Source organism: Mesocricetus auratus, unplaced genomic scaffold (genome assembly GCF_017639785.1).
Source record: "Mesocricetus auratus isolate SY011 unplaced genomic scaffold, BCM_Maur_2.0 Super-Scaffold_100010, whole genome shotgun sequence".
Lineage (NCBI taxonomy): Eukaryota > Metazoa > Chordata > Mammalia > Rodentia > Cricetidae > Mesocricetus > Mesocricetus auratus.
The window spans coordinates 14040003-14155241 of NW_024429194.1; the positions used below are offsets into that span (position 1 = coordinate 14040003).

At 37.4% G+C, this 115239-nt stretch overlaps 1 protein-coding gene and 1 long non-coding RNA gene across 7 annotated transcripts; both read left to right on the top strand.

Moving 5' to 3' along the window:
• The first annotated feature begins 2690 nt into the window (after window positions 1–2690).
• On the top strand, window positions 2691–79646 carry LOC101841903 (solute carrier organic anion transporter family member 6A1). Of its 4 annotated transcripts, XM_005077224.2 has the most exons (14): window positions 2691–3153; window positions 4639–4899; window positions 10417–10608; window positions 12281–12377; window positions 19289–19404; window positions 21366–21475; window positions 31573–31717; window positions 35988–36183; window positions 48090–48243; window positions 61308–61495; window positions 65923–65987; window positions 66950–67087; window positions 69803–69957; window positions 79498–79646. In XM_005077224.2, exons 1-13 carry the CDS (start codon window positions 2829–2831, stop codon window positions 69937–69939), a joined length of 2124 nt encoding a protein of 707 aa, XP_005077281.1. In that variant the 5' UTR covers window positions 2691–2828; the 3' UTR covers window positions 69940–69957; window positions 79498–79646. The 4 variants fall into 4 exon arrangements, with proteins under 4 accessions (XP_005077281.1, XP_040608703.1, XP_040608704.1 ...); XM_040752769.1 differs by lacking the exon at window positions 10417–10608; XM_040752770.1 differs by lacking the exons at window positions 10417–10608; window positions 12281–12377 and having other exon boundaries at window positions 19294–19404.
• A 12087-nt stretch (window positions 79647–91733) lies between these two features.
• LOC121142606 lies at window positions 91734–108965 on the top strand. 3 transcript variants are annotated; one of them, XR_005879624.1, is made up of 4 exons: window positions 91734–91884; window positions 91984–92201; window positions 103837–103953; window positions 108450–108965. It is a non-coding gene; the product is annotated as an uncharacterized LOC121142606 (long non-coding RNA). The 3 variants fall into 3 exon arrangements; XR_005879622.1 differs by lacking the exon at window positions 91984–92201 and having other exon boundaries at window positions 108450–108964; XR_005879623.1 differs by lacking the exon at window positions 91984–92201 and having other exon boundaries at window positions 91734–91858; window positions 108450–108964.
• The last annotated feature ends 6274 nt before the right edge of the window (window positions 108966–115239 follow it).

A 115239-nucleotide genomic window follows, 5' to 3' on the forward strand; every position in this document is an offset into this window, starting at 1 on the left:
AGATTAAAGACCAAGGAAGAGCTATAAGTTCCAGTAACACACCATTTGGGGCTTACTTTGAGCCGGACCCTGCCTATTACATACCCCACACCTTCTTCAATAGCTCCATCTTGGAACTAAGAATTTAGCACATGGGGCTTTGGTGAACATTTCATATTCAAAACATAACAATACTCATGTTGTTTGCTGCAGCTTTGGGTGATGAAACATGGATGACAAAACTCAACAAAACCAACGTGGAGTTTGTTGGGAAAGGGAGCAGTTTAGAACGAGGCTCAGCAGTTGGGGCCATTGAAACTGGAGCTGCTGCTGGCCCAGTTCCACATGGCCTCAGCTGCATACAGAGTCCTTACGGTAGCCACTTGATGCATGTTTTGCCATGCAACACAAGGCCCTTTGAGCTTTCTAAGTATCTGCTTGATGGCCAGTTGCATACCCTGCCAGTTGTCAGGGGGTGGGGTGGTAGGGTCAGCATAACGACAGGGTATCAACACCTCAAGCCTGCTTTTGAGAGCAATTCTTGAGCATCTAGAACTTCATCTTTTATAGAACAGCAATTAAAACAAAAAGATGAAGAAGAAACAGAACGATAGGAAAAGGCTAATTTTTATGTCAGGACAGTAGACGAGAGTACTGGCTGCATGTTACAAACAGGCAGAGCTTTATAAAGTCCTGAATCAAAGGTCATGATTGAGACTAATTAGATGGAAACCCTAGGGGTGGGCTCTGGCATCATTTTTCTTTTTAGCTTCCTCAAAGATGACGGTGTGTGAGCATTGATGGAGAACATGGTTTTAGGAGCAGCCTGAGTAAGCAGAGTAGAGCTAGACCATCTGTACTATCCCTACCATGTGTATTGGAGTTCCAGCCCTATGTTTTCCTAATTTTTTCCTGCCAAAATACTATTTGTGTCTTATAGTTTTACTTGTAACTTGTAAAACATCTATAAGGATCAAGGACACATAATTATTGTAAGAGTATTTCTGGCTATCTCATTTTAGTGCACATCAGTAAGATTGTCTGACTCATTCATTGTTCTCATGGATTAGTTAAGAACATTTAATAAGTTATTAGTTAGCTAACAGTTCAATTGTAGTTATAAATATCCACGAGTGTGACTGAGAGTTAGGCTACTGTGACACAGAGTTTGAATTTTGGATGGGTATAACCCTGGTAAGTTAGAAACCGGTGAGGCAACTTTCCCCCATTGTCTGCATGTAAACAATAGAAGACATGGTGTTCCACATGGAAAGCATTCTTCAGAGACAGTAGGAAGTCTCATGGATAAAGTCGATTTGCCTTACAAGACTGGTGACAAGAGCTTGATTATAGTCCAAGCTAGTTAAGGACAAGCTTAGTCCTTTATGGATGGGTAGGGGCCATTAGGATGAGAATATATATGGCGGAGAAAAGGGAGGGAAAGGAAGCAGAATGGTTCATGTGCTGTGGAAAGATGGAGAGCTGAAGAAGAGAAGATGGTAGGGAACAGGCTGGTTTGGATGGCCTGCTTACCACCCAAGACCATGGTGACATCTGGGCCCGAGCTGCTGCCAAGGGCCATGTCTGGGTCCGTGATCTTACTGCAATCAGGCCAGTTGGGACAGAAATCAATTGTAAATAGTATAATAACCTGAGTTCAAGTATCATAGAATACTAGCTGGAACTATTGAAAATAATGAAATTATTTTCCAAAGAGATGATGTAAATAATGAAAGTATCAACAGATGGTTTTTTTTGAAGACTCTAAATCCACTTTCTTTAGATATAGACAAAATATGAAACAGTATGTGCCATAGGTGTCAGTAAACCATCTTTTACAGCACTTTGAATGATAAAGTCGAGAGCCAATGAAATCCCTTCTGGCATCTAAATCACAGAAAGAGTGCTGTGAATTCTGACAGATCTTGCAACTCGCAGCATGTGTGCGTAAGTCAGATAAAAGTTTCCAAATCAGTTGTGAGCACAAGTCTATATTGATCTCTTGAAGTCTAGTCCTCAAACACCAAGATAATATCATAAGCAAAGTGACATATATATTTGTGTGGATGCTTGCACGCGCATGTGCGTGCTCACACACATATATAAAAAAACAAGGCTTAGGGAAAGGGGGTTATTAATCTTTTTTCTTTCTGTTTTTTTGCTTGCTTGTTTTTCGAGACAGGGTTTCTCTGTATCGTTTTAGAGGCTGTCCTGGAACTCACTCTGTAGACCAGGCTGGCCTTGAAATCACTGAGACCCACCTGCCCCTACTTCCCAAGTGCTAAGATTATAAAAGTGTGTGCCACCATGCCCAGTTGAGGCTATGAATCTTAAAGACTCTTCTGACACAGTGGATATATCTTCCCATGTTTCCTGATTTTACTTGTTTGTTTATTATTTTAGTACTTCAACAAATTTGTATCAAGTGAGATTATCCATTTGTAGAGACAGCACACTGAAGCAAGCCTGGAGATACTGCGGGTTGGTTCCCCAGTCCTATGCTCACACACTTCTTTTTTCCTTGTATTTCTTTTAAAAATAATTTTTATTAGTTATTTGAGCAATTCATTCAATATAGATTTATCGTGTTCACCTCCTTTCTCCATTCCCTCCTTTTCCTCCTTCCCCCCACTCCTCCTTTTTGCTTCTATGTGACACACAGAAGATGGAATAGAGTCTTGGAACGTCTGACACGTCAGCCAACGGATGTTGGCTTCCTGCATGGAAAGTAACGTTCCCCGGCAGAGGTTAGAGTGCCAGCTTCTTCAGCGTTAGTCACTCGAGCCCACAAACTACACAGGTGTCTCGAAACAAACCTGTCTTCTCCACAGAACTGTGTCGGATAAACCATGGACCAGGAACCAGAACAGACACAAAGCAGCAGCACGGAGGATGAAACGGAAGCCAGACCTGACAAGGTCCAACAGCCCTCCAAGGCTCCCAGGAAAATAGCCCCCTTGCTGGCATCATTTCCAACTGCCATGATGAAGTTCACAAGTTTCAAAAAACATAAAATGCCCGTTTCTTCAAATGCCACGAAGTTACCAGATGTGAAAAAAGACGCTTCCTTGGAAGGGCCATTCGGTTTGGGCCCTCTAGTGTTCCCTAATTTACAGCGTTTCAACAACATTAAGTTTTTCCTCACTTTGTACTGTATGGTGGTCCTAGCTCAAGGTGAGTTGGAGGAGCAGGGTTGCTCTGGGGTGTTGAGGAGTGAGGTAGACAAGGCTGATACACACGGCAGGAAGGAGAGGGTCCGTGACCAGGCATGAATGGAATCAAAATCACATAACTTGATGCCGTGTCGTTACCTCGGGCTTTGGCTACCTACCTGGCAGGGTGCACTCTATGCTGTGAGTATCAAGCAGGTCTTCAGATACAGAGGTGATGAGAAGATGGTGTTGAGTTAGTCCATGTTATTTGATGACCAACTTAAGTTCGGGGTTGAATCTTTGGGGGGCTAAAAGTTGAAAACAGCATTACGGTCATGAGGTGGTTTCAGTTGACAATGCTGAAACACTCTAGCAAAGCAGCTGTCTGCATTTTGTTTCCTTGTCTGTGAATTGAGGGATGGTAAGATTTGACAGAGTCCACACCGTAGGAAGAATCGCAAAGGTGTTTTTATTCACACTTTGTCTTCCTCCTCCTGCCTCCTCCCCCTCCTCCTATTATTTTAGTTATATATTGTCATTAGTAATTTTTGTTAATAAAAACTCCATCAGTCTACTTCTGAACTTACTTTTCTTTGTAAAGGGTCTGGTTAACTTAGAAACTATACTTATTCACTGACTTTGATTAGGCTCTCACACTTGTTGAGAGTGAAAGGCTTGGGTAGTACATATCAAAAGTCAAGCAAGAATTTCCTATGATTTTCTGGTTTGCTTGTGATTTACACAGAAGGATCAGTCACGGGTGACTGAAGTTCTTGGAGGTAAAGTAGGGAATTGATATCCTATCAGCAGCAATCACCAATGTTTCTGTAGCACTGTGCTCCTTGTGTCTTGCTGTGAGAACTGCTGGGACAGCAGACCAGCTGGTGAGTGGCTTCTCAGAGCCTTAGGAAGAGTCTCCGCTCCTGGATTGCTGCAAACCTAGGAGAGTTTGAGATAGTTGGACAACAGCAGCTGTGCTTAGTGCAGCAATGTCTTGTGTGTGATCAAGGACCTTTGTAGACTATCATGAATTTTAATTTGTAACTATTTTCTGTTTTCATTCCCATAAATGTAATACATTTTGTAACTATTCCCTGTATCAAGTTATTTTTGTTTCATTTAGTATGATTTATTTTTCTTTACTTGCTGGATGATGGTTGTATCCACATTGTGATCTCATTTATTTAATATTCAAGAACGTGAGGCAATTTACAAGTCTATATCCTTTCTTTTAAAATGACTGAAAATGCTCAAAATTTTAAACTCCAAGCACAGTATCCAAGCTATCGAACAACTCTAACTTTGGGCGATTGTATTCACATTATGTTATTCACATTATGTTATTATTTATTTATTTAATGTCCAAGAACATGAAATAATTGTTTTTTTCAAAAAGATCAAAAATTTTCAGAAAGGTATAAATTAAACTGTTTGAATGATTATAATGGTAACCTGTTTTGTCTGTTAAGATGTGTTATATTACCTTCTGTCTTTCTTTTTATTTTAGGTTTTATATTTGGTCTTGTTGGTCTGAGTATTGGACACTTTCAAAAGGAATTTTATCTGTCAATTCCAGAGAATATTATATTGTCCTTCAGCTATGATTTTATATCTTTGCTGGTGGCAATATTGGTAGCATACTATGGAAGTAGATGGCACAGGCCAAAGTGGGTGGCAGCTGCTGCTTTTTTAGTGGGACTTGGATCCATGTTTTGTGCTGTTACATACATGAAATATCAAGTTGTAATGCCAAAGGAAGAAAGCGAAGGTGAGATTTTTCAAATATACTCAATATTCTGAATCAATATTTAGTTAAATAATTGCTTCAAGCTTTTTAAAACAGGTCATGATGCATGTCTTTGTATTCTTCCTTGTTTATGTAACCATGCTTATTTACAAGTTACATTAGTCTAATTAATTAGCTCTTTGATTTACCACACAGAAGAGATGACCGTAGGAAAGAATACTGTGGGAAAATTTGTAATATTATTTCTTTTATACAGTTTTATGTGGGTTACAAATCTCTTGAGAAGTCCATTAGATACTTTAATTACTCCCTTCATTCTCTTTGTAGCACAGACCCACATAAATTCAAATACAGGAATAAGCCTACACACAAAGAAGGGGAAACTTCTAAGTTATTCTTAACATTGCAAAAGCTGGATGCTACTCCTTGACTGCATTTGAATCCGTAAAGATCGTGGCTTTCTCATGTTGTTTGATATTGTTTATTCTGCATTTTGCTATTCTACTAAGATCTAATTGAAATGTCATTGGAATATATTTCTAACACTATTGTCCCAGATCATTCCTCATTATATCTGTAGTTTCTTAAAGGTCAATTATGATTGTATCATCTCACCAAACTTTATAAATATACTATGTAGCAATTATGAAGAATTAATAAATATTGCAATTAATGTTTACCTGTTTTTTATTGAACCTGCAAAGACATTTGTAATACAGTTGGATTTCTAAATATAACCTTGTTTCATAACTAGGAACCTCCCATAACTACAGCTCTAGGGTATCTAGTACCCTATTCTGGCCTCTGCTGGCATTGGTTTACACACACACACACACACACACAATTTTAAAAAATAAAAAAACCCATCGAAGTTGTCAGTGCTGAGGAGCTATAGCAATAAAATTGCCTTTTATTCCTATTGAATGTTCATACTGTCTACATTTTGTTTTACTTGGATTAGGTGCATCATATCCATCTACTAAAATTCATTCAGAACATTCACTGGGTGACTGATAGCCAAGAAGCAGACAGAATCCATCCTCGCAGAAGTGCTCAAGTATTTCTTTTGTGCAGATATTTGACCTACTCTGATATCATACAGATACACACACACACACACACACACACACACACACACACAGGGTGGGGAGAGATTCTTCATTTATTTATCAACTCCTCTTATCAACTTGCTATATCACTTATTTTCTTTTTTGTTCTTTCCATTTTGGTGCTTCCATTGTGAGTTCTTTGAACCTTTTTGGTACTGTCCATAACTTTCCATTTCTATTCTGTTTTCTGCTCCATGATTCCATTGATATCTACAAAGATGACTGGCTCATTTTCAGACTTGTGCCTCAACACCCATGTAGACACACTTCACCACATTTGAAATATTCAACAAAAAATTATCCAGAAATTCATGAAAATGCTCATACTATATTGTCATCTTTGTTTTCTAATAAACTTCATACAAAGTGACCATCCATGCATCTATCTCTGAGGTTATATGAGATCAGCTTTATGGTGACAGACATGAGTGTTTTAAACTTACTCTGCTTTTTCCATGAGGACTAGGGGATGGATGCTTTTTCTGATTCTCATAGTTACTATTTCCCTTTGTTTGTAGCTTGTTTTTTTGTCTGCCAACATAACATAGCAACATCGTTCAAACCTCCTGTAGTGAGTGTCCTCAACTCTCCTCTCTCATGGTTCTTTATGCTTTGTAAACCTTGGGAGTTAATCACGCACCTGTCATTTCACTTTTCTCCCTGCTGATGACTCCTGTGATGAATTCTCTGCTGCCAAATGGAAGTATTAGCATCTTCAAAAATGGATCTATTCACTTAGAATTCTTGAGTCCACTCTGAAATGACTTTAGGTTTTCTTACAGATTTCCTAAGATGTCCTGTGTTGGATGAAAAATGATGTCATGGGGTGGCAATTATTGCCTTAATTTCTTCACATTGAAATTTTAATTGGACCTACACATCCATATTAGCATTCTTCACTTCCCTCCAATGAAAAATGAAGGTGGTGTCCTGTAGTGGTTATTCTGTGTGCTCCTGTCCCAAACTTTGTCCCAGTAGTGATCCTCTTTAAGGGTCTCTGTAGGTTAGTGCTCTTTCTCAGTTCTCACTATTGCTTCAGTGTAAGCAAATTCTTTTTATTCCACCTCTAAATTTTGAATGCTTTTTCATCTTTTAGTATTGCTTATTTAAAATAAAATTACATATTTCCTCCTTTCATTTTCCATCTTTTAACCCCTCCCACATTTTGTCCTTCCACACGCTCCAAGGCTGTTTGTCTCTAATCACTGATATTTCTGTTTCTTCACTCTCAAATTCACAGACTCTTTTTCTTTATTATTGTTATACTGTATTTGGGGATGGATGAGGGAGGTCTTTTAAATTTATTTAAAGCACTTAAACATTAATTTTGTTTTATTTTCTTGAGTGTTTTGCATGCATGGATGCATGCACACATGTGTGTGCTTGGTGTCTGTCAGAGTCTGAAATGGGAGGTGCAGATGTCTGTGAGCTGCCAGTCAGGTGATGGAAACAGAATCCAGGTTCTCTGCAAGAGCCCTGAACTGCAGATCCACCTCCCTAGCTCCATGTTCTTCTCACAATAATAATAGCAGACACAATTCTGGCCAGTCGTCTATTTATCATCTGTTGAAATCTTCTTGTTTTCATGCATGATTTTGTGGAACTTCCTTGATTTTCTATACTTCTTCCTGTCGTGAACTTCAACATGGATTTCCCTGAAAATGTTACAACAGAATTACTTCCATCCACCCATTAACATAACTTTTGCTAATTACTACAGTGAAAACTTGTTATGAATTTGGAGCTTTACCCAGTATTTGAAATACTGAACAATTCATATTTCTTGATAATTTCTCTTTTCAGGTTTGCTATGTGTGCAATTTGTATGTTATTTATAATCTTCAATTTCCTTAACAGAGACTAACTTTTTATTGTTGAGACTCAAAAAGATTAGATTGACTATAGATGTGGGAAACATTTGTTTTCAGATACTATTCAACAGAAAGCTCAGAAATACCTCCTTAGGATCATGTAACTACTAACTTCCACTTTCTAGAACAAGGAAAAGGTAAATGGGCTCCAAAGCTGCTCTACGATTGTAAAGAGTGTGAAGAATTTGCTTTCTATTCACAATGAAGTCAAAATGGATGTTGAATGCCACATGTTTTACTTCAGCTCTAAAACTATAACCCAGAATCATAGGAAAGGGATAGCTTGAGTAAGATTGTAATTTTATTGAGGGCTTGTATGTTGTTATAGAAATCAAAGTTATAAAGAAACTAGGGAAGAAACATAAGGGACAATTGAGATAGTTAACAGGGGCATTCTAATAGGGTTTGAACCTATTATTTGGCTCACACACTAAAAGTCATTAACTAGAATATTTAGGAGATTAAAATTAAGAATGAGTGACTGTTACATACTCAAATAAAAATGAACCTCCCAGGCCCACAGGACATTGTAGAAGAGAAAGAAGGAAAGGGCTTGATGAAGTGGAATACATGGGAAGTAGTGTGAAAAGGCCATTGTACTCTTGAACTCATGGAAGCTGTGAGTGTCTCCACACAAATTATCCAAGATAGCATCTGCAAGCATCCTATCATGGAGAGGAAAGGAGCTCACAAGTCCCCGTGCCTTGCTGGTGATTTATATGTAGCTAGATGTGGTTGAGAGAAGGAGAATTAGTTCAGCAGTGGAGTCCCTGGAAAGGTGCCCGTGTGTCCATAAACAACAATTTACCCACTCTACTCTAAGCATTTTTAATGCAACTCATTTTTTCATTAAGAAAAACAGAAATAGAAGAAGATGAAGGAGGAGGAGGAGGAGAAAGAAGCAAAGAAGAAAGAATAAAAAGAATGTAGATGAGGGCTCTAATTGGGAAGAGGAAGCCAACCAGTGGAAGTGTCAGACAAACAGAAAAAGAGATGAAATAGATACAAATATATTGCATACATGCACTTGAAAGTCATAAATAAACCCATTGCATACTTCATGCATTATTATATTACAAAAGACAGGATAGAACGACCATGTTGAGTTAAATCACAATTTAGAAAACATCTTCCCATTTGCCCTAGAGCTATGCATTATTCTACAGAAACTAAGCAAATAACTTTTCAGTAGTGCAATAGGCTACAATCTTTACTAGTTTTTTTATATTTCAAGCGCATGTTTTAAATTTCATCCAAGATGATCCAAATAAATATAGTTTATTATCACCTGCTTAGTTGACTTGTTTCTACAAACAAATGCTGACATAAACAACTTAAAAGTAGGAGAAATGTGTTTTTAATTTATGGTTCCAGAATGCACCATTCATTGTTGCTAGACTCCCTTGACTCTGAATCTATATGGTCAGGCAGAAAATGCCCCAGATTTCTGAGAAAAGAAAGTCAATTTACTTCATGGTAGGAGACAAACATAGTGAAGATAGGAAGGGGCTAGGACAAGACATTCCTGTCAGAGACCAGATGGTATCTCTCTTTTACAGTTTTAGGAACCTCCCCAAATAATATCCACAGATAATTAAGCATTTTGTATATGAGACATTGTGGAGGTATTTACTGAAACTCATGGATCTAAAAACAGGAAATTATTTAATCAAAGTAGTGCACATGTTTTAATTTAAAGATTTCTAGAGAAAGGACCACAGAACTAAACTCAGATGGTGGACTTTGGCAATTCAAATCTTCCAGGGCATTGCAAGTACTTTATTTTGGAGACAAAAGTCATTAGAACAGGCTGGAAAGTACAGAAAAATGAGTGCATATTGTGGAATGTTTAACCATGCAAAGATGTGTTGCATTTTTTAACTATGTAAAGATGTGCTGCTGTTTTACCATACCAGCCTAAGGTACATGATTCATCTAATAAAAATCTGAATGACCAATAGTGAAGGAGAAGGGACTTTTGAGTATGAAGATGAAGTAGGAGGAAGAATTCAGGCTCAGGGGAAGAAGGCAAAAGAAAAGCCAGGGAGACACAAGGGGCCAGTGGCCAGACATGGAGGAAGCAGGAAAGTAGGACACACAGAATGAAAGAAGAGTAAAAAGCCCTGAGGCAAAACATAAATGACTGGGAACATTAAATTAAGAGATCTAGCTAACAAGCCTACGGTAAGCTAACTGAAAATAAGTCTCCATGTCTTTATTTGGGAGCTGGTTGGTGGCCCAAAGAAAATTCCAGATCAAGTGACTATGTATGTGTAAATGTGTATGTATATAAGCATATCTGTGTACATGTTATCCTATTCTTTTAAACAATCATACTGTTTCCTTCATAAACATGTTTCTCTTCCAGTATTCCCACACATATTCTTTTATTGTGTTATTTCTACGTAAAATGTGGTCACTAATCTATTTCATGACTACACTCAATGTAAGGATATTAAATGAAATGGAAAAGGGATGGTGATGGTAGCAACTGCAAATTAATTGTACATTTAAATTTGAATTCAGCTCAGTAAATTGTAATTCTTATCTTTTGAAAGACTTGTGCATAGAAGAGGAAGACAGGTCAATGACAGAATGTGGGAAAAATGTAGCACCACACAGATCAGAAATTCTCTCTCTCTTCATCCTCGGGCAGTGTCTCCAGGGACTTGCAGGCATGCCTATCTATATTCTTGGTGTGACCTACATTTACGACCACACGACCACACACTCAGCTGGCACCTATCTAGGCAAGTTTGGAACTTTTTGAATATTTATTTGGTTTCTGTATGTTTTAACTGATGCCAAAATTCTGTTGTCCCTGTGGTGACACTGTAATATCTACTGATGGCTTGTTTGATTAACTTCAGAATCACGTTGATCTACTTAATTCTGAAGTTTGCAACACTGTAAAAATCATCTAAAGTCACTAAATATATTTAGAGGAATAGAAAGTATACATCTGTGCTTCTCTTCCCCCTGAGAGACAGAGAGACAGGGACAGAGAGAGGGAGGGAGGGAGGGAGGGAGGGAGAGGGAGAGAGAGAGAGAGAGAGAGAGAGAGAGAGAGAGAGAGAGAGAGAGAGAGAGAGAGATAAGAGAGAGAGAGGAGAGAAGAAGAAGAAGAAGAAAAGAGGGGAGAGTTAACTGAATGCAGTGTCATCTCTTCCACATAAAATGTTTTATATAAATGGTGTTCTACATTAAGTAAACTTGGATACATCCCAGATTAATCTATTCTTATGTAATGTAATAAAGTCTGGTCCTGGTACACATAATGAAGATATACTTTCACAGTGATATCTAAAAATCATTTTCAAAGTATTAAATTATTTTATATTTTGAAAAAATCTCAAGAGCAAATAGTATGGAATATTCCTGCCATCCCAGCCACAGGGACACCTGAGGCATGAGGATTATGAGTTCAAAGCCCATCTAGACTGCATAGAAAGTACCAGGTCAGTCAGAACTATTTGATAAGACTATATCTCAAAATAGCAACAACAACAACAACAAAGTAATAACTTGCACTGAAAACGAGCAATTTTCCACCAGGGCTAAGAAAATATTTCCAATAGACTATGTTAAAGAATATATCTATTTATATATCTCTACAAGAAATGCTTGTGTCTTATTAACATTGGCCAAGATTGGAAGAAAACACTCATTTTACTTCTGCTAACAGAAATCAAGGCACGTATCAGTGCAATATATAGAGAGGCTTATTATAGTACCATTTCCTGCTACTCTGGAAGCTTAGGGGGAATGATGCAAAGCTAACTATGCAAATGCATTATCTTATTCTAGTGACATATTAAAAATACATATTTAGTTCACACTGAATATAAATATAATTATATTACCTTAAATATGTAGATTGAATGAAATACAATTAATTTCCTAGTTAAAGTTTCTAAGTACCAGTACTTGATTAGAAAAGAACTGTACCACCCAGTCGTCATGTCAGACAATACTCTGTATGGCTCTCTGGCATTGTCCTAGGGATGATAAACATTCACAGTCAGTCACTGAGTAAAGCAGATGACCTTTTTTGATATAGAGCAGGCCTCTTTGAAGCAATGTAAATTCCTACAGTGCAGACTGACTGTTCCCAAAAAAGAAGTGATTGTGGCTTGGGACTAGCATCAACTATAAGACTAGTATCAACTTTTACATGAATTTTCCACCAGCCTCCTGCCCTACCAATTTGGGATTTGTTAGAATCAATTACAGAAATTATTTACAATCTTCTCTCTCCTGCTCTTTCATCCCCTCATCTGTTTCTTCCCCTCTTTTCCTCCCTGTCTTCCCTCTCTCAAGTAGTAGAGAATAGCATGGAAACCTTTCAGGCATCACACGAGTTGTTTCATATTATGAACAAGTTAGGCTGCGAAGCTGTTTGATGTTGTGTTCATTTTCAAGGTATTAGTGAAGCTTTACAAGTACTGGGATATGGTCTGGGTTACATCGTGGGATCACCAAATCTTAAGCCTCCAAATAATCAAGCTTTGAAGGATGGGTATGTCATTCTATTTACTTTTCTATTTGTCTCACATCATATAGAATACTTGAATAAATAGCATAGCTCAAAAATAATACATATTTAACTAGTAATAGTTTAGAAAAATGTATACAACTGATGTGTACATGTATTACCATAAATTCTAGTGAGCACTCGTATTTTATTGTTTGAAATATAGCTAAAACTATTCCTTAAAAGCTCAATAACTATTTATATTTTGTTGATAAAATTATAAAATGTTCATTCAATACCATACAGTAGTTATAATTATTTTCATGATATATAGAAGTTTTCATCTTACTTGGAATTTTTAACAAAATAATATGATCATATTCTTCCCCCATGCCATACTTCTCAGATTCTCTACACCTCTGTACCCACCTACTATTATAATTTTCTCTGTGCATTCAACAAAACAAAGACAAAAAGTGAAAAACAAACAACCTCCACGAAAATGAAAATCAAAACAAACAAGGAAAAGACCAGTATGACAAAAAATAAATGATAAAACAAAACAAAATGAAAATAAGTAGTTTGTAAAAAGCCCATTGAGTTCATTTTGTGTTGGGCAACTACTCCTGGTAATAAGACCAGTTCTGGAATGTTGCTTTTATATACAGTGACACTCTACTGTAGAAAAGTTGCTGTCCCTTCACAGATGGGCATCCATTGGAAATAGTTTAATGGTTAGAACTGGGACCCAATGTCTTCCCATCTCAGTGATGGGACCCCATCTTGGACCAGTGCAGATCTTCTGTGTGTTGCTACAGTCTCTGTGAGTTCATATATGCTTCAGTCCTATTGTGTCTGGAAGATGCTGTTTCCCTGGAGTCATTCATCACGCCTGGCTTTTACAATTTTTTTAACTCCTCTTTCATACAGAGCCTTGAGGGGAGGTGTTTGATGACGATATACCATTCATGACTGAGTGCTCCAAATTTTCTCAACTTTTCCACATTATCCAGTTGTGGGTCTCTGTGTTAATTATCCTCTGCTGCAAGAAAAAAAGCTTCTCTGATGTGTGTTGAACAAGACGTTGATCTATGGGTATAGTGAAAGCTATTAGGAGTCACTTGATTGCTGTAGTTCTTTAAAAGAATAATATTATTAGGCTTCCCCTAACCCCATGAATTATCTAGTTTTAGGTTCTTGACCACTTTAGCAGTGTCAGATATGGGTTACATCTAATGGAGTGGGACTTAAATCCAATATAAAAGCATTTGGCCACTCCTCAAACATTTGTAACACCATTGCACTAATACAACTTGTAAGCAGGGTACTTTTATAGGTCACAGGGATTGTAGGTTGGTGGTATTGATGATTACCTTTCCCTTCTGGTAGCATGTAGAGTGTCTTCCAGTACTATGAATGCTCCCTAGGCCATCCCCAAGAGTCCAGGCTGAGAGAGCATCTCTTGTTGTGTGATGGGCACCCTAAGTCCATCTGTATGCCAGGGATAAATATTGATCTACTACCCAAGGCCCCATAGATTGTCTAGGCCTGGGATGAAACCTACTTGATTGTGGTGAATGATTGCTTTGATGTGTTCTTGGATCCAATTTGCCAGTATTTTATTGGGTATTTTTGCATCAATGTTCATGAGGGATACTGGTCTGAAATTCTCTTTTTTAGTTGTGTCTTTGTGTGGTTTGGGTATCAATGTTATTGAAGCCTCATAAAAAGAGTTTGACAAAGACCCTTTTGCTTCTATTGCATGGAATACTTTGAGAAGACTTGGTATAAGCTGTTCTTTGAATTTCTGGTAGAATTCTGCACTGAGGCCATCTAGACATGGGCTTTTTTTTGGTTGGGAGACTTTTAATAACTACTTCTATTTCCATAGGGGTTATAGGTATATTCAAATTGCTTATCTGTTCTTGATTTAATTTTGGCAAGTGATAGCTATCCAGAAAATTGCCTGTTTCCTTTAAATTTTGTAATTTTGTGGAGTACAGGTTTTCAAAGTGTGACCTGATAATTCTCTGGATTTCCTCAGTGTCCTTTGTTATGTCTCCCTTTTCATTTCTGATTTTGTTAATTTGCATGATCATACTCTGCTGTTTCATAAGTTTGGGTAAAGGTTTGTCTATTTGTTGATTTTCTCAAAGAACCAACTCTTTGTTACATTGATTTTTTTGTATTGTGTGTACACATTTTAGGAGGCTTTCTACAGTGTCATGTTTCTATGTCGGCCTATAGTGCTAGCTGTTCCTTCCTATATCCCCTCCTTTATCCTTCTCCCTCATCTTCTTTCCTCAGTAACTAATAATAATCATCTTCCCTAATCCTGTTAATTTCTTCATTAATCTCCATAAAATTACATTGCATTTCCCTTTCCTTGGGATAGCTTTTCCTTATTTTTTATCCCTTAGCGGGTTCCTCTGTATTATTTGTATTATAGCACACATATCAATGGTTTGAGCACTAACATCCATGTATAAGAGGAAATACATAGTGCTTTTCTTTTTAGATCTGTGTTACTCAGGACATTTTGTTTTGTTTTGTTTTCTGGTTCCATCCACATATCTGCAGCTTTCATAATTTCATTCTTAACAGATGTATAATATTCCATTTCATAAATGTGCCACATTTTTAGTGTTCATTCATCAGTTGATGTATGCCTATGTTCTTTTCAATTTCTGGCTACTATGATTACAGCAGCAATGAACATGGATAAGCAAGTGTCACGGTATAGTCCTTTGGGTATGTGCCCAAGGGTGTTATAATTGGATTGAAGTAGACTGGCTCCCAGCTTCCTGAAAGAAACTCCACCTTTATTTCCATAATGATTGTTCTGGTGCACACTCTAATCAGCACATGCTGTCACCTGTTTTGTGATCTTGACCATTTGACAGGTGTCAACTTGCATTTCCATGATACATAAAGTTGTTGAGCATTTCTTTAAGTGTTTCCTCAACCATTTGTGTTCCACCTGTTGAGGCACTGCTTAGTTTTATACTCCACTTCTAAACTGGGTTATTTTCTTGAAGGTCAGTATTTTAGCCCTTAATATAATTGAAACATTCTATCAAACATGTAATTAGTAGAAATCTTTACACCTTCTTTTGGCTGTTGCTTTGCTTGAATGATTGTGTATCCTTTGCGTCATAGAAACTTTTCAGCTTCATGAGGTTCCAAGTATCAGTTGTTGGTCTAATTGCTACTAGAGGTCTGCTCAGAAAGTCCTTTACTGTGTAAATGAGTGAAAGCTTAGTCCCTATTCACTTTTCTGTCAGATTCAGTGTCTCTGGTTGTACTCTGCGGTCTTTGATCCACTTGAAATTGAGTTTCACGCATCGTGACAGATATAGATCTATTTGCATCTTCCTATGTGCAGCTCTCCAATTTACACTACCATTTTTGAAGATATTATCTTTTCCCCAATGTGTATTTTTGGTTTTGAAATAAAATATTCAATATCTGTACATATGCAGTTCTTCAGTTTGATTCCATGGACCAATGTGCTGTTTGTAAAGTCAATACCATACTATATTACAAGTCGAAATTAAAGATCCTGATACCTTCAGCAATACTTTCATTTTTCAGGATTGTTTTAGTGTGTGTGTGTGTATGTGTGTGTGTGTGTGTTTTCATAAGAAGTTGAAGGTGGCTGGGTATTGGTGGTACATGCCTTTAATCTCAGCACTCAGGAGGCAGAGGCAGGTGGATCTCTGTGAGTTCAAGGCCAGCCTGGTCTACAAAGCAAGTTCCAGGACAAACTCCAAAATAATACAGTGAAACACTGTCTCGAAAAACCAAGAAAAGAAAGAAAAGATGAAAGAAAGTATTTGAGGTTTTATTCCCTTATTGTGAAAAACTGTGTTAGAATTTTGATGGAGTTTTTGTTGATTCTATAGTTTGTTTTTCATAAGATGGCCAGATGGCCATTTCCTCTGTATTAACTCTTATGATCTATGAGCATGGAAGATCACATTTTTCTGGATTTCTCAGTGTCTTGAAATTTTTATTACCTAAGTTGTTCATTCACTTGGATAGAATGATCTCAAGATCTTTTAAAGACTATTGTAAAAAAGTCTTGTTTCCCTAATTCTTCTCAATTTGTCATTTGCGTATAGGAAGGATAGTAATTTTTGTGTGTCAAATTTTTTTATCTTGCTACTTTACTAAAAGTGTTTATTAGCTGTGGAAGCTTCCTGGAAGACTCTTTATGGTCTATTGTTCATAAAATATCATTTAATCTGTTAATAAAGATAATTTGACTTCTTCCTTTCCAATTTGTGTCACCTTGAACTTCTTTTGTGGACTTATTACTCTACCTAAGACTTAAAGTTCTATAACGAGTAGGTATGGAGAGAGTTCTTTGTTCATATACTTAATTTTAATGGAATGCTTTGAGTTTTTCCCAATTAAGGTTGATGCTGACTGTGAACTTGAAGAAAATAACCTTTGTTATGTTAGTGTGTGTCCCTCATATCCCTAATCTCTCCAGAAATTTTATCATAAGGTACTGTTGCAGTTTTTCAAAGGATGATGATGTATTTTTTGTCTTTCATTCTGTTTATGTTATAGTCCATGTTTACTGATTTATGTGCATTGAACCATACCTGCATCTCTAGGATGAAGCCTACTTGATTATGGTGAATAATCTTTTCACTGTGATCTTGTGTTTGGTTAACAAATATTTTATTAAAAAATTGCATCTATGTATCCTTTGTTGTGCTGAAAAACCTACGTTGTGTTGACAGTAGAATCTTGGCAAGCCTGAATCTAATTGCTGTCTAGCTTTTAAATAGTAAAATTGACTACAAACTCAGAGAAAACAAGTATCTTGGCCAGAATTTCTGAAAAGCTAATGACAAAGGCAGTGATATTACTGCATCAGAGCACCCATGGCAGTTTTCACTGTCCCCTTGCATCCGTCTGCTGGACATTCCACTGGTCTTCCCCTTTTTACCTCCCCCCATCCACACCTTGTTTTGTCCCAGGCCCAGTAGTCTTAAACACTCTCTGCTAACCTAGGGATCACTGCTCTCAGAAAAACAAGTAGGCTGAACATGAATCCACGTTTTGCCTGAGTTCCAATCACACCAATTTTATTGCCCACTCTGTGGTCTCCCTTTCAAACTCTTTGACCCCCTGGAGAGTGAGTCACAATGACCAACCTTCCTTTTCCCAATTCATCCCAGCATCTGAGCATCCAACAGGAACATTCATTCCTTAGGAACACACCAGACCAGTAAAACAAGTCAATACACAATCATCACCCTCTTCAGAAATCCAGAGAGGAAATAGAAACCAAGGAGTAAACACTACCCAACAAAGAGAAATTCAGAAATTGCCACCTAGACGGACAATTCTGCCAAACCCAGACACCTAGATGCCTGCATAGGATCACAATAAGAGCCAAGACACTAGGTCTCTGCTAGAGTTCAGCTCTTACACCACAGCAGGTCCTGAATGTTCCAACATTGTTGAAGCACAGGGACAAGAACTTGAAACCAACTATATAAATATAATAGAGACTATAAAAGAGGAAATTAATAAAACCTTAAAAAAATCCAGGAACACACACATCCCCCCCCCCAAATTGGAGGAAACGAAATTGGAGAAAAAGACCTTAAAATCAACTATCTGAATATGGTTGAAGTCCTTCAAGACAAAATGAATTAATACCTTAAAGAAATCCAAGAAAACACAGTCTAAAGAAATGAATAAAACTGTTCAAGTCCTGAAGCTGGAAAAAGAATCAATAAAGAAAGCCCAAACTGAGAGAGTTCTGGAAATAAAAATTTAGGAATTACAACCATAGCTAAAAGAGGCAAGAAGAGGCAAGATTCAAGACATGGAAGTTAAATCTCAGATATTGACAATCTGGTAGAAGAAAATTATACACCGGTAAAAGAAATGGTAGGACAAAAACAAAAACAAAACATCAAAACCCTCCTGACACAAAACATCCAGGAAATCTGGCACACTATGAAGACACAAAAATTAAGGCTAATAGGAATATAAGAAGAAGAATACTAGCTCAAAGGCCCATAAAATATTTTCAGTGAAATCATAGAAGAAATTTTTTTCTAACCTAAGGAAGATGAGGTGCCAACTAAGGCACAAGAAACATACAGAACACCAGTTACATTGAACCAGAAAAGAAAGTGTCCCACCACATAATAATCAAAACAGTAAACATTCAGTCCTCATCACAGAAATGTCTTCCCACTGTAGGTGGAAACACTGTAGAGACCACAGACAGACATTACAAAGAAAGCGAGAGACCTTGGAACACTCAGCCTTAAATGGGATATCTCCATCAGAACCCTCCCCTCAGAGCTCAGGCAACCCTGAAGAAGAGGAGGCAGAAAGAGTGTAAGAGCCAGAGGGTATGCAGAATACTAGAAGAATAAAGACCTCTGAGTCAACAAAGTAGGAAGCTGCTAAGCTTTATGAGAGGCAGAGGAAAGCTTAGGAAGAATGCACATGGTCCTGTACAGAAAACGGAAAGACCAAAGAAGTATCAAATACACTGACCACAAGAGACACCAATGAAAGGACTTGATATGTGACTGCAAGGGTCAGATACCATACACAGGAGAAGGTGTGCAGATTAAGTGCAAGGCTTCTTGCCCCAGATGTCCAGGTGCAAGATTTAAAGCAGCAGGATATAGAAGGAAGACTTGGTTTTCCAGGGGCACAACATTTAATGGAGATAATTTTGAATAGGAACAAATGGGAACTTGAGTAGTGTCACTAAAAAAGGAAATGGGAAAGTCAGGCTCTTATGGGAGGAAGAATGCACCACACAACCAACCCTTGTAAACAAAACCCACAAATTAGTAGTGACACATTAAAAATTAATGCAAATTAACAGAAAATTCTCTGTCCCCCACTAATTATGATTTGTTTTTTAAATACTCCTAATTTAAATTTCCCATTTTTCTTTATTCAAGGGTAGGTTACAACTTTCTATGGGAGCAAGTCAATTGTTGGGCTGGTTTCCTTGCTGCCACTCTACTTGCATGGTTCGCATTTTTACCATTGTTATGTTTTCCAACTAATTTACCTGGTGAGTATAAGAGCATAATTAATTAGTTAGAGTGAGTCAGGTCCCATTCATAAAGCACAGACAAACTATATTTCTTTATTAATACCATTTTCCTTCAGGTATTGCTCTGTGATAAATACTATATTTATAGTGTTGTTGTTGTTTTTCACCAAATCAAGGAACATCACACCCAACCATTATATTTATACACTACAAATTAACTAGTGTATATTTATGTCACTCATTATTCCCTTTTATTAATGTACTTTTTGTTTAAAGTGCATAATTGGTTTTTTTAAATGAACTATACCAAATCTATTTACCTAGTGTGCTAATCAGGATCTTAGACTTAGAGAATGAATCCTTCTCTACATATAGAAATGGAATTTATTAGAATGACTTACAGGCTATGGTCTACTTAATCCAACAATGGTTGCCTCTGAACAGAAGGTCCAAGAATTCTTTAGTTTTTCATTCCATTAGGCTAGATGTCTCAACTGGTTTTACCTATACAATGGAATCTTGAAGAATTAGTTTTGAATGCAGTGGAGGAATGGACTTCCTAATGAGGACAAGAGCAAGCAGGCAAAGAACAAGAGTAGCCTAGAAGTCTGGACACTCAGATATTAAAGAAATACAAATGGAAATTACAACATACCTCAACATTTGGGGTGCATCTGCAACAGTTCTGAAAAAGAAAGCTCATCTCTATCAGAACATATGCCCAAAACTCAAATAGTCACTTCTTAAAGAACCACAAATGGACAATGAACATTTGAAAAATGTTCAACAACTTTTCCCATTAGGGATACTCAAAATAAACCTGCATTGAAATTACATCTTGGCTTCTTTAGAATAGCTGTAATCAAGAGAATAAATGCTAATGAGGGTTTGAGGTAAGAAAAACCCTTACTCACTGCTGGTGGGATTATAAACTTGTACAGTTACTCTGGAGGTTCCACAAAAGAAAAAGAATAACCTGAAAATAAGGGCCTGGAGAGATGTCTTAGCAGTTAGGAATGCACACCACTAAGCAAAGGACCTGAGTTTGGTCACAACTGCCTGTATCTCTGGGCTTCATAAGCAACTGCTTACTTGTGCATACTCAAAAATGCACACACACACACACACAAATTTACACATAATTAAAAATATATTTTTAAAAATTTAAATAAATTTACCGTATGATCTAGTTATATCATTACTGTCACTGTATTACTAACAATATCTATAATATAAAACCAGCCTTGTCATCAACAATAAAAATGACTAGATAAGGACAATATGTTATCCAAGGCATTTCATTCACTCAAATATAAAGAAAAGTCATAACAGTTGTAGAAAAAGCTGACATGCCATATACATGTAGGACATGAAGGGGCTATGTAAGGAGAAAAGATAAAGGGGCAGGGAGAGTACAGTGAGTAAGAACGTGTCAAGTAAGAAAAAAGTGCAATGGTATGTGTATGAAAATGAAAAGATTAGTTACATTTATTACTACTGTTACTATTATTACATTATTAATATGTGTTGTTTCAAAAAGATCTCACTTGTTAGTGTTCTTTATTACCACAAAGTATGTTGTGATATATGAAGGTGGGTTTGTAGGGGGGATATTTTAGGGCTGTGCCATCAAATCTTAATAATTTATTAAATATGGTTATTTAATTCTATATTAAATTCAGAACTAATTAATTCAGCCACAGGAAACACTCTTTCTGCAGTTAAGATACATACACAGTGGCTGACTGCAAAATAGGGCAGTGCAGATGTGATGAATTTCATTTTCAAATAATTGTATTTCGAGAATTACTACTGTAGAAGAATTTGCATTCTAAAATATACATTGGTTTTAGTTTGTTTAAAAATAATTCGTTTGCCTTTCCATGACAAACTGGGCTTATTATGATGTGTAGAAGTATATGGTGTGTTTTCTTACTGACTTTGACATGACACAGGATTGCTTTACTTGTGACCTGTAGGTTCACACAAACTAAGACATCGGAAAAGAAAGGAACCTGTCATCTTTGACAAGAGACTTAAACATAAGAAATTTGGACCTCATTTGAAGGATTTACTTAGTGCTCTTCAGGTAAAGCAAAATAATTTTGTTACCAAGCCAGTTAAGTCAACCTGTTTAATTTTCATATAGTTAACAAAATGGCAAAGTGTTTACTAAATTTGGGTGAAATTTCTGTAGTCTCTTAATTAAATTGCTCATTTTCCTTGTAAAAGAAAGGTAGAGCTCTTTTATTATTTGGCATTGCAAGTCTCTAGTGCCAGGGACTGATGATGAAAAACTGCAATTTTATTTTTAATTGATTTTATATTACTTTGTGTTTATGTTCTCTGGAAAAGTAAATATGGCATGAAATGGAAGAACTTGTGTCTACACATACTCCTACAAACATACAAAAATCAAAATATTGAATATAAAATCCTTTCCTTCTGTAGATAAAAAACAGTCCTATCATAGTAGCAGATACCAGGATGCAGAGAAAGCCACTTCTAATACTCTCGTCCTAGTTAAAATGTTTTTTCTTCTATGCAAGGTTGTAATTTTCACAGTTTTGTTCATTTTTAGAGAATTTTTCACTCTGGATAGAACTTGTGAAAGTCTTCAAAATACCATCAACTGAATTTTCCTAACTCACATTACAGTTGATCTCTGTCTTCCCAATTTCCAGTATTTTTCTCTTTGCTGGAGATATTGTTTCATTACTCACTCATCTACCCAAAATATCCTATTCATTTAAAAATATTTTTATTTTGAAATTGAAATATAATATGACTTTCCTGCTTTTATATTTCCTCCCTTCTTCCCTTCACATGTAGTTCTACACTCCTGCTCTTTCTCAAGTAAAGAGAAAGAACTACAGGCAATTGAGAAACACTGAGAGCCAGAGAAAAAGCTTTCATTACTCCTTTTACATATTTGTTGGAGACTGTTATTCTTTTTAAAGTACTTATTAGCTATTTGTGTTTCTTCTTTATAGGACTCTCAGTACAATTCCCAAGATGGTTTGTTATTTGTGTTGTTCGTTTTTTGGGGAGAGGTTAATTTTGGTCCTTGCTTGTTTTAGTCTTCTGTCAAACATAGATCAGGGAAAGCCTTTCTTCCATTTAGTAGGCTGCTTATTCATTATCTTAATGGTATTCTTTGCAGAAAAGGACCATGAGATTCCACATGTCCATTGTTTACATTATTTCTTGAGTTACTGGAATCATATTTAGAAATTCCATTATTTACCTTTATATGTCCTTCCTACTTAATCCCCTAGTTGTTTTAGTTTCAGGTCTAATACTTGGTTTTTATCCACTTGGAACTAATTTTCTGGGTAGGGTGAAAGAAAAGGATCAAGTTGGGATCCTGATCCCAACAAATGTATATTTTTTTTGGTGTAGCATTTATTGAAAAGGCTATCTTCTATCTATATTATTGTTACAGCATCATTTGTTGGAGAGGTTATCTTTTCCAACATATATTATTGGGCTTCTTTGTCAAAACTCAGGTGGCTGTAGTTGCATGGAGTTATGTGGAGTTACGTCTGGATCTTCTATTCTATTGATTAACTAGTCCATTTTTGTGCCAGTATCATGCACTTTTATTATTATGGCTGTGTAATATAACTTGAAATCTTTTACTGCCGGTGTTCTTATGGTCCATGGTGGTTTTGACTATCCTTGGTCTTATGTACTTTTAAGTGAATTTATATATAATGAAGAACTGAGTAGCCCTTTTATGTTTGAACTAAATTGATTTTGTAGAGGTGGATGTGAATTAGTTGAATCCTTTCAAAGCTAAGCATACATGCTATGTAAGGTAAGGGTTAAATTATGTGCTCCTCTTCTCCAAGTTCTACTCTTTATTTAATCATGAATTCTTTGAAGTAATTAATTATATTTCAACAAGACTTTAATTTCATTTTAAAGTTGCATTGTACTGTCCAGTCCACTCTTAAACATTTATACCTTCTTAAACTAGTGAAGTTCTAGTTTCGGATTTGCAAAACCATAACTAACCTACTTAATTTTTGTTCTATGTAAATATTACATGCATTTATTTTTAACAATACAGGAGTTCAACTACAACACTTTACATTGTTAAATGTTAATCTGAAACAACTGTTAACTTAATGAATGTGAATTTTACAGTTATTTTGAATTTTTAAATAGAGTGAATTAACTCTCTGTCAGTGAGTTCATCCTGGTACCTCACAACCTGAAGTTAGCAGGCACTGACTGAATCATGTCTCTTCATCTTACCAGAATTTGCAGTTTTTAAGCACTTTTGTGATGGGGATGTCCTTCTGTATGCTGTGAACACATGTTTCTCTTATTGGTTGATGAATAAAGCTATTTTGGCTAATGAGCAGGCAGGATTTAGACAGGTGGGAAATCCAAATTTTAGGGATAGACAGAGGTAGTAGGCAGAGTCAAGCAGAAGCCATGTAGCTACTGGGAAGATAGAATGTCTGGGCATTCTCCGGTAAACGAAGACCACAATGAGATACATAGATTAATAGAAATGGGTTAATAATTAAGACAGAGCTAGTTAATAAGAAGCCTGAACCATTGGACAAACAGTTTACAATTAACATAAACCTCTGCGTGTTTATTTGGGACTAAATATCTGTGAGTCTGGGCAGGACAGAAACTGCAGTCTACATTTCTGAAGCTATAGGTTAATAGAGAACATGGTCATCCCACTGTTCAAAACAGGAAATCTTATTCATTCCTTTCATGGTATTGTGAAACCTTTTATCCTTCCCTGATCTTATTTCTACCACCTATTATAACTAGTGTTGTACATGCAGATAAACTGTTTCTTATCTTCTTTTATCTTATATCTTAATCCCTAGATACAAAAGAGAGAGTTTTGTATGTCTTTATGTATATCAAATTAATGCTTCCCTTGAAATCCATATCATTATAAATGATGAGGTTTTATTTTTATAGGTTTATAATATATATATGCTTTAACATATATGCTTTAGTATATATGTATTATACATACATAGTCACACTTATTTTTATGAATTTAATTATTAATAGGAACCTAGGTAAATTGCATGTCATAGCTTTTGTGAATATTATAGTAATTAATTTGTGGTATGGGTATTTCTTTGGTATGCTGATCATTTTTCTTTGAGATTGCTGTACTTTGAACAGTTCTTTAGTGTGCCCTAAAGTTCAGTATGGCAAGAAGGTCTTATTTCCATTAAGAATATTATGAATCTAAGAGGTGGAGCCTAAGCAAAAGTCTGTAGGTCATAAAACATGGATCCTAAGTGGGACTGTGGAAGTCCAATCCATCACTCTCTAATTCTGTCCTGGCCACACAGCTAAGAGTTAGTTGTATGAACATTGGCTACCTGAGCCAAAGTAACTATAAGGAATATGAATGCTTATATTTTTATGTATGAAGAACCCAACCACATATATGTTACATCTGCTCTTGGTTTTTGAATAACATCAATTACTTTTGTCTTCCACGTTAGCTGGACCAATCTACATCCACAACAACAATGTAAAACGGTTTCTTTTTCTTCATCCTTGTTTGTTTTGATAATAGCTATTTGATATCCCTGAGGCAGAATGCCTGCCTACCACAACTTGAGAAAGAAATAGTTTAATTTGGCTTATCATTTTGAAAAACACAATCATGACAGAGAAGGTGTGGCTGTAGGCGGGAAAATGGCAGGGGGAACAGGGGACTAGGTATACCTCGCCATCTTTTTCTTGTTGGAGTAAAAAGCAGAGAAGAAAGAAGCAGGGCTGGCTGCAAAATGAGCCTCAGGTCTTTCCCAGCTGAGGCACACTATTTTCAGGTACTCACTCCTACTTTCCAAAATTTCAAATCTCCACAAACAGTGCAACCAGCTAGTGAGTAAGTGAGTTTGTGGGGGAGAAATGTCTATCTAGACCATAACATCATCTTAACTGGGACAAGAGGTGTCTCAACGTAACTTCCACTTGAATTTCTACAATGGTTAATTACTTTTCACACTCTTTGTATTATTTCTCAGCTATCTATAATTCTTATTTTGATACATATTCAGATCATATGTCCATTTTTAAATTTGATTATCTTTGTGCTGTTAAGTTGCTTCAGAACCATATCTGCTTTGTGTATTAATCCTTGGACAGAAGAATGTGGGCCAAGCTTTTCTCCCATTCTACAGGTTGCTTCTTCTCTCCAGTAGTTGTTTTCTTTCCTGCACTGAAGTCTCTTTTTTTTTAAATGATCACATTTATCTACGATGCTTCTGTTTTCTGTACCTTTGCAGTCAGTGACAGAAAAAAAAAACATCATTATAACTCATACTGATAGACTGTAGCCTGTGTGTTCCATCTTCCTAGATTTATACTTTCTGGTCTTATGTTTTCATTTTAATCACCCTTGAGTTGGCTTTTTAAATCAGAAGTGGACACCTGTCTCCTCTTCAGTGTTACTTTTGACCCTTTTTGAAAAATCAGCTGGCTACAGATGACTGATTATTTCCTAGATAACCTGCATAGTTTTATCCTGGCCTCACTGGGCTCTGTGTCTCCATTTCTATCTATGTCATTCTTCTTTTTCTACTGTGGCTCGGGTTCGACAGTATGTCCTTATACCAGGTTTACTGACACTTCCAGCTTTGTTGTGTTACAGGTTGATTCAACTTACTGGGGTTTGTTTTTCTTTCCCTTACAAATTCCAATATTGTTTCCAATAGTTCTAAAATAACATCACTGGTGATTTGGATGAGATTACATTGAATATATAGACACATTTTCATTTCCCATTATTCTTTTTATCGTAACCATGTATGATCTTTTCATTTTTCTTATTTAATTTCTCTCAGTGTTTTACAAGTTTTATTATAGAGGTGTTTCATTTACAAGGTTCATTTCTGGACATTTTCTTGGCAGTCGTTTTTAATGTGATCACTTCTATTTCTCTTTCAGAAAGTTCATTTGAGTATTTAAATGCTAGTTGGCTTTGGTTTGCTTTTGGTTTGTTTTGATAAAAATTCCTGAAGCAAAGTATCAGGTGTAATATTGTTTTAGCATTGACTTTAGGGTTTTCTCTACATGAAAGCACATAATCTTGAAACAGGGAGAATTTGACCCTGTACCTTGCTACTTGCATAAATTTTAAAAATATATCTTAAATTTTATTTAACTTTGTACACATATTATTCCCAATTCCCTTTCCCTCTAATCCTCCCCCAGTCTCCCAATGCTCCCAACTCCCCATCCCACTCCATCTCCCCTCAGCTCCCCAGGGAGGGTAAGGCCTTCCATGAGGGATTTTCAGAGTCTGTCATTTCATCCCGGGCAGGGCCTAGGTCCTCCCCTATGTGTCCAGTCTGAGACAGCATCCCTCATTGTGGGATGGGCTCCCAAAGTCCATTTGTATGCCAAGAATAAATACTGATTTTACTCTTCAAGGTCCCATAAATTGCCAAGGCCTCTTTTCTGACACCCAGGTTCAGGGGGAAGGGGGGAGGTTGTGTCTGGATCACTCCCATGCTGGTCTCTCATTCATCAGTCTGGGGTTCATGTGTTCTCTCTTGTTTAGGTCAGATCAGCTGTCTCTCTGGTTTTCGCCAGCCTGGTCTTGATTCCTTTGCTCATCACTCCTCTTTGCAACCAGGTTTCAGGAGTTCAGTCTGGTTTTTAGCTGTGGGTATCTGCCTCTGTTTCCATCAGCCACTGGATGAGGGTTCCATGATGGCATGTAAGGTTGTCATCAATCTTATTGTCAGGGGAGGACATTTAAGGTAGATGTAATATCAGTTGGTGTCATTTTTGTAGATCTGTGAAGATCTCACTAGCGTCAGATCTCTCCTCCAGTTTATAATGGCTCCGTCTATTCGTTCACTGACTCAACCTTCCTGCTCTCCCGTGTTCTCCTCTCCTCTCGTCTTATCCCCCTCTCTTTCTCCAATCATCTTCTTCCTTCCCCTCGCCTCTGCTCCCAATCCAATTAGGAGATCTCCTCCCATAACTCTTCTCCAGGTTACCATGCATACCTCTCTTAGTGTCCTCCCTGATTCCCAGACTCTCTGGCGGTGGAATTGCAGGCTGGCAATCACCTGCTCCATGTCTAAAATCCATATACGAGTAAGTACATACCATGTTTGTCTTTTTGTGACTGGGTTACCTCATTCAGGATGGTTTCTTCTAATGCCATTCATTTGCCTGCAAATTTCAAGATTTCATTTTTTTCTGCTGAATAGTATTCTACTGTGTAAATATACCACATTTTCTCTATCCACTCTTCAGTTGAGGGGCATCTAGGTTGATTCCAGGTTCTGGCTATTTCAAATAATGTTGCCATGAACATAGTTGAGCAGATGTCCTTATTGTATAAAGGTACATCTCCTTGGAATATACATAAGAGTAGAATTGCTGGGTCTTGTGGTAGGCTGATTTCCACTTTCCTGAATCTCTGGGATGAAGCCTACTTGATCATGGTGGATGGTTTTTCTGATGTGTCCTTGGATTCAATTTGCTAGTGTTTTAGCATCAATGTTCATGAAGGAAATTAGTCTATAGTTCTCTTTTGTAGTTGTGTCTTTGTGTGGCTTGGGTACCAAGGTAATTGTAGCCTTGTAAAAAGTGTTTGGCAGTGAACCTCCAGCTTCTATAGTGTGGAACACTTTGAGGAGTATTGGAATTAACTATTCTTTGAATTTCTGCACTGAAGCCATCTGGGCCTAGGCTTTTTTTGGTTTGGAGACTTTTGATGACTGCTTCTATTTTATTAGGGGTTATAGATCTGTTAAAATTGCTTATTTGTTATTGATTTAATTTTGGCAAATTATATATATCCATAAAATTGTCTATTTCCTTTAAATTTTTGATTTTTTGTAGAGTACAGGTTTTCAAATTATGCCCTAATTATTCTCTGAATTTCCTCAGTGTCCTTTGTAATGTCCCCTTTTCATTTTTGATTTTGTTAATTAGCATGTTCTCTTTCTGCCTTTTAATTAGTTTGGATAAAAGTTTGTCTATCTTGTTGATTTTCTCAAAGAACCAACTCTTTGTTTCATTGACTCTTTGCAATATTTTCTTGGTTTCTACTTTATTGATTTCAGCTCTCAATTTGATTATTTCCTGGCATCTACTCCTCCTGGGTGAGTTTGCTTCTTTTGGCTCTAAAGCTTTCACTCGTGCTATTGATTCTCTAATACTATTCACCAGTTTCTTCGTGTGGGCACCTAGTGCTATGAACTTTCCTCTCAGCACTGCTTTCAAAGTGTTCCATAAGTTTGGGAAAGTTGTGCCTTCATCCTCACTGGGTTTCATGAAATCATTAATTTCTTTTTTTTATTTCTTCCTTGACCAAGGTATGGTACAATTGTGCATTGTTCACTTTCCATGAGTTTGTAGGGTTTCTTCAATTTGTGGTGTTGTTGAATTCTAATTTTGAAGCATGGTGGTCCGGTAAGATACAGTAGGTTATTCTGATTTTATTGCATCTGTTGAGGTTTGCTATGTTTCTGATTATGTGGTTGATTTTAGAAAAGGTTCCACCTGTGTTGCTGAGAAGAATGTATATCCCTTTGTGTTTGGGTGGACTGTTCTATAGAAGTCTGTTAATCCCAATTGGGTTATAACTTCTGCTAGTTCTTTTTCTCTTTGTTAAATTTCTGTCTGGAGGTCCTGTCTAGTGGTGAGAGCAGAGTGTTGAAGTCTCCTATTACTAGTGTGTGAGATTTTATATGCAATTTGAGGTTTAGTAATGTTTCTTTCAGTAATGTGTGTGCCTTTGTATTTGGGGAATAGATGTTCAGAATTGAGACTTCATTTTGATGTACTTTTCCTGTGATGAATATGAAATGTCCTTCTTCATCTCTTTGGATTTATTTTAATTTGAAATCTAATTTGTTAGATACTAGGATTGCTACACCAGCCTGTTTCTTGGGTCCATTTGATTGGAAAGTCTTTTCCCAACCCTTTACTCTGAGGTAACGTCTGTCTTTGACGTTGAGATGTGTTTCCTATATGCAGCAGAAGGATGGGTTCTGTCTCCATATCCATTCTTCTAGTCTGTGTCTATTTATAGGCAAGTTGAGACCATTGACATTGAGGGATATTAATGGCAATTGATTGTTGAGTCTTGTTTGTTTTTTATTTATTGGTGGTTGTGTTATTTTGTGTGAGTTTCCCTCCCTTTTTTGGTGTTTGCTAAAGTGGGATTATCTATTGTCCATGACTTTGTGAATGGAGTTATCTTTGTTGGGTTGAAGTTTTCCTTCCTGTACTTTCTGTAGGGCTGCATTCATGGATATGTATTGTTTGAATTTGGTTTTGTCGTGGAATATCTTGTTTTCTCCATCTATGGTAATTGAAGGCTTTGCTGGATATAGTAGTCTGGGCTGGAATACTTGTTCCCTTAGCGTTTGTTGGACATCTGAACAGGATCTTCTGGCTTTCATAGTTTCCATTGAGAAATCAGGTGTAACTCGGATAGGTCTGTCTTTACATTTTTCTTTTTCTTTAACTACTTGTAATATTTTCTCTTTATTCTGTAGGTTTGATGTTTTGATTATTATGTGGCAAAGGGACTTCTTTTTCTGGTCCAAACTATTTGGTGTTTTGTAACATTCTTGTATTTCCATAGGCATAACCTTCTTTAGGTTAGGGAAGTTTTCTTTATGATTTTGTTGAATATGTTTTCTGTACCTTTGAGCTGCATGCCTTAACCTTCTTCTATGCCTATTATTCTCAGGTTTGGCTTCTTCACAGTGTTCCATATTTCCTGGATATTTTGTGTTAGGTATTTGTTGGACTTGAGATTTTCTTTGGTTGATGACTGTATATCCTCTAATGAGTCTTCAACACCTGAGATTCTCTCTTCCATCTCTTGTATTCTATTGGTGATACTTGCATCTGTAGTTCCTGATCATTTACCCAGCTTTTCTATTTCTAGCATCCCCTCATTCTGCGTTTTCTTTATTGTTTCTATTTCAGCTTTCAATCCTTCAACTGTTTGAGCTGTTTCCTTCATTTGTTTGGTTGTTTTTCCTTGGTACTCTTTAGATTCTTTAAGATATTTGTCTCCATCTCTTAGCATTGATATAAGGCAACAGTGTCTGAAATTTTTATATAGGTTCTTGAGATTGAGTTTTGTTCCTTGAACAACCCAAGCACTTTGCCAAATGATGCATCTCTCCAGCCCATCAAATGCACATTCATATTTGAAAACATAGAAGCACAAAAAAGAATGCCTTTTGTATGACTGTATGACAAAATTTTGGAAGCCTACACATGTTAGCGAGGATTAACAACTGTTTCTAATTATATGGTCTATGCCAATTAGCTGTTGTTACATGACAAAACTTAGTGGCATGACAAAATACTACTTAACTTATCAGTGCAAAATTGTGTGAGGCTTATCCTGTTAGCTGTACATGGGGTGATGAAAGTACTCACAATATGAAGGATGTAATGATCTCAAGGCTTCTTTGCTGTAATATTAGATTAGTATTGGCTAGTAATAATGTTCTAAAGAACAGTCACACATGACCTTGCTGACAGTTATAAGGCCTTCCCATGCTCAGTGACTTTGTGATGCAATGGTACATGCCTGCAAGTGCCAAACTTGAGGTATTGTTCTGAGGAATCTTGAGTATAAGCTGGGCCACTAAGCAAACTGTACTCTGAGCTATTAAGATGTTGTCATGAAAAGATACAACCTGAAGAACATTTTGCAGCAAAAAGTGAAATAAATTACTCATAAGTCCCAATATCTATAAATGCCCTCTAAGAACACACAATCCTAAAGATATGCTTGTCAAAGGAGGTCAAGAGCGCATGCACAGGGATTTTATTGTAACCATGTTTGTGACACTGGGGAGTGGAAGGTGACACAGATATTTGGTCCTATAGTAATCAGCAGATACAGTGGAACCACATGAGCCAAAGTTAGAGAACTCGCACCGGATGGGTCACGTAAATGCAAAATATGAGTGTATCTAATATGGTACCAAGAGATACTCTCAACAAGCTGACAGATCCAGAGATAAAAGCTATGTGTGTAGTAGAAAGCATCCTAACTACAAATCTGTTATGTCATGTGTCACCTAGGGAATTACATACATTCCCTTTAGATTATGAGAAAAACGTTTCTGTGGATGGATAACTAGCATTGGATGAGATGAAATCATTGTGGTGTGACTTGTTCTGTTTCAGTGTCTGTCGAAGTGCCCGCTGCTGATATGCCATGCAATGTGCAAAGCCACAGAGTCACTGTCTAATATTGGAGCTACAGAATTTTTGCCCAAATATTTAGAAAATCAGTTTTTGCTAACGCCCTCACTTGCTACTCTGCTTACAGGTAGATTTTTCTTCTTACTGTGCAGAATTCAAAGTTTTCATGATGGATATATTCAAATGTGTTATGTATATTTAAGAAACATGTCATGGAAGCAAAAGACACAGGGTGCAGTGAACTTGGATGTCACTGGCTAAAATTGTCAAAAAAAAGAGCACTCCAACACTACCTCCATATTTTTCATACAATACTTCACTACTCTGTTTATATTGTTAACTGTCTTCCTGCCTCCCATCTACACAACTGGCAGTTTCCTTTTCCCTCCTCTCTGCATCCCATATAAGATATATATATGTATATATATATAATAAAATTATAAGTGGACATGACTCAATAACATTGCTTTAAATATATATATGTATATATATACAGAAATCACATAAAATAAAATAAATAAGCCTCTAAGAAGAACTCCTGTTTTTTCTCTACCTCACCCTGTCTTTCAGTTGCTAGTGCTCTTCACATCTGAGATTCTAAAGCAGAAACATTTTCTCATCAGGGTGCTTACTGTCCACTCTTCTGAAATCCCTCAAGTTGGTCCTAATCCCCAATATTTACTTGGATACTATTGCCCATTGTTTACTAACTTAAATTATTGATCTATTTTTCTATTAAATATATCTATCTACTTCTACACAAAACATCCAAATATTTACTTTTCCATAACATTTGCTTAACATAAAACATAAATTCATTTAAAGGTTCTTACAGGAGTATAGGGTGTCACTAATTTATATGATTAATTCAATAGCAACATAAAGTTTTAGAAATTCTTTCAATTGTTCTTTTACACTACTTACTAGTTATGTCTTGTGAATGTACATGTGTGGTATTTCAATAGCACACATGTGGACTTCAGGAGACATCTTAGGGGTTGTTCTTTCCTTCTACTATGTGTGTCTCAGGAATTGTGGCCTGCGTCTTTACTTGTGAAGCCACTTTTCCAGCCCTAAAATAACATTCTTCTCTTTAGCTTGATTTATCCTATTGGTTAAATCAAATTTTGTTTGTTTCAATGGGATGCAGCTCACTCTGATCTTGCACTTGAACTTGATCTACAGGGGAGGCTGTAAGTATTTCTCCTCCTACTTTTAGGTGTGTTCTCCCATACCCAGTTAGTTGGTTTTGGTTTGACTTATCACGCTTTTCATTTTCAAGCTTTGTGTTATTTTTCAGAATCTGTCTTTATTGAGTTGCTTTCTCTTGAATAATCTTTCTTAACTTACTTGTACTGTTCATTTATTATATATTGCTCTTGTTCATATCATTTTTTAATATGGAGTTTTCCACTGAGTTCACATTGACAGTTCTTTTATATGGTGGCCTTCATGATATGTTGCTTTCTTCTGCTAGTGTAACTTGCAATAATTGAATTCTCACGTAATGTTTAATTTGCTTGCCAAAGTACTCTATAATAAAATGTCTTAAAACTTTGTGAACGGAGTTTTGGGACAGAGATTACCATGTAAGATAGCATTTCTGTAAGTCTTGAAAGAGTGGACAAACTCTGGCACTTTAAGCAGATGTGTAGGCATTATAAATTGTGGTATGCACACTCAGTGGTGACTCCTCCTGGATTAATAGCACTGTTGGAAATTGTGGACTTCTAAATACACTGTTGATAGTAACTCTGATATTTGGAAGTGATTTGTGGGTTGGTTGCTGCATTCATGTTGCAGGGTCTATGGACTAAAGATGTATTATAGTAAAAGTAAACAATTAGAATTATAGCTTTTACTGTGTGACACTCCATCATCAGACTTAGATATCACATGCAGTCTGCTGTGCTGCAGCTTTGACTGTTGTAGAATGTAGATGTAGAAGAGGTCTCTCCTACTATATGTTTTTCTCTCTATTGCTACAGTGTGGATATTTGCTATGGGACGAACCTCAGCCTCCCCATCTGTATGGGTTAACAGATGGGGTTGTATGCTTCCCTTATTGTATTAAGCAGAAGTGACCATTATATCTCAAGAGAGACTGGGTTGTAACTGGAACTAAGTTAATTCTTCAGAAAATGTAGCTAAGAGGTATAGTACAAGTCCATTGTATACCAGGCCATTGGACTGGTCCTCAGTTCTTGTGGGACAGAAGAGAGAGAAAAGGAGAACTTTTTTAAAATAGTAAAAATATATTAATAAAAAATGTTAATTGAAGAGCTGGACTTGTCACTCAGTACTGGAACACTTACATAGGATACATGAAAATCCATGTCATTTAAAAAATAAAAGAGAAAAAAAGAAAAATTAAAAAGATAAAAATAGAAGTAAAAAGAAGACAAAGGGAAACATGAAAAGGAAAATGGAGAAAAGAGGAAAACTCGATAAAATTAACATAAAAGCAAGAACAATAACAAAAAATAAAATCCCACATTACAATGAAAATAAATGGAGCAAAAATGAAGTGAGATCATCGTCCTGGCTACAGTCTCCCTGGATCTTCTAGAATTGAAATTCTCAATGAATGGGAGTGAGAATTTAGGTTACATTTTCATATTATTCTAAATCCTCTCAGTTGTCCACAAATTAGTGGGAGCACAAGCAGCCTGTGCCCAGCATTTGATGAAGTCAGGACATGTTGACTATACTAGCGGTGCACACTCTCCAGGGACTTAAATGTGCAATGCTCTGCACATGGGTATTGATGGCAGATCAGGGAGTCTGTCCTAACATATGCATATAGAAGGAGTAGGCTGCTTTATCTTCACTTAGGAAGTTTTATTCTGTACAATGGCTATGTAGACTGTATTGGGGCAACAGCAAACTCTTATCACTGAACACTAAATTCAGATAGACTATGGACAACACATAAACATTTCCTCTGAAGTCTTTTACTTTTTGCAACTAGCATCGAGAAAGCATCCAAGATATGGGGCATGACTATAATGCCTCTTACAATATTTGTGAGCATAAATCATTCAGTATATTGTGTCAGAGAAACTCAGCCAGGTATAATTGTCTCACCTTGGCCTGTGGTTGCTGCATACCCAGCTATGCACTGAGGGGTTCAGGAGAAGTCTGAGATGTAACTATATCTTAAGAATGGCTGAGTCCCTGACAGCAGATGCTCTAGCACTAAGATGTCACTGATCTTGTTCATTTCTTTTGTAACGTTTGCTTGTTTTCAGACTCCAGGCTGGGTAGTATAGGCTGCTTGTCTGTAGGATGCAACTTTTCATGGCAAATGTAGGTTTCCACTGTAACTTACTGCCTAGGAACAGGGAGTCCACTTCCCTAATAAATTTTGAGTTTCAGGAGCCATGGTATTTGCTCACCTTGCTTTACCATTATCTCTGGTTTGTCAAAGGTACCAGATTTAATTTTCTGTGCAGACAATTTTCAGTGCTCTCCCACTATTCCTTCAATGACAAGTTCCAAATCAATTATTTTGTTTTCATCACATGGATGAGAAAAACTAGTGCCAAGTATCCCTATTCTACCACTTTGGACCTGAACTTGAATTTTACCAATTATGTGTTTTTATTGTTCACTTTTATCGTTCTTCTTTTTCATTGTCAGATTTATTTCTTTCCTCCTTGCTTTTATTTTTTCTATTTTTGTGAAAGTTTTACTGGTATTTATTTCTATACCCACGTCTATACACACAGTGATCTACATCTTGAGTTAATTTGATTTTGTTTGTGAGTTAACTACATTATACAGAGTATTTTCTATTTTTCTCTTTCTTCTCTTTTCTTTACTTTCCCAGCCTGCACTCTTATTGTTGTTTCCTCTTTCAAAATATTTATGCTTAAGTAGAAAAAACAACTTATACTGAGTATTCTGAAGTCTCACATTGTAAGTCTGTTCATGTTGATCTTCAATGAAATATCTCAGTGAGTTAGTTGCTCCAATTCTTGTTCATAGAATGGTTTGAGAAAGTCTGTTATTTCAACTAACTCTGTTTGTAACAAGCCATGCATTTAATCAGCTAATTAACAGTATCTCTCAATAAGATAGCTCATAAATTCTATGGGTATTAACTAAGTTCCTGGCTCAGATATTAGATACCTGGTATTACATATCTGTATTGGATACCCAGTGTATCTAATCTAAACATGACCCCCATTAGTGGAATCCAGGAGACCCGTAATCGTTCCATTCCCATGCACAGTATTGTATATATTATAAAGACCAGATTTATTAAAATAACACATCTTCTAGCTTTTAATACTTAAAAATTGTGTTTGAGTAGAGAGAATGGCATCTGTATGTTGTTTTTTAATACTCTCAATAGGATATGCTTTAATGGTATTTTCTCTTCCTTTTCTTAGGGATTATTTTAGTCCCAGGAGGTGCAATTGGCAATTTTCTAGGAGGTTTCATTGTTTCCAAGTTGAAAATGTCTTGCAAAAGCCAAATGAGATTTGTAATGGTGACATCTATTATATCACTTCTGCTTTTTATATTAATAGTTTTTGTAGAGTGTGAAGCAGTGCATTTTGCTGGAATCAGTGAAGATTATGATGGGTAAATATGCTTGTATACTCAATTTAAAAATCATAACTAAAATAATATTTACCAGACTAATAACCTAGTGATTTTATATATTCATATAATTCTTAGAATTACTAAGTATACAAATGACTTTCATATTAATAGTTCATATCTCAAGAGATGTGCTTATTTATTATGCATTTGATTTAGAATCAAAACTAGATTATGTCAAGCCATGCAGCAAGTACAGCATGGTGCTAAAATACGTATAAAGTGATTTGACCATGTGTTCTTGAACCTACCTGTCTGAACTTCTGTGGACATCAAAGAATAGATGTATATTTGAGCATACACATGGGCCTTTGGCATTCAATATGAAAAAATGCAATGGGCTTGGCATGGGTTAATAATAAATATTGTACAATGTAAATGCCATTGAAAACCAAAGGATGAATCAAGGAAAATGATAAAAGATAACAACAAGCACTTTCGATGACAATGGACTAACAGCAAACCAATTTTCAGTTCATGCTACTGGAGCTACCCACAAGCTTGTACAACATGACTTTAACTGCACTTCTCCTACAAATTTATCCAAAGGACTTAGAGGAAGGTCTTGAATTCATAGACCTAGCAACAAAAGATATAACTGTAACTTAAAAATAAATGATAATATATAAAAATTAAAAGCCTTTTCTGTGTAAAACCTTTTGTTAATCTTGTGAAATGATTATACTACAGAATGGAGAAATATTTGAATAATGAAAATTCAGACAGTCTGCAGCTGGAAAATTAATAATATGCCCATTGAAAAATCCCTGGACACATGAATACTAAGAATTAACTGCTCCCTTACTCTAGCAAGAAACAAATGGAAAAACATATCATTTCAATTAATTTCCTTGCAAATTAACAAATAAGAGGTCCAAGTAAATTGCTCAAATATTCAAGAAGGACAAAAACATTTATGAATAAAATAAAATGTTACTCATTTAAAATAATGCATAAGCAAAGAACTGTAGACAATAATATATTTAAATAATACACATTATAAACAGATCACTTCTCTACAAATTCATTTGAAAATTATTTATAATTCATAGGAAATCTTTTAAAAATACATTTTAGTTAAAACAGAATTGTGTCATTTTCACCCTAATAAACTATTACACATACTTCATAGAGTCCATATACATAAGCAGAGCAAGAAACAAAAGGTCATGAGTGGACAATACGCTCCCTTAAAAACCAAAACAATGAAACCAAGCTGTAGGACTCAGCTGTTAAAGATCAAAAGTTGTTGTGAAGCCAAAACAAGTATTGTGGTGTTGTCTTAACTACAAATCTTTATAATAATCAGAATAGATAGCTCACTGATACATTGTGAATATTAAGAAACTTAATATATGTAAAGAAGACATTCTCACCTAAGAAGAATGCAACATGTTTTAAATATATATATATATACACACACACACACACACACACACATATATATATATATATATGAAATTTATTATCCTAATGGGAATAGAATTTAAGGCATTACTTCCAATTTTATGTAATGCTCCAGTATGCAATAGATCTATATAGGTACAATGAATCTTGTAGTGCTAGGTAAAAATAGAAATTATATTTCTGCCTTACAGTAAGATAGAATTTACTCTAGAAGGTAAAATGCTTTAAATTTGTAAATAAATTTATGTTTATTTTTATGAATAAATGGCATGTTATATGTATGGAAAGCATAATAAATTTATATAATTTGCTGCAAAAATTAATAAAAATATTTTCTTGTAGCTTAACAAGCACAGGGAAAGTGAGGAGAGTTAAGAACTTTTGTTTACAATATAAGAAAGCTGGGCTCTGAGCATTAGGTATAGTCCCTTTAGTGAATATTTATATTTTTCTCAAAACACTGTTGTTTTTCCACTTTAATGTCAACTTCATAGAAGAGATGTCAAAACATAGATTGTTGCCTCCCTTCATTAAAATTTCTCATATGTCAATTCTGAAAATTTGCAAGCTCACAGACAATGTTATGGTACTAGGACAAGGGGAACATTGCATATATTTCCACTCACAATATACCTGCATGCTACACAGTTATATAACCCAAGTGCCATCATTCTTTCAAGGAAGATGGAATATAATGCTATAATTATGGAGTTTTAAATGCCCTATGTTTCTCAAGCACAAATAATCAAAGAAACATTAGATTTATACCATACTGTACAATTAGTGAATCTTTTAGACTTTATTGAACATTGCACCTAACACCTATTTTTCTTATCAGAAAGGGGAACATTCTTGAGGATAGATTATACCTTAGGTAACAAAACATATCTGGACATACCATAAACAAATAAAAATCAATTTAGTTTAATGTGCCCATTTGGAACACAAAATAATATAAAATTAGAAACTAACATGATAAACAGAGAACATTGTGTAGCTATATATCCAAAAGTCAATTAATGGATCAGCAAGTGAATTAATACAGGGAAAAACTGAGACAAATATGATATACTGAAACATATGACTTAAAAGCAATGCAGTACAAGCTGCTAGCAATGAATACTTCATAAATACAGAAAGAGTTCAAACAGGCTATCTAACCTTGAAAGCAAAGGACACAGAAATGGTACAAATCATTAAAATGAAGAAAAAAGATGTGCCAGATGTAAATTAAAATGGAGTTTAAAAAGAAAGCAGCATTTCTTTTTAAAAAGTTTGGTTTTGTGTGTGTGTGCTTACCTGTGTCTAGCACACCTGTGGAGGTGCCTGTGAGAGACACTGGAGAGGGTGTCAGAGGCTCCTGAGCCGGAATTGCGGGCATTTGTGAGCTGCTGGCATAGGTCCTAGGAACTGAACTTGGCATCACTAGAAGGAAGAGCAACAGGCTCCCTCAACTGCTAAGCCATTTCTCTACACCCCCAAAGCTTAGTTGAGCACAACATTACTTCTTTGAAAAAAATAAATAACTGCCCTTTTTAACTAAGCCAGGAAAACAGAGAAACTCAAGCTTATAATTTTAGGGATGAAAGAGAGCCAGTAGAGCAGACACTGAAAGGTCACAAAGGGCTGGGAGGAAAGAATTAAATTAAGTCGTGTTGCATCGATATGTAGAAACATCATGAATTAATTGCGAGAAATGCAACCTTATTAGCTGTAATTACAAAAGCAAGTAAACTAAAATTCTCAAGAGTAAATTTAATTAAGGAAGTGAATTGCTACAATGAAAATAAAAACTAATGGTAAGTTCCGGGCCACCCTAAATCAAATTTTTAAAAATTAAATACTGGTTCCAATGCCAGCAGAACCAAGCCCCCAACTGACACACATATTGAGGGGGCATGATTCAGACTTATGCAGGTTCCCCAGCTGATAGCCTGGAGTCCCAGAGGTTTTCCCAGCATGGTCTTGACCCCTTTGCTCATCACTCCTCCCTCTCTATAACTGGATTCCAGGAGTTCAGCTCAGTGCTTAGCTGTGAGTCTTTGCTTCTGCTTCTATCAGCTACTGGATGAAGGCTCTAGGATGGCATTTAGGGAAGTTATCAGACTCATTATAGTGGAAGGGCATTTAACCTTAGTGCATGAACAGGCTTTTGGAGCCCATTCCCTATGGAGAGATACTCTCACAGCTTAGATAAGGGGGTAGGTCCTTGGTCCTGCCCCAAATGATGACAGACTTTGATGATTTCTCACAGGAGGCCTCATCCTCCCTGAGGAGTGGATTGGGAGTTGGATGGGGAGGTGGTGGGGAGAATGGGAAGAACAGGAGGGAGAGGGAACTGGGATTGGTATGTAAAATAAAACTGTTTTTAATTTAAATTAAAAAAAATAAATCACAAAACAATGCTCAGCTAAGGACATTGTAAAACAGAGTCTCCCAGAGGCTGAAGCAGTTTTGGAAATAAAAAGTGAATGAACAAAGGAGGGTAAATATGTTCAAGGGGGCATTTGTATATGAGGAATAACTTCTAATGTATAGCACAAGAAGGTAATTGTGGTTAGTAATTTCTTACATGTTTTTATTTTTTTATTTATTTTTAAGTTTAAATTTAGATTAGAAACAAGGTTGCTTCACAAGTCAGTTCCAGGTCCCTCTTCCTTTCCCTCCCCTACTCCCATGCCCTACCCTCAACCCCCCCATTATCCCCTGATTTCCCCAGGGATGGTGAAGCCCTCCATGGGGGTGTCCATAGTCTGTCATTTCATCCAGGGCAGGGCCTAGACCTTGCCCCAAGAGTTCAGGGTGAGAGTTCATCTCACATTGTTGGATGGGAGTCCAAAGTCCATGTGTATACTCGAGATGAATGCTGACATACTGCCCAAGGCTCAATGGATTACCTAGGCCTCCTCACTGACACCCCCATTCAGCGGGTCTTGATCAGTCCCATGTTGGATTCCCAGGCCTCAGCCTGGGATTCAAGAGTTAACCCTTGTAAGGTCAACTGTTTCTAGGGTTAAACCAGCCCAGTCTTAATTCCTTTGGTCATCAGTCCTCCCTCTCTGTTACTGGCTTTCTTGAGTTCAGCTCAGTGCTTAGCTGTGGGAGTCTGCCTCTGCTTCCATCAGCCACTGAATGAAGGTTCTGTTTCCCAGACTCTCTGGCCATGGGATTGTAGGCTGGCACTCCCCAGATCTATGCATAAAATCCACATATGAGAAAGTACATACCACGTTTCTCTTTTTGTGACTGTGTTACCTTGCTCAGGATGGTTTCTTCTAGTGCCATCCATTTGCCAGCAAATCTCAGGATTCCATTGTTTTTTTCTGCTGAATAGTACTCCATTGTGTAAATGTACCACATTTTCTCTATCCACTCTTCAGTTGAGGGGCATCTAGGTTGCTTTCAAGTTCTGGCTATTACAAATAATGCTGCTATGAACATAGTGGAACAGACATCCTTGTTGTATGAATGGGCATCTTTTGAATATATGCCCAAGAGTGGAGTTGCTGGGTCTTGTGGTAGGTTTATTCCCATTTTTCTGAGGAATCTCCATACTGATATCCAAAGTGGCTGAACCAGTTGGCACTCCCACCAGCAATGGAGGAGTGTCCCCCTTTCACAACATCCTCTCCAGCATAAATTGTCCTTGCTGTTTTTGATTTTAGTCATTTTGACAGGAGTAAGATGGTATCTCAGAGTTGTTTTGATTTGCATTTCCCGGATGGCTTAGGATGTTGAGCACTTTCTCAAGTGCCTCTCAGCAATTTTAGACTCCTCTATTGAAAATTCTCTATTTAGTTCTACTGCCCACTTTTTAATTGGATTCTTTGGTGTTTTGGAGACTTGCGTCTTGAGTTCTTTGTAAATTTTGGATATCAACCCTCTGTCAGATGTGGGGTTAGTGAATATTTTTCCCATTCTTTGAGCTGCCTTTTTGTCTTGCTGACTGTGTCCTTTGCCTTAAAGAAGCTTCTCAGTTTTAGGAGGTCCCATTTATTAATTGTTGATCTCACTGTCTGTGCTACTGGTGTTATGTTCAGGAAGCTGTCTCCTGTACCAATTCGTTCAAGCTCTTCTAAGAGGTTCAGTGTGGCTGGATTTATGTTGAGGTCTTTGATCCATTTGGATTTAAGTTTTGTGCATGGCGATAAACATGGATCGATCTGCAGTCTTCTATATGCCAGCCTCCAGTTATGCCAGCACCATTTGCTGAAGATGTTTTCTTTATTCCATTGTATATTTTTAGCTTCTTTGTCAAAGATCAGATGTTCGTACATGTGTGGGTTAGTACCCGGATTTTCAATTCGATTCCATTGCTCTACCTGTCTATTTTTGTGCCAATACCAAGCTGTTTTCAGGACTATAGCTCTATAATAGAGCTTGAGGTCAGGGATGGTGATGCCTCCGGACATTGCCTTGTTGAACAGGGTTGTTTTGGCTATCCTGGGTCTTTTGTTTTTCCATACAAAATTGATTATTGTTCTTTCAAGGTTTGTGAAGAATTGTGCTGGGATTTTAATGGGGATTGCATTGAATCTGTAGGTTGCTTTTGGCAGGATTGCCATTTTTGCTACGTTGATCCTACCTATCCAAGAGCATGGGAGATCTTCCCATTTTCTGAGGGCTTCTTCAATTTCTTTCTTTAAAGATTCAAAGTTCTTGCGATACAGGTCTTTCACTTGTTTTGTTAGAGTTACCCCAAGGTATTTAATGTTGTTTGTGGGAATTGTAAAGGATGATGTTTCTCTGATTTCTTTCTCAGCCCTTTTATCATTTGTATATAGTAGGGGTACCGATTTTCTTGAGTTGATCTTGTAACCTGCCACTTTGCTGAAGGTGTTAATCAGCTGTAAGAGTTCCCTGGTAGAGTTCTTTGGGTCATTAATGTAAACTATCATATCATCTGCAGACAGTGAAAGTTTGACCTCTTCCTTCCCAATTTGTATCCCTTTTATCCCCTTTTGTTGTCATATGGCAATGGCTAGAACTTCAAGTACAATGTTGGAAAGGTATGGAGAGAGTGGGCAGCCTTGTTTTGTTCCTGAATTTAGAGGAATTGCATTGAGATTCTGTCCATTTAGTTTGATGTTAGCTGTTGGTTTACTGTATATAGCTTTTATTATGTTTAAGTATGTTCCTGTTATCCCAGATCTCTCCAAAACCTTTATCATGAAGGGGTGTTGGATTTTGTCAAAGGCTTTTTCAGCATCTAGTGAGATGATCATGTGATTTTTGTTTTTCAGCTTGTTTATATGGTGGATTACATTGATGGATTTTCGTATGTTGAACCAAACCTGCATCCCTGGGATGAAACCTACTTGATCGTGGTGGATGATTGTTTTGATGTGTTCTTGGATCTGATTTGCCATTATTTTATTGAGTATTTTTGTATCAATGTTCATGACGGATATTGGTTTGAAGTTCTCTTTCTTAGTTTTGTCTTTGTGTGGCTTGGGGATCAAGGTTATTGAAGCCTCATAGAACGAGTTTGGCAAAGACCCTTCTGCTTCTATTGCGTGGACTATTTTGACAAGAAATGGTATAAGCTGTTCTTTGAATTTCTGGTAGAATTCTGCACTGAGGCCATCTGGACCTGGGCTTTTTTTGGTTGGGAGACTTTTGATGACCACTTCTATTTAAATTGCTTATCTGTTTTTAATTTTGGCAAGTGATAGCTATCCAGGAAGTCGTCCATTTCCTTTAAATTTTTGAATTTTGTGGAGTACAGGTTTTCAAAGTATGACCTGATGATTCTCTGAATTTTCAGAGTCCGTTGTTATGTCCCCCTTTTCATTTCTGATTTTGTTAATTTGCATGTTCACTCTCTGCTGTTTGGTAAGTTTGGACAAAGGTTTGTCTATCTTGTTGATTTTCTCAAAGAACCAACTCTTCATTGCATTGATTCTTTGCATTGTTTTCCTAGTTCCTACTTCATTCATTTCAGCCCTCAATTTGAATATTTCCTGGCATCTACTCCTCCTGGGGGAATTTGCTTCTTTGTGTTCTAGAGCTTTCAGCTGTGCTGTTAATTCTCTAGTATAACTATTCATGTGGGCACTTAGTGCTATGAACTTCCCCCGTAGCACTGCTTTCAAAGTGTCCCATAGGTTTGGGTATGTTGTGTCTTCATTCTCATTGAATTCTAGGAAGTCTTTAATTACTTTTTTATCTCTTCTTTGACCCAGGAATTGTGCAGTTGTGCATTATTCAATTTCCATGAGTTTGTAGGTTTTCTGCAATTTGTGTTGTTGTTGAAGTCTAATTTGAAAGCATGGTGGTCTGATAAGATGCATGGAGTTATTCTAATTTTTTGAAGCTGCTGAGGTTGGATATATTGTCAAGTATGTGGTCGATTTTTGAGAAGGGTCCATGTGGTGGTGAGAAGAAGGTATATTCTTTTTTATGTGGATGAAATGTTCTATAGATGTCTGTTAATCCCAATTGGGTCATTACTTCTATTAGACCCTTTGCTTCTTTGTTGAGTTTCTGTCTGGTATTCCTGTCTAGTGTTGAGAGTGGTGTGTTGAAATCTCCCACTATAAGTGTGTGGGGCTTTATATGTGATTTAAGTTTTAGTAATGTTTCTTTTATGAATGTGGATGCCTTTGTATTCGCAGCATAGATATTCAGGATAGACACTTCATCTTGGTGGATTTTGCCTGTGATGAGTATGTAATGACCTCCTTCATCTCTTTTGATTGATTTCATTTTAAAATCTAATTTGGTAGATATTAGGATTGCTATGCCTGCCTGTTTCTTCGGTCCATTTGATTGGAAAATTTTTCCCAACCTTTAACTCTCAGGTAATGTCTGTCTTTGAGGGTGAGGTGTGTTTCTTGTATGCTGCAGAAGGATGGGTTCTGTTTTTGAATCTATTCTGCTAGCCTGTGTCTTTTTATGGGTGAGTTAAGGTCATTAATGTTGAGGGATATTAATGACCATTGATTGCTCATTCTTCTTCGATTTGCCGTGGTTGGTGGTGGTGGAATTATGTGTGGAATTTCACCCCTTTGTTCTTTTGGCTATTGATAGAGAGGAATTTTCTAATGCCTATGTTTTTCTGGTTGTAGTTAACTTCCTTGGGTTGGAGTTTTCCTTCCAAAACTTTCTGCAGTGCTGGGTTAGTGGATACGTATTGCTTGAATCTAGTTTTGTCATGGAATATCTTGTTTTCTCCGTCTATAGTGATTGAGAGCTTTGCCAGGTATAGTAGTCTGGGCTGACATCCATGGTCTCTTAGTGTTGGTAGAATATCTATCCAGGACCTTCTGGCTTTCAGAGTTTCCATGGAGAAGTCAGGTGTAATTCTGATAGGTCTGCCTTTATGTGTTACTTGGCCTTTTTCCTTAGCTGCTCCCAATATTTTTTCTTTATTCTGTATATTTGGGGTCTTGATTATTATGTGGTGAGGGGACATTTTTGTGGTCCACTCTATTTGGTGTTCTGTAGGCTTCTTGTACCTTCATTGGCATGTCTTTCTTAAGGTTGGGAAAGTTTTCTTCTATGATTTTGTTGAATATACTTTCTGCCCCTTTGTGGTGGTTTTCTTCTCCTTCTTCTATACCTATTATTCTTAGGTTTGGTCTTTCCATGGTGTCCCATATTTCCTGGATGTTTTGTGTGAAGGATTTGTTGGACTTAAGATATTCTTTGATTGATGAATCCATTTCTCCTAGTGCATCTTCAACACCTGAGATTCTCTCTTCCATCTCTTGTATTCTCTTGGTAATGCTTATATCGGTAGTACCTGGCCATTTGCCCAGCTTTTCTATTTCCAGCCTTTCTTCAGATTGTGTTTTTATATTGTCTCTATTTCAGTTTTCAACCCTTGCACTGTTTGCATTGTTTCTTGCAATTTTCGGTTTATCTTTTCGTCCATTTGTTGCATTTTATGAATTTTTTGGTTTGTTTTTTCTTCCATTTATTGCATTTTTTGCTTTGTTTCTTCTTCCATTTCCTGCCTTTTTTCGTTTGTTTCTTCTTCCATTTCTTGCATTTTTTTTGCTTTGTTTTTTCTTCCATTTCTTGCATTTTTTGCTTTGTTTCTTCTTCCATTTCTTGCATTTTTTGGTTTGTTTTTTTCATACATTTCTTTGAGGGACTTTCCTATATCCTCTTTTAGGGCCTCTATTATTTTCATGAAAGTGATTTTTAGGTCATTCTCTTCTGCTTCGTTTGCATTGGATTGTTGGAGTCTTGCTGGTGTGGAGTCTCTAGAATCTGGTGGTGTCATATTTGTTTTCCTGTTGCTGAGTGTGTTTTTGTATTGTCTCTTTCCCATCTCTTCTTCTAGTGGGTGCAGAAAGAGCCCCTTACTGGTCTGGTGGTTAGGGGACCAGAGTTCCCTTTTGGTGGGTGCTAGCAAGTCCAATAATCTGGTAGTTCTTCTATTACTTTTCCTCATTTTGGTCCCTTGGGTAGAGAAGAAGACCAGGAATCTGGGTGCTTAGCCTCCCACCTGGTCCCCTGGTCTCCCTGGGTCAGCTAGTTTCCTGGTCTTGTTGGTGGGAAAGAAGTCCTGGAGTCTGGGGTGTTTGGGTCCCACTGGGATTGGAAGCTCTGTGCAGTTCCCAGGCGATCCCCAGGCACTGGAACACAGGCCACAATGCAGGCCCTGTTGTACCTGGTCCCACTGGAACAGCTGCTCCCCTGGTCTCCCTGGCTCCTCTGGTTTCCTGGTCTCATTGTTGGGAGAGGAAACCTGGAATCTGGGGTGCTTGGCTCCCACAGGTATCGGAAGCTCTTTGCACTTCCCAGGCGATGCCCACACACTGGAACACAGGCCCAGATGCAGGGCCTGTTGTACCTGGTCCTCTCTTACATGTTTTTAAAACAGCTGGCATAATGAACTTTTAGTATTCTCAAACAGATAAAAATGGTAAATGCTTAAAGTGGTAAATATGACTATTACTTTAATCTCATTGTCAAATATTCATATTCATGAATTTATAAGAGTATGTAAATTATCATCAACCAAGAATCAACAAGAAAATAAGTTTGCAGAGAAAAAACAATTTATGTATCATGTTAAACAAGCTAAAAATGAAATGAAGAATTTTAAAGATAGTCAAAAAAGCTAAAAACCCAGAAATGTAGGGAGCTAGAGAGATGGTTCAGGAGCACTCTCCTTCCCATCAGAGGGCCTAGGTTTGGTCCCCATCTCCCACACAGAGGCTCATAACTGTCAGAAACACCTCTCCCAAGAGATTCAATGACTCATGCTTGCTCTCATGGATGGTAAACTTGGAAGGCCTTGCTGGCTGGTCAGGTTGCAGCCTATCACAGCCTGGCAGCATTTTCTAAAATGCATGGAGACTCACTATCTCCCCAGCGAAACTCCCTGCTCTCTTCCTGCCCTTATTGGAGAATATCCTTGGCTGGGAGGACTGACTTTATCTGAAAGTTCTCTAAACTTAGAGCTGATTTATCTTTAGCTTGACCCTTGGTACAGATGGATTCCTGTTAGAAGCCTTCTCTGCTGCACATATGATAATAACTAAGACTTGTGCTAGAAGCCTCATGATAACACTGTACCACTTAATGCAAATTGGGTTTGTCCCCAAGCTCCCTAATCCTATATTTTCCTTATTGTCTTGTATAAAGTGGAACTGATTCATCGAAGTCTGTCTCCTGCAGGGCTGTCTCTGTGGTACCCACATCTGTGTGAACCCTGTTCTCATGTCTATTCCCTCCACCCTTGCGGACCAAGAAGCAAAGCCACACTACACTCACATGGTGCACATAAATACATGCCAACAAAACACTCATAGACATAAAATAACTCTAAAATAGTTACTATAAAAACATATACACCATTTAAATATCCTTTTAATAACTTACGCAAGAATCATGAAAACATATGTCCATAGAAAATCAAATAAAGATTATTTGTACAGAAGTAGCAAGGAAAATAGAAATTTCCTGTGATTGCTTTTTTATAAAATCCTAACAAAGGGACAGGAAGATACTACTAGTAAGTAAAGGGATTACAAATGGGTAAACGAAATCTTTGAAGTATGTGTATGGGGAGTGGGCAGGGAGCAGTCCATTGTAGGTGATGATAGCTTTCTTAGTTTACAAATTGTGATAATTTTGCTATAGTATATAAAAATTCAAGGGGTACATTTTAAGACTTATTTATTTTACTTATGTGTATAACTATATACCTGCATATATGTATACATACCACTTGCATGCCTGATGACTGCAAAGATTCCCTGCAACTGGACAGGTCGCTGGGAGCTGCATTGTGGATGTTGGGAAGGGAATTTTGGTCCTCTGGGAGAGGAGGAATTGTTCCTAAGAGCTAAGCCAACTCTCCAGGACTTTAAGTCCACAGGTTCATAATTTTTTTATACGTTAGTAAATTTTTGAAAAAGAAATTATCCCAATAAGGATGTGTGTGGATCTTATTGACATGTTAGCGTCTGCATCAACAATTTCAATGACAGTTTAAATTGCATTTACTCTCACCTATGCAGGTCAGGTAACTTGGGAAACCTCACTGCTCCATGTAATAATCACTGTGGCTGTGAAAGCTCTGACTATGCTTCTGTATGTGGAAGAGATGATACTGAGTATTTCTCTCCCTGCTTTGCAGGCTGCACATCTAGGAAAATCTTTAATAATGAAAAGGTAATTTTAAGTATCATGCTTCTTCTTCTCCAGTAACATGCTAATTTTGTGGTGATTAGATTTTGATTCCAGCTCTCTATAGTTTTGCTTTAATATTTTTCTGTATTTTTAGTTTTAACAATATGGAAGGAAAACCTAGTTAACATTTCCCAACTCACTAGACTTTGACCACCATCTTTGACACACAGTCTTCACGCCAGGGTTGCCCAGTGCTGTCCTGTGAGTCATCTTTCCCTCAAAAGTGCCTTCTGCTGAGATTCAAGATGCCTACTCTCCAGTTTCCTGCTGTTTCACTATCAGCTCCACAGTATTTGGATCTAGACTTGGATTATATTAAGAGGGGTGTTGAATCAAGGGCTCTGCTGCTGAGCTTTTTCTCTAGCCCCCAGGTCTTTGTGCACCAGATCTTACCAAATACACAAGGCTTTCACAAAACATATGACTTTTTAGAAAGTTAAGTTATAAGTAATGCATATGAATGACAGATATGACTTAACTGAATTAAATCTGCTTTAAAAATTCTAGTTGCATGTGTTGTAGCACTAACATGAAATTTCCTATTTCCTGGACTGCTACGACAACCCAGAATGCATCTAATATTTTTCCTAGTCCCTGCTCTGTTGTAGAGAGCAATTGACTACCCTACCATTTGTCTATGTTTGAGGTTCTATTTTTTTCATTTTTTGTGTGTGTGTGCCATGTTTTGATGCATGTGTGTGTGTGTGTGCCCATGAAACCCATGTGCAGAAATATGACAGCATTTGATACTTAAAAATGGAAAATTATCCAGTCTCAAAATATGTGCATGAAGTAGTGATCAGAGGCCACTTTCTGATGCCATTCCTCAGGAGCAGTCCACCTTGACTTCTGAGTCAGTCTTTCAGTCTTGAAACTCCTGAAGTGGGTTAGAGCACCTGGCCCCATGAGCCACATGGATTCATACATTTCTGTTTTTTGCTGCAGTGGAGTGACAAGCATACCACCAATATGGGATTTTTATATGGGTTTTAGGGATTAAGCCCAGGCATCATTGTTGATACCTCACTAATATAATTATCTTTCCAGCTCCTGGATAAACATTTTTAGTTGCTACTTACATTGTTTTTAGTTTCTACCTTTTACCTGGCCAAAAAAATGTGGATCTAGGTTCTAAATACTGTGTATTGACTTACCTAAGTCTTCTGGTTTTGTGAAGGAAGAGAACAGAAATAGGCATACTGATTCATAGACATATCAGCATTTGTAGCTATATTTTAAGATTTAGTATCATAGCAATATTGTTAACAAACATTAGTATAAAAAGATTTGTGCCATTTACATTTATAAATATCAGTCTTCTTCAATGTTATATTTTTAAGGTAGTTTTTAAAATATGGGAGAAATTTAAATGTAATAAAAAAGTTAGAAACTCATATAGAGTTTTCCATCTTCAAAAGTTGACAAAGTTACTGTAAGTCGTTACTTTACACATGCACCCAATCCTTCTCCTTACTGTGTGAAAATATGTGAATATCTCTGCAAATGTTCACCATGCCACTATGCAGTAAATGAATATTCACTGTCAGGCTAAGCATAGCACCACTACTGAGATGCTTTTCTTTGTGGGAAATCCTGCTTAGGAATTCTACATAGTTTTATATTTCTGTAAGGCACAATTAATTCTTAATTATTACAAAATACAGAAAGATTCCACAAAATAGCCACACACAGTATATGATAGCATTTGATATATAAAAATGGGAAAATACAATACTTCCAGTGAAGAGTATTGCTGCAAGAAATTATTAGAAAGAGAATAATCTTTGATGGAGACAATAGCACTGAAGTAAAATTAGCAAAACCCAAGACTGTGGTTAGACAAGTTTGCTATGGATAAAACTGAGGAATGTACAAAATCAGCATTAACTTCAGATGGAAGGGACTGAGACAACAAAATAATTTTGTCAAAACAAAGGAGAATCACTGACTTTATTAAACAAAAAACATGCTTTTTCTCCATATTAATAATCTGGATAGGAGGACTCTTTGAAACCCACCTTATGCTTCTAAAAGCGCTCACTTTTTTAAAAATAGTATTTATTTATATAAAAAACATCCCTGGACTTTTTTCATGATTTTGTTCCTCTAGCTTGTTTTCTTGCTAGCTGATGCAGCTAGAGTATAAGAATTCTGTCAGCAGCTTCATGGTTCAAGAGAAGCCTCAGTCTCACTATCAGAGGAGGAGCTAGTTCATCTCATCCGAAGTATTAAGCAATCCCTTGGGTGCCTAACGATGATGATGCATTTCTGTCAGAGTTCACACCGTATTTCAAAACAGAAAATGTACATCAGATAGGGGAACATATGAGAGTTAGCAAACGGACTTTTCATTTCTTTTTTAATTATTATTTATTTTTAAGTTTAAATTTAGATTAGAAACAAGGTTGCTTCACAAGTCAATTCCAGGTCCCTCTCCCTTTCCCTCTCCTCCTCCCGTGCCCTCCCCCCAACCTCCCCTCATTTCCCCAGGGAGGGTGACGCCCTCCATGGGGGTGTCCTTAGTCTGTCATTTCATCCAGGGCAGGGCCTAGACCCTCCCCCAAGAGTTCAGGGTGAGAGTTCATCTCACATTGTTGGATGGGAATCCAAAGTCCATGTGTATACTCGGGATGAATACTGATCTACTGCACAAGACTCAATAGATTACCTAGGCCTCAAACTCACAGAGACAGGGTTTCTCTGTAGCTTTGGAGTCTGAGCTGGAACTCGCTTTGCAGACCAGGCTGGCCTCAAACTCACAGAGACTCGCCTGTCTTTGCCTCCCTCCCGAGTGCTGGGATTAAATTTGTTACAAGATCGTACAACAGAAATTGATATGGCTAATCATACAAACATAAGGCAACTTCTGAAGGATCCTAATGAGGGAGATGCCATGGGAGCAAGAAGTGATTGGTTTGGTTTTTCCATTAATTGGAGCATTTATTGATTTGTGAAATGTAATGTATAATTTTAAATAAATTGTGATTTTCTTTTGTGAGGCCCAAAAACAAATATTTTTTTATAAGCAGAAAGGAGTTGTTAGAGTCTCCTTCATCTTCTGATATTTCCTTAAACTATTGGTTCTGAGTTTTTGTATAGTTTTAACAAATGTTGTATTCACTTAGTTTAGTGTGTGGGCAATCTATAAGTTGGCAGTGAATGTCTTCCTTAGTTGCTCTCTGCGCTGACTTTTGAGACAAGGTCTCCATTGAGTCTTGAGTTCATCAGTTTGGTTAGGCGGGATGCCCAGTTATCCTCAGGATACACTCCTCTCACCTTCACAGCCCAGAACCAGGGTTAAAGATTCACTTTTCCCATGGGTATTGGGTATTCAAACTGGAAAGAACTCTACTGCAGGAGCCATCTCCCAATACTTGCTCAGACATTTTATTTCTTGTAGACATACCTACACTTTATTTTAAATGATTTTTAGTTAAAAATGTGTTTTCTTCATATAATACACTCTGGGTAATTTCCCTCTTCTGTTCCCTACTAGATCCTTCCCACCTCCATACCCAGTAAAATCCACAATCCTTCTTTCTCTCTATTATTAAAATACAAGCAGGCACATAGTGATAATAATAATAATAACAATAATAACAATAATGATAATGAGAAGATGAAATTAAAAAATAGGACAAAACAAACAAACAAAGAGAAGATGTCTAGACTTTGAGGTAATTTCTCATCTTCATCCTCATATGTGTCTGACTTTGTGTATCTCATCATTTGATTTCATTTCTGACCCAGCCTTCCGACAATGAACCTTTCTACACTACCCTCTAAAAACAAAGTATTTTTCATCCAGATACTAGTCCTTTAATCTTCTGACAATTGTCTACTTTGCTCTGGAAAGTGCTTTAGTTTTGTAGCTTCAGTCAGTAACTAGTTCCCTTCCCACAAGCCTCACTCTAATGGTTAAACATCCTTCTTGTTCCTCTGATGATTTAGGGCACATTCTGCCTTCCATCTCCCAAGTACCTCTCGTTGAGACTTTTCTCAACAGAATACACTTGTTACACCTTCTTATTTCATTCAAGTTCAGCCTTAAGAAGTTTCTTCTCATTCTTTGTTGAATACTTAGAGCTTGGGTCACTGATGGTCTGTCTAATATCCCTAATAGTTTTGAAATTAATCTTGAGGGCCTACGTTGTTACTTCTATAATTCCTTCACTACTTCATTCCCCCAAATTTTGTATGCATCATGCTCCATCTGTATACTTCTATGCTTCTATGGAACAAACCCTAGCTAGAGCTAATTTCTAGTCGGAATTTATAATACACAATTTGGTCAGTTCATGACTTCTATATCAATTATCTTGTCCAAAAGGAAGGGCATTACTTTCAGCTCATGATAATAGATGGACTTCTCAAATTCATCATTCCTCTTAGAACCTACTGTCCTGAAGTCTTACCAACTGACCACTAAACTTTGTTTTCAGGCTTGTACGTAGCTCCCCCTTTTTACCTGTCCTTTGTAGACATTTTCTGCACTACACTTTGATCATTCAGATCTGCTCAGCACATATATTCACATGCATTCTGTCCCAGGAATCAGTCATAGTATCAGGGATGTATCTCATCTGGCATTTGAGTAGATTAAAGTGCAAAAGAACTCTTGAAGCACATTAGAAATGTAGAAAAAGAAAAACAAAATCTATAAGCTATTTCTTTGTTTTCTTCTGCTACATCTCTGGGCTGAAGATCTTAATTTCTTTTAGTAAAACTGTACTCTGTGTGACTTTCATGTTACAATTTCAAGTAATTACACTGAGTTTCCAGAAAACTTTTTCCCATCCACTTTCTACATAATGGCATGGAGGATCATTTTCAGTATTTTCTCTTTTGCAACTCATTTTTTCAGCACTGAATATTGGTGTACTTTATTATCTTTTATGCTATATATCATCTTTTATCCTTGCCTTGGTAGTTCAACAATCTCATAAACCAGATTGCTTCTAAGTTTAAAGACCAAAAGTTCCTTAAACTATTTTTGCAATTACCAATGTGTGTACTACTTACACTTCTCATCCCATCCTGGTTTTTGTTGCTGTTTTTTGTTTTTTCAAGACAGGGTTTCTCTGTGTATCCCTGGCTGCCTGAAACTCACTCTGTAGACCAGGCTGGTCCCAAATCACAAAGAACCACCCACCTCTGCCTCCTGAGTACTGGGATCAAAAGTGTGCACTGCCATCACCTAACTACATCTTGGTCTTTTGTTTTCTAGTTCTTTCGCATCCTTTCTGTCCTAGTCCTTGCTGTTCTTGGTCAACTGAATTTGTTAATCATGTTCTGAATTACTGCTTTATGACTGGATGCCTTTCTTCTAATGTGTAACATATGTCTAGGTCACCATGCAACTTTCATGCATATGTTCTTAAATTTCTTCTCACACAGTTCTCCATCATTTCTGCATTCTCTGATACTGCTAAGGACAAAAGCATATTTCCTAATACCTCCTGCAATTTCCCTTGCCCTTTTTTCTAGATAATAGCCACATATGCAACATATAAAACTTCCTTTTGTGTTCTCTAGCTGCCATCCTAAGTAGAGAAGTCTCTGAGTGGCAAACAGATTTCTCTTGTATTGTTTACAATGTCTCCTAAAATTCAGCTGTTGTGTGATACACAGACATTTAGAAACTTGCCTGGAATGATAATTTTAGCTTCAGTATTTGTATATTTATGTTATTTTTATTACTTTAATTTTAAATAGCTTGCTTCACATGTCAATCCCAGTTCCCTCTTCCTCCCCTCCTCCTGCACACCCCCAGACTCACACTCTATCCCCACTTCCTTCCACGTGGGGGATATCTAGAGTCTGTCATTTCACTCAGGGCAGGGTCCAGGCCCTCTCCTAAGAGTCCAGGGTGAGAGAGCACCCCTCTGTGTGTTATGGACACACGAAGTCTGTTTGTATGCCAGGGGCAAACACTGATCTACTGCCCAGGGCCCCATAGGTTGCCCAGGCCTCCTCACTGACTCTCACACTGAGGGGGTCTGGATCAGTCTCATGCTGGCCTCCCAGCTGTCGATCTCGGGTCCAAGAGCCCCCGTTGTTCACATCAGCTTTCTCTGCTGGTTTTGCCAGCCCATTCTTTGCCAATTTGCTCATCATTCCTCTCTATGTGTCACTGGGTTCCATGAGTTCACTTCAGTGTTTAACTGTGGGTGTTTGCCTCTGCTTCCATTAGTCACTGGACAAAGGTTCTAGGATGGCTATAGACATCAAGTTCATTATCAGGAATGGGCATTTGAGGTGGTCTCTCCGCTATTGCTTAGCTTGCCAGTTGGTGTCATCCCTTTAGATCACTAAAGGTCTTACTGGTGCCAGACCTGTTTTCTAACCTATGACTCCCTCTTCCCCCTAATCTACCCCCCACTCAACCTTCCTGTTCCCCCATGACCTACTCTCTCTTCCTCTTCTCTTCTCCCCCTCTCTTCTTCCCAGCTCCCACTCCCCCCACCTCGCCGTGTTCCCAACCTGTTCAGAAGATCTTGCCTCATTCCTCTTCTCTGGGATACCATGCATATCTCTCTTATGTTCTTTCCTGTTTCCCAGACTCTCTATCAGTGGAAGTGCAGACTGGCACTATCCTGATCCATGTCTAAAATCCATATATGAGTGAGTACATACCATGTTTGTCTTTTTGTGACTCAGGATGGTTTCTTCTAGTGCCATCCATTTACCTGCGAATTTCAAGATTCCATTGTTTTTTTCTGCTGAATAGTATTGCATTGTGCAAATATACCACATTTTCTGTATCCACTCTTCAGTTGAGGGGCATCTAGGTTGCTATGAACAGAGTGGAACAGATGCCCTTGTTGGATAAATTTGCCTCTTTTGGATATATGCCTAAGAGAGGAATTGCTGGGTCTTATGGTAGGTTTATTCCCATTTTCCTGAGGAATTTCTATACTAATTTCCAAAGTGGGTGTACGAGTCAGCACTCCCACCAGCAGTGGAAGTGTGTTCCCCTCTCGTCACATCCTTTCCAGCGTAAATTGTTTTCGGTGTTTTTGATTTTAGCCATTCTGACAGGAGTAATATGGTATGTCAAAGTTGTTTTGATTTGCGTTTTCCCTGATGGCTAAGGATGTTGAACACTTTCTTAAGTGTCTCTTGACCATTTTAGCCTCCTCTATTGAGAATTCTCTATTTAGTTCTGTACCTCACATTTTAATTGGATCCTTTGATGTTTTGGAGACTTGCTTCTTGAGTTCTTTGTAAATTTTGATGATCATCCCTCTGTCAGATGTGGGGTTAGTAAATATCTTTTCCCATTCTGTGGAGTGCCTTTTTATCTTGTTGACTGTGTCCTTTGCCTTACAGAAGCTTCTTAGTTTCAGGAGGTCCCATTTGTTAATTGTCAATCTCAGTGTCTGTGCTACTGGTGTTACATTCAGGAAGCAGTCTCCTATACCAACTCGTTGAAGAGTATCTCCCACTTTTTCTTCTTAGAGTTTCAGAAGTTTAGTGTGGTTGGATTTATATTGAGGTCTTTGTTCCATTTGGACTTAAGTTTTGTGCAAGGCAACAGACATGGATCTATCTGCAGTCTTCTGCATGCCAGTACCCAGTTATGCCAGCACCAATTGTTGAAGATGCTTTCTTTTTTCCATTGTATAGTTTTAGCTTCTTTGTTCCTAGGTGTGTGGGTTAAATTCAGGGTTTTAAATTCAGTTCCTTTGGTCGACCTGTCTATTTTTGTGCCACTACCAAACTGTTTTCAGGACTATAACTCTATAATAGAGCTTGAAGTCAGATATGGTGATGCCTCCTGAAGTTCCTTTATTGTATTGGGTTGTTTTGGCTATTCTGCACCTTTTGTTTTTCCATATAAAGTTGATTATTGTTCTTTCAAGGTCTGTGAAGAATTGTGCCGGAATTTTGATAGGGATTGCATTGAATCTGTAGACTGATTTTAGCAAGATTGCCATTTTTATTATGTTGATCCTACCAATCCAAGAGCATGGGAGATATTTCCATTTTCTGTCATCCTCTTTGATTTCTTTCTTTAAAGACTCAAATTTCTTGATATACACGTCTTTTACTTCTTTGGTTAACATTATCCCCAAATATTTGATGCTGTTTATGGCTATTATATAGTGGGATATTTCTCTCATTTCTTTCTTAGCCACATCATCATCTGTATATAATAGGGCCACTGATTTTTTTAGTTAACCTTGTATCCTGCCACTTTGCTGAAGGTGTTTATCAGCTCTAGGAGTTCCGTTGCAGAGTTTTTCGGGTCACTTATGTAAACGATCATACCATCTGCAAATAGTGAAAACTTGACTTCTTCTTTTCCTATTTGTATCCCCTTCATCTCCTTTTGTTGTCTTATTGCTCTAGCTAGAACTTCAAGTACAATATTGAAGAAATATGGAGAGATGGATAGCCTTGTCTTGTTCCTGATTTTAGAGGACTTGCATTGAGTTTCTCTCCATTTAGTTTGATGTTAGCTGTTGGTTTACTTTATATTGCTTTTATTATATTCAGGTATGTTCCTGTTATCCCTGATCTCTCTATGACCTTTATCATGAAGGGGTTTTGGATTTTGTCAAAAGCTTTTTAAGCATCTAGTGAGATGATAATGTGGTTTTTCTTTCGCAGTTTGTTTATATAGTGTACTACGTTGATAGATTTTCTAATGTTGAACCATGCTTGCATTCCTGGGATGAAGCCTACTTGATCATGTTGGATGATTTTTCTGATGTGTTCATGAATCTGATTTGCTGGTATTTTATTGAGTATTTTTGCATCGATGTTCATGAGGGAAATTGCTCTATAGTTCTTTTTCTTAGTTGTGTCTTTGTGTGGCTTGGGTACCAAGGTAATTGTAGTCTCGTAAAAAGAGTTTGGCAGTCATCCTTCGCTTCTATTGTGTGGAATACTTTGAGGAGTATTGGAATTAGCACTTCTTTGAATTTCTGGTAGAATTCTGCACTGAAGCCATCTGGGCCTGGGCTTTTTTTGGTTGGGAGACTTTTGATGACTGCTTCTATTTCATTAAGGGTTATAGGTCATTTATCTGCTCTTGATTTAGTTTTGGCAAGTGATATCTATCCAGGAAATTGTCCATTTCCTTTAAATTTTCAAATTTTGTGGAGTACAGGTTTTCAAATTATTCCCTGATGATTCTCTGGATTTCCTCAGTGTCTGTCATTATGTCCCCCTTTTCATTTCTGATTTTGTTAATTAGCATGCTCCCTCTCTGTCTTTTGGTTAGTTTGGACAGAGGTTTGTCTATTTTGTTGATTTTCTCAAAGGACCAACTCTTTGTTTCATTGATTCTTTGCAATGTTTTCCTGGTTTCTACTTGATTGATTTCAGCCCTAAATTTGATTATTTCCTGGCATCTGCTCCTATTGGGTGAGTTTGCTTCTTTTTGTTCTAGAGCATTCAGCTGTGCTATTAATTCTCTAGTGTGACTGTTCTCAAGTTTCTTCATGTGGGCACTCAGTGCTATAAAATTTCCTCTCAGCACTGCTTTCAGAGTGTCCCATAAGTTTGTGTATGTTGTGTCTTCATTCTCATTGAATTCCAGGAAGTCTTTAATTTCTTTTTTTATTTCTTCCTTTACCCAGGGATTGTGCAATTGTGCATTGTTCAATTTCCATGAGTTTGTAGGGTTTCTGCAATTTGTGTTATTGTTGAATTCTAAATTTAATGTGTGATGGTCTGATAAGATACAGGGGACTATTCCAATTTTTTTTTGTATCTGTTGAGGTTTGCTATGGTTCCTATTATGTGGTCAATTTTAGAGACGGTTCCATGTGGAGCCGTGAAAAAAGGTATATCCCTTTGTGTTTTGGTGGAATGTTCTATAGATGTTTTGTAAGCCCAGTTGGGTCTTAACTTCTATTAGTTCTTTTGTTTCATTGTTAAGTTTCTGTCTGGAGGTCCTGTCTAGCGGTAAGAGCAGAGTGTTGAAGTCTCCTACTACAAGTGTGTGAGAGTTTATGTGCGATTTGAGTTTTAGTAATGTTTCTTTCAGTAATGTGAGTGCCTTTGTATTTGGGGCATAGATGTTCAAAATTGAGACTTCATCTTAATGGACTTTTCCTTTGATGAATATGAAATGTCCTTCTTCATCTCTTTTGATTGATTTTAATTTGAAGTCTAGTTTGTTAGATATTAGGATTGCTACACCTGCTTGTTTCTTGGGTCTGTTTGATTGGAAAATCAGAAGGATGCATTCTGTCTACATATCCATTCTGCTAGTCTTTGTCTGTTTATATGCATGTTGAGACCATTGACATTGAGGGATATTAATGACAACTTATTGTTGATTCTTGTTTGTTTTTTATTTATTTGTGGTTGTGTTATTTTGTGTGAGTTTCCCTTCCTTTTTCTTTTGGTGTTTGGTAAAGTAGGATTATCCATGACTTTGTGAGTGTATTCATCTTTGTTGGGTGAAGTTTTCCTTCCAGTACTTTCTGTAGGGCTGCATTGTTTTGTTTAAATTTGGTTTTGTCTTGGAATATCTTGTTTTCTCCATCTATGGTAATTGCAAGCTTTGCTGGGTATAGTAGTCTGGGCTGGCATCCTTGTTCCTTTAGCGTTTGTTGGACATCTAATCAGGATCTTCTGGCTTTCATAGTTTCCATTGAGAAGTCAGGTGTAAATGGATAGGTCTGCCTTTATATGTTACTTGGCCTTTTTTTTAGCTGCTCTGAATATTTTCTCTTTATTCTGTAGGTTTTATGCTTTGATTATTATATGGCGTGCTGACTTCTTTTTCTGTTCCAGCCTATTTGGTGTTCTCTAAGATTCTTGTATTTTCATAGGCATATCCTTCTTAAGGTTAGGGCAGTTTTCTTCTATGATTTTGTTAAACATGTTTTCTGTACCTTTCAACTGTATTTCTTCGCCTTCTCCTATACCTATTATTCTCAGGTTTGGCTTCTTCATGTTGTCCCATATTTCCTGGATATTTTGTGTTAGGGATTTGTTGGTTTTGAGATTTTCTTTGGTTGATGACTGTATATCCTCTAATGAGTCTTCAACATCTAACATTCTCTCTTCTATCTCTTGTATTCTATTGGTGACACTTGCATCTGTAGTTCCTGTTCATTTACCCAGGTTTTCTATTTCCAGCATCCCCTCATTCTGTGTTTTCTTTATTGTTTCTATTTCAGCTTTCAATCCTTCAACTGCCTGAGTTGTTTCCTTCATTTTTTTGGTTGTTTTTTCTTGGTACTCTTTAGATTCTTTGAAAGATTTGTTTATTTCTTAAATTTTTTGGTTTGCATTTTCCCCCATTTCATGGATTTTTTGTTTGGTTTTTCTTCTATTTCTTTAAGGGATTTCCTCGTTTCCTCTTTGAGGGTCCTTATCATCTTCATAAAATAATTTTTAAGGTCTGTCTCTTCTGCTTCATCTATGTAGTGCTTTTCAGGTCTTGCTGGCGTTGGGTCTCTAGATTCTGGTGGAGTCATGTTGGCCTTTCTATTGCTGAGTGAGCTCTTATTCTGTCTTCTTCCCATTTCTTCTTCCAGTGGGTGCAGGTGGGGTCTTTCTGTCTCCACTGATCTCCTTCTTTCCTGAAGCTGAAGCTAGGGTCACAGGAGGTTGAGGTCTGGAAGGACTGATGATGTACCTGTGTGGACGGGTCCTCTAGATGCCAGGAGCTGAAGCTGGTGTGCAGGAGATTGAGGCTTGGAAGGGCTGATGCTTTTCCTGTGTGGGTGGGTCTTCTAGATACCAGTAGGGCCCCCCCCAGAAGATTGAGGGAATGGGTGATGGGTCGAGGATGGGGAGTGGCCCTAGGGAGACCAAAGCTCACCTGAAGCTGGGATCGCCAGCTATTTGTGTTCTTTAACATGTCTAGTAATTCATCAACAAGGCTGATGTGATTTTATGCTCTTATTTTCTTAATCAGTCAGACCCAGGTCATCTGTAAACTTCTTACTATCAGTATTTTTACTTTGTTTTTGTTTCTCTGTTATGATTATTGTTTTGTAGCTTAGGACATTTTAAATGGCCTAATAAATTTCTATATGATTTCTTTATCTCCAACTGTGTAAGCCTTTTAAGTGTGTGTGTGTGTGTGTGTGTGTGTGTGTGTATTTCTGCCTCCCTTGTTCTGGGTTTACAATTGCTGTTCTATGTGCTCTTAAAAATATTTGGTATCTGATGCTATGTGTCTGTGCTTAATAAAAACCAAATCCACCATAATTATACACAAAACAAAGTAGTAACGAGCTTACACAACCTTTCATAGTTGAGTAATTGTTCATTTTTCAAATCTCAGGTAAAATTTAACTATTCATTACATTATCTTTATTTTTTCTTAATTTATATTTCTATACAATTATAATAAATTTAATATAAATTAACTACTATTTCTTAAGTTTGTAGAACACTTCCTTATTTACAACAATTATATATCCACAAACACACAAAAAGTAATTCTCTGGCAGGTGAAATATCTCTGATTTTACAACTAATATTGCATTTCTAAGTAATGTATGGCAGATTTAAAGTGAGAATATTTATTTAATTTGGCATTCTCATATGAATGCCTTAAATCCCTGTACTCTGGAAGCAGGAGCAGCCATACCTCTGTGATTTCGAATCCAGCCAGATTTACAAAGTGAGACCCTGTCTAAGGAAGGCTGAGAGCAGGAGAAACAGTCTTTTTCAGTGAAAAACACACCAGCTGGTTATTAATGGTCAGCCCTGAAAATTTTATACAGTAATAATATACAGACTGGGCAGGTTACATTTATGTGTGTGTGTGTGTGTGTATGTATGTATTTATGTATGTAAGTGTATATAATATACATATATAAAAACAACAATTAAAGAAAAATAAGCTATGGATTTGAAAGGGGGATACATGGAAGGGTTTAGAGACAGTAAAGGAAGGAGAAATTAATATGATTATATTTTAATCTTAAAATTTATTAAAACAAAAACAAGCAAAACCCTGGGCAGTTTCCCTTTGGATATTGATTTAATTTTTATTTTTATATTAATAAAGCTATTGTCCCCTTTCTGTTTCTGAAATACTGTTTTTTCATGTTCAATATTCTTAGACATACTACAATTGTTCTTGCATTAAAGAAGGATTGACAACTGCAGATTTTGAAGGTGATTTTGTTGACGCCTTTCCTGGAAAATGTAATACCAAGTGTTTTAAACTTCCTTTGTTTTTTGCTTTTTTCTTTTCTTCAATTGCTTTTTCTAGTTCAGCTACTATACCAATCATCTTGATTATCCTTCGGTAAGTATGTAACACTTATAATTATTATACATTTAGTACATAAGAATTGTACATTTAGAAATTGTTCATATTGCTACAGCAAAAGATTTTCTATGTTTTAAAGTAGTAAATAAAGAGAGAAAATATTTTTGTGGAAATCTGTGTATAAGTTTAATTTTCCCTTGTACATGTTTACTTGCCTCACTTGTGTAGATGTTGCATTTAGTTTCACATTAATTTAAAACTAAGTATACACAGTTTTGGGACTGCTCATATTACTTTCTAACGTTATAATTATCTAGAAAACATATTTATCCATACATTAATAACAAAATAAGTTTAATACAAACCATAGATTACACTCACTTTGTATAACACACATGAAGAATCCACAAATGGGAAAAATTTTAACTGTAGCAGAGATGTGAGTATGAAGTTCACCCATGGGTATGAGTATTTGTCTCTAGTTCTACATTTGTCATTCACATGTTCTTCCAGAATATGTAAAGCCCACCAAAAATTCATCTTTATGTTAGGAACAGAATAAAAGGGTATTACTCTAAATGTGGTTTTTTCAAGTTAACAAGTATATTTGTATTCTTAGTATCCAGTAAAATCTAACCAACAAAATGAACAAACTAACAAAAACCAGAAGGTATTACTCTAAATGTGTTTTTTTCAAGTTAACAAGTATATTTGTATTCTTAGTATCCAGTAAAATCTAACCAGCAAAATGAACAAACTAACAAAAACCACTAGTTCATTCCTGGCATCATCTCACTTATCTGAAGAGTAAAAGTAGAGACATAAATGTGTGAAATATCCTACCACGTATATGGTTCTGATGGGAAAAAGCAGGCTATAGAATAAGAAGGAACTGGAGTGGAGAGAAAAATGTGGTGATATTTTCTTTTTGATCTAATAAATCTTGCCTGAAGATCAGAATGCAGAGCTAAGCCACTAATTAGCCACACACCTAAGTGACTAGTTAGCCACACACACATATTAAACCACTAGGAAGCCACACACCTAAGCCATAGAGGTCAGGTAGTGGTGGCCACACCTTTAATCCCACCACTTGGGAGACAGAGGCCGATGAATCTCTGTGAGTTCAAGGCTACTCTGGGCTACATGAGAGTGAATCAGTCTAAAAGAAAACAGGGCTCACAACTTTAATCTCAACACTAGAGAGGAATATAAGGTTGGAATATAAGAGCTCATATAAATCTGAGATTTTTGGTGCAGAGCATTGCACTGTGTAGTTACTCTGAGGACAGGATATCCTCCCCCCACCTTTGTTCTTAGCCTTGGTAGATGTGAGAACACTCTAATGACTTGGTTGCTTTGCTTTTCTGATCTTCAGCTTGAACCTCAACCTCTATCGCTGGGTTTTTATTAATTGTGCTATAAGAAAATAGGGGTGGGTTTGGTCAAAACATATCATATGCATATTGAAATTCTCTGAATTAGACAAACAGAATTGATGATATATATGTTTTGTTTTGTTTTGCATTGTTGTAGTTATGTGTTTTGGTGGACAGGGTCTTCCTGAATAACCACAGTTTACCTCAATGCTGTCCTCTTCCTCAATGTTTTTGGTGCTGTGATAACACTCAAATGTGCAATTGATAGGGTGGTTTGAAGATGGAAAGGAAAATTGAGCTAAAAGGGGGAAAGTGTAGAAAAAAGCATGTAATAGTGATATTTAGAGTTAATATGTTAGAGCATTTTGGGGAAATATTTAGCTTTGTTAAGAGGGTGAGAATTGTCACTTCGTTGGAATATGGAGAAATCTCAGAATATATTCAGACTTCCCATTTGGGTGATTAAAAGATCGATAACTGTAAACTAAACTATAAAATTCCAGGAGGTGAAAATGGAAAAGAACCCTCTGTTGAGTTAGTGAAATGAACCCAAGTTTAGTCCTGTGAACTCACATGGCAGAAGGAAAAACGCCTCTTGAAAGTTTTCTTCTGTCCTCCATTTAGAAGATATTTCATGCTTACAGATCAGTAGAATTGATATTGGGGACATGATCATCCTACCAAATACAATCTAAAATTCATATATTATTCACTAATACACTCTATTTGCATTCTTCATAAGACAGGGAGAATTCTAAAATTCACCTGTAAATATAAAATGTTACGACTAGCTAAAGCAGTGATGAGCTCAAAATTGTATGATGGAACTATATACACCTTCAAATTATGCAGCCAAGTCATAGTCACAAAAACACCTTGACACTAGCATAAAGGCCAATATGTATAGTAATGGAAGAGAATACAAGACCCATACATAAACCCATACAGCAAGAGACCTCTGATTTCAACAAAGGTACCCCAAATTTATGTTGCAGAAACTGATGTTTCTATTGAATACAGCCTCTTCAACAAATGGTGCTGGGAAAACTGGAAGTCCACATGCAGAGGGATGAAACTGATTGAAAAACAACAAAAACAAATGTGAAATGAATAAAATGTCTTTCTATAAGAAAACAAACCCATAATGACATTATAAGACAGAAACTATCTGAATCATTTTCTAAAGGCACCCCAGGATATAAACGCAATGTCTTTCTGAAAAGGACTCCAAAAGTTCAGGAATCTGGACGAATAATGGGCAAGTGGTATTTCATCATATTAACACACACACACACACACACACACACACACACACACACACACACACACAAACACACACCTGTGCAGTAAGGAAAATGATTAAGATGCCGGGCGGTGGTGGCACATGCCTTTAACCCCAGCACTCGGAAGGCAGAGGCAGGCGGTTCTCTATGAGTTCGAGGCCAGGCTGGACCGACAGCCTCCAAACAATACAGAGAAACCTTGTCTCATAAAACCAAAAAAAAAAAAAGAAAGAAAGAAAATGATTAAGAGAAGGAGGAGACAGTCAACAGAGTGGGAGAAAATTATTCCTAGCTATACACCTGGCAGTAGATTGATACTCAGAAAATATTAAGAACTCAGAAAAATAAAGCACAAGTAATTTAGTTGACAAATGGTGTATAGATATCCAACAAATACACAGTAGAGATATCCAATAAAAACACAAAGTGTCAAATATATTTAATCAGAAAGTAAATGCAAATCAGAAACACCTCACATTCTGTGTTAATCCAGTAGAATGACTACATTTAAGAAAAAAAATCTGGTGAAGATGATGGAAAGCCATCCTCTTGAAATATTATATGCACCATGGAGAACAATGTGAAAGTTCTTCAAGAAGATTAAAAATAGATTTACTATAAGACACAGTCATAATGATGCAGGGTACATATTTGAGGAATCTCAAATTCACTGAGGCAGTGTTAACAACAGTCAAAAATGGATATCAAAGTTATGATTTGATCATAAGAATTAAACTATGTCAGTTGCTGGAAAGCTAATGAAAATGCAGATCAACAGATTAAATGAATAAGTTACATTCGCAACAACAACCATTGCATATATTATCCCATTTGTGGAGTTCATTTCTTTTAAGCCATGAACAGAGAAGAAAACTCTTAGGGGACATTAAGGGAATCAGAAAGAGGATGTTGGGGTAGAGATAAGATGATGGAACAGAAAGTGAATACATTGTATGCTCAGACAACATTATTTTGTACAGTTGGTATATATAACAAAATATATTTACTTTACTTATAGGCATATGCCAGGGTTTCATAGTGAGAACTTGTCTTAAAACAAATGAAGACAAAACAAGAAAGAAAAATAAAAATGAAGAAATACTAACTAGGAATATGTTATTAAAAATGCCCATTAAAGAATACAGCTTGTACTCTATGAAGAGTGGGGTAATTCAGAGACATGTAGTTTTTAATGTATGAATTTACATAACTCAGTATTGGAACGAAGAAAGCAATTAAAATGATAGAGAAGGGTGGGAGAAGAGAGAGGAGCAGAAGGAGATGTTTTGGTAAATGAGGGCAGGTATATTAGCATGAGATTCCTGTGCTATTTCTGCTTTATCTTGTTCTGCTCTCCAGAGTATGCATTTAAATTTATATTTAAAATTCTCCAAACAAATACATTTTAGAAAGCCTAATGAACATGATAGCTAAGGATGTTAATTATGACATCACTAATCACAAATAAGGGAAGCCTATTACTTATGGGGTAGATATGATAAAGCCGGCTCGTGTCCTGTGGAAAGTAACTGCAAAGATTAAAATAGATGAAAGGAAAAATGAAGAACTGGGAACGCATGAAGAAAGGGGGAAAAGGAAAGACCTATACTGTGTCTATAGACCAAATTGAACTTTGGTAAACTAGCTAAAAGTTAATAGAATAAATTATGTAATATATAATATATTTGATAATACATAATTCATAGATATATTTATAATATAATACATTATTTATATTTATATATTAAACATAAACATAATGTGTCACTCTATAGGTAATATCTTTGTTATCTGCTTTCAGAACTTTACCTCCCAATTTAAAGTCACTGGGCATGGGTGTGACCTATACAACGTTGAGATTATTTGGTATGTATTTTCAGATAAGTTTAATGTATCAAATTGTTCATATTTATATCTAAATTTTCTTATGTGTTTATTTAAAGTTACAAGTAAGTACTAATGTAAAATAACACAAAACAAGTGAATAGGAAATTTCTTTTGGAAAACTTAGGAGCCAACTAAATACAGACAGAAAGTATGTGAAATAAAAGCCATCCTGTTAAACAAAAGTATGCATCAACTACATTGCCTCAGCTGGAGACATACATTTGTACCTGATGTTATCTTTATCATCTCACAAATGTGGATCTGAGAAATCCTACAAAGCGACTTGGATTTCCGGGACTTCCAATGCCTTTCCAAACCCCTAGTGGTGTTTTTTGTTTTTTTGTTTTGTTTTGTTTTGTTTTGTTTTGTTTTTTTTTTTTTACTAACTGGATCTTTTATAAGCCTGTGAAAGTAGCAACAGCTCTTATCAGTTCATGTTTGCAACAGCTGTGTTATGTCCAAAGGTCAGTATTTTACCACTGTCCTTTCCATTCTCTGGCTCTTAGATTCCTCCAGCTCCCTCTTCTATACTGTCCCCCAAGCCTCTGAAAAGAGGAGAGTCATGGAGATGTCACATCTGCTGCTGAGCCCTCACAGTCATACATTCTCAGTGCTTTGAATAGTCGCAAGTCTGCATCAACACCTGACACAGCAGCAAGCCTTTCTGATGAAGATCAGTGGCCACACAAATCTGTGGACATAAATGCTATTTAGAAATACAGCATCAATATTTTCTTTTCTAGAATGTAGGGATCAGGATACTGATTGCTAGGGTTAATGAACCAATCGATAAGAGTATTACAGAATTTAAATAATGTTTAGGGGATCATGTGTGTGTGTGTGTGTGTGTGTGTGTGTGTGTGTGCATGTGCACACTTATGTTTTAAGCTGGTCAATAGTGTCTTTTTATAAAGAACTTGTAATCATTGACTATTTTATAGGATCAATTCCCGGACCAATACTTTTTCGATTAACAGCAAATAATTCTTGTATTTACTGGGATGTTAATAAATGTGGAATTAGAGGACGTTGTTGGATCTATAATAAGTCGAGAATGGTCTACATACTGTTGGGACTATGTAAGTGATGTGAATTATATAAACTGAAGTAAATAAAATTATTTTTAGGATTTGCAATTGTTTATAACAAGGAAATAATTAACCATGAGTAATCCTTTGATAATCAAAGGCTTATACAATTATTCAGGAATTATTTTATAAACTTTTACCCACTGGAGAACTTTGAAATATATTCCCACATTAAGAAAGGATAGAAGAAGATTATTATAGAGACAAACAACAGAAAATAGTCAAGAAACAGTAAATTAACAAAACATAAATTCAGAAGAAATGGAAAACATCAGAACCAGTTAGAAATTCAAAGCTAACAAAGGAAACACCATCTAGTAAGTCTGTAAATGCTTAGCAAACCAGCCAATTGATGAACAGATGATGGCAATTGGTCATTACATACCAAAAATACTATTTTGCCCTGAAAAAGAAAACTTGTCTCTTTGACAATATGGACAAACCAGATAGATTTCATGTGTGTTATTCCATTTTGATCTATATAAAAAGTTGAATTTGGTATTTTATGAAGTTTATTTAGTCCACAGTTTGGGAGTTTCAAGTTACAAATAGGACTATAATTTTGGAAGGGCCTTTTGGCTGCATCAGATCATGTTACCTGACATGACTTCTGGAACCCGTGTGTTAGAGAGCTATCACATTAAGAGACGGGAAGCTAGAAAACCCAGAGCTCAGGCTCACTGCTTCAGTTGGAAGAAATCAAGGTCAACTGACCTGTAAAATCCATATCCCTAGTGTTCTCTATGAGTCTTCAAGGTGACCTCCCTCTTATAAGACTCATCACCATGGTCTTGACAACAGGATAAAGCTTCCAAGGCATGAACACTCAATCTGCAGCAATCCATGTCTGGCTTCTGAGATACGTGATCTCCTAATGTAAAATGTAATAATGATGACAAGCACAGGATAAACATCCTTAGTCTAAGGGATGTCAGGGACTGGAGAGGAGTACTCATGCCATAGAGAAGACTGACTGAAATCTGGTGCAGCAGACTCTGTATCTGAAAGCTCAGACCTAATCTCCCATGAGCACTGATGTGAAGAGTGCCTGTGATTTGCACTCCTCCTACAATTGTCTCCGATACTGCTTATTACTGCTAGTGGCTCCAACTGTCTATTGTCCACTGTAGAGATTCACTTCCAAAGCTAAAGTTGGCATTGCGCTGTCAGGACAATTCTATGTGGACTCCAACCTTGCAGCAATTTTCGGGCTAGTCTCCCTGGTTTTCCTCTGAGGATGGTGTTGAAGCTGTCAGGAGCCCAAAGCACTTGTATTTTGTTTCCCTGGACAACTAGGATCACTTAGAACTTCTTCCATGTCAGCATTGGGACTTAAGTCTGAGCCATGGCTGCTTAGTGCTACTCCTTTGGAAGCAAGGAGAGAAAGTTCCCCTAAAGAGCAAGCATAGTTAGGAAGCTAACCCTGAAGAATCCTCCCCTGGAAGGGGGCAGACTTCTTCTCCAAAGAGTTCTGAATTGTTCTGAAGACCCTTTGTCATTGTTCAGATGCACAACAGTGCACTCCTGATTAGTCGCAATGATCTCACTAGCAAGTACACACCAGGCCACACTTGTAATTTCTTCCAAACATTTGATCTTGCTCTTTCCTGACCAGGCTATGAACTCACCAACTCTTTCCATTCTGCTTTCCCACAGCATATTCTTATTGTTTTGTTGTTTGGAATTCTGCCTCCTCGGCATTAAGCATGTGCTTTGGTAGTTCCTTGCACTCTTTGTTCTACGAAATTATTCCATTTCAGTCTTTGTGAGAAGGCAACAGAATACTCCAGTCACAGGTTCTTCTGGGATAAAGGTGTGGTTTTGCACCTCTTGATCCCATCTACTGTGGAAAATGGACTCAGAGCAGACTCCATGCCACTGCCATCCACTTTGAATCTTGATTTTCTGTTTCTTTAAATACAGGAAATTTAAAGATATTGTCCGGAAACTTTTCCGTTGCTCTCGGGTGGGTTTCCTACTAGTTCTTCACTCTTTTTGGAAGCACAACTGAGAAGATTTTTCATGATTTCTCCTTTTCTCAAACTTTGTGCTTCCAAAAAAACATTACAATCATTTACTGCTTATAATTTTCACTGTAAAACTACAACTGTGTCACTGGTAAGAACACCTTAGAGGTACTATTCCTTAAGATATGTGAAATATTTCATAAATGGAAAACACGTTGTTGTATTTTTCTTGTAATTTAGCTGGTATCATATAACTGGTATTGTTTTGCTACAACATTTTTACTCTAATTATCAGGGCTTGTGAGGTTTAATTATTTTTATGTAATGCTTGTAATTATCAGAAATTTAAAACAAAATGAAAGCTATAAAAACAATTATATTTCCAATAAATTAATGTTTATGTGTGGAAAGTGATCAATAATTCAAAGACTAAAGCTACTTAAAGCTTTAAGCAAATTTCAGTTTCTATTGACAGATAAATTTGAAAAGATATAATTCATTTATATGTTTTCAAATTAATACAGTTCACGAATTCATGCAACATTACCTTTTGGAGGCTATCTGATGAATATGAAAAATTTTATAAGCACTTTAAAATATTTAACATAGTATTAATTTTCATAATTGGGTAAGTAATATTTTCAGAAATAAACTATGTGTTTCTTCAGTTAAATGACATTATTTCATAAACTTTTGTTTAAAATATAGCTATATTATAAGTACTATTTTTTTAACCCAGGTAGTGCTTGCAAATTGTCCACAACTTTACTTGTATTTTCTGCACTTCGTAAATATGATTTTATGATAGCTGAAAGTTCTGAGAATCTGAACCTGCCTGAAAAGAAAGCAAAAGAAACTAAAAAAGGAAAAAAATAATCTCTGATTTCTTCATTGGTAAGGACTTTATATTTTTTTGTCAATGGAATATCATATTGATAACTTTTAAAATAATAGTGATATACTTACATTTTAAATTATGCTTATATGATTCCCACAAGTTTTGTTATGAGCATAAAAATATAGTCTGTTTTGAGATTGCTGAAGATATTTTAAAACATACACTTTCTTTTTAACTCGTAAGAAATTCCAAGTAGAGGTAAATGCCTTTAATCCCAGCACAGCAGTCACAGGTGAAACTCTGAATTCAAGACCAGCCTCGTCTACAGAGTGAGTTCCAGGACAGCCATGGCTACACAGAGAAATCCCTTTCCCCAAACCAGAAAAATGAAAAAATGAAACAGACTCAAATAAAGGTACATACACACGCACATACACACACACAGATGCAATCACATCATATGATTCCAATTATATAAAATATCTAAAATCTGTAGCAGAGAAAATGGGGTGGGTGGCATTTAAAAGCACTGGGCTGCTCTTCCAGAGGTCCTAAGTTCAACTCTCATCACCTCATAACCATCTATAATGGAATCTGATGTCCTCTCCAGGCATGCAGGAGTACAAGCAGATGGAGCATTCACACAAATAAGTAGATCCTTAAACATATTAGAGGTCTTTTTCTCCCCATTTACTGCAGACGGACGCTTTTCTTTACAATACATTCTCATTACAGTTTCTCCTCCCTCAGCTCCTCCCTCAACTCCTCCCACTTCTTTGTCCCCACCTCCTCTCTAGGCCATTTGCACTCTTTTTCTGTCGGTCATTAGAAAAGAACAGGCTTCCAGCAGACAACAGCCAAGCACGACAAGGTTGGACAAGGCAACCCAACAGAAGGAAAAGAGAACCAGAGCAGGCACAAGAGCCAGAGACCCATTTCCTCAAATAGGTGGGAGTCCCATAAAAACACTAAGCTTAAGCTGTAACCTAAGCAGAGCACCTGCAGCAGAGCCGAGTAGGACCTGTGCTTGCTGCTTCAGTCTCTGAGTTGTCAGCCTTGGCAGTCGATTCAGAGCCTCGTCCTTCCTAGTGTCTTCCATCCTCTCTGGATCTTCCATTCCTCCTCCTCCTCCTCTTCCAGTTTGCCAGAACTCTCAAGAGAGGGATGTGATGGAGACATCACACTTAAAGCTATTTGTTCAAGAACTCTTTCTCTCTGTGTAAAGTCTGGCTGTGGGTCTGAGCATGTTTCTGTCTGTTGCAGGAGGGAGCTTCTCTGATGATGACTGGAGAAGGCACTGGCCTTTGCGTATAGCACATTATCATTAGGAATCATTTCACTAATTTTTTTTTCTTTGCAGTAGTAGTGTTTGCTTTTATCTTAGGTCTCCGGGCCATCTAAAGTCTGGTCATTGGTCACCAAAGCAGGGTTGGGTATGACTTCTGGCTCATGGAGTGGGCCTTAAGTCAAATAACACATTGGCCACCCCGCAAGTTCTGTGCCACCATCGCCTTAGCTTATCTTGTACGAGGACACACTGTACGTCAAAGGTTCTGTGGCTTGAATGGTGTTTACGTTTCTCTTTTGGTTGCCTACAGAGCACCTTCCCACACCAAAGAGACTAGGATGTACGGGTGAAGGCTCCATGTAGGCACCTGCTGGACTTCTCCATGTTCAATGAGTGGTGTGGGTGTTGTCCTCGGCGATGGGGTCCTGCTGAGGGAAACCCATTGTCTTAGCAACAGCCTGGATTATTTGTGGATTTCCACAGAATCCCTTTGATCAACAACTCAATGGAATGCAGCACAGTTCTGCTACTGGAAGCCTTATCTGAGGCAAGAGATAGTCTTTTGTATTCCACTCCTGCATCGCGGGACCTCATTTGGATCAACTTCACTCATATTGGGTAGTTTCGATTGCACTAGTTTTCCATACCATCCCTCAAATGAGAATCAGTTCCAGCTGTCTCTTCTCACTTTATCTCCTTTAACCTGGTCTTGTTCTTCCCGTTCCCATCAACAGCCACCCCCAGTCCACCCATAAAGTCTGTGTTCTCCTCCCAAACAGATCCATGTGTTTCTCCACCCCCCCTTCCCTTCCTCTATACATGACCTCTTTGGGTCCATCGATTGTAGGTTGATTATCATTATTTAATGGTTAATAATCACATATAAGTTAATACATACCATATTTACCTTTCTGGGTCTGTGTTATCTCACTCAGGATGATTTTTTCCCACTATGATCCATGTGCCTGTAATTTAATGATGTCATTTTTTTCAACAGCTGAGTAATACTCCAGGTAATACATTTCTTTGTCCATTCTTTTGTTGAAGAACATCTAAGTTATTTCCAGTTTCTGGCTATTATGAATAAAGCAGCAGCTAACATAGTTGAGGAAATGCCCTTGTGGTAGAATGAAGTGTCCTTTGGGCATATAGCCAAGAGTGGTATAGCTGGACCTTGAAGTAGATCGATTCACATCTTTCTGAGTAACCACCATATAAATTTCCACAGTGGCTGTACACGTTTTCACTTCTACCAGCAATGGAGGAGTGTTCCCCTTACTCCACATTCTCAAGAGCATGTGTTATCAGATGTATTATTGACCTTGGCCATTCTGACAGGTGTAAGATGAAATCTCAGAGTCATTTTGAATTGCATATCCCTGTTGACTAAGAATGTTGAACCTTTCTTGTTTTCCTTAATCATCTGAGTTTCCTTTATTGAGAATTCTCTATATAGAACTGTACCTCATTTTTAATTATATTATTTAGCATTTTGCTACGTAGTTTTTTGAGTTCTTTATATATTTTGATATTAGTCCTCCATTGGACATGAGTTAGTAAAAAACTTTCCCCATGCTACAGGTTGATGACTTGTCCAAATGAAGGTATACTTTGCAGAAGTTTTTCAGTTTTGTGAGGTTTCATTTATTAATTGTTGATCTTAGTGCCTGAGTTACTGGTGTTCTGTTTAGGAAATTGTCTGTTGTGTTAAAATGTTGAAGGCTTTTTTCTCCCTTTTTCTTCCATCAGGTTCAATAAGTCTGGCAATAAGTTGATGTCTTTGATCCATTTGGAGTTGAGTTTTGTGCAGGGTACTAAGTGTGGATCTATTTGCATTCTTATACATATAGATATCCACATTGAACAGCACTATTTGTTGAAGATACTGTATTTTTTCCAGTGTGTATTTTTGGCTCCTTTATCAAAACGCAGGTGTCCATAAGTGTGATGATTCATGTCTGGGACTTCAGTTAGATCCTACTGATCAATGTATCTATTTTTATGCCAATACCATGTGATTTTTATTACTATATCTTTGAAGTACAACTTGAAATTGGAAATGGTGACATCTCCAGAAGTTCTTTCATTTTAACTATCTTGGCTTTGTTTGTTTGTTTGTTTTCCATATGAAGTTGATAATTTTATTTTCAAGTTCTATGAAGAATTGTCTTATAATTTTGATGGGGATTACATTTAATCTATAGATTGCTTTTGATAGGAAGACCATTTTTTATGATGTTAATACTACCAATCTGTGATCATCGGAGATCCTTTCATCTTCTGATGTCTTCTTCAAATTCTTTCTTTAAAACCTTTTAAGTTTTTAATTTCATAAAGTTTTCACTTTGGTGAGAGTGACCTAAAGATATTTTACATTATGTGAGACCATTGTGAAAGGTATTATTTCCCTGATTTTTTTCTCAGTCCATTTCTCACTGGTATGTAGAAGAGCTACTGCATTTTTTTTCAGTTAATTGTGTATTCAGCCACTTCTCTGAAGGTGTTTATCAGCTGTGGGAGTTCCTGGTGGAATTTTTAGGGTCATTTATCTATACTATCATGTCATCAGCATATAATGATATTTGGACTTCTACCTTTCCAATTTGTATCTACCTGATTTCCTTCAATTGTCTCAAGCTAAGACTTCAACTGCTATATTGAATATGTATGGAAAAAGTGAGCAAACTTCACTTGTTCCTGATTTTAATAGAACTGCTTCAAATTTCCCTCCACTTAATTTGATGTTGGTTATGGTTTCTATAAACTACTTTTATTATCTTGAGTTATGCCCCTTGTATCCCTTTCTTTCCATGACTTTTATCATGAAGGCATATTGGATTTTGTCAAAGGCCTTTTCCACATTTAATGAGATGACCATGAGTGGTTTTATCCTTTCAATTTGTTTATTTAGTGGATTACATTTCTTTATTTTTGTACATTGAACTATTCCTGTATCTTATGGATAAAGCCTATTTGATCATGGTGAAGGATCTTTTGATGTGTTCCTAGATTTACTTTGTAGATATATTGAATATTATTGCATCTATGTTCATAAGGAAAATTTCTCTCTACTTCTTTCTTTTGGGGATCTTTATGTGGTTTGGCTTTCAGGGTAAATACGGCCTCATGAAATGAGCTTGGCAATATTTCTTCTGCTTTTGTTTTGTGGAATAATTTGGGGAATATTGGTCTCAATTCTTCTCTGAAATTCTGTACAATTCTTCACTGAAACAACCTGGCCCTGGGAATTTTTTGACTGGGAGACTTTTAATGACTGCTTCTATTTCAATAGGATTTAATATGGGTATTTAGATTATTTATCTGGTCTTGATTTAAATTTGGTAAGTGGTACCTATGGAGAAAATTACCCATTAGTTTAGATTTTTCATTTTGGTGGAGTTTTCAAATATATCCTTATGATTCACTGTAGTTTTACAGTGTCTGTTGTTGTATATTTTCTTTTTTCTTTTGTTAATTTGAACATCTTCTTTATTCTTTTAAGTTAGTGTCAATAAGGGTTGGTCTATTTTGTTCATATTTCAATGAACCAACTCATTGTTTCAATGATTATTTGTGTTCTCTTTGTTTCCATTTTATTGATTTCAGCCTGGGATTTGATTATTTATTGTCTTCCACTTCCCTTGGTTGTTGTGATTACTTATTTTGTTCTAGAGCTTTCCAGTGTTGTTTTAAGTTGGTAGTATAAGATCCCTGCAGTCTTTTTTTATCATTTTTTATTTTAATTTTAAATAGCTTGTTTTACATGTCAATCCCAGTTCCCTCTTCCTCCCCTCTTCCAGCACTCCCCTTCCCCCCCCCTCCCTCCCACCCTATTGCCAAATCCTTCCACATAGGGGATATCTAGAGTCTGTCACTTTACTCTTGGTAGGGTCAAGGCACTCCCCTAAGAGTCCAGGCTGAGAGAGCATCTCTCTTTGTGCTATAGGCACCTGAAGACAGTTTGTATACCAGGGATAGACACTGATCCACAGCTCAGGGCCCCATAGGTTGCCCAGGCCTTCTCACTGACACTCACATTTGGGGGGGTCCAGATCAGTCCCATGCTGGCCTCCCCACTGTCGGTCTGGGGTCCAAGAGCACTCCCCTGTTCAGATCAGCTGTCTCTGCTGGTTTTGCCAGCCCATTCTTTGCCAATTTGCTCATCACTCCTCTCTCTCTGTCACCGGTTGTGGTGGCGCACGCCTGCAGTCTTTTTTTGTTGTTGTTGTTTTAAGCAGGTGCTTGGTGCTGTGAACTCGCCTCTTAGAACAACTTTCATTGTGTCTCATTAGTTTGGGTAAGCTGTGTGCTTAAATTCACTGTTGGTGGCATTGTAGAATATTATTTTAAGGTGTGTTACATTTGTTTATGCTCTGGAACATTTGTTTAACGATGCAAAGATGTGTTTGATTAAATAAAATTTACCTGCGGTCAGGAGACTGGGTCAGCAACTAACTGACAGGCTGTTGTTGGGAGGAGTCAGGTGGAGAAGGGTTTTTAAGGAGAGGCAATAAAATACACAAGGACTTCTTGGGAGACTGGAGGAAATGAGCTAGGTGAGTTACTTGCTATTCACCCTCTCTGGGAAGCAGGATTCTACCTCAACCTTTGACTACTGATTTCTTTTCCGGACAGAGATTTAAATAAGTTTCCTTAGTAGCTTTGAAAGAGTGGGTGCCTGAGTGAACAGAGCTCCCTCAGGCTTAGGCTCTTGTAGCCTAGCTGCTGTGGTAGCTTCAGGGTGGCAGTTGCTGAGTAGGATAGATGTAGCTTGAAAGGCAGAAACAATTAAAGAAAATTACAGGGTGGTTTGAAAGAAAATGTGCCCTATGGGGAGTGATATTATTAAGAAATGTGGCCTCGTTGAAGGAAGTGTGTCAAAGTACGGGCTTTGAGGTCATGTATGCTCAAGCTAGGCTTTATGACATAATTTTCACTTTTGCTGCCTTTGCATCAAAATGTAGAACTCTCAGCTCCTTATCCAGCACCATGTCCGCGCTCATGATACCAAATTTCTTACCAGGACAATAGTGGACTAAACCTCTGAAGCCAGTCACAATTAAATATTTTCCCTTATAAGAGTTTCTATGGTCATAGTGTCTCTTCACAGCAATAGAACTCTAACTAAGACACATTGCATTATAGAAAGTCTTCAATTCCTTTCTTATTTCTGCATAAACTCATTTTTCTTTCAGTAGAAAGGTGTTTAGTTTTTAGGAGCTTGTAAGCTTTCTGTTGTTTCTGTTTTGATGATATATGTTAATCTGTGGTGGTATGGTATGGTACAGGGAGCTATTTTAATGTTCTTGTATCTGTTGAGCCTGCTTTGTGTCCACACACATGGCGAATTTAGGAGAAAGTTCCATCAAGTGCAGAGAAGAAGGTATATTCTTTTGGTTTGGGCTGAAATGCTATATAAATATCTATCTCCATTCAGTTTATAATGTCTAACACCTCCAGTACCTCTCTTCACTGCACTTTTGGTTGGATGACCTGTCCATTGATGAGAGTAGGGTATTGAAGCCTCCCACTATCAGTTAGTGAGGGTCAATATGTGAATTAAGTGGTAGTCATGTTTCATTTACAAACTTGGGTGCCCTGGTTTTTATGGCATAGATGTTAATAATTGAAATGTCATCTTGGTGAATTATTTCTTTATGTACTACCGTTCCCTACTTCTTTTGATTAGTTTTAGTTTGAAGTCTGTTTTGTTAAATGGTAAAGGGGCTTTACCAGCTTGCTCCTTAGGTTCACATGCTCAGACAATCCTCTACTAACCTTTAACCTGAGGTAACATCTATCCTAGAGAGATGAGGTATGATTCTTAAATGAAGTAGAAAAGTGGGTACTGGTTTTTCATCCATTTTGTTAGGTTGGGTCTTTTTGCTGGGGCATTGAGACCACCAATATTGAGAGTTATCAGTGACCATTGGCTGTTGATTTCTGCTGTTTTTTTCAGGTGGTTGTGTGTTTGTGTGTGTGTGTGTGTGTGTGTGTGTGTGTGTTTCCCTTCTTTTGCTTTTGCTGGTGTGAGATAATTTATTCCCTGTGTTTCCATGGGTGCAATAAGCCGCCTTAGGTTGGAGTTTTCTTTCTAGCAACTTCTGTAGGACTGGATTTGTATACAGATATTGTTTAAATTTGGCTTTATCATGGAGTATCTTACTTTCTCCATCTATGGTGATTGAAAATTTTGCTGGGTATTGTAATCTGAACTCACACCTATTATTTCTTAGAGTTTCAAGTACATCTATCCATGACCTTCTGACTTTTAGAATCTCCAGTGAAAAGTCAGGTATATTCTAATAGGTCTGCCTTTATGTGTTTTTGACACTTTTCTTTTGCAGCTTTTAATATTCTTTTTGTTCTCTGTGTTTAGTGTTTTTATTATTATGTGGCCAGGAGTCTATCTTTTCTGATCCAAACTGTTTGGTGTTTTGCATACTTCTTGTACTTTTATAATCATCTCCTTCTTTAAGTTAAGGTTTTTTCTATCATTTTATTAAAAATATTTCCTGGGCCTCTGAACTGGGAATCTTCTCCTTCTTCCAGTCCTACTATTGTTAGGTTTGGTCTTTTTATGGTGTGCCAGATATCCTGGATGTTTGTGTCAGGAGTTTTTTTAATTTAGTATTTTCTTTAACTGATGTTTAATTCCTTTTTTGTCTCCAGTGACTGAAATTCTTTCTTCCATTTCTTTGATTCTGCTGGGGAAGTTTACTTTTGTAGTTCTGCTTGAAGTCCTGAATTTTTCATTTTCAGAATTCCCTCGGTTTGGGTTTCTGATCTTGAACAGTTTTCTTCATATCCTTAAACTGCTTGTTATTTTTCCTGGAGTTTTTAAAGATATTTATTTGTTTCCTCTTTAAAGACTGCTATCATCTTCATATATTGGTTTTAAGGTCTTTTTCTTGTGCTTCAGCTGTGTTGGTATATTCAGAGCTTGGTGTAGTAGGATACCTGGCCTCTATTGGAGTCATATTGCCCTGGATATTAACTGTTTGTTTTACACTGCTGTCTAGGCATCTGAAATTGGGATGATTATAGTTCAGTGTACTGATTTCTGGATTTGTCTTTATTGGATGGGTGTTTTGTTCCTTAGTTTCTGTTTTGTCTATGGGTTTTCAGAAAGTTTGATGCCTGTGTGTTGCCTGGTAGGAAATTTTCTTTAGACCTGAAAATTATGATCCATGGAGAATGTATTTCTGGGTATTGGGAGCTGACACTTAGAATGGGATAAACTACGGATCTTAGGGGTTTTTTGAAACAGGGAGGAAAACAGAGTGATCATCCAGGATCTGCTTATTTCATATACCTTGAATTGTGGGGGGGACAGGAGGGGGTACAATGAAGATAGGTTACACCAGATATTCTTCTGTACTGCTGGGTATGAGACAGGGGTTTGGATCTAGAGTAATAGAAGAAGGGGAGAAAAATCTATAGACAGTCGATCTTTTTCAGGAGTGGTCTGAGGGTTAGTGAGGTCCAGGATGTGCTGGAGTTACAAGCTGGGATAAAGGAGAAAATGGAGAGAGGGAGGAATTTTAGGACTTTTTCTCTCCTTCTACCATGTAGGATCCAGGGATTGAACTAAGATTATCAGTCTTGTTGGCTAGAGCTGAACCTGTTGAACCATCTATCCAGCCCCTAATATCTATTTTTTGTTACTTTTTATTTGGCACACTGGTAATTGTTTACAACAATTCTATAAATTAAATTAGATATTTCACTATAGATCATATCATGAAAATCAGACTGGACTTCCAAGATAGATCATTTTAATCTTTAAGAGTAAAAATTGTATTCATTGATGATTTGACATAAAGAGATTACTCCAGAAATCTGCAGTATACATTTTCTGTGGCTTTTTATTTTAGAAGTCATAAAATTTAATGTCATCATATGTCTGTCTTACTGTCACCTGAATTTTATTAACAGTGCCTGGTAACTTGAATCAATTGCCAGTTTTTCTCAAGTTAAAATAAGCTTCTAAAAAGATTTTAATTTTTCATAAATTATTGTACATTAATTAATAAATTATATTTTCCAAATACTATAATAAAGTGACTTTTTATAGCAAGAACAAATAAGCCAGTTTTCCCTGCTGTTTCTCTGGATGCAGTGATAATCTTAATATGCGTTTGCATGGAGGGCTGGCTACATCCCATGACCATGACAGGCAGAGGAGAGTGTGAAACAGGAAATAATCATTGTTACTCACACTCCTTTAATTCAACATGCAGTATGAAAAATCTATAACCTCGTTTTATCTGAAAGTTGACTGACTCTTTTTGGTTTAAACCTGCAGGACTGGAGAACCTGTGAGAGTCCACATTCTAAGGACAACAGTCTATCCTTTGAAGATTTCTTACGATTTCTGGCCAGGCTATAAATCAGAAGAGAAATTACAGCAGAAAAGTACCTATGTGTATCTTCATTTTTACAATAAATAATACTCTTATGAAAGATTTCTGATTGTGTTTTATGGATTAGGAATTTTTCCTTTGTTTGCTTTTTGTTTTTCAAGACAGGGTTTCTTTGTATAACATCCATAGCTATCTGGGAAACTAGCACTGTAAACCAGGCTAGCCTTGAACTCACAGAGATCTGCATGCCTCAGCCTCCCTAGTGCTGGAATTAAAGGCATGTGCCACAACCACCTGGCTGAATTAGGAATTTCTTCTTAGTTTTATTGTGGGGGAGCCCATTCCTCCATGGAGGGATATTCTCTTAGCCTAAATACATGGGGGAGGACCTAGGCCCCACCTCAAATGATGTGACACACTTTGATGATCCCCCATGGAAGGCCTCACTCTTCCTGGGGAGTGGCTAGGGAGTTGGACGGGGTGGGGGTTTGGGGTTGGTGGGAGGTATGGGAGGATGGGAAGGAGAGGGAAATGGGATTGATATGTAAAATAAGACTGTTTCTAATCTAATTTTTCTAAATAAAAAATATCAAATGAAAACAAAAGAAACAGATTGGCAGGATGAAGAATGTGTATTTTCCCACCCAAGTATATGAACCTATATATAGATCACTACAATCTATGTAAAGGCAGACATGCCACCAGGCCTCTGTCCTGTTAGCACTCATGTCGTGAGATGTAAAGCAGTGACAATAGAATTCTGGAAGTCTAGCACATGCAATGGTGGCAAAAGAAGAGACCCCCTGCTCAGCCAAAGAGGAAGTCAGGGGTCAACATCTCAGTTTGTTTTTTGATGTCACTTGTAAAAGGGACATGTAGGTTGTTTCAAGTTTCTGGCTGTTACACATAAAGCAGCAATGAACATGTGTCTTTGAGCAAGTGTCTTTGTGGTAGGATGAAGCGCCTTTTGGGTTGATGCCCAAGAGTGGTATAGCTGGATCATGAGGTGGGTCAATTCTCATCTTCTTGGGGAACTGCTGCACTGATTTCCATAGTGACTATGCCAGTCTGCATTCCCACAAGCAATGGATGAGGGTTCCCGTTATTTCACATCCATGGAAGCATGAGGTGTCATTTGTTTAATTTTTCTTAGCCAATCTGTCAGGTGTAAGATATTTCAAAGGAGTGTTGATTTGCATTGCTGATGATTAAGGATGTTGAACATTTTAAGTATTTGAGTTTCATGTTTTGAGAATTCTCTTTAGATCTATACCTCATTTTTAATTGAGTTATTTGTTTTCTAAATATCTAGTTTTTAAATTCTGAATATATTTTGAATATTGTCCCTCTATCATATGTGTAGTCAGTAAAAATCTTTTCCCAAATTCTAGGATATTCATTTGTTCAAAAGACAAAGTCCTTTGCCTAACAGAAGCTTTTCACTTCTGTGAGGCTGTATTTATTAATTGTTGACCTTAGTTCTTGTGCTGTGATCTCTTCAGGAAGTAATTTCCTGTTCCAATGAATTCAAGCCTATTCCCCATTTGCTCTTCTATCAGATTCAGGATATCAGGTTTTATTTTGAGGTCTTTGGATACATTTTGTGTTTGGTTTTGTGAATGGTGGTATGTATAGATCTATGTGGATTCTTCTACATACTACTGTCTGGTTTAACCAGCATCATTGGTTGAAGATGCTATCTTTTTCCCACCATGTTCAATTCTGGCTTCTTTATTTAAAAAAATCAGGTGTCCATAGGTATGTAGATATATATCTGGGTCTTCAATTCTCAGAACTCAGGGAACTCTGCAGAAGAGGAGGCAGAAGGAGTTTAAGAGTCATATGGGATGAGGGGTACCAAGAAATCAAGACCTTCTAGATACAACAGGGCTGGCATATTTATAAACTCACATACACTGTGGCAGCATGCACAAGGCTTGCATAGATCTGTGGCAGATGGGGTCCTAGATCTGAGAGAAGTGGACATATGCCCCATCTCTAACCCGAAAGCTATATACTATTGACAGCCATTTCAGAAAACTTAGTTTTCTTCATTGGTGTTTCACTGGGGGAAACAAACCATTGCAGGTCCTTTTCATATATATTATGGCTTCCAGTTTTTTATTTTAATGGGATGTTTGATTCCGTGTTTCATGGTTTTATTCCTTATCAAAGGGCAAGAAAGTTTGAGGAGATGGCTCAGTCAGTAAAGAGCTTGCCTCTCAATTGTAGGGACTTGAGTTTCATCCCCAGAATCCACTTAAAAATATATCAAAAGGGAAGATGTATTTATATGAAAATGTAGTGTTTGTGTTTCTCAGTTGGCAACCTCAATTTTTAAAAATGTATTCTTCTTTCATACAATACATTCTAACTTCAGTCCCCCCTTCCTCCACTTCTCCCAGTTCCCCCTACACACCTCCCCTCTAACGCAGGTCCTTCTCCATTTCCCTGCACAAAAGAGCAGGCTTCCCAGTGATATCGACTGAACACAGCATAACAAGATAGAATAAGAATAAGTACTAATCCTCATATCAATCATGGACGAGGCAATCTAGTAGGAGGAAATAGGTTTCAAGAACAGGCAAAAGAGTCAGCATTCCTCCTATTCCCCCTGTTAAGAGTCCTACAAACTACAATCTAAACAACCACAGCATGTATATAGAGGACCTAGCACAGACTCATGCAGGCTCCCCATTCTGCTTCAATATCTTAGCCCCTGTCTGTGAGCCCTGCTTAGTTGATTCTATGTATCATGTTCTCATAGTGTTCTTGACCCCTCTGGCTCCTATAATCTTTCCTTCCCATCTTCTGCAAATGTCCATGCGCTATGCCTAATGTTTGGGTGGGTATGGGTCTGTGCATCTGCTTTTGTCGGAGATTCTTAGCAGCTTGTTCTTTGTGCTTAGCTCTGCTTTCTTTCCTAGAGAACAGTGGTTCTATAGGAATTCTTAGGGTGCTGGTGAGTGTGCCACGTGGTAGAAGTGTTCTGGAAACCAGTTACTCGTATTCTCTAGGTTGAAAGTGTCTGTTCTGTTACCACTGCCATCTCAGCCTCAGGAGCACATATCATAGAAAACTCTGACTCATTTCCAAAAATAGACATGTTCAAAAGAGCTTCTATAAACATATGCTTTACATTAGATTCTAAGATGAACAATGAAGACAGAACATAAACACACATGTTCTATTTTTGCAATGGAAACTATATTGCAAAGTTGAATGAAACTGAGGTATGGTTTTAAGGTTACAGAAAATATTTTGATGAGAATGCCAAAGTGTAGAACATATAAAAATATAAATGTATGTAGTATAACACTTTAAGTATCCTTTTTGGAGTCCTGGTCAAAAAAATATGTATTTCTATTTTAAATTTAGGACTTGAAAATCTATAACAGCCTTATGTAAATATTATGTAGATGACAATTATAAAGAAGCTTAAGGAAATGAAACATCGTTTGTACCTGCCAAAGTCATAGTGTCATTGATTTCATGTAGTGGGAGAAAAATGACATCTTAATCCAGAAAAGAATGAAAATGACAGATTTGTCTCAATCTGTTGGGATAAATCTTGATAAATATCCATATCTGGAAAAGTAATAATTGCAATGTAATTGGCAGCCATCTTGACTTATTTGAACTCATAAATGAGTCAATGCTAAGTAAGGTATCCTTGCTATAATCAGATGGTCAATAAGGTCTTGACCCTAAATCTGAAGTTGGAGTCAGATTGCCTGAAGCCCCTCAAGCAGTCTATTAGAGGCACACGTTTAGGATAAAGTTAAATTATTTCAGGAAGCATACAGTGATGTAGTAGGCCATACTACAGCAGTGACAGCAGTGTGAATGTAAGACTCTGAGAGCCTGGATTGCAGCTTGATGGTAGAGTACTTGCTTTGCATTACTGCAGATTTGATCCTGAACCCCAGCATTGCAAAGGAAACCAAGAATAAGCAAACAAAAGTGATGGAATAGGGGTGTGAGAGATGACAAGACAGAGATAGAAAAACTAGGCAAGGTTCCTATGGGGCTGGCTTATATGCTTTGATACATAGAGTGCTATGAGAAATTAGAATGTAAAATGCAGGAAGAACAGAGGTGTGAAATAATTAAGTTCAACTTTGTGCAAGTTTCTGTGTCAATAAACCATCCATTTAATACATACCTGAAGCTGAAGAGAAACTTCAATTGGAGTCACAGTTGGGCAGCACTAATACTGAAATGAGTGCTTTTTCCTTGGAAGAAAAAAGTTTTGATCAATAAGGGAAATAGACTATTGCTAACTACTGGATTTAAGGAAACATATAAAGCTGAGAGAAAAAAGTCAAGGAGAGAAGAAAGTAAGGAATGGAGTGATAAAATATGCAGATTTCATGGAAATAAAATTGTCACATCATTGAGATATAAAGAGAAGTAATTAATTTAAGATCAAGAGGGACTTACTTAAAGAGTTTCCTGATGAAATAATTTCAGAAGAACTGAGCAGAAGCTAGATGGTACTAGATTAACCAAGCATTGGAGATATCAAACCTAAATGTCTGTAACTGTGGCTACATAGAAACAGACAAAAGATAGAGATTGGCCAGAGAACTGAAATCTGAGAAAAGAGGGTGAAAGACGTGGAAATTGATGGTATTATTATTGTGGGTGTGAGCATGGTCAATGACTAGTAAGTAGTCTAGGAGAGAGAACACCATTAATACAATCACATTGCACAGAAAACTGAGGAAATCCATGACACTGGAAGAAAACAAACTGAAGTGAAGAAACGTACTTCTTCTATGTGACAGAAAGGATGATTCATTCTGTGTCCATCACATAGAAAGAAATCTCTAACCGCTTCCTGTGCTTTTCTATTTCCAACTCACTGTTCTAACCCCATGGGAGACAACACCATGAAACATATAAGGAGAACATGGCGCTCTTTCAAAGAAGGTGTGGTGGGAGATCCTGAGGCAACCTGGGATGGATAAGTGAGTGATAAATATTGTAGAATGTTAGTTTAAAATGTATCACATTTGTTTCTGTGTTGAATATTTGTTCAATGATACAAAGATTTGTTGTATTCTTTTGTGTTGTGTTTGTCTAACTCTGTGTTACTTTGCTTGTCAAAACTACCTGATTGGTCTAATAAAGACTCGTACAGTCAATAGCTAGGCAGGAGAGATAAACATACGGGGCTGGTGGGGCAAGAATAAAATAGAGGGAAAAGAAGAGGGGGAGTGAGCAAAGGAGGAGATATGACACCAGAGACCAGTCGCCCAGTCACACAGCAAGCCACGGAGTGTGAAGTAAAAAAGGTACATGGAATACAGAAAGACAAAATCCCAGGGGCAAAAGGTAGATGGGATAATTTAAGAAAAACTGACTAGAAAAAAGCCAAACTAAGGCTGGACATTTATAAAGCTCCAAGTATTTTATTTGAGAACTAGGTGGCAAGTCCCCCAAAGACAAAAGAGAAAACCACCAATAACAAATAATCAAGAATCTCTGTGTATATGGTGAAATTTAGAAGTATACATGTTTAAAGGTAATCTGATCAGAATGCACAGTAGGTTATAACTACCTGGCTCTTTTCTAGAGACTTTATGCATTCTTTATCATTGTACTACTACGGATTTTTTAATGTAATGCTCAAATGAATGAGTATCTAGTTTCTTTGTCTTAAATGCCACTGAAACCAAATATTTAGTTTTCTATTGAGTCTCAGATGTTAGCTTGTTGGAAATTTGTGTAAGACGTCTTGTTTTAGAGGACTTTCGATGGAGATTTATTTTTTGGACAAGCTCTCACTATGAAGCTCATGTTAGCTTCAAATTGACAAGGCTATTGCCTCTGCTTCCTGAGTGCTAGGATTACAAGTGTGAACCAACAAGCCAGGCCACAATTGGAGATCATAACAGATTATTTTGAAAATACTTCCCAACTTGTTTCTGCTCTGCTAGCTGTAATGTATCCTGTTGTAAAGAGTTCCTCTACAATGTTTGCCCAACGGTAGGACACAGAGCATTTCCTATAAGGCTATGTTTCATTCCTACCTGCTAGTAGCTGTAGAAATCACCTCAATTACAATCCTTGAAGATGCAATCAAGTGATGCTGCATTAGGATAAATCTTAATTCAATGTCTTGGCATGCTTTCAAGGAAAGAGAAGGAACATTGGAGTAAGGTAGACAGTGTTTCACCTATAGGGAATCTGAACATCTTTCAGAGATCATCACATGAAGAGGGAGGCTGAGGCTGGAGTAATGTTTCAAACCAAGCAATAAGCACCTAGACCTACCGACAACCACCAGAAGCTAGGAAGAGGAAGGACTCTCTCTGGAAGATATCAGTAGAGTATGGTCAGTACCTTGCATTTTACTTTCAGCCACCAAACACTCTTGAGAGAGTAAATTTATAGTAGTTGATGGCATTTTGTTCCTGTAATCCAAGGAAACTGAAGCACCATGTATGCATGCTTTGTTGGCTTGAACTAATTTCAAGAATTTTATGAAACTTACAGGTAGATAGAGTGCAGCTCTCTAAAGCTGTTCACTTCTACTTATACAGGAATGTACGTTCTTATGCAACTCTGCCCTAACCTTAGTTGTCCACTTAGAGCCAACGTTCATTTATTCCACATGTTTGATCTTTATTCTAGACTTCCTATATTTTTTAAACTTTTCTTCCTCATCTCAGTGTTGTTGTTCAATGAAGAAGAAATAGTCTAAATGACATTAATCTGATTAAATATGAACAACACTAGGAGACAATACCTATGGAGGTGTTAGGAGAGAATTGGCACCAGTTCAGCATTTCACTTGAGAAATTTCACAGGGTGAAATCCCCTGAATAAAATACTTCAAGAGACTAACAGGAAGCCTAGATGCTATAGGGTTCCCATTCAAAAAATACTTCGATGTTTTTCCAACAGTAGCCATAAATGGGCATTGGTTTCTAAAAACAGAAAACCAGCTCTCTTACTATTTAATGAGCATAGAGCTTGTAGAAAGGACATTAACTACCTATAAAACATTTCATTATAACCTCACAGCTGATAAAAATCCAGTTATTTTTCCCAATAGTTAGTATGTACAGTAAATAAAAATAAGTTTTAATATTTTGTACTTGGCATGCTTTTGACTCAACTCATGCAAAATTATTTTCAACAATGTTTATAAATAGAAATTTTATGGAAAATTACATTATATTTAATCAGTCATTAAATATAAGCTGAAAAATTTGATGCTGAGACAATTGACATACTATTAAACATTACACATTATTTTCAAATGTGACAGAGTAACTATAGGGTGGGAAATCACTCAGAGCGTTTATTGTTGTATTAATATTGTAATTCTTTTCTGTCTAAAAAGCCAAGGTTCAAGGATTTACAGTATTTATTGAGGAAAAGAAACTTTGTTTCCACATGATCCAAAATATTTTGGATTAGTATGGATTTTTTATAGCGATAAATTTTAAGACGTATATCTGTCAAAATGTTTATGTCTTTGCTACAAAGCTATGAGAAAATTTAGATAACTAACAACATATGTTTGATAAATAAGGTATATTTGATAATCACAATTTATAAATTCCTAAGATCTATTAGTATTTTCAGTAATATTTGTCCATTTTATTTGTGTTTTCTCAGTTTGTTTTAACTACTTGGACAAAATAAGTCATACAAAAACGCTGCAATATTCTATAATGATGCACTATAATAGTTTCATTAAAATTGCCAGTCTCTCTATTGACTATATCTATGATTAAAATGTTTTATTTTACTACCAAAAAATCATAGATGACTCTGTTACAACTCATGGGAAATAATACAGAATCCTAGACCTTTGGATAATTATCTAATACCTTAATCTCATTTATTAATTTCAACCCATCTCTGCTCCACATAATTAGACATAATTTTCTTGTTATAGCTGATATCAATATTTTAATTAAGTATGATTATTTTGTATGTGCCAAAGAATATTTTATTATATTAATCTATGTTTGAATATATAATGTGCTTTCAATGTTATATTTCACATTTTTTAATGTTTTACAGATATGTCGACTACAAATTATTCATTGTTACAACTCTCTTTTCTGTGTCAGCACTGAGGTGTTTAGTTTAAAATTGTGTAGATAAACTTATACATGATTACCTTAAAAAAACAGAAACTTTGTTTCCTTTAGGTCATAGATGAAGGAGATAAAATATTCCCAAGGCATAATTCTTTGTGCCACAGCAGATTTTCCAGCTCCTTCTTCCTGTATGTTTTCCTTCACATAACACATGACACATTTTGTTTCTTGAGAAATTGTGTGGAGGGCAGAGAGGTGGGCTATGACCTTACATTTATGCAGGTGAGATTTTTTGGCCAGTGGCCACCAGGAAAGGGGAAACTTAGAAATGTTCTGCCCATCACAAAGGCACAGTTCTATGCTTGCATGGATTCATTTAGAACGTGTTCCCTAGGCCCAGATACATGTTTGCTGGTCAAATATGGTTCCTTTGTGACTATTGGTATTTCCAATTCACTGACATGACTAAGTATACATAGAAAGCCATGACAAATAAAACTAAGGTTATGAATTGCAACTATATATATATTATATTATATATTATATATTAAATATATAGCTACATTTAGGGATAATTTCATAAAACTTATATACAATGTTTTATTTTTAGAAGAAATACATAATTTTTTCACATTATAATGAAAATCCATTTTAGGTGCATCTGCAAATTTGCATTATATGCTTAAATATATATGCTAACAGAGGCAGACTGTGATTATACTTTTTTATATGACCAAAGTTTTTTCTCTTCTCTTTTCCTTTTTGTTTCTTTAAATTTTATTTAACAGTTTTTCATTTATTTTACATACTAACCACAGTTTCCCCCATCCCCTCCCCCAGACTCCCATCACTCCCCTCTCAATCCACTCCTCTGTCTCCATTCAGAAAGGGGCAGGGCTCCCATGAGCCTGCACAAAGCATGGCATATCAAGCTGAGATAGGGCCAAACTCCTGCCCCTGATCAAGGTTAGGCAAGGTCATCCAGCATGGGAAATGGATTGCTAAAAGTCAGCTAAGTGTCAGTTGTGTAGCTGGGTCTGCTTGAAAGGTTTCTAGCAGTGAGACCAAAATCTGTCCCTGACACTTAGCTGACTGTACGCCAGAAGAGGATACCAAATCTCATTACTGATGGCTGTGAGCCACCATTTGGTTGCTGGGAATTGAATCCAGCACCTCTGTAAAAGCAGCCAGTGCTCTTAACCTCTGAGCCATCACTCAGCCCTATTGTTGGAGGTCTTAGCTGGGGTCATTCTTGTGGATTCCTGGGAGTTTCCCTGGAACCAGGTTTCTCCCTAATCTCTAAAGGGCCCCTCTATCAAGATGTCTCCTTTGTTACTCTCCCCTGCCCTCTGCAAATACTAGCATTGTGTACTAATTGATTATGATTCTTCCAAGGCCATTTAAGTTTTTCCTCTTCCTCTCCTCATTCTGATAGATATTTTTTGCTCCTAAAATAGGCTGCATTTATTAAAGAAAATATCATTTTGCAATGTTGGGAATAAATATGGTGTGTTATAACTCTGCAAATAACTTTGATAGACCCACTGTACTTCTCAAGATATTACATGGAGGCCTACTGTCATAAAGCAGTACTTTTCTCTCCACCATTTAAACATTGTCACACAGATAAAAGGAATCTGTCCTAGCTAACAAGAAACTGACACCAAAGAAGCAACTGTGGGAAGAGTTTCTCTCAAATCCATGGCAGTAAGTAAGCTGGGAGACATGATTTCTGGAATATTAATTCATAACTATTAATTTTCTCTCAGAAACAATGTCTGCTTAGTAACTAGATGTGACTTGAATCCCATTACACCACACTAAAGATATCAGAGGTTTGGTTGTAGAACACTAAGATGAAGAGAATATTTCTATAAAATGCATAATTTTTTGATATTCCAATTCATCTAAAATTGCATTTATGTCAGAATGTAGCCCATGAAGTGTGAAATAACACTATGCTGTCAAATAACTATTCTCCTGGATGAGACTCAGCATTAATTTGTCCCTTTAAAGTGAACATATTTTCATAATACTCAGCTTTCCCAGTGCTTAATAACTCTTCATGGTAGAAATCACTGTTCATCTACTCAGATTAATGGGCATTTTCGATGAGTCACAAACCCATATCCCTATGTGTTTGTGTTCTCAGTATCATGATTCAAATTATGTTACATATAGTTATTCTTAACTTCATGAAGGAAATCTATTGTGCATTGGGGTATATAATTTGAAACCAAGGACCATCGTTTTAATGATATCAACATGTCCTGTCCATTGACAGAAGTAATATTTAAATTTTCATGTACTCATACATCACACTGTTTACTTATAAATCTAGACACAAATTTAGTAACTTACAAACGCTTTCTTACTTAATTGAGAAATATTTCCATAAATAGGAAGAAAGTATTGGGGGTCATTAAGTTGGCTCAGTGAGTAAGGGCATTTACCACCAAGCATGGTGACCTGAGTTTGATCCTCAGAACCCACATATTATATGGTGATAACAAACTTAGACTGTGCCGGGCGTTGGTGGCGCATGCCTTTAATCCTAGCACTCTGGAGGCAGAGGCAGGCGGATCTCTGTGAGTTCGAGGCCAGCCTGGTCTACAGAGCAAGTTCCAGGACAGCCTCCAAAGCCACAGAGAAACCCTGTCTCGAAAAAACCAAAAAACCAAAAAACCAAAAAAAAAAAACCAAACTTAGACCGTGATCCTCTAGTCTCTACCTGAATTCCATGACAAACATACATCCACACACTTACATGAACACACATTAATAATAGGTGAAAAAGCTAGTTTTTTTTAAAAAAAATGAAATACTGCTTGATATATGACAGTTTAGAGTGGAAGTGTACTTTTGTGTTTTGTATTTTGATTCATTATAAATAATAGAATTTTCTCCTTTAGAATTATCTTGTCTGCAGAATAACTCAATACATAGAAATAAAGTGAGTTCTCAAATATATTTGCTGTTCCATAGAAATCAGATAGATTAGATCAAAGCAGGAAACAAATTAAGTACATTCTCATAGAATTAGAGATTTAAAAGTCTCAAGATAGCACTCGGGAGGCAGAGGCAAGTGGATCTCTGTGAGTTCGAGGCCAGGCTGGACCGACAGCCTCCAAAACAATAAAGAAAAACCCTGTCTCGTAAAAACCAAAAAAAAAAAGTCTCATGATATATCATCTTTAGTTCTGAGTTGGTTCTGAAAGCCTAGATCCACATAACATAGCAAAAAAAAAAAAAAAACAAAACAACAACCAATAAGTAACACAGTACCTAAAAAGCAAATTAGATAGCACGAATTCCATGCTAATATGAAAATATTTCCAGGATAATTAAACTGTAGATTGCTGTCAACGATCACCTCTGCTGTAGACAATAATAGCATTAAGATACCTCATAGTGGCCGGGCGTTGGTGGTGCACACCTTTAGTACCAGCACTCGGGAGACAGAGGCAGGTGGATCTCTGTGAGTTCGAGGCCAGCCTGGTCTACAAGATCTAGTTCCAGGACAGCCTCCAAAGCCACAGAGAAACCCTGTCTCGAAAAACCAAAAAAAAAAAAAAAAAGATACCTCATAGTGATATATTTAAAAGCTCTAAGTTATACTAGTAGGACATAGAAAGCTTGTAGGCAAATGATAAGAGGCAGATATTTATAAAACTGAAAAATAGAGTGACTTCATTTGAGTTTGAAATTAAAAAAACAGAAGACATCTTAATGATTTTAGACATTGGAATATAGGAAAAACAGAACTACCTTGGCCCTTAATATGCTTTCATTCATTTACCTAGATATTTGTGAGTGACTAATAAGCTTGTATTTTAGGTCAGGCACTGTTCTAGGCATCTGGGAAACAGTAACAATGAAAACAAACAAACTTTCCAGCTTTATATATGTTTACATACTTTTTCGTTTCTTATATAATTCTGCCATGCATAGCACAGGTCTACAGACACATGAGTAAATGTTAACAAGTCAAATAATTATCTGGTACCTTGATGTGACATAACAGAAGGTGAAAATGACGTCGCTGTTGTCACAGTAGCAGAAGGGGGGGTTCTCAGTTCCTAAGGAAGTGTAGTGAGTGTTCAGTAACAGAAGCAAGTGCAAACACCCAGTGTCAGTAGAGCCCTGAGGAACAGCAAGGGCTCTTAAGCATCAGCACACCCCCCCAGCTTCTCTGACCTTTGGACTCCTAGGTGTTACGAGAAGAATCAAAGAGACGGTGAGAAACAAAATCACTCAAGCACGGTAAATGCTTCTCAGGGTTTTGATCTTTTACCCCAATGAATGCCAAAACAGGGAGGTAATGATTACACTTGTGTTTGTTTCTTCTGTTGATTGTTTTAGAAGTCAAGACAGGGCCTCATTGTGTAGCCTTGGCTTGCACGAAGCCTGTACTGAAGACCAGGCTGTCTTCATCTTCTATCCTCTTTATCTTCTCATCTCCTGGTCTCTCAGTCAAGACCCTGGCACGGAAGAAGGACCTGCAGGGACAGATTTAAAAAAAAATGATGTAGCCCGTGAGACAGACGAAAATCAAAGCAAGTACTAAGGAAGTGGACATGGTAACTTCCTAATGTCCTGCTCTTCCCTGGCTATCTGAAAGGCTCATTAGAGTTCTAGGAAGCAACTGTTCTATTCTTAACAAAGGTCTCGTGACAACAAAAAGTGAAATACAGCACAGACACGAATTCCCTGAACTTCAAACAGATCTGCCTGGGAAATGCTCCTTCTGTGGTCAGTGCTTTCAGAGACCTGCTTGTTTCACAGTCAGGATCTGCCCTTTAAAGATCCTGTGTCACTTTCCTGCCCAATGCACTGGGGAGAGTTTCTCTCAACACAATTTTCCCTTGGTGGAAGATTGCAAACTAAATTAAAATCAGAGTAGAAATATACTGGAAAACATAATTAATACAAAAGCAGCCCCTAGAAAATTTATGGAGGAGCATTTATATGTCATTTAGCAAATCAAAATATGAAAATTATAAATGAGGGACCAAAGCATGGCAAAATAATCAACATTAGCTAACAGTGGAAGGCAGAAATGTTTTTTTTTCTTTAAAAAAGAACCAAGTGAATTTCTAAAGTTTGAAAGCACTAAAACTGACTAAGGGAATTCACTTAAAGGTTGAACAGTATGTGTATTTAGGCTAACAGAGGAATATGTCAATGAAGATGAGAGATGTTATCATATTATTAAACCTGAAGAACACACAGAGAAAGAACAAATAGAAACCAAGACAAGCAGCAAGTAAGTGAAGACAGAAGAGTGAGCAGTTACACACATCCCTACCACACAGTGAGTTTCTGGTCAGCGTGCACTACAAGAGACTTTACAAAAACAAACCTTTAAACTTCGCCCCCATGTACATGTGTGCATGCCTGCCTGCCTGCCTGCCTGCGTGTGTGTGTGTGTGTGTGTGTGTGTGTGTGTGTGTGTGTGTGTGTTGTTGTTGTTGTTGTTTTTGTTTTTCTTGTTTTGGTTTTTAGTTTTTTGAGTCAGGGTTTCTCTGTGTAACCCTGCCTGTCCTGCCCTGCTGTATAGACCAGGCTGGCCTCAAACTCAGAGATACACTTGCCTCTGCCTCCCAGGTGCTGGGACTAAAGGTGTGCAGCACCATGTCCAACGCCTTTGTCTTTCTCTTAAAGAACAGTTTGCTTTATTTAACTCATTTGCTGCAACACACATCAGGAATTCTTTTGTTGTTGGTTTTTTTTGTAGGTCATCATTTCTTTATTCATGTTACTATTCTACATTATATCAATTGCAAAATATTCAAAACAGCCAGGATTTAGAAATGCAAGCAACACTGATGTAATAGTAACTGGAGGTTATCTGTGATATGTTGGACATATTACAAAGGCAACAGGGGCCAAAATGTAAACAAAAAATAAACATACCAAATAAGAGATAGGATTTCTTTTCTTCCCCTTTTTTAAAAATTAAATTAGAAACAAGCTTGTTTTAAATGTCAATCCCAGTTCTCTCTCCTTCCCCTCCACCCCTGCCACCCACTAACCTCCTATCACATCTCCTTTCTGTTCCCCAGGGAGGGGGAGGGCTTCCATGGGGGAATCTTCAACATGTGTCGTATCATTTGGAGCAGGGCCTAGGACCTCCCCCATGTGTCTAGGCAGAGAGATTATCCCTCTGTGTGGAATGGGCTTCCAAAGTCCATTTGTGTGATAGGAATAAATACTGATCCACTACCGGAGGTCCCATAGATTAACCAGAACTCCAAATTGACATTCATGTTCAGTAGGTTTGGAACAGTCCTATGTGGTTTCCAGATATCAGTCTGGGGTTCATTTGTTCCTCCTTGTTCAGGTCAGCTGTTTCTGTGGGATTCTCCAACCTGGTCTTGACCCCTTAGCTCATCACTCCTCCTCCTCTGCAACTGGATTCCAGGGTTTAGCTCAGTGTTTAGCTGTGGGTCTCTGCTTCTGCTTCCATCAACTGCTGGTTGAAGGCTCTAGGATGGCATATAAGGGAGTCATCAATCTCATTATCGGATAAGGGAATGTAAGGTAGCCTCTCCACTATTGCTTAGATTATTTAGTTGGGATCAACCTTGTAGTTCTCTGCACATTTCCTTAGTGCCAGATTTCTCTTTAAATCTATAATGAATCCCTGTCTTATGGTATCTTTTTTCTTGTTCTCCTCTATTCTTCCCCTGATACAATCTTACTGCTCTCTCATTTCCTCCTTTCCCCTTCTCTTCTCCTAACTTCTTCTACCCTCCGCCTATGCTCTCATTTAGCTCATGAGATCTTGTCCCTTTCCTTGTCTGGGAGACCACGTATGTCTCTCTTAGGGTCCTCCCTGTTTCCCGGTTTCTCTGGTGGTGTGAATTGTAGGGTAGTAATCATTTGCTCATATATGTCTAAAATCCATATATGAGTGAGTACATACCATGTTTGCCTTTTTGTGACTGGGTTACCTCACTCAGGATAGTTTCTTCTAGTTCCATCCATTTGCTTGCAAATTTCAAGACTTCATTATTTTTCCCACTGAGTAGTACACCATTGTGTAAATGTACCACATTTTCTGCATCCATTCTTCAGCTGAGGGGCATCTAGGTTGCTTCCAGATTATGGCTATTACAAATAATTCTGCTACTAATGTGGTTGAATAGACATCCTTGTTATGAATGTGCATCCTTGTGTATATACCTAAGAGTGGAATTGCTGGATCTTGTGGTAGATTGATTCCCATTTTCCTGAGGAACCACCATACTGATTTCCAAAGTGGCTATACAAGTTTGCAATCCCACCAGCAGTGGAGAAGTGTTACCCTTTTTCTACAACCTCTCCAGCATAAACTGCTTTTGGTATTTTTGATTTTAGCCTTTCTGACAGGAGTAAGGGAGTAAGATGGTATCTCAGAATTGTTTTGATTTGCATTTCCCTGATGGCTAAGGATGCTGTGAAATTTCTTAAGTGTCTTTCAGCCATATTAGATTACTCTATTGAGAATTCTCTAGTTCTGCACCCCACTTTTTAATTGGATTATTTGTATATTTGTGAAATCAGCCCTCTGTCATATGTGGGATTGGTGAAGACCTTTTCCTGTTCTGTGGGCTGACATTGTGTCTTGTTGACTGTGTCCTTTGCCTTACAGAAGCTTTTCAGTTTCAGGAGATCCCATTTATTGTCAAACTCAGTGTCTGTGCTACCTACTTCTCTTCTAAGAGGTTCACTGTACCTGGGTTTTTGTTGAGGTCTTTGATCCATTTGGACTTAAGTATGCTGATAGACATGGATCTATTTGCAGCCTTCTACATGTCAGCATCCAGTTATGCCAACACTATTTGTTGAAGATACTTTCTTTTTTACATTGCATAATTTTAGCTTCTTTGTCAAAAAATCAGGTGTTGGTAGATGTGTGGGTCCATATCAGGGTTTTCAATTCCATTCCATTGTTCTTCCTGTCTATTTTTGTGCCAATACCAAACTGCTTTCAGGACTATAGCTCTATAATAGAGCTTGAAGTCAGGAAAGGTGATGCATCTGGAAGTTCTTTTATTGTACAGAGTTGTTTTGGCTATCCTGGGTCCTTTGTTTTTCCATATAAAGTTAAGAATTGTTCTTATCAGGTCTGTGAAGAATTGTGCTGGGGTTTTGATGGAGACTGCATTGAATCTGTAGATTGCTTTTTGCAAGATTGCCATTTTTACTATGTTGATCCTACCTATCCAAGACCATGGGAGATCTTTCCATTTTCTGGTATCAGCATTAATTTCTTTCTTTAGAGACTCAAAGTTCTTGCTATATAAGTCTGTCATTTGTTTGGTTAGCATTAACCCAAGTTATTTTATATTGGTACTGTAAAGGGTGATGTTTCTCTGATTTCTTTTTCAGTCCATTTATCTTCTGTATATAATAGGGCTACTGACTGTTATTGAATTAATCTTGTATCCTGCCATTTTGCTGAAGGTGTTTATCAGATGTAGGAGTTCCCTGGTAGAGATTTTCAGGTCACTTATGTAAACTATCATATTAAATTCAAATAGTGACAAGTTGACTTCTACTTTCTAATTTGTATTCTCTTGATTTCCTTTTGTTGTCTTATTACTCTAGCTAGAACTTCAAGTACAATCTTGAAGAAGTATTGAAAGAATGGACAGCCTTGTCTTATTCCTGATTTTAGAGGAGTCACATTGAGTTTCTCTTTGTTTAGTTTGATGTTGGCTGTTGATTTGCTGTATATTGCTATTATTATGTTTAGGTATGTTCCTATTATGCCTCATCTCTCCAAGACCTTTATCATGAAGGGGTGTTGGATTTTGTCAAAGCTTTTTCAGCATTCAGTGAGATGATCATGTGATTTTCCTTTTTCAGTTTGTTCGTATGGTGGATTACATTGATGGATTTTTGTATGTTGAACCATCCCTGCATTGCTGGGATGAAGCCTACTTGATCATGGGGGATGATTTTTTTATGTATTCTTGGATTTGATTTGCCAGTATTCTATTGAGTGTTTTTGCATCAATGTTCATGAGCGATATTGGTCTGAAGTTCTCTTTCTTAGTTGTGTCATTGTGTGGCTTGGGTACCAATGTTATTGAAGTCCCATAAAAAGAATTTGGCAATGACCCTTCTGCTTTATTGTGTGGAATACTTTGACGAGAATTGGTATTATTTGTTCGTTAAGTTTCTGGTAGAATTCTACACTGAAGCCATCTGTCTCTGGGGTTTTTTTTTGGGTGGGAGACTTTTGATGACTGTTCTATTTCATTAGGGGCTTTAAGTCTACTTAAATTGCTTATCTGTTCTTGATTTAATTTTGGTAAGTGATATCTATCCAAGAAATTGTCCATTTCCTTTAGATTTTGAATTTTATGGATTCAAAGTACAGGATTTCAAAGTATGACCTGATGATTCTGTGGTTATTACAATTTTTTTTACCCATTGAGGATTGCTATGTTGCCAAGTATGTGGTCAATTTTAGAGAGGGTTCCATGTGGCACAGAAAAGAAGGTATATTCTTTTGTATTTGGATGGAATGTTCTACAGATTTCTGTTAAACCCAATTGGGTCATAACTTCGATTTGTTCCTATATTCTTTTTAAATTTTCTGTCTTGTGGTCCTGTTTAGTGGTGAGAGTGGGGTGTTGAAGTCTCCCACTATAAGTGTGTCAAGTTTTATGTGTGATTTGAGTTTTACTAATGTTTCTTTCACAAATGTGGATTCTTCTTTATTTGGGGTATAGATGTTCAGAATTGAGATTTCATCTTGGTGGATTTCTCCTGTGATGAGTATGAAGTGCCCTCCTTCATCTTTTTTTATTCTTTTTAGTTTAAAGTCTAACTTGTTGGATATTAGGATTGCTAACCCCACTTGTTTCTTGAGTCCATTTGATTGGAAAATCATTTCCCAACCTCTGAGGTGCCATCTGTCTTTGAATTTGAGGTGTGTTTCTTGTATGCAGCAGAAGGATGGATTCTGTCTTTTTATCCATTCTGTTGGCCTGTGTGTTTTTATAGGTGAGTTAAGACCATTAATATTGAGGGATAGTAATGACCATGGATTGTTCATTCTTGTTTGTTTTGGATTTGTTGGTGATGGTGGAATTGTGTGTGGATTTTCACCCCTTTTTACTTTTGGCTGTTGGTAAAGTAGGATTATCTATTGCCTATGTTTTCCTGGTTGCAGTTAACAACTTCCTTGGGTTGGGGCTTTCATTCCATAACTTTCTGCAGGGCTGGATTTGTGGATGTATATTGTATAAATGTGGTTTTGTCATAGAGTATCTTGTTTTCTCCATCTATAGTGATTGAAAGATTTTCTGGGTATAGTAGTCTGGGCTGGCATCTGTGGTCTCTTAGTGTTGCTAGAACATCTATCCAGGACCGTCTGGCTTTCAGAGTTTCCATGGAGAAACCCTGTGTAGTTCTCATAGGTTTCCCTTTATATGTTACTTGGCCTTTTTCCTGTAGATGCTCTTAATATTCTTTCTTTATTCTGAATGTTTGGGGTTTTGATTATTATGTGGTGAGGGGATTTTTTTGTGGTCCACTCTATTTGTCATTCTGTAAGCTTCTTGTATTTTCATTGGCATGATTTTGTTGAATATGTTTTCTGCACCTTTGACTTGGGTTTTTTTTCACCTTCTTCTATACCTATTATTCTTAGGCTTGGTCTTTTCACAGTGTCCCATATTTCCTGGATATTTTTCCTTAGGGATTTGTTGGACTTGCGATTTTCTTTGGTCGATGAATCTATTTCTCCTAGTGTATCTTCAATACCTGAGATTCTCTTTTCCATCTCTTGTATTCTGTTGGTTATGCTTGCATCTGTAGTTCCTGATCATTTACCCAGCTTTTCTATTTACAGCATTCCCTTATTTTGTGTTTTCTTTATTGTCTCTATTTCAGTTTCCATGTCTTGAACTATTTGAATTGTTTCCTTCATCTGTTTGGTTTTTTTCTTGATTTTCTCTCTCTTTCTTTTAAGATTTGTTGATTTCTTGTATTTTTTTGGTTTGTTTTTCCTTCCATTTCTTTAAGTGATTTTCTCATATACTCTTTGAGGTGCTCTATCATTTTCATGAAGTTGTTTTGAAGGTCATTGTCTTCTCCTTCATCTGCATTAGGATGTTCAGGTCTTGCTGATGTAGACTCTGATGGTGTCATATATGTTTTTTCTGTTGTTTAATATGTGTTTATATTGTCTTCTTCCCATTACTTCTTCCAGTAGGTGCAGGAGGAGTCTCTTCTTCTGGTGGGTATAGGTTCAAAGTTCCCTTCCATTGAGGTAATCAATACTTTGATAGCTCTCTTCTTCCCATGGGTGGAGGCAGAATTAGTAATGGGGCCTTGACAGTCTCTGAGTAGGCTGCACTGCAGGAATGGGTTCCCCAATGCACAGTTGCCAGGCCTCATTCAGGGCAGAGCAGGACACTGGAAGGCAGGGTGGAAACAGGCCCATGCTTACCTCATCCTGTGGGCAGAGAAAGGGACTAAGATGCTAACAGACTCTGGGTGGGGTGGACTGCCAGGATGGGATCCCCAGAGGGCCATCTCCAGGCCTCAACAAGCTCTGAGCAGAGGACACTGGCCACATCGGAAATTCTGATCTCCCCTAAGTGGAGGCTGCAGGTCCTAGGGTGACTACTCAATCAGCATACCTGGCAATGTTGAGCCAGCCATGCTCCCCTTTCCAGAGACAACTTGAGCATACTGCCCCCATTCCGTCCTGTTAAAAAGGACTGGCCCCTAATATGGTGAAATGGGAAGGGATTTTTGAGTTTGTTGGAGTAATGTTTTACTGGGGGGGGTCTTTAGGTAATTGAAGATGTTGCCCTCAAAAGGCAATGTTCTTTAAGAGAGAGTCCCTCTAGAGGAGACTGTCATCAAAGCCCAGGTTCTGAATCTTATGCTTGATCCCTTTTTCAAGATGTGATCTCATCCCTTCACAGTCCTCATCTATGTAAAGTTCTCTGACAGCTGAGCTTTTGGTGACTTGATATCCCTGAACCTCCAGAGCTGTGACCTTAAAAGCCTGCTTCCCTCATAGGCTAGGGCCTTCTAGTGTTTAGCAGTAATTAAGAACAGATCGAAACAACAGTAGAAACATTAATGAAAAAAGTTCTGTCAGTGATCTAACCTGACCCTTTAAAGATGGAAGTGTCTTCTCTTTCCTATTTAACATAGTGTTCATCCTACTCTATATTCTATTCTTCCCCGCTCACATTTTGTGGTCCTTCTAAAGCTACTAATTATGATTAATGAAGAGACTGGTCATCTTTCAGATTTACTATCCTTTACTCCCATGTCTGTAACAGTTCTGGTGGCACATCTGCAGAATGGCAGCACTTCTGATAACCCAGGCTTCTGAATGACTGTGCATTATCCTGAACATTCTTCGTGTCATCAGTGGATCTGCAGCGCAGCTGGGATGTTTTTGTAAATTATACTAAAATGTCAGGGTCTAAAAAGAGGAAGTCGTTATTGCTCTGTGACATCCAATGATGCCAAAGCATAGCTTAGCATAGATATTTATAGCAAGTGCAAAGTTCCTGTAACCCCTGTACACGCCTTTCTGGTTGCAATTCTCCTTTGAATGCCTTTGGAATACAGATTTGCCACTCCAAATCTTGTGTTTCTTCATTGCTGTCCAAAGTCAAACTGTATATTTCATTTAGGAGTCATATTTTTCAGCAGGCCAACCATTTTCAGCTTGTACTAGATTAATATGCAAATATACAAATAAGAAGCCTGGGTAACCAAGAGAAAAACTCACTTCCTCCCAGAAGTCTCATGGTAGCAAACAACTCATTCCTTGGCAGCTGCTCAGTTTTCTCAAAGAGTTTTGATATTCTCATCAGCCTAAACAAATACTTCTTTGACATTTTGTAATTTACCTGCCAAAGAACATACAGTTGTGATTTTATCTGGGCCTAGAGGTTCTAAGAGGTAAATTGTTGCTCTTTGACTAGAGAATTTTTTTGTAATTTTCATTTATCATTAATGTGCAGGATCTGGAGAGGCTTATGTGAAGTCAGAGGACAATTTTGAGGAGTGGGTTCTCCTGTTCTACCTTTGTGTGGGGTCCAGAGACTGACGTCATGTGGTCAGTCTTGCCTAACAATGACTTCCTTGTTGAGATATCCTGCTGGCCCCTGTCCAGTAGACTGTATTACTATCATATGACTCGTTATACAAATGAACCAACGATTACCCCAGCCCAAGTTATTTCTTTCCTTTTCCCCTGTGTTTACTTTCCCTGTTTCTCTTTCCTTTTTTGTTTGCTTGTTTTGTTTGCCAAAGACAAGGTATCATATAGCTTTTCTGTCCTCGTCATACAACAGTGATTCTTAACCTTTCACAGGGGTCACATGTCAGATAACCTGCATATCAGATATTTATATTGCAATGCACAACAGTAGCAAACTTGAATTTATGAAGTAGCAATGAAAATAATTTTATGGTCGGGGATCACTACAATATGAGGAATGGTATTAAAGTGCTGCAGCCATTTATGGAGGGTTTCCACTACAATAAACCCATTAAGATATTGTCTAAGCAAAACTTGCTCTGTGTATTTTTATTGATCCTTTCTGAAACCCTTTAAAAACCCACTACAGAATCTAAAAAACATTTTTCTATGTCACTAGTTAAGCTGAATACCCATTCAGAAATGCACCCCCATGTTACAGAAAAATTCCTAGTTAAGCAAAATGACTTCATATTATTTACTGGGACTTGAGTAACAAGTATTCCCCTCAACAAAATTATTTTAGGAGCTGGAGAGATAGCTCTGTGTTAAGAGAGTTTGTTGCTCTTGGAAAGGATCATAGTTCAGTTCCCAGCACCCCCATTAGTCAACCTGTAAATGCAGCTTCAGAAGATCCAATCCACTCTTCTGGTCTTTGCAGAAACCCAAACGCATGTGAACATACGTATATGCAGACACACCCCAAAAGAAAAATAAAACAAATCTTTAAAAATATTTAGTTTGATACAGTCAGGTTTAAGAAGTATATTTTTATTAAATTTATTTGTCAGTTTCAATGCCTTGCAAAAAAATTATCTTGGCTTAGAACAGTTCCATGTGCAGACATGTAACTATCACTGACAGCATATTATCATGTAATGGCCTAGGCTTTGTCTCTATCACCAGGGTTTAAATTTCAACTTTTTCATTTAATCATGTAACTTTGGGTAAATTGTTTTACATGCTAAAGCAATTTTTCTTAATTTTTAAAAAAGCAGAAATAATTGTGTAGAGCATTGAAGCACTACTTGAATGCTTTGGGATCCTTTGGGAAAGGAGGAGCCTGTGTAGGCGAAGAGGGCCAAAGGGTCACACCCAGCCTGGTTCCACACTGTGTGTTCCACATCCAGATTAGTGTCACAGCAGGATATGCACCTACTGACAGTGAAGAAGTGCCCTGCCCTGTTTTTCTAGTTCTGATGGGCTGAAATCCATGGGGAAAGTAATCCTTAACTCCTCTCATGAAAAGAAGAAAAAGGAACTAGCACATCACAGATGCTTTTAATGACTGTATGATGAGTTAGACTATGTATGTATGACAAGAATCCCACATACATCACCATGAGCCTTCTCAGTGTATTGGATCATCAGTGTCACTTAGACGACTTCTACAATGTTTCTCCAGTATCGTTACTAGTTTTTATTTGTAATACATGATTTGCAGGAATAGCCAGAAAGTATGTAACATCCTTTCCTTATCAACATTTTACCAATTAAATATTTCTATATTAGTGATTGCCACTTTACTATAAGACCTTTGCCTTTCCTTTCTTCTGTTGTATGTTTAAGTGAGTATAGATCCAGGGCTACTATTTTATTAAATAAACTGTACGTCATAATGTGTATATATTGTTAATTAAACTTTTTCATGTTTTAAAAGAACAATTTGGGTACGGCAAGATGGTTTAGTGAGTAAAAGTACTTGCCATACAAGCCTAGTGACTTTAGCGCAATACTGCCATCCATGGTGGAAGGAGTGATTTAATTCCTCATCTTTTACCTCGATTTACATATACATACACATGAACACACACACACATGTATACACACATATACATGTGTGCACACACACAAAAATACAGTAATATAAACTTATAAAGGGTAATTTTGATTTCTATGTCAAAAATAAATTGTAGATGTCTACTGGAAGAATAGAATACCATAAAGAGCTGTGTTGGTTATTTGATTATCACTGTGACAAAATAATAGAGACAATTAATTTACTACAGGAAACATTTGCTTCACAGTTTTAGAGATTTCCCATCCATTAGACATCTTCATTGCTTATGAACTTATGAGACAGGTGCTTATGGGGCAGAATGGAAAATAAGAGTCTTTACCTTGTAGTTGGAATGTGAGAAAGCGAAACAGAGATAGTATCTTAATCACTTAAGATCTCCATTAGCTCCCAAATCTTTAAGCTTTTATTGTACCCCTCTAGCAACGATTTGAGGTCTTTTTGTTGTTGTTGTTGTTTAACAATTTTTTGTTTGTTTTTAATACATCCCAACTGACATTTCCCCTTCCCCCACCCCTTCCATTCACCACTATCCCATCTCCCCTCTCCCCCAGATGGACTCCTCAATTTTCCTTCAGAAAAGCACAGAACTACCAGGAATATACACCAAACATGACTAACAAGATACAATAAGACTAGACACAAACCCTCATATCAAGGCTGGGTGAGGCAACCCTGTAGGAGAAAACAAAGAGGACCTAGATTTTAGCACCTATGCTATTGTCAAACCTCATAGATCTAAGCTGTACCAGAAGCTATTATTGCCATTTAGAGAGAGACTCATGACTTTTTGTTCTGCCTTGGAAACAGAACAAAACAGATGGATATTGGATATATTTGAGAACCAGAATAAAACATTGATGAATTAATATGACTTATTAGTCTGCTGAAAGAAGGAACCAAACAAATGTGGGGAGGCAGAGTAGTATGCAAATCAAATGTGATCTAACAAATGACCTCCCTCATTAGAGAGGCTAGCAAGTCCCAAACTGTCATTATCTGGCTGGCAAAGAGCCAAGAAAACTGGTATTCCATTGATATCTGAAGGAAGTCTCCCAGAGAACTCTCTTGCTCAGAGGAGGTCATGTTTTAATTCGGCTCAGGCCACCACCTGGCTGATTAATGTGCATCTACATTGGAAAGAATAACCTGCTTAACTGATTTAAATGTCAACACTTCACAGAAACATGGACACAGCAGAATCTCACTCATCTGAAGCTATACCTATGGTGCAGTCAAATTGACTCATACAAACAACTATCACCACTGAGATAGAGGAGATACAAGACTGCTTACGGAGGTGAGTGCCACTTATGGGGGCAGAAGCTCCTTTCCCTTGAGCAGTTAACATGAAAGGGATATTATTTTAGAAAAACAATAAAGCCCTATTGAATACTAACAATATCTTCTTGGTTCTTTAGGTTCTTTAGACCTTTGTTTACCTTGACTTGTTTGGGTGTGCCCTAATTCGTTCTTCAGACCCATCTGTAAGAAGCATAAGTCAAAGTTTAAGGAACAAGTAGGAAGGGACAATACCCCAAGAAGCTCATCACCCTTGAGGAACTCTTGGTTCTCTTATTCCCTCTGTAATAATAGTATCAATGATAAAATGTTTCAGAGAGACTTTGTTAATAAACATAGCTTGAGTTAAGACCTACTGGCTTAGGATCTGTAACATGAAAAATAAAAGACCCACAGACAGATATTGATGTTCAACCTGAAGATCAGGGAAGCAAAGAAGCTGGCCACTAGCTCTCATCTCAAGCTCAGGGCTGATCCATGGACAAGCTCTTCATCAAGCCTCAAACTGCTGCCTCTCCTCAGCATGGCTGGAGAATCCTGAGACTTCAGTGTCTTCCTATCCTCCTTGATACTGAGCCTTCCTCTCTTTAGTGTGGCTGGAGAATCAATGTTCTGATCTTCAGTGTAGCTGGAGAATGAATGCCTCCTACTGCACCTACTGAATACAGAACACCCTGATTCTATCTTTTATATCCCTCTAGTGCTGGGATTAAAGATGTATGATCTGTTACTCTTTTAAACTGATTCAATTTCATGTATCACTAGGTGGCCTTGAACTCAGAGAGATCTCTCTATCTCTTAATTATGAATCCTAGGATTAAAGATGTGTACCACTATCTCCTAGCTTCTGGCTGCTTGGATTAAAGGGGTGTGCCTGGCTGCTATGACTTGTGACTGACTTTGCTTTCTGAATCCTCAGGTGAACTTTAATAATATAAGTAATATATTGCCATGAGAATAAAACAATATATCTTTGGGGAAAAGTAGTAGATTCATCATATAATACTTAGGGATGTCTTCATAGGTACAGATCTGTTCCTCTCAAAAACTTCACATAAGTGCAAAGCTTTGTTTTGCTCTGCATTTATTTGTGGTATGTTGTTATTTGTGTTTTTATTTGTTAGAAAGAGTCTAACTATCAAGTACTGTGAGGTCTGAAATTTACCATGTTTTTGGGGAAGTCCTGTGTATATGTCAATAAAGCACTGTTGGCCAATAGGGAATCAAGATAGGTGGGACTAGGAGTCCAGGGAGACTCTGGGAAGGAGAAACACAGGAAGTCGAGATGTAACCTCCATGGGGTAGGAAGCCCGGAAACCTCTCTGGTAAGAGAAATACTTAGTCCCAGCACTCGGGAGGCAGAGGCAGGCGGATCTCTGTGAGTTCGAGGCCAGCCTGGTCTACAGAGTTCCAGGACAGCCTCCAAAACAATACAGAGAAACCCTGTCTTGAAAAACCAAAAAAAAAAAAGAGAGAGAAATACTTAGATTAACAATTATGGGGTAAATACTTAAGTCAGAACTAGCCAGTAAGAAACAAGCAAGGCCAACAGCTTCATAATTAATACAGCGTCTTGTGTGTTATTTGGGGACTACAATGTGGCAGAGCCCAGTCGACTGGCAGGGGGGAAAAACCAAGTAGAGACAAGGAAAAGGCTTTCCCTTTACACCATGTAGACCAGTTTACAGATAGCCACCGGTCTCTGCCTCCCCACAGTTGGTATTAGGGGCATTAATCTTCATGTCTGCGAGGTGCAAGATGTTATGTTACTATGTGACTTCACTGTTTTCCAGAAATCTTCCCAGAGGAAGTGCTGAAGCACCCTAAAGTAGCATTATCAGGATGCCTCAATACTAGAAAACCTAGGACAAAAACTCACAACAGTTACGGGAACCTAAGCATAGCACATGGCGGCTGGTGAGAGCACAAAGATGAAGTTCACCCCTTGACAAGGCAGAGAGAAAATACCTACCTTCCCTCACTAAAATAACTACGACAAATAGTATAATTTTGGAAAGCTGTGCTACTCAAAAGTCAATATATACTATCCTATAAACAGTAAGACACTGTATCTCAAGTAGAAATATGCAGGCTGTAGCAGAGTTCTGACAGAGAGAAGCTGCCTGAACAGTAAGGTAATCCCTGTCACATCACTAAGACAGTTTCTCTTCCCTTCTGAGCTGTCTACATTAATCACTGACTTCAAATATAATTTAGTCCTTTTCCCTTAGTAATTAAAGTCTGCAATTAATGAACTTCCTGAATGCATGGGATTAAGGCAATCATTTCTTATCTTTCGCTAGCCAGATGTAAATGGTTTTTGGCTTTGGGATGAAAGCAAATGTGATGTGTAACTTACAGGAAATGTCCTTCTCTGTTTTTCTCTAGTTTGATTGAAGTTAGAGATGGTAAGAACTTTGGGTGTTTTCTTAGAAGATTAAGTCTGGCATACAGGAATTGTAGATGACATATCAGTAGTATAGACAGAGTATGAATTGCAGGTACCTTAGACTCCAAATCTCTGTGAATTGATACCTTTCAAGAAGCTTACAACTACTTGTGCTATAGTTTGAGTGTAATTGACCCCCATAATCTCATAGATAGTGCCACTATTGGTACTGTCAGGATGTTGTAGATTTTTTTGAGTAGGTGTGGCATTGTTGGATGAAGTGTGTCACTGTTGAGGTAGGTTTTAAGGTCTCATATGTGCTCAAGCCATGCCCAGTGTCTCAGATCACTTCCTGTTGCCTGCTGATCAAGATGTAACTCCTTCTCTGCTCTCAGCATCTTCTCCAGTACCATGTCTACCTACAGGCCACCATGCTCTGCCATAATGATAATGGACTAAATCTCTGAAACTGTAAGCCACCCAATTAAATGTTTTCCATGAAAAGAGTTGCCATGGTCATGGTGTCTCTTTACAGCAATAAAAACGCTAACTAAGACAACTTGTTTCAGTTACTATGCCTTTCTATTTTTTGTCTCTGCAACTAAACTTACTGACACCCCTTTAAGAGACCCTACCTTTTATTTCCCAGGCCCAGTGCTATATGGCAAACATTTATCTTGTTTTACTTAAGGCTAGAAATAAACTTTATTCTCTGTATAAAAATCTCCAGTTTGGCTTAGTTTACACACTTTTCCAAGATAGTGCTTGTGTGATTCCTTTGACTTTTTTCTTATTACATTTCTATTTAAAAATTATCCTACCAGGAGTTCAGTTCAGTGTTTAGGTGTGGGTGTTTGCCTCTGCTTCCATCAGTCACTGAGTGAAGGTTCAAGGATGGCATATAAGGTAATTGTCAAGTTTATTATCAGGAATGGGCATTTAGGATAGTCTCTCCACTATTGCTTAGCTTGCCAGTTGGTGCCATCCTTGTAGATCCTTAGAGGACTCACTGGTGCCAGATCTCTCTCCAAACCTATGACTCCTTCTATTACTGTATTTCTCATCCTGTTCTCTCCGTATTCTACCCCCAACTCAACCTTCCTGTTCCCCCATGACGTACTCTCTCCCCCTCTTCTCCCCCTCTCTTCTTACCAGCTCCCACTCCCTCCCCACCCCCCACCATGTTAGGTCCTTTCCTGTTTCCCAGACTCTCTGTGAGTAGAATTGCAGACTAGCACTCCCCTGAACTTAACCCCTAGAACCCAGTGACAGAGAGAGTGGAGTGACGAGTAAATGGGCAAAGAATGGGCTGGTGAAGCCAGCAGGGATGGCTGACCTGAACAAGGGGGAGCTCTTGGATCCTGGACCCACAGCTGGGATGTCAACATGGACTAATCCGGACCCCCTGAGTACGAGAGTTGGTGGGAACTTACTGAAATGTAAGCTCCTGATGGTCAGTGATTTATCTCTCTTCTTTTCTATATGCCATTAGTAAAATACTTTCATGTAGAGGATGTTTAATCTGTATGTCATGGATGTTTGAATAACTTCTTATGTGTCCCACACTCTAAGCTCATTAGTGAATTAAATGATATAATTGTAACACCATAGTTTTATAGTATATATGACATAGCTGTTATTGGTCCCATTTTACAAAAGACTATAACGATATTCGATGCTATATATGGAAAACAATATATTTATTTACCAGAGAGAGAGAGAGAGTCACACAGACCAGGAGTTAGAAGCGTGGCTGGCTTCCAGGAGAAAAGGGAGGTTCCTTCTTCATTCACTTCCTTTTATATCTACTATGTCAGTTTACATGTCTCTGCCCTCATGGGTGGATAGCTTTGTGGGGTTCACTCCTACAAAAGACAAAATTAAAATAAACAGAATATAACAAGGTCAAGGTATACAAAGTCAAAACATGGTGAGCAAATGATTTCAGCTATGGTATTTATTACTTGAAAATTTTTTGAAATACATGATAATTATGCTTGCCTGTTCACTAAATTCTCACATAATTGAAAAAATGGTTTTATTAAGGATGATTTTGTTTTTACACACAAAGTTCACTTTTTTTTACATCTAATTTTGTTTTTCAGAGAAAGTGCAATTATGCAGGAATAAAGATTGTGCCTCTTCCTGTAGCTTTCTGGCAGTTGAAACAGTGATGTCAGAGGAAGTGGGATTTCCTCCTTAACCTCATGTTTGAAGAAGGAAAAGACTAAAACCTGTTATCGGTGAGAGGAGGATCTAGAGCCCAGGGGAGGAGATTGTGCACTATGAGACTGTCTGTCAGACTGAGGTGCTGCAGGCTGTGGATCCCAGACAAGGCTAAGGGGTGGAAGCACAGGTTGGCAATACCTAAGTATGCATACTTTTCTTCCACTTAAAAAACTGCCAGTCAGTCCTCTGAAGACAATGTTGAAGAGCCACTGAATACCTTATTTGTTGAGCTTGCATTTCTGTTTTGTGTTTATGAAAATATATACTTGATACATTTTATGAACACAAGCTTTATATGTTAATATTTTGTCCTTATCGTTATCTAAAAGGGCCAGGTGGTAGTGCATACCTTTAAACCTAGCACTTGGGAGGCAGAGACAGGAGGATCTCTGTGAGTTCCAAGTCAGCCTGGTCAACAAAGTAAGTTCCAGGACAGCCTCCAAAGCTACAGAGAGACTCTGTCTGGAAAAACCAAACCAAACAAACAAACAGCAACAAAAAAAAAACCCAAAAAAGTATCTAAAAGGATATTATGTTCTAGATTTTACTGAATTAAAAAAAATGATGTTTCTAAATCTGCTGCAAAAGAAAAAAGAATTGTAACAAATAGGTGTTCGGTTGGAACCTCCAGCTTCGCCTTGCCTGATGGAAAAGTCCATTCCTTTCTTCAAACCCCACCCACTCAGAGAATCTCAAACAAAAGAAAGGCTCCCAAAGGCCCAGCTTTGCATTCTTGACAGCTACTGCAGTTTCCTCCCCTAGAGTGGCCAGCTGTCTGACTACCCTCCTAAGTGCTCAGCTTTTGACCAAACTTGGGGACAAACCTGGCTTGTTGGAGGACATGTCATCACCCCTCACCTGCAACATATAAAGTCTCCCTGCTTTTGTTTGTGGGCCCGCATCCTCTGACCTCATCTCTGGGACTAGAGAACCCTCCTGGAAGTTGCATTGCTCAAATAAACTTGTTGATATACATTCTCAATTCAGCTTGATCTCATTTACTGAATCATTGGAGAAACCTATTATGTAGGGGGGGAGCAAAACACCTATTAATAGGTATATTTCTCTTTCAATATCTAGAAAATAAATTCCAAAACATTGGGTGTTGTTGAAATTTACCTTCATTTTGAGCCCACATATATCTTCTACTTACAATACCCATCTGATAGTTCCAAGTCTCACAGAAGATAGACTCTCAGTGTGCTCTTTCTCACTTGTATCTTTCCATCCAAAGCACAGAACCCTTGTCACATGTTGCCTACTCTTGGGGAATCTTAGCTCTTGGAGACAAAGTCCAACCTCCTTCATATCTGTTGTCTTCCTCTCATTCCCTTGGTGCTGGCTCAGGAAAGAGCAACAGAGATTGTGTGTGTGTTACAGAAGTATCTCGAACCATAAGTCACTTAACTCATACCACCAAGCCATCTGGGTTTGGACTGGGACCCTGAAAAACAAGTCCTCTAATCTCTGTCTTACCACAAGACCATTTGTTAATACATGTTCTTTACAGCTCTGTTTTTTCTCCCATCCTTCCTATGATGCATCCCTTTCTATTTCTTCTCTGTGCTTATACCTATTTCCACAATATAAGCAGGCAACATTTAGAACCTGTTGTTAAAATGTGTGGCATCAACTTTATCTTTTATATCTCTATTTACATCCATACGTCTACCTATCTATCGTCATCATCATGATCTATTATCCGTGTATGTATTTATGTGTGTGTGTGAGTGAGTGTGTGTGTGTGTGTGTCTATCTACATACATGCCATCAGTTATCTATTACCTAGTTCATCTCTGTGTCTTGTCTCTCTTTTTGTGTCTATTTGTCTCAGTTCCTCAGACACTAAGCAGACTCTGAATCTTCTTTGCTTCCAAGCAGCTAGTCACAGAACCACTGCCTCTCCAAACTAAGTCCTTGAACTTGTCCAACTCATCTTAAGCATTGACTATTTGTCATTGATATATAGAAATATGTAAATTTAAATAATGTAAAATATATAGAGATTTTTTAATTTTAAAATATATAGAAATTTAAAAACCCAATAAATATATAGAGAAACATATCAAATAATTTTGATATATAGAAAAGTGGAGAATGATATATCTACATTGAATAAGAATATTTTCCTGGGTTTATTAAAACAATAACACCAAAACACCCCATTCTGATGGCTTAATAATACCACTTAATGTTGCCACTATATTTACTTTAGTATAAAATGTAATAGTTCAGCCAGATTCATGTAGTGAGTTGCAACAATTCGTTTTGTGTTGGTTTACTTATAGTCTCTCTCTCTCTCTCTCTCTCTCTCTCTCTCTCTCTCTGTTTCTCTCTCTCTCTAGTTAATGGATTCATTCTTAATATTTTCATTTCTCAGAATGGCATAGGGTAGAGAAGAACCTTAATGTAACCCTGGTCACAAGACCATGGCTGGGAGTTCATAGACACCGGGTAGAGCCTGCTGTTGTTAAAGTACTCTGTAGTCTGTTGCACTGCTAAACAGACATGCTGTGCAATTGCCTCTTTATTACTGACGTTCATACTGACAGATCTCATTTGTTCTCAGCCATCTTCACAGCTTATGCAGTGGGCAGAAGTCAATGGAGAGATGTGTAACGGGTCAAAGTGCTGAGAACAAGGCACTGAACACTTAGCCCTAAACAAGACACCAATATTAATTCCTCCCCCACAACCCTGCATCAAGGATCAGTAAATAACACATCCCCAAAGGCAGAAAGAATAGGGAGGGTGCTGTGAAGTGTCCTCATGGGCATGATGTGGCTATCACCCTCATGAACTCAGACCAGCTCCACAAAATCAAGCCAGCCAACATCCCAGTGTAATTTCAATTGGCAGTGAAGGACTACTTGGAGTGACAAAACATTCTCATTTGAGGATGTGGTCAAAGGTAGGTGTTCAATGATGGGTAGCGTCAATAGACAGTGAGTTAGAGAAAAAATTAAGGACAGGTTTGGGACAAAGTTATGGAAAGAGTAGATATGATCATATTTCATTCTCTATGTATATGAAATCTTCAAAGTGAAAGAAAATTTCAAGTACTTGTTTCTGAGATTATAATAAAATTACACCATGTATTCTTTACCTTTCTCCTCTCCAAATATTCCCATTAAACTCTCTTTCCGTTTTTCAAAGTCATGGCCTCTTTTTCTTCAGTTGCTTACATACACACACACACACACACACACACACACACACACACACACACTTCAACAAGAAAACATTTTAAAATCACAGTTATATTTTTAATATAACTATATCTCTGTGCTGTTGCAGTATTAAATCCACAAAACAACCCCTGTACCTAAGGCTCATGGAACATTATAGAAAAGGATTTGGCTTCTTCCTTTCCAATTTGTATCCCCTTGATCTCCTTTTGTTCTTTTATTGCTCTAGCAAGAACTTCAAGTACAATATTGAAGAGATATGGAGAGAATGGACAGCCTTGTCTTGTTTCTGATTGTAGAGGAATCGCCTTGAGTTTTTCTCCATTTAGTTTGATGCTGGCTGTCAGTTTGCTGTATATTGCTTTTGTTATGTTTAGGTGTGGACCTGTCATCCTGGATCTCTCCAAGACCTTTATCATGTTGCCATCCTGGAACCACCATCCCAGTAGCTGACAGAAGTAGAGGCAGACACCCACAGCTAAACACTGAAGTGAACTCCTGGAACCCAGTTGCAAAGAGGAGTGGTGAGCAAAGGAATCAAGACCCAACTGGTGAAACCCACAGAGGCAACTGACCTAAACAAGGGACCCTAGACTTTTGACATAGAGGACAGCATGGGGCTGATCAAGACATCCCCCCAACCCCCAACCTGGGTGTTACAGAGGAGGCCTAGGCAATCTATGGGACCTTGGAGTGTAGATCAGTATTTATTCCTGGCATACAAATAACTCTGGGATCCCTTTCCACATGGAGGGATGCTCTCTCAGCCTGAACACATGGCGGAGGACCTAGGCCCTGCCTGGGATGATATGACAGACTCTGAAAATCCCTCATGGAAGGCCTTACCCTCCTTGGTGAGCAGAGGCGGAATGGAGTGGAGTGGAGTGGAGGATTGGGGGGAGTGGTGGCGGGAGAAGAAACATGTGTAAAAAGTTAAATAAATTAATTATTATAAAAAGAAAAAGAAAAGGAGTTGGAGAGATTGTAAGAGAGTATCAGGGAATTTGTGGTGAGACTGTCTGCTAGTAATGTCAGAAGCTAGGCCTATGAAGTCTCACCAACAATACTGTCTAAACATGAGCTGAACAAGTACAACAATAGACATGCCAAAGTGGAAAGGGGAATGTCCACAAGGCCTCAACTCTACACAAAGAACTACAGGCAACCAAGGAATGCTGAGAGCATGAGAAATAGTCCTTCACAGAAAAGAATACACCAAATGTTTAGCCCTGAAGACAAACGAATATTTAAAAATTATAATTGAAATTCTTTTTAATATAAACATATCTCTGCTATTACAGTATTAAAGCAATGTAGATAAGCACCAAACTCTTTGTTTTCACATATACATTCTATGAGATACTTAAATGAAAGAGATAAATGAAGGATACTCTGAGCACTTAGGCTGTTTCTTTGCTTTTATTTAGTTAGTGTAAGATTGCATGGGCTTGGGAGAATAGCACATGGCTCTGTAATCCAGAAACTCTGTGGGCAAAGGCAGAACGATCCCAAATTCAAAGCCAACCTGGAAAATGTGGGAAGATGCTTTATGATATAAAAAATTTAAGATGTTATACTAGAATTCACAAAGTCTTAAGTTTAGCTCTGGTTGCTAGACACATAGACATAGACACACGCACACACACACACACACCACACACACACACACACATATGCACAAAAACACACAATTCTGTTTTAATATTTAGTGTGGAGAGGATGGAGAATGAGCCCAGACATCAAAACCACTTGCTGCTCTTGCTGAGGATCTGGGTTTGGCTCCCAATATTCACAAAATTAGCTCACAACTGTCCTTAACTGCAATTCCAGGAACTCTCATACCCACTGGGGGTGTCAGAAACACATGTAGTACACATACATACAGGTAAAACACTCATATATTGTCTTAGTTACCGCTCAGCATTTTTCATCTTTATAGCACACTTCAGTCTCCTTCCTCTGACCCTTGCAACACAAAGAATATAATGTAACAGGAAAATGATGTTGGTAACACTTTTAGAAATACCAATGTGTATTGAAGATGAAGAAACAGCCCTTTTGCTAATCTTTGAGCAAAGATCCCCTGCTGACTTAGTGAAAATGAAGAGTCCTTAGTTTAAATCTAAATGTGTACTGTTGCTGCTACTCTGATTGGAGTGGGACACTTAGAATCTGTTCATTCAAACTTACAACATAACCGTTGCTGAGGTAACCAAACCTAGTCAAATACTGCTTTTCCGGGTAGGTAAATTACTTCACATTCTGTAGAAAATATGATGGTTTCTATTCATACTGAGATCATTTTAAATCCAATTCATTTGGGCTCAGGGGATTACATAGCATAGGTAATTCCTCCAGAATCTAAACATCCACAGCTTCTTAGGTTCAAAACCTCATATCAGAGAAGCATGAAGTTTTTGAGACAGGCTCTCTCTATGTAGCTCTAGCTTTCCCCAAACTGACTACCTAGATCATGGTACCCTTGAACTCAAGACATCTGCCTGCTTCTATACCCCAAATACTAGGACTAAGGGTGTGTGCCATGACACTGGGCTAAGTGTTGGTTTTGATCTTTGGGAATGACCACGAAATAATCTAACCATCACAAGTAGGGTGAGGTAACTAAAAGACAGATAACGTGAAGTCCAGAGTGGGGGCATTGAGTTCAGGTTCCCTCCAATATTAGGCCTGTAGTCAGCACGCTGCCTTGGGAGGGCTTTTGATTCTCCCCGGGGCAGAAATTTTTCAGTGTGTGACACTTACACAACAGTAATTACACTCATTTAAGGGTCAGTAACAGGGAACATAGCAGTCCTTTTCTCTAACCCGCCAGGGCTAATGACAATCCGGACTATTTTTTGAATGTTCAAAGTAATACATCAAGCTTACATCTCAGTCTCTCACCCCAGCAAGTATGGCATGTAGAATCAAAATCAAAATTTATCGTAGCATTATGTAGGGCTCAGTGTACATATTACTAGGGATTGCTTCCTATTGGAATGTGAGCACCACAATGTTTGAGGTATTTGCCATTTTGTCTTGGCCAGTGTACTCTTATAGACTGCAGCAGGCTTTAGTACACAGGAAATACTTTCTTGATCAATGAAATGATAATTGAATAGATTGGAATTATTGTCAGTAATGCAGCAATATTAATGTCTTCCAATCAGTTTTCTTTTGTTTTATTTGCATGATGATCATTTCTTTTCCATTTTAGGCTTGCAATAAATACGCTGCCCAGAGAAGACATGTATGACTTTTTAAAGTTTTTTTTTTTTTTTTTTTTTTTTTTTTTTTGGTTTTTCGAGACAGGGTTTCTCTGTGGCTTTGGAGGCTGTCCTGGAACTAGCTAGCTCTTGTAGACCAGGCTGGCCTCGAACTCACAGAGATCCGCCTGCCTCTGCCTCCCAAGTGCTGGGATTAAAGGCGTGCGCCACCAGCGCCTGGCGACTTTTTAAAGTTTTATTATTCCTTCAGT

What these genes read in the sequence shown, in the direction of transcription:
- LOC101841903 (XM_005077224.2), top strand. Translation starts at nt 2,829, where the DNA reads ATGGACCAGGAACCAGAACAGACACAAAGCAGCAGCACGGAGGATGAA. An exon ending in ACTTGCTACTCTGCTTACAG is followed by an intron (nt 31,718 to 35,987) that starts GTAGATTTTTCT and finishes TCCTTTTCTTAG; the next exon opens with GGATTATTTTAGTCCCAGGA. An exon ending in AAATCTTTAATAATGAAAAG is followed by an intron (nt 48,244 to 61,307) that starts GTAATTTTAAGT and finishes CAATATTCTTAG; the next exon opens with ACATACTACAATTGTTCTTG.